General features: G+C 40.0%; 7 protein-coding genes and 2 non-coding genes across 13 annotated transcripts; 2 read left to right on the plus strand and 7 right to left on the minus strand.

The window, feature by feature from the left end:
• Nucleotides 1-15701: 15701 nt before the first annotated feature.
• On the minus strand, nucleotides 15702-53260 carry LOC124852105. Its single transcript, XM_047340669.1, has 11 exons — nucleotides 53148-53260; nucleotides 52728-52770; nucleotides 52562-52649; nucleotides 50539-50746; nucleotides 50270-50449; nucleotides 50041-50122; nucleotides 49851-49928; nucleotides 49674-49764; nucleotides 18973-19099; nucleotides 16105-16466; nucleotides 15702-15769 (listed from the first exon to the last, which is right to left on the minus strand). Exons 1-11 carry the CDS (start codon nucleotides 53150-53152, stop codon nucleotides 15702-15704), a joined length of 1332 nt encoding a protein of 443 aa, XP_047196625.1. The 5' UTR covers nucleotides 53153-53260.
• Nucleotides 22505-29659, minus strand: LOC118112812 (caspase-3). Its single transcript, XM_035162391.2, is given in 9 exon segments — nucleotides 22505-23070; nucleotides 23570-23584; nucleotides 23587-23689; nucleotides 23983-24158; nucleotides 24970-25047; nucleotides 25050-25097; nucleotides 25618-25778; nucleotides 27818-27886; nucleotides 29573-29659. Coding segments are annotated over 8 exon segments (876 nt in total). The 5' UTR covers nucleotides 27883-27886; nucleotides 29573-29659; the 3' UTR covers nucleotides 22505-22840.
• A 735-nt stretch (nucleotides 53261-53995) lies between the features above and the next one.
• Nucleotides 53996-71535, minus strand: LOC118111910 (long-chain-fatty-acid--CoA ligase 1). 2 transcript variants are annotated; one of them, XM_035160694.2, is made up of 21 exons: nucleotides 70567-71535; nucleotides 63799-64208; nucleotides 63347-63461; nucleotides 62867-62931; nucleotides 62210-62311; nucleotides 61714-61813; nucleotides 61421-61596; nucleotides 60964-60996; nucleotides 60807-60858; nucleotides 60244-60317; nucleotides 59524-59601; nucleotides 59258-59392; nucleotides 58897-59031; nucleotides 58453-58548; nucleotides 58179-58251; nucleotides 58010-58098; nucleotides 57793-57909; nucleotides 57449-57592; nucleotides 57169-57273; nucleotides 55778-55849; nucleotides 53996-55621 (listed from the first exon to the last, which is right to left on the minus strand). In XM_035160694.2, exons 2-21 carry the CDS (start codon nucleotides 63991-63993, stop codon nucleotides 55481-55483), a joined length of 2097 nt encoding a protein of 698 aa, XP_035016585.1. In that variant the 5' UTR covers nucleotides 63994-64208; nucleotides 70567-71535; the 3' UTR covers nucleotides 53996-55480. The 2 variants fall into 2 exon arrangements, with proteins under 2 accessions (XP_035016585.1, XP_035016586.1); XM_035160695.2 differs by lacking the exon at nucleotides 59524-59601 and adding an exon at nucleotides 59705-59782.
• A 128-nt stretch (nucleotides 71536-71663) lies between these two features.
• st3gal5 (ST3 beta-galactoside alpha-2,3-sialyltransferase 5) lies at nucleotides 71664-84836 on the minus strand. Of its 4 annotated transcripts, none has more exons than XM_035160698.2 (8): nucleotides 84706-84836; nucleotides 83484-83600; nucleotides 77665-77785; nucleotides 76244-76453; nucleotides 74473-74597; nucleotides 74015-74201; nucleotides 73357-73515; nucleotides 71664-73124 (listed from the first exon to the last, which is right to left on the minus strand). In XM_035160698.2, the coding sequence occupies exons 2-8, from the start codon at nucleotides 83513-83515 to the stop codon at nucleotides 72867-72869; spliced, it is 1092 nt and encodes a 363-aa protein (XP_035016589.1). In that variant the 5' UTR covers nucleotides 83516-83600; nucleotides 84706-84836; the 3' UTR covers nucleotides 71664-72866. The 4 variants fall into 4 exon arrangements, with proteins under 4 accessions (XP_035016589.1, XP_035016591.1, XP_035016587.1 ...); XM_035160700.2 differs by having other exon boundaries at nucleotides 84694-84820; XM_035160696.2 differs by lacking the exon at nucleotides 84706-84836 and adding an exon at nucleotides 84131-84661.
• A 50-nt stretch (nucleotides 84837-84886) lies between these two features.
• On the minus strand, nucleotides 84887-107746 carry polr1a (RNA polymerase I subunit A). The gene is made up of 37 exons (XM_035160693.2): nucleotides 107551-107746; nucleotides 106623-106731; nucleotides 106335-106430; nucleotides 105365-105514; nucleotides 104960-105070; nucleotides 104707-104792; nucleotides 104425-104513; nucleotides 104175-104255; nucleotides 103805-103922; nucleotides 103503-103644; nucleotides 103223-103384; nucleotides 102446-102568; nucleotides 102083-102310; nucleotides 101864-101971; nucleotides 101568-101714; nucleotides 100004-100195; nucleotides 99671-99820; nucleotides 99340-99523; nucleotides 99116-99198; nucleotides 97996-98154; nucleotides 97147-97245; nucleotides 96888-97040; nucleotides 96575-96657; nucleotides 96026-96191; nucleotides 93532-93655; nucleotides 92716-92816; nucleotides 92385-92584; nucleotides 91497-91664; nucleotides 90835-90970; nucleotides 90440-90594; nucleotides 90003-90132; nucleotides 89778-89885; nucleotides 88351-88641; nucleotides 87340-87540; nucleotides 86860-86977; nucleotides 86614-86778; nucleotides 84887-85433 (listed from the first exon to the last, which is right to left on the minus strand). The coding sequence occupies exons 1-37, from the start codon at nucleotides 107625-107627 to the stop codon at nucleotides 85303-85305; spliced, it is 5124 nt and encodes a 1707-aa protein (XP_035016584.1). The 5' UTR covers nucleotides 107628-107746; the 3' UTR covers nucleotides 84887-85302.
• On the minus strand, nucleotides 95658-95793 carry LOC118112866. The gene has a single exon (XR_004697305.2). It is a non-coding gene; the product is annotated as a small nucleolar RNA SNORA5 (small nucleolar RNA).
• On the minus strand, nucleotides 97612-97748 carry LOC118112865. The gene has a single exon (XR_004697304.1). It is a non-coding gene; the product is annotated as a small nucleolar RNA SNORA5 (small nucleolar RNA).
• A 209-nt stretch (nucleotides 107747-107955) lies between the features above and the next one.
• Nucleotides 107956-120432, plus strand: ptcd3 (pentatricopeptide repeat domain 3). The gene is made up of 23 exons (XM_035162153.1): nucleotides 107956-108064; nucleotides 108591-108643; nucleotides 109374-109413; nucleotides 109573-109618; nucleotides 109711-109779; nucleotides 110398-110502; nucleotides 110581-110704; nucleotides 110878-110981; nucleotides 111711-111872; nucleotides 112002-112062; nucleotides 112549-112631; nucleotides 113971-114115; nucleotides 114204-114254; nucleotides 114498-114587; nucleotides 115752-115780; nucleotides 116017-116123; nucleotides 116341-116419; nucleotides 116888-116978; nucleotides 117073-117158; nucleotides 117255-117400; nucleotides 117530-117571; nucleotides 118004-118162; nucleotides 120268-120432. Exons 1-23 carry the CDS (start codon nucleotides 107976-107978, stop codon nucleotides 120311-120313), a joined length of 2007 nt encoding a protein of 668 aa, XP_035018044.1. The 5' UTR covers nucleotides 107956-107975; the 3' UTR covers nucleotides 120314-120432.
• Nucleotides 120433-127038: 6606 nt separating this feature from the next.
• LOC118112597 (plastin-3) lies at nucleotides 127039-141312 on the plus strand. Its single transcript, XM_035162047.2, has 16 exons — nucleotides 127039-127158; nucleotides 131188-131256; nucleotides 132220-132371; nucleotides 133026-133155; nucleotides 133294-133426; nucleotides 133573-133654; nucleotides 133908-134073; nucleotides 134456-134595; nucleotides 135284-135379; nucleotides 136618-136804; nucleotides 136900-136978; nucleotides 137077-137197; nucleotides 137315-137448; nucleotides 137836-137959; nucleotides 138201-138325; nucleotides 139001-141312. The coding sequence occupies exons 2-16, from the start codon at nucleotides 131196-131198 to the stop codon at nucleotides 139131-139133; spliced, it is 1863 nt and encodes a 620-aa protein (XP_035017938.1). The 5' UTR covers nucleotides 127039-127158; nucleotides 131188-131195; the 3' UTR covers nucleotides 139134-141312.
• Nucleotides 141313-141701: the final 389 nt, after the last annotated feature.

Consider the following 141701-nt stretch of genomic DNA (forward strand, 5'->3'; position numbering starts at 1 on the left):
TGTCCTGATTAATTGCAAAGCATAACATTTTCTTTTCCTTTGATTGGGTTTGCCCTTGATTTCTCAGTTTACAATAGTTTCTCTCATCCTTAAGTACAACCACTTGTTCTATTCCCATTGTTTTTGCATTAAGGTAAAAGGATGCAAATAAATAAAAACTCATGCAGAAATATATACAGAAAGTATAATTTATAATAAAAATAAAACAATGTTTTTTCAAAATGTATTAATTAAAATATAAATGTGAAAAATAAGTATTCTAATATTTATTTCCCCATTCTCTTTCAGTTTGTTCTTTTCTATGACACTCCTGACTCCACACATCTCTGTTCCTGTTATAACATAGATAAATTTGAAAAATCGTCTGGGTATGTCTGTCCATGAACAGCTAAGTTTGTTTGTGCAGTTTCAATATGGCTCATACTAAAAGACACAACAGAAACAATCCAAGTATCAATGGGGATTTCATTTCCAATTGAACAAACTTAAATAGTGAAATACAATCTGACAATAACTGTCAAAAACACTGAAATGTTCATGTTGTGATGTGTCCAGTCTTTGGGTGACTTTCAGTCATCACTCTGACCCTCAGTGAAGTGTTCCCTCTTCATCCTTTAAGTTAGAAAGTGTGTGAATATGTGTGTATGAGAAGTTTAACATTATTGTGTTCATACCTGAGTTCCTGAGATATCCTATGATGCCCACAGATATCTCAGAAAAAAAAAAACTGTGCAGAAAATAATTGTGCATTGTTCCATTTTATAAAACCATATAAAATTATGATAGTCCTCTCAATCCAAAGTAAATGAAAGTAAAACAAGCACCCACAGAACCGCCCGACATTTTCAATAGAAAAAATACTCTGCATGGTACGACATTGTTACTGAGGACTGAGCAGGTGGATGACTCTCTTCCTTTACTTCCTTGTGTGCGTCAAGCAATGCTCCTCCTTGTCCTTCTCCGACCCCCTTCTTTCTTTTGCTGTCCATCTAGAAAACATGTTTGTTTCTTGTCCAGTTGTCGCCCTCTCCTTCACCATTGTAGTCTGGCGCATTGCAGCTCTTCTATCCTGGGGTCTGAAGTGTTGCACTTGATGCGTTCCTCTTGGCGCTATCAGTCCAGGGTGAGAAGGCCGTTCTCGATGAGAACAGCTCGGTGTGGGTGTAGGTGGTCCTCACCCCACGGAGGACACACACAAGTTGCCAGGTGTGTTGTAGAGGAAGGATAATGTTTCACTTCAGAAAGTATTTCATATCTAGACAAAGGTTGTAAGAGCAGCACAGACAGATACAGATATTTCGACTCAGGCTGGAGTTATGTGACCATTGCCACCTGTGGAGGGACTTAGGGCCTCCTTCCTTCCTCCCAATCCACCATGTCCTCCAAGATGGCTGCTTTCACATCCTGTTGGATGGGAAAAAGGGAGGAACTTATAATGATGATATACAAGTTCTTTCAATCGACCTGCAGTACATAGGCTGCTGGTACACGTAATCTGGCCCAAGTCACAACACTGGTTCAGTTCTAAGCTCTTTTTCATTATCTTTCAATGACGTTTGCAACATTCATTCTCCGGGTTCTTTGATAAAGAAAAGTTTTAAGATTTTTTCCTTAATGTGGACAGAGTTTACAACAATTTACTTCATATGTTGACATATTAGTTGTCACTGTCTCTGGGATCTCTAGGCACCTCTCAATTCCAGAGGGATCTGATTCAATTACAAGCGATTATCGATGCATCTCGATACAAAATTTCAGATTTCCTGCAATCATTTTTATTACTGTGAGACTAAATTGTGCATCTTCACTGACCTCTTTATGATTTGTCTTTAAAAAGTATTCTAGACTGTTACTGTTATTAAAAGTGTCCTATAATTTACAAAATAGGGTTTCAATTTAAATCAGGACTTACAACAGTCCTCTGATGTTCTCAATCACTCACACCTAGAGCTGATCTTTATAAAACCCTGATGCGTTCTTTACATGTTCCTTGACAAAGCGGGCGTCGCTTATTCTGCTGCAACAAGAAGTAAAAAAACAAACAGTGTGTGCGTTGTGTGCACGTCTCTATCGCTCACAAAATCTGATAACCATGTATTCCTTGTGCTTCAATCAATGGCATCGGATCATGAATCCGGATCGTTCCGGTCACTTAAGCTTGATCCTGGCTATGCATGTCTCGTGTTGTGTGTAGCAGATTATACCATGTTTTCATTGACCATGTGTTAAAATACGTGTAAAACTCCTAAAAGCCCCGAATCTACAAACACAAATTAGCGTCAGTTCTGTTCGAGTCTATTAACTTCTGATTGGTGTTTGTTTGTTAAAATGTAGTAGGCGCAGGTCTGTAGGAGAGTGGAGGACACTCAGAAACTGACACAGTAAAAAGAAGACCTGTGCATCTGTGTGCCAATCCTGAAGTAGCGGTGGTTATGAATTATGCAGTGGCAGGACATGGCTAAAAGACAAATCAACGTAGCAGAAACATGAATCGATGATGTTCTGTCTGCGCCGATGCAGGGTAGATCACGTCCGCATCACATACATCAAAAGAACAATGATTTCACTAAGTGTCCTCCATTAAATTACTCATTTATTTAACCAACTTTATAATGTCCTTTGTCCTTTACTTATTTGTTTATTTGTTTATTTAGAAGGATCCCCATGCTCTACCCTAAGACAGAGCTACTTTTAGTCAAGTCCACATTTAAATATACACTGAAATATCAAACATTTCAAAACATACATTACAATACCAATATCAAACATTTAGAACCTCGTTTACATACAAATATCAAAAGTTTAAAATACATAAAAATAATGATCTTACAATTTTACCTTCTGAAATATCAAGCATTAACATAGGTGGTTATGCAATTTTACCTTTGTCTTGATAAAACACTGATATATCAATTCCGTGGAAGCGAAAACTGCAAACCATGTAAGAAGATATTTGCATTTTATGCTGATACATCACCATCTAGTGTACATTATGTACCAAGTGTTTTATTATTTGCTGAACAAACATTTACGTGTCACATTATAATTTCTATTGGTAGTTGGTTCCATGACTTCATGGCTCTGTATCCCACAGTGCGTTTAAGAAAATTGGTATTGGCTCTGGGGGTGAAGCCTGCCTTCTATTACTCGTCCCTAGTGGCATGGTTATGGCAGGGGCTACATTTTGTTGGTGCCTATACTAGTCTGCTGGTGTTTTAGACTGCAAAAGAGTATGTCAGGGTGCAGCAGCCGTCCTGTCACCCAACTTTTGGCCAGTGGTGTTTACATCCTCAATGCTGGGTCTGTAAGGACACTGTAGAGCAAAGCGTGCAGCCTTGTTCTGTGTACTAGCTGTAGTTTATTCAGCTCTTTCTTGGTGGCATTTTACCCATACTATCTGACAATCAGCCTTGTGACAGAACAAGAGAGCTAACTACCCAGTATTCTTAGATCAGGTGTAAGATGATTTCTGCATCGATCATTTAGCTAGTTGCTTTGCCCATTTGTATGACAGCCAGTGTCCAGTATTGCTTTGACCAGGACCAGTTTATCATCTAGGGTGACTCCCAATAGCTTGGTTACCTTTACTTGTTTGTTGGATATTCATCTATGCAATGATCAGCTCTGTCTGCTCTAAAGAGAGATAATTAGACCCAAAGATGATGCTTTTTATTTTTGTGCGTTGAGAACCATCTTGTTTTTCCAAGGACCCACTTTCCAATGGAACTTAGCTCCCTGTTTAGGATGACTGTGATTCTTCTGCTGTTTGCTGATGCATACTCACACAGTAGTGTCATCTGCGTACATACTTAGATTGCACTTCTTAATGCTTGAGAGGTAAATGTTGTTTTGAATCAGGTAGAAATGGTAGGCCTGGAGCAACAACCCTGCTGGAATTCCACTTTCACCAGCACACTGTCAGTGACTTCCGTTAAAGAAGACTCTCTGTGATCTTTATTAGATAACTTTCCATCAGGTAGCTACAGATGGTTTAAACCACCAACACAGTGTTTTTCCAGAAAGCTTATGTTCAAGGACGCTAGTATAACAGCAAATCTAGAGGACTGCTCCATATGCATTTTATTTATCTATGATCTAGCGCCCAGTCATCAATATTTGCGTCAATGATGCTGTGCATATAGAATCTCCCTTTCTGGCATGCGGTCACTTTGTTAACAGACTATTTACTGAAGTATTCTGTGGCCCCCGATCCAATGCAGCCTTCTCAAGAATCTTACTCAGTGCTGGTAACAGGCTTATTGGACGACTATTTGATTTTTCGATAATTATTTCTTATCTTTGCGGCAGGAATCATTTTAGCGTCTTTCAGGCGAGGAAGGTTAATTTTCAGACTGGTGTTTAGTATATGACAGATTGGTTGTGCAACATAATCTACAGCCATTCCAATCAGTTTACCATCTATCCCATCCATCCCTGGTTGTTTGTCACCACATGCCACTTTCACCAGCCGAACCATAAGCTTACTGTTAGTTCGCTAGCTCAAACTAGCAAAGTTTAGCCTTCCATATAGTCTTGGATGTTGACAATGGTTGAACTGTTATCAGCCCTCTGTGATGATTCTTTCCTTAATTTATTTGCCTTGCTTCTGAAAAAATTATTCAAGTGATCTGCACGTTCTTTAGGTTTTGTGATAAAAAATTACCCCACTTTCAATGAATGTAGGTTGTGGAGGTTTTCTTCCCATTATACTGTAAGCATACTCCAGCTTTTTGGGTCATTCTTTGTCCTGATTAATTGCAAAGCATAACATTTTCTTTCGTGGGTTGAGTTTTGTAACTTGATTTCTCAGTTTACAATAGTTTCTCTGTCCTTAGTACAACCACTTGTTCCTGTTCCCCATTATTTTTTTTTGCATTAAGGTAAAGGATACAAATAAATAAAAAACTCATGCAGAAATATATACAGAAAATTATGGTATATGCAAAAATAAAAGCAATGTTTTCAAAATGTATTCAAATATAAATGCATGAAAAGTAATTATTTATAATATTTATTCCCCATTCTCTTTCAGTTTTGTTCTTTTCTACTAGCTGCTCTGTTCCACACATCTCATCTGTTCCTGTTATAACATAGATAAATTTGAAAAATCGCCCTGACTGTGTCTGTCCCTGTAGACAGCTAAGTTTGTTGTGCAGTTCAATACCAGAAGCTCAACACTAAAAGAACACAACTAGAAACAATCAAGTATCAATGTGAGGTTGTTCCAAATTGAACAAACTTAAATGGTAAATACAATCTGACAATAACTGTCAAAAACACTGAAATGTTCATGTTGTGATGTCAGGGTCTTTGGGTATTATAAGTCATCCTCTGACCCTCAGTGAAGTCATGCCCTCTTCATCCTTTAGGTTAGAAATTAGTAGCAGATATGTGTGTGTGTGAGGTGCTGTGTGTGGTTCCTTGCCACAGAATTCCCTGAGATATCACAGTGCCACAGATATCTCAGAAAAAATGAAACTATTATAGAAAATAATTGTGCATTATTTCCATTATAAAACCACTGTAAAAGGTGGTAGTCACTCTCAATCCAAAGTAAATGAAATAAAACAAGCACCCACAGAACCATCCCGACATTTTCAATAGAAAAATACTCATGATACGACATTATTACTGAGAGGACTGAGCAGGTGGATAGCTCTCTTCCTTTACTTCCTTGTGTGTGTCAGCTTATTATACTCCTTGTCCTTCTCCAGACCCCCTTCTTTCTTTGCTGTCCATCTGAAAGGCATGTTTTGGAGGGCTCTTGTGTCAGTTGCTCTCCCCTCTCCTTCTACATTGCCAGTCCCATTAGCTCTTCTATCTGGGGTCCTGAAATTGCACCGCAGTGCGTTCCTCTTGGCCTTCCTTAAAATCCCGGGTAGAAGAGTTCTCAGTTAGAGTGGCTCAGTCCAATGAGTGTAGGTGGTCCTCACCTGAGGACACATTTTGATTGCCAGAGGTTGTGTTGTGAGAAGGATAATGTTTCACTTCCAGAAAATTATTTCATATCTGAACAGGTTGGCAGGGCCCTCACAAAGACCAGGTCCTAGTGTTCGACCTCAGGCTGAGTTATGAGCCATTGTTTTACCTGCTCAGGACTTGGAGACTCCTTCCTTTCCCAGTCATACCATATCCTCCAAGATGGCTGCTTTCACATCCTGTGCAGATGGGGGAAAAAAAGGGAGGAACTTATAATGATGATATCACAAGTTCTTTCAATCGACCTGCAATTACATGGAAACATGGTACACAGTAAATCTGGCCCAAGTCCACAACACTAGTTCAGTTCTAAGCTCTTTTCATTTTATCTTTCAACTGACTTTTTGCAGTCCCAGCTCAGTTCTTTTGGTGAAAGTTTCAAGATTTTTCCTTAATGTGGACATTTTTACAGCAATTTACTTCATATATTGGCCTGTTAGATGTCACTGTCTCTAGGGATCTCTAGGCACCTCTCAATTCAGAGATCTGATTCAATTACAAAGCAGTTATGGTGTCTCGATACAAGAATTTCATTCTATACAGTACATTTTTATTACTGCGAGACTAAGTGTACATCTTCACTAACCTCATGATTTGTAAGCTAAAAAAGTATTTCTAGTTTATTATATTCAAACAAAGTGTGCAGTAATTTACAAATAAGGTTTTCAATTTAAATCAGACTACAACATTGGTCCTCTGATGTTTCTCTAATCACTCCACCTGAGCTGATCTTTTAAAACCTGATGAAGATTCGCTGTGTGTTCCTTGATAAACCTGGGCGTGGCACTGCTGCAACAAGAGTAAAAACAAAGCAGTGTGTGATTGTGTCTGCTCAAAGTACCACCATACGCTCCCAAAATCTGATAACCGCATATATTTACTTCCTTGTATTGCTTCAATCAATAGCATCGGATCATCATCCGGATGATTCGATCACGTGGAGCCCTGATGTCCTGGCTGTGCATGTCTCGTGTTGTATGTAGCAGATTATCACCACGTGCACAGTGTGCATGTGTTAAAATGCTCTAAAGTAGAATCTACAAACACAAAGTAAACATCAGTTCTGTTCAGGTCCTACTAACTTCTTGTTGTGTACCCACTCTGTTATCAGGTACTATTGCCAATAATGAGTACACAGGAGACACGGGAGAATTGCTCGTAAACCTGTATTAGTTTTCACACAGAACGGAGGATTGCAACAACGTCAGCACGTAACATAAAAGGGGCGTAACAGTATCCGTGAAGGGACAAACTTAGGCTGTCAATACACAACACTTCTGATTAGTGTTTATTGTTAAAATGTAAAGTGAGCGCAGGTCTGTGGGAGAGTGGAGGAGGACACTCAGAAACTGACACAGTAAAAGAAGACCTGTGCATCTGTCCTGATCCTGAAGTAGCGGTGGTTATAATTATGCAGTGGCAGGACATGGCAAAAACAAAAATCAACGTAGCAGAAAACATGAATCGATGATGTTCTGTCTCTGCATCGATGCAGAGTCGTCCACGTCCGCATCACCATACATCAAAGAAACTATTAATTTCCCCACCACTTAAGGACTGAGGTACGATCTGGGTAGTTGAAATTCTGAAGTTACAGAAATAGTTCCACAAAGCTTTCTCACACACACAGACACACACACACATGTCGACATTACAGTGATTTACTCTTACCTTAACCACAGTGACTCCTTGCATAACCCTAACCCAAACCTTTACCTAAGTTTAAAACATGTACCCATGAGGTCGACAAATCCCCATAATGTAACTGTGTGAATACATCTAGGGCCCCCACAACATGAGTAATACATGCAACACATAACTGTAACACCTGTAAAATACAATACAGTAAGAAAACACACTGATAGGTTTGTATGTTAGTCACAATTTATTTTTATACTTAAGACATTTCAACTTCACATGAAAGTAGAACTTTAATGTTATGTCAAGAAAGGAAAATATTGATGTACATCCTGTTTGTACAGATCATATGACACAAAGACAGGAAATATACTATTAATACTTTTAAACATGTAAATAAACAGTGAGCCACTTGTGGACAAAATGATGGAGGTTTAAGTGTAATTTGAAATGTCGAGCTGCTTCTGGCCTTAAAATCCAGTAGTTTTAGTACAGCTCATATTTTATATACAACATATATGCTTTGAGTGTGTGTGTATATCTGTGTGTATGACAATATTCTATAGTGTATTAATTACAAGTCTCACTCTTCTTCAGCCTCTGTTCCATTTGGTCATTGAGTGTTTTCAGCTGATGCTCTGCCGCCTGAACATGCTTCGTCTCCAGCAGCAGAGCTGGTAAGCTGGACGCCCATACTGCACCGGAGGAGGACGAGGAGGATCGGAAAGGAGAGAATATGTTACTTTCACTTTTTAGGGAAAGAAGGTTACTGATGAATATTTTTACACTGAAAAGATATTTTTTGTCTTAGGTCTACACATCTACCTGAAAACACTGTGGATACTTTCAATGACTCATTACTTTATGTTTAGCTTATACACATAAAAACCTAAGAAGAATAAATGGTCATTATTGGTGTCTGAGCTGCCTCTTACCTCATCAGCTCATGTTTGGCATCCAACAGTCTCTTTGTCTTTGTGCTTATCAAAGAAGCTACCTGACACACACACACATACCCCCACACACACACACACACACACACACACAATAAATAGAGGCTGCCATTAGCACCATCCATCCTCTGTGAGGCTGTAGTTAGCCACAGCAGCTTTGAGCACCGTGACTGCATGCTAACATGCTAATGTTTAACAGGTATAAAGTCTGCCATGTTCACTATTGTACATTAGCATGCTAACAATTTTAGATATATACACAACTTATATGTGAGGCTGACTTGAATGTCTTTAGTCTCGTAAATATTTGGTAATAAACCAGTCACTATCAGACAAACTACAATTATGAAGTGATGATAGCACGAGATGAAAAGTCGCTAAAGTGATGAAATCCCAACCCTCAGAGGAAAAGTACTTTTAAGGCATATCTCTGATAAATCACAAATGTCACAAGAGATAAGAGAGAAGGAATTTCACCACAATCTGTCGGCTATGTCTGAAAACCATGAATGTCAAACTCACACAGCAGGAGATGAAGGATTTAGCCTTTTTATCTTTGCAGTTTGCCATAGTTACCTTGGCATTTTCTCTCTTTAGAACCCTGAGCTCCTTGTATGCCGAGACCTGGAAAAGCAGAAACACCAGACAATACAATTAAAATAAAATTACTTACTTACTCATGGCATTAATCCATATCTTTCATTTTTGGTTTTAGTTCATACAACACAGTACATATACACATGTATGTAAATATATTATATATTATATATAATATACACTACCGTTCAAAAGTTTGGGGTCACTTAGAAATGTCCCTATTTTTCCATGATGATAATATTCAATTAATCAGAAATACACTCTATACATTGTTAATGTGGTAAATGACTATTCTAGGTGGAAATGTCTGGTTTTTAAGGAAATATCTACATAGGTGTATAGAGGCCCATTTCCAGCAACTATCACTCCAGTGTTCTAATGGTACATTGTGTTTGCTAATCGCCTTAGAAGACTAATGGATGATTAGAAAACCCTTGAAAACCCTTGTGCAATTATGTTAGTGTGACGAGCCCATGACTGACCGACTTGGACCAATGGGAAGAGACAACATGTATGGAGAGCGTGAGGGGGCGGGACTTCCGGCAGAGAAAAGTTGCAAGGAGAAGACGGCAGCGCAGAGTGCTGGTGAGAAGTTTTCGAAACGAACTGAAAAGCTGTAAGTCAGGAAGAACCGGAGGACGGCTGGCGAGTCTTAGCGAGAGAACAGGCGTCGGAGTCCACGGTGAACGGTGATTCGCACGGCAGGTTCAAGTGTTTTGCTCTCCCACGCTCTCCCTCCCCCACCCTCGGGTCTCCTCCGGTGAGTATTCTGCCACTGGACATTCTCCACGTAGCACCGGGCTTGGAGTTAGCTACAGCTACTGCTACGACGAAACATCTCCCCTACCGGTGTACATGGACACTGTTGACTGACTTTTACGACAGTGAAATGGACACTATTGACTGACTTTACAGAGCGAAGTAGCGCTGAACTTTATGGACAGTATCATTGCGGTATATGGACTTCATGCCTACCGTGGTGCAGTGCACTTAAGCGACGACATGTGTTAATGTAATATTTGGTTAGCCGCTGTTCGGTGATACTAAATTCGAATGTATACTGAAGTTCTATTTTGTTGTTTGAACTGAATTGTGAAAGGTGATTCCTGTGTTAAAGAGAAGGTTTACTGTGAGAATATACGTTCCATAATCCGTATGGTAATTATACTTGAAGACTCACTCCAAACAGATGTTATTATTATTATTATACTGTCTGGGAAAATAAGTTCTGTGTCTAGATAAAATAAATGTGTTTATTTTTCCAGTTAAGAAAACCTGGTCTGTGAGGTTACGGGAAGGGATGGGGCTGTTAGAGTAAACACATATTTCTTTAGATTTACACATCACTGATCTGAACTCATAGTCCTTTAAGATATTTGACCGGATTTCTCACCCGTTACATTTGGCGTCACGAACAGGATGAACTATTGTGTGTCCTTTTAAAGCTGAGAACATTTTATTTCATTCAAATTAGTCTCAGTCTTTTGATAGGGGCTCGGTCTGGAAGTTAGGTCAAAATGACGGAAGAAATGAGTGAGTTGCGTAAGCAATTTGAAGAGCTTCAGACAAAGTTTGCTGAACAATCTGCTCATATGAGCAGGCAAACAATACTTATGGAACAGGCCAGGAGTGACCAAAGAGAGGCACTGGCTATGGCAAAAGTGGTTATTGAGCAGAAAACCAACCCACCGTCTACATACAAAGAGACAGAAAGTGCACAGATTTTAGTGGCAGCAAGTGTCATGAAGATCCATGCATAGAAGAGTGGGTAGCGTCAATGAAGTCATACTTTAAAGTTTGCAAGATTCCACAAGAAGACCAAGTTGAACTGGTGAAACAACATCTGAAGGGGGAAGCTAAACTTACTGTAAGGCTTAGGTTAGAGGATAACACTACCGACATCAAGTCTGTTTCGAAATCCTTGAGGAAGTTTATGGTGATAAAGCCCCTGTAAGCACAAGACGAAGGGAATTCTATGACCGCAAACAGGTGGCAGGGGAAAAATTAGGGCATTTGCCTATGACCTCCAGGAAAAGCTTCGCAGGTTGGGCGACACGACCCAGACCCCTTGCTAATTCAGATACAGTGCTTACTGAACAGTTTGTGTTTGGATTGTATGACGACTCTGCGCAGAGAGATGAAGCGGCAAGCCAAGGGTTTTCCTACCCAACGTTCAGCGCTCGCAAGCTCCGATTGACTGGTCAGAAGAGGAAGAAGCCCCTCAGCTGTCCCAGCCAAGAACCCCAACCGGGGCACAGTCAGCGCAGCAACTGCAGAAAGTGTTCCTCCTGCCTTATCACTACAGTTGCTGCACGAGTCCATTCAGAAACTTGCAACAAGACAGGATGAACTCTTTACAGCGTTACAAAGGACAGAGCTGCGTGTTTTGCCACAGGGGGAAGTTAGAAGGCCACCTCTGCGAGAACAGAAGGGTAGACTAGTTTGTTATACCTGTGGACGGCCTGGGCATACGGGCCGAACATGTGAGCAGAGCCAAGGAAGACCATGGCAAGCTAAGACCACAGCGGCAGGGCCAGAGCAAGCCAGCGGGCAGACCCAGGCAAACATTAGAACGGCGTCTGTCAGACCTGCTACACTGCCTCTTGGCCAGCTGGAAATGGAGCAGGTGGTGAACCCACCGAGTGTCTTCGGCAACTGCTTTACTATAGACGTGCTCATCGATGGAGTGAATACCCGCTGCCTTTGGATACTGGCTCGGAAGTGACTACAATGTCTGAGACGCACTTCAAAAAGCTGTTTAAGGGCAAATCACTGTCGCCTGCAAAGTGGGTTAAATTAACAGCTGCAAATGGACTGGATATCCCCATAATCGGGTGTCTATATGCATGCTGACATTGAATGCTTTGGCAAGAAGCTTCAAGGTAAATGCGTGTTTGTGCTGCGAGATGATATGGCTGATGGTAAAGATGGGGCAGCTGGGATATTAGGAATGAATGTGCTCGGTGAACTACGCAACCTCTTTGTTGGCTTAGAGGGGTCCAGAGAATGGACAGGCATGGGCAGCGGGTTGAGAGCAAGCCTGCGGCGCATTCTTGTAAAAATGGGGAAAGAGGAGCAAATTGGGGGCCGTGATGGGAAGATAGGCTTGGTAAAGTAGCTGATAGACGGGCTGTTGTCATTCCCCCGTAGTGAAATAGTCATTGAAGCGTTGTCGCATCCTCCGAAAATGAAATGCCAGGTCTTAGTGGAGGCCTCCTAGTACCAACACACCCTCTGGACTGCTTGTAGCCAATGTCCTAGCGCACGCGGTGGGTGGGAAGGTCCCAGTGCGCCTGATGAACCCAAGTCAGAAGCCAGTCATCTTGCCACCAAGAGCAAGAGTTGCTGAGTTGTCTAAACCTCAGAAAGTGCTGCCGAAAGAAGTGGTGGCCTTTGAAGAGGTGGCGGGTGAACTTAGGGTCAGAGCACTGGCAGGCGAGAAGGGAGCTGTGTCTAAGCAGGAAGAACCAGGGCCGTTATCTGTTCCTGTACAGGCCAATCTCCAGGGGCTTACCTCAGACCAAGTACATCAGCTTAACCAGCTGTTGGAGAAGCATTGTGCTGCATTTTCACAAAATGACCGAGACTATGGACATACTACCACGGTCACATATTGTATTCCAACAGGTGAGGCATACCCCGTCAAGCAAAGGCATCGCAGGATTCCGCCTCATATCTTTCAAGAAGTCAAGCAGCACGTACAAGACCTGGTCGCACAGGGTGTGCTGAAGGAGAGCTGCAGTCCATGGGCTTCACCTGCAGTTGTGGTAATGAAAAAAGATGGGTCTGTGCGTTTTTGTTGCGATTACAGGAAGCTCAACAATGTAACGCACCGAGACGCCTACCCACTCCCTAGGGTTGAAGAGTCGCTGGACGCCCTAGGTCATGCACAAGTCTTCTCCTCCTTGGATTTGACCGCTGGGTACTTCCAAGTGGCTGTAGCTGAGCAAGACCAGGAGAAAACCGCTGTAACCACGCCTTTGGGTTGTACCAATGGACACGCATGCCCTTCGGGCTCTGCAATGCCCCAGCGACATTTCAGCGCCTAATGGGGTCAGTCCTGGGTGACTTGGCTTTCGAGGTGCTGTTGGTCTACCTAGACGATGTCCTGGTATTTTCAGGGTACTTTGAAAGTCACTTGGTGAAGTTAGACCTTGTATTTGGGTGCTTGCGCGAACATGGGTTGAAACTCAAGCCCCAAAAGTGCTTCCTATTCAGGAGTGAAGTCAAATTTCTTGGGCATATTGTGTCAGCTGAGGGGGTGCGCGTAGATATGGAGAAGGTGAAGGCCCTGGAGGATTGGCCTGTCCCCCGCTCTGTAAAAGAAGTCAGACAGGTGGTGGGCTTCATGTCTTATTACAGGCGATTTGTCCTTGGTTTGCACAATTGGCAAAGCCATTACATGCACTGAGGGGCAAGGAAAAAGGGTGCTGATAAGGCTCCATTAGCACAATTTGTCTGGAGCGAAGAGTGCCAGGCGGCGTTTGATAGTCTGAGAAAGTGTCTGACGGCACCTCCCATACTTGCGTATCCTGACCTTAGCTTACCCTTCATTGTAACTACAGATGGGAGTGGTTTAGGTCTTGGGGCGGTTCTGAGTCAAAACAAGAAGGGTGGAGCGGGTGATAGCCTTCGCCAGCAGGGGTTTGCGGGGTCTGAAAGAAATGACAGAAATTATAGTGCCTTTAAACTCGAGCTTCTTGCCCTAAAGTGGGCAGTCACTGAAAAATTCCGTGACTTGTTGCTGTATGCTAAGTTCTCTGTCATTACAGACCACAACCCCTGAGGTATTTAGAGACCGCAAACCTCGGTGCAGTAGAACAAAGATGGGTGGCCCAGTTGGCCGAGTTCAATTTTGAGGTGCACTATAAGCCGGGCAGGATGAACCAAAACGCTGACGTGTTGTCTCGCATTCCAGTGGCTGCAGAGCCTGAAGTTGAGGATGTAGAGAAGGATTTCCTAGTTATAAAAGAAGAGGAAGTGCGTGCCTGCTTGTGGCCCACTGGCGAGGTTAGGCAGTCGGAGTCAGTGGCACATTCAGCAACTCAGTCCAGGGTGCGAAGCCAGATCTGCGGGCACAGCTGGGAGGAGCTACGGGAATTACAGGTACAGGACCCTGACATAAGCCCGGTGCTGACTGCTCTGAAAGCGCATGAAAGACCTGCAAAACAAGTGGTGCGCACAATGAATTGGCCGCAACGGAAACTTATCAGTCAGTGGGAGCGACTGAAAGTGCAGCATGGCGCCCTGTTCCGTGTGTCTGAGACCCTTGAGATGGTGAAGAGGTACGCCAACTGGTCGTGCCAGTGTCCTTGCAACGGCATGTGTATGAGGCACAACATGACCATGGTGGACACTTCCGTGAGCGGGGCACGATGGAGGCCTTGCAGCGGAGCTATTATTGGCCCGCTATGACTAAAGATGTGAAGTGCTGGGTACAGCAATGCAAGCGCTGTGCCCTAACGAGAGATGTATTCCCAAAGTCCCAGGCCCCATGACCTGCACAAATGTTGTGGCCCTCTGGAGGTGCTCGCCATGGATTATACCCTGTTAAACATCTGCTGGAGGCTATGAAAATGTCCTTGTACTTACAGATATGTTTACAAGGTTCACTATTGCAGTGCCAACCAAGGACCAAACTGCACGTATAACGGCGAATGCTTTAATCAAGAACTGGTTCGTGAATTATGGCTGCCCTGCCAGATTACATTCTGACCAAGGTCGTAATTTTGAGGTGAGTGTCATTAAAGAGCTCTGCCGTTCTTATGGGATTGCCAAGAGTAGGACGAGCCCCTACCACCCTCAGGGCAATGCCCAGTGCGAACGTTTTAATAGGACGATGCACGACATGTTAAGGGCTCTACCTGTAGAAAAAAAAGAAACTGGAAGGAGCATCTCCCAGAGTTGGCCATGGCATATAATAGTCATATACATTCCTCAACTGGGTATGCTCCTTTTACTTGCTTTTCGGAAGGGATGCAAGACTCCGAGGACATTCTCGCAGGCAAGGACCTGGAAGTAAGTGATGTGGACAACCTTGATGACTGGGTCCTGGGCCATCACCAGCGACTACAGGCAGCAGCTGATGCGGCCCGTAGGGCAGGGCAGAAGGCCTCTCAGAAGCGCAAGAGGATATATGACCGCAAGGCACGAGGAGCCCTCATTAGGCCTGGGGACAGGGTCCTTTGCGCAACCATCGACCAAGAGGTAGAAATACAATCCAGGATCGGTGGGAGTCAGAGCCCTACCTCGTTGTAGCACAAAACAACCCTGATGTGCTCGTTTTCACCATTAGGCCTGAGGCTGGCGGCCCTACTAGAGTTGTGCACCGTGACCAGCTCAAACCCTGTGTTTTGAAGTCCCCATCGTGGGAACCAATCCCAATACCCATAAACCCCACACTCAAGATAGGGCCCAGTATCAGTCCATGTCTGACACCTGTGATGCAATCTTTTTGCCCTGCAGTATTCCCCACACCACTCAGAACCACCATAACCCCCCCAGTACATCACCTGACACGGAGAGGAAGGAAACCTAGCGCACAGTCAGAAGTGGGTGGAGACCAGGGGCCTTGGGTGGTGAGTTAGAGGGCGGGGCGCCGTCTGAGGACGCAGATGAGTCTAGCACAGACAGTGAAGATTTGCCACGGCCTACTCGGCCTCAGAGAAGCAGAAGGGTCAACTTCCGGGAGATTTAACGACTATGTTTTTAAATAGACCTGGTGATTGTGTTTTGTTTTGTTTTAATATTTGTGTGCTAATGTACCCATGTATGCTTTATGTTGATTGTGAATGTTCCACCTTAATTCCTACCAGTTAAACCATCTGGGACAAAGGTAACTGACGGACAATTGTCACTAAATTCCAGTGCTGTGGAGAAGTCTTGGTAGTGGCAGAGTTTGAAAAAGGGGAATGTGTCGAGCCCATGACTGACCGACTTGGACCAATGGGAAGAGACAACATGTATGGAGAGCGTGAGGGGGGCGGGACTTCCGGCAGAGAAAAGTTGCAAGGAGAAGACGGCAGCGCAGAGTAGTAGCCGGTGAGAAGTTTTCGAAACAAACTGAAAAGCTGCAAGTCAGGAAGAACCGGAGGACGGCTGGTGAGTCTTAGCGAGAAGACAGCGTCGGAGTCCACGGTGAACGGTGATTCGCACGGCAGGTTCAAGTGTTTTGCTCTCGCCACGCTCTCCCTCCCCCTCCCCTCGGGTCTCCTCCCGTGAGTATTCTGCCACTGGACATTCTCCACGGTAGCACCGGGCTTGGAGTTAGCTACAGCTACTGCTACCGGAGAAACATCTCTACCGGGTGTACATGGACACTGTTGACTGACTTTTACGACGAGTGAAATGGACACTATTGACTGACTTTACAGAACGAAGTGAGCCAGCTGAACTTTATGGACAGTATCATTGCGGTATATGGACTTCATGCCTACCGTGGTGCAGTGCACTTAAACGACATGTGTTAATGTAATATTTGGTTAGCCGCTGTTCGGTGATACTAAATTCGAATGTATACTGAAGTTCTATTTTGTTGTTTGAACTGAATTGTGAAAGGTGATTCCCTGTGTTAAAGAGAAGGTTTACTGTGAGAATATACGTTCCATAATCCGAATGGTAATTATACTTGAAGACTCACTCCAAACGAATGTTATTATTATACTGTCTGGGAAAATAAGTTCTGTGTCTAGATAAAATAAATGTGTTTATTTTTCCAGTTAAGAAAACCTGGTCTGTGAGGTTACGGGAAGGGATGGGGCTGTTAGAGTAAACACATATTTCTTTAGATTTACACATCACTGATCTGAACTCATAGTCCTTTAAGATATTTGGGGGATTTCTCACCCGTTACATTAGCACAGCTGAAAACTGTTTTGCTGGTGAGAGAAGCTATAAAACTGGCCTTCCTTTGAGCTAGTTGAGTATCTGGAGCATCACATTTGTGGGTTCGATTATACTCTCAAAATGGCCAGAAAAAGAGAACTTTCATGTGAAACTCGCCAGTCTATTCTTGTTCTTAGAAATGAAGGCTATTCCATGCGAGAAATTGCGAAGAAACTGAAAATTTCCTACAACGGTGTGTACTGCTTCCTTCAGAGAACAGGCTCTAACCAGAGTAGAAAGAGAAGTGGGGGCCCCGGTGCACAACTCAGCAAGAAGACAAGTATATTAGAGTCTCTAGTTTGAGAAATAGACGCCTCACAGGTCCTCAACTGGCAGCTTCTTTAAATGGTGGCATCACCGCAGTATCGTCAGTGTCTACAGTGAAGAGGCAACTCAGCACTCCGGGATGCTGGCCTTCTAGGCAGAGTGGCAAAGAAAAGCCATATCTGAGACTGGCCAATAAAAAAGAAAAGATTGATATGGGCAAAAGAACACAGACATTGGACAGTGGAAGATTGGAAAAAGTGTTATGGACAGACGAATCAAAGTTTGAGGTGTTTGGATCACACAGAAGAACATTTGTGAGACGCAGAACAGGTGAAAAGATGCTGAAGAGTGCCTGACACCATCTGTCAAGCATGGTGGAGGTAATGTGATGGTCTGGGGCTGCTTTGGTGCTGGTAAAGTGGAGATTTGTACAAGGTAAAGGGATTTTAAATAAGGAAGGCTATCACTCCATTTTGCAACGCCATGCCATACCCTGTGGACAGCGCTTGATTGGAGCCAATTTCCTCCTACAACAGGACAATGACCCAAAGCACACCTCCAAATTATGCAAGAACTATTTAGGGAAGAAGCAGGCAGCTGGTATGCTGTCTGTAATGGAGTGGCCAGCGCAGTCACCAGATCTCAACCCCATTGAGCTGTTGTGGGAGCAGCTTGACCGTATGGTACGCAAGAAGTGCCCATCAAGCCAATCCAACTTGTGGGAGGTGCTTCAGGAAGTGTGGGGTGAAATTTCTACAGATGACCTCAACAAATTAACAGCTAGAATGCCAAAGGTCTGCAATGCTGTAATTGCTGCAAATGGAGCATTCTTTGACGAAAGCAAAGTTTGAAGAACAAAATAAATAAAAATCATTATTTCTAACCTTGTCAATGTCTTGACTATATTTTCTATTCATTTTGCAACTCATTTGATAAATAAAAGTGTGAGTTTTCATGGAAAACACGAAATTGTCTGGGTGACCCCAAACTTTTAAACGGTAGTGTATATAATATATATAAATAAATAAAACTTCATGAGCATGTTTTATTTCTTTGCAACATTTTGGCATGAAGAGATAATTATAAATGTTGTTGGAAATCCAGTGTGGAAAAATCACAACTCGCACATCAGATCAAAAACACGGCACTGGCATTTATGCACTTTATCCTCGAGGTAATCAATGAGATGACTCATAAACTCTGAGTTGCCACGCTATTTCTGGTCTTACGAGTGTTTCACAATGTCTCATGTGAACTTTAAAAAAAAAGCTTAAAAGCTAAGAAATTATAATTCTGTATAAGATTCGCTAATCAGAGGTCTATGGGTTTACTATAACGCAAACTGTACTGTTTGAGTAGGTGGCAGTAAAATATACAAATTGCCTTCACGTCTGAATGTCAAGCTGAAACATCTTGAAAACGACAGAGTTCAGTCGCTGTTTTACTTCGACTCCTCACAGCATATTTTGGAAAGTCTGACCTTTTCAAGGATTTGCTCTTTCACATTGGAGGAGAAGGATTCGATGGACTGTTTGACCGATTTAGACGCCACAGACTCCATGACAACAAACAGACACACGAAGAATGTAACCTCAGTGCACCAAACCTTATAGATATATTTGAGAAGAGTAAGTGCTTGGAAGTGGAAATGTACCTGTACTCGTCACAGAAATCGAGGAAGGCATCCAGCACCACCTCTAAATCTGTTGTTGCCTGACGACCACGTCTCTTGCTCCGCTGTTTATCGGTGCTGGAACTATCAGCTACTGCAGATGCGCTGCCTTCAGGGGAGAAGTAGGTTTTGATGGTCAGTTTTTTGTTTTGTTTTACATATCTCTCCTGATTTGTATGGTATTTTACTGTCAAAATTTAAGACTTTCCAATGGGAACATTTTGAAATAAATTTTCAGAGCACACTAAAAATATTTTGTAGATAAACTGTTATTATGCAAAGAATAATTTCATATTAGCAAACCAAACTAAATTTTCTGCTGAATAAATGCTTTTCCATCTTTGTTTTTATCCACATATTATATTATCCATATACTCTAAGTGCACAGTGTGCACTTCTAAAATAACTAAATCCAGTTACAATCCTGTCTCCATCAGTCTCTTTTTCCAAGTAACCTTATTGGAAACAACCCAGTCATCATCGGAAATTACCAAATAATCCTGAGGTTTTCTGGGATTTTGTCAAACTATCACACTGTCAGGTCAATTGAGAGTGGAGGTAAACTTGAGAAGAAAAATATGATGCTCAAATTAAATGATGCTTTAAGTGATAATATGTCAGAACAGAGTCAGACACAAGATTTTGTGTCAGACACAAGATCTTGTGTCTGACTCTGTTCTGTACATGAAAAGAAGAATTTGTGTCAGTTAGTGTCACTGCAAATTTCGGTGGAATTTCAGGTTAACGGCTTTTCACAGGAATCTGCAGGTAGCACAGAAAACTGCCAGGAATTGACGCAGGGTTCCAGTTTCTGGCAGTTTTACAAGCCTGAGAATGTTGGCAGGTGACCCCCTGCTCCTAGGCCCAGTGGAGGCTTTCACATGTAAATGACAATGCTGTGAGCTTTACAAATGCAAATCAGGATAGTTTCACTCAGTGGTGCAGAGGTAACACCTTTTCTAAAAGGTACTAACTAAGGTACAAAACTAAAATATCTGGCGTAAGTACACCAGGCTTAAAATAAATTGTAGCTTAGATATATTTCCTTATGTAAGTAAGTGTGCTATAATGAATTACATTGTATACCATGAGCAAAGGTCAATGCTATGAAAAATTAGAAACAGTGCAATTTATTTCAACATTTGCCTGTCAAGCTCATCCAAGATAATATGTTGGAATGGAGAGAGTGGCACCACTGTACAGCTTTCTCAGAGAAGTCTTTCTGCTGACACCAAAACACTGTGCTTCACATTAAGCATATCAGTTGTGTCATCGCGTGTCAAAGTTCCAACCATTTGTTCTCCCAAAATTCTGGCAAACTCAGCACCATATGCACATGTCCATGGCATACTAAGCTGTTAACTCTGCTGAAATTGCCTCATAATTTGAACTTCAATTGTCCTATTGTTGTTATTAAACTTTCTCAATATTCCATTAAAACACTCAACACTTTTATCCAAAGTGACTTACAATAAGTGCATTTAACTATGAGGGTACAAACACAGAACAGCAAGAATCATGTAATTACATTAACTTAACACCAGAAAGAATAAACTGGTCCTCAGTCACATACTCATCCCGTATAAATGTAAAGTACAATTTAAAAACTGTTATAGCCGCTGCTTCAAAAGTGAAAAGGTCAATTGTGAAGTTTTACTCTGAAAACGTCACACTCAGCTCGTGAATACGTCCTTTCCTGAAGATGCCACGTCAGTGGTTACGCCATCACGTTGGGGCTGGTCCAATAACAGCCTCGTGAATGAAGCGTCTGTCTCCCGCAGACAAGAAACTACCGGCTCGTGTTTTGCGTGGTCCGATGAATGACTCGGTTTTCGGTGTAAAAAACTTGCTTAAGTCGACACCACACTGTTTCCTGGAGTCATAAACGTGACTTTTTGTCCTGTTGTATTTTATAGGAAACTGTCCGTCGTCTTCACACCTCTGAGGCAAATGGCCGGCGCCACGAACCGGCAAAGGGTAAGATTAAAGAAGAGACTGTATGAAATACATTGTATAAGTTTACTTTATCTGATCCATTTCCTCATTTTGTTTTCACAGGCTGAGCCCCCTACACAACGAGGCAGTCACTGCACATTTGGCTGAGACTCTAGCTGCAAGTCCGGATTTGCAGTGTGGAAAATGACGCCATTGTATGTAAGTAACTGTTTAGTAATGTTTTTTACTGTGGATCTTCCAATGGTGATGTAGCGAGGCTATTTCCGTTTATTAATAATATACTCATGTTGTTTTCCAGCTGCCTGTACTATGACGTACTAAGACGTACTATGAGCCAGTATGAAGGAACTTCCTGTACATCCAACGGACCTTGCAGCTCTTGCAGCAGCATTGAGAAGTTCAGGAGTCGACAGAGAAGAAAGAGGGTAAGATTAGATTCATTAAATCATTTTTCAGTTACATGTATAGGTGTATGTTGTCATTGAACTGTGCTAATTGTACTGATTGTGTTTACAGCTGATTGAAGCGGGACAGATGACATGGATCCATCCTTCCACAGCCAGGAGCTCACCGACCTGTGTGCCACACTTCAAATAAGACTAGAAGCTACACTGAATCTCACAGCTACACAACATAGACGTCTACACACTTGAGCAGATTCGGACAGAGTCCCACAAAGAACTTATGACCCAGAGGCTTCACCTGATTAGTTTTTCACTGGCTAGGCCAGTTGTGTTTTTACAATATTTGTGCTGTATGTAAATAAAGCTTTGACTCAACAAATACCTTGTTAATGTTTTTCCCTCTACAATATGTTCAACATATAACATCAAGCATCACATGAATGAATGTAGTCTTCAGTAACTGCAGGGCTTTTGGTAAACGCTTACTAATAATTAATAATATATATATATATATATAATATGTATATATATATATTAATATATAAATTATTAGTAATAATAACTATATATTAATTATTATTATTATTATTAATATTGTGTGGGAGGGTTTACCCACGTGTGTATTATAATGACCCAGGGTGACCAATAGCAACAGATCTACCAGCCAATCACAAGTGACTTTTCATTTCAAAGGTCTGTGGTTTCATCCAATGGTGAAGTGAGATAAGTTCTCACAAGCGATTTCGCTGCGATTCATATGCTAATTAGATCACACCTTCGCTCCGCGACTCCCGGGCCATCCCCTTCCCCGCCCCCACCACTGCGATACCGGGGTATGTTTCTGCCAGTTTGTGTCACGGCCGAACGCGTCATTCGCCTCCTGTAAACGGGCACTAACTGCCAGGAATTAGACGAGTTTGCAGGCGTTTGCAGTGGCGAAAATTTGGCTTTTCGTGCAGTGAGAGTAAAACAGTAATATCACTCTTACTGGTTGCTCAGCTCAGATTTAGAACAATCATCACTCTTCTACTTGAACATTACTAAAGTTTTGAAGAAAAACTGATCAAAATAAAAAGATACATTTTCATATGTCTGCCGGCTTTCAAACTCACTACAAAGGACACAGTCACATTGATTTACAGTATTGTGTTACATGTGAAACCCTTTATTTTTACCAGCATAAAAACACACTGCACATAGAAAATACAAAAGGACAAAAATTCGAAAAGAAATATGATCCAGATTTAACAATAACCAAACTAACATGTTCCCTTTTATCCTCATGCTGTTGGTGCATTCGGGTTCTGCTTGCAGTGACATTACAAAAACTAAAACTAGTGTTATCTTGTTTGAACAGGCCCACACAGTGCACCACAAATCTTTTGTGCAAATATCTTTGACAGTAAAATAGATGAAAGAGTAATGTGTAATTCCAGCAAAGTCCCATTTGACTCTATTTCCTACAGGATAAACAAGAAGAGTATTTCATTCTATTGAGGAAAGTAGAAGTCTTTGGTCAACATCGAGACAATACAGGGGATCTGCTTCTTGCTGCTAAATCCAGGTAGGTTGGAGAAAGACTCAAAGTGTAGTGCCACCTTGCGGCTGACTCGTGTCATGATCTGCATCAGCTCCAGCTCTCCCTTGTATTGCACCAACATCTCACACAACGACTGAATGAACCAGGAGCCGTTGGATGTGTTTCTCCATGAGGTGTAACCTGCAGGACAGAAGAAAGTGTAGAAAGTCTTTTAAACATGTTCTTTTAAAAGTCTTTTAAACATGTTCCACAAAGTGAGAATGAGGTTAGTACAGATATCAGATATTCTTCTGTTTCATTTACTGGATACAGTGTAAAGGCCTTTACACACTGAGGTGTGACGAATAAATGATGCCAAAATGTGAAGTAAGATATTTCACAAGGAAATATTCACAACTGCAGCAATGAAAATGTGTGACAGTTGAATCACAGTTAATTATTCAGAGAGCACTAGTGTTTCCCAAAAGTTATTCAATCTATGGCAGCAGTATGGGTGCCGTGGACAAAACGTTCCTCTCATGCACAATACATTTTTAAAGTTTTTTGCTGCATAATATTTACACATTTAACACACATTAACAACAACTTGAAAAATATATTGATATGAAAAATAAGTGCAGAAAAAAGTGTAAAAACTAGAATGTAAAAGACAAACATCTTTGCTGCTGGAGCCATTTACCTGGAGCAGTGGAATAGCGTACAGGAAATCTGCCTCCACAGGAATCCTCTCTGATGTTTGCCCATCTACACTGTCGAACTCCTTCATGGCTCCGTCATCCAGGGCTGAACCACGAGCCGCCTGACAGGGGCACGAGACCCAGGTTTATATCATCAACTGTCACAGTGTTCACCCCAACAGTAAGGTGGTAACTGAAGCAAGTTACATTTAATTGTTGTCATCACGTCAAAGTGAGACCACATTTGACTAATACACCAATTTATTAGAAGCTCAAAAGACAATATAGTAAAACAAAAATAGAAATACAAATATTACCATACAAACCTTTCACTACAACACAAACAGTTTCATACACATTTTCAAGGATGAGACATCAGCGCATCTGTATGTTCACATGGGTTTATGTTACTAACCTGTATGAAGAAGAGCTTCGGTTTGCCAAGGAGACTTCTGCAGCCATCTCCTTTAAAGTTTCTCGTCAGCTTCTCCAACTTCACACAGCCGTCTGTGCCATAAATCACCCCCTCGTCTCCATAACTCAGCAACACACACACAAACGATGCACTACTACGGTGGTCCTCCTCAGATACTAAAGACAAACACAGGGAAAGATAGAAAACAACATTGCAAAATCAGCCAGATATTATTTCCTTTCTTAATGAAGATACTTGGTGGTACGATACTTGTTCTTGAGAAGAGCGCTGATAATTTAGGATTAAGCTGATGCAAGTCTCAGAGGGAAATAATCTACAGGTCAGAGGGATGTATAAGCACTTTCTCAGGATGAAAAAGAGGTGTCATACACGTACAAGAACCCGACAAAGATGTCAACTTAGAAAGACGACAGCCTTTGGGGATAGGGGCTGACCAGGTGTGAGCGGGCCATCTCAAAACACAGATTTCTGCAGCAGAATTTAAACGTCATGTCCAACCTCCTGCATGCTCTACCCAGGTGACACCTCTCACCTGAATGTTCCTGTTGTTGTGAACGCATCTTACGTGGACATTCTCTCCTGCTGTGTTCTTTATATGAGAAAGGCAAAGTCCCGAAAGGGTTCAGACCCAATTATCCAGACATATTCTGGAGCTCTGGTGTGAAAACGTAGGAGGTGGGGTTTATGATTTATAATGCAACCAGCAACCAGGGGATGATCAAGATTATTTAGTTTCCTTTGAGGAGCAGTCATGTCATCTATCTTCATATATAGTCTATGATAACATACAGACTACACCTGATATACTGCCAGCTAGTGGTGGTTGAGAGCTTCAGCAGTAATGTCATATCTACAGGATGAACAGCAAGTATAGTTTTTGTCACCCTGATAATGAAATTGAAAAATGGATGATTCCAATATCAAAGACCTTTCTATGTAATTGTTTTAATTTTTAAAGTTTATTACCGCTCGTCAGAAGATTTTTCATCTGCCACATAGTCTGGTCATTGGCCACTCTGACTTTATAACCCAGCTCAGAGAAGTCTTCTTTGCAAAGGCAGCATCGGCATCCGTCCCTTTACGCTCACTCATCTCTAGACACAAAAACACACATGTGGGGATTCAATGGCAGTTTCTATGAAAGTGCAAAAAGCAGGTATATGTAAAGTGAAAACAGGAGGATCAGGTGGAAGCTTTAATGATCATTCATGAGCCTGTAGAACTGCCTCACACCAAATGATCACTCCTACTCCTATCGTATGCAGTGTGATTAAACACTGGAACAATACGAAACATGCACATACTATGTGTACTGTGTATCATAGCTTTTTTAACCATGTGACTTACTAAATGTAACACAAGAGTTATTTGCAAACATTCCTAAATGTCTGTTGTACTCTGTAATGTTTCCACCTCAGTGGTATCAGTGTGGGTAAGCACTCAACAAACAGAGTGGAGGGAGCAGGAAGATCAAAACCGTGTAGTACAGAATCTGTATCTGTTGTCTACATTGTGAAATTCACAGAACATTTGTTCATGTTTTTTTTCATGAACTGAAACAGACAGGTGCGTGCATCAGTGCATATGAATTGTTGAGTGGGTGTTTTTACTTACTGTCGAAGTTCTTATTGTTGATGATCACACAGGTTCCAATGCTGGGATAGTCCATCTTGTAGCGGTAGAGGTCTGAGCCTGCAGTTGTACTGCCTTTACTGCTGGGGGTAGAGTCCACTTCATCATACGTCTTATTGCTGCCTGTGGCCGCTCCATCCGACCTGAAAGTTTACACACACATTTAGTTTCACCATCCCAGTGTGGACAATTGATTGACTGAATGGATTATCTTGCCCTTGACCTAACACTAACCTTCATGACTGACACAAAAAAACTGCTTTTCCCCTATTTGGGCGGACTTTCGTTGAACAATGAACAATGAACTGATCTTTAGTCTGAAATTTGCCTATGACAGAAACACACAGTCATTGAAATCATTTCAAACTTGTTAAGCACCATCACAACTATCCACGGATTAACCTATTTTGACAACTCGTTGGTGACTAAGCTTGAATTGTTTGTTTAACCACAATCAAAGGCAAAGTCAAACTGTTAGCAGGTGTCATGTGGACAACTAAAGGACAACATAAAACAGTTTTGTTAATTCAATAAAAATATAAAATCAAAATAAACAAGGACTATAAAATGAACATAAAGGTCATGGTGGCCATAAATCCCTCAGAATTAATCTTTGTAATTCAATACAGAAGCACTCGGTTACTGAGCCATACCACTAAATTAAGAGAGGAGCAGAAATCTGAACACTAAACATAGTGACTTTCACACTCATAGTTCACCTACACAGCTGATTCCACATCTCCCCAACTCTCCAGCCTGCTTTGTTTCACCTCCCAGGGTGGGACAAACCAGGCCTTTATTATTCACAGTGCATGGCGCTGATTGACCTCACGTGATGACGAGGTTGCAAAGCTCTGCCCACCTTCAACCTGAGCAGAGGTGGAACTGGCTAAAGTTAGGCTACAACTGATAAAGCAAGGACTTACGAGTGAGCAGTGTATGAGTCATGTTTCCTCTACATCATCTCTATTTGGTGGCCGTTCAGGTCGAGGAAATCACTCTGTTTCAGTTTGGGTGAATCTCATTTCACTCTTTTTATCTTATTTTTATCAATTCCCCACCAGTGTTGTGCAAGTTCACACCTCTCATGAACTAGTTCAAAGTTCAGTTCATACAAGTAAACATGAATAGTTCACGTTCATAGTTCACCATTTAAATTCTGAACTAGTTCATAGTTCAGTTCATTTCATAGTTTTAAGGTGGAAAGTGAGAATGAAAGACTTAACTTGTTTTTAAAGAAAACTTTATCCATCACTACCCCTTGCCTTAAACTGTACGAAATGTTTTAATTTGTTTTAATTATTGCTAATTTTGCCTGTTTATTTATTCATACCCTGCACGAGTTTGTCTACCTGTTGCTGGGAAATCATACCCTTGAAGGCTGCAGACAATGTGGTTTGGGTCATTTGGGCTGTTGGCAGGGGTCTTGGTCTTTTTGACTTTCAATAACTTTTAGGCTAGCTGGATGCTTCAGCTCCACATGCCGTTTTAAATTAGATGCGGATGAGGCTGACGTCCGGACTTGCTTTTTCAGCGCAGGAGGACACAATTTGCACAGAAAGGTGAGATTTTTACTGTCGGAATCTTTATCAGACAGTGTGTAAAAATCCCGCCAATGATAATAAGGTGCATCGGATGTAGTCGCTGAGTCTGCGTCTCTGCTTTCACTTGCCATTTTATATGAGGCCGAGAGCTGTTGTCTTGGAATACGTTGCTTGTTTGGACTACATGTGTGTGCGATGAATCATGGGTAACGTAGTGCGAAGTCGAGTTAGTTGGTTTAGGTTAGGCTACATCGCGGAAATTTTACGGGCACTGAGCAACGACATGGTGCAAGTGTTCGATTTAGACAGCGTCTCTCCTCAGGAGAAGGAAAACATTCCGTGCGTTTCAGCTAGACCTAAAACTATAATATATAGATAAATAATATGATAATATGAACGTGTTCACCGTTCAAATTCATTATTTGTCATTAAGTTGCGTTCAGTTCATCATTCTCATAAAAATGCCGTGTTCAATGAGCGCGTTCTTTTGAACTCGTTCATGCACAACACTGTCCCCCACACACCTGTCTGAGTTACATGCCCTGCAGGGCTGATGGATTCTATAGGCCTCTCTGAGTGCAGGCTACCTATCACCATCGGACAGGTTTAGGTCGTCAGTACTGGTGTACAGTAATTACCTCTTTGAAAACAACTTTAAGGCATCCACAGTGTCGCCACCGCTCTGCTTTTCACCATCAGCCATGTTCCTACACACATCAAGAGAAAAGAGAGCGAAATCTGAAAATCTGTGACAAATGTAAGATAAAAACAAGAGAATTAAGTACATTGAAAATACAAAAATGGGTGAAACCTGCTCACACTCTACTGTACTTAACCCTCAGAAAATCCAAACTACCTTTATTACCATAAGAAGTATTTGGAGAAAAGAATAAACATTTTCTGACTTAGCTTCATTTATATTATTCCACTACTGCTGGCTTTTGAGGCTGGTTACATTTCTGCAGTCTGTCATGTCTTCTGGAATGAAGCTCTTAACATCCCTCTACAGCTACAGCCTGAGCGAAATAGATATTGATGCAAATACAGAGATCTCATAATGCTATATCAGACAATAGCAATTTCATGAATACATAAATACAGTACAAATGCAATAGACATCTCTTAGATTTTGTGTTTTTAAAATAAACTTCACAGTTAAAAATGTAATTATTCCAGCTCTCTTGTGAACAAACTACATTATGGAGACATTTCCTGTTAGCTCTGTAGCTTCATACATCATTGAATAAATTTGAAAATCACAAAAACATATTCTCACTCACTGCAAGTGGAATTTTGGAACTTAATATGACTTTCTCTATTTCCAGTAAAACTGTTGATGTCTCTGGTTTATCCAGAGTGACCAGAACACTTTTTCTGTTGTTCTCAGTATTGTTATGAGTGTAAAAATAAAGAGAAATATAAGCATGAACAACAATAATTGCATCAAACAACTATATACAGAAAAAGAACAAGGCATATTTAGAAATAGTGCAAAATGGTGTAAGAATGTTTTTGTTCTCTCAGTGGCAGTCCCTGAGGGCAGAGTGTGTGTGTGGGTTGTGTGTTTTTAAGATTTTAGTTAATTTCAAAAATATATAACAGAGATGTTGATTTACATATTGAAGGAGTGTTTGCAATTTGCTGCAGTTTGATTGGATTAAAGGGGAGAGTTGGAGCTTGGTGAAGGTTTTGCTCCACTGGTTAAAAAAACAAGTTGATACATAGATTGTGATTCCTTACTGAATAGTAGAAACTCTGACTCACTGCTGTAAATCTTTCAAACTGTATTCTGTTTATCTTTAATGTTTCATCATACCTCTCATAATAATGCATCCTGTCCTGTAACTCATAAAAGAACTCAATTTAAAAGCTGGTTTACAGCTCCTTGTGTGGGTCAGTGACAAATACATATTCACAACTATGTTATTACATATAATCAACCTGTCACATATGCAGCTAACGACATGTTCTTATTGTGTCACTGCTGCATGTCGTGTCAGGAGGAATATGCTTGAAGAGCTAGCTGCACATGCTAACTGAAGACATGCCTTCATTAGATAAGACGTGTTAAAACTGTATCAAAATTAAATGACACGAGCTTAGCCAACGTTATCCCTGAAAGGAAAGTGACAGGACAACTTTCAAAATAAAACAGCAGATACGTCGTGTTGTTTTCCTGCAGTGACATTTAAACGCAGAATGAAGCTAAAGCAACAAACTCTTATATTTTAAATGACACCAGAAAAACTTCATGATGTCAGGTGCTGGGTGCGGTGGCTCGTTACGAGCGAGGAAAACTAATAAGAACTACGGTTGTTCCAGTCCTGCTTCGTTCAACTCATACGTGTAAATAACAATACAAATATAAAGGATTAAATGAAAAACAAACGCACCTTTTCTCTTGACAGGACCGTGGAGGAAAGTCTCTGCAGCTGCCCTCCCTTTAGAGTCATAATGAGGAAATGTCACATTGTTCAAAGTACAAGTCTGAAACTTTCATCCAATCAGGGACGCCGCTCCCTGGTGTGCGGGAGAAACATCAGAGTGTTCAGAGCACCTTGATGCACGAGATGAAAATGCAGTGAAGAACAATTTGACAGTAAGTAAGAACTTTACAGAAAGGAAACAGTTGACGCACACACACACACTCACTAAAATGTTCTCCATTTAAATTACTCATTTATTTAACCAACTTTCTATAATGTCCTTTTATCCCTTTACTTTTCCTTGTTCTATTCCCCATTGTTTTGCATTAAGGTAAAAAGGGATACAAATAAATAAAAACTTATGTAGAAATATAGACAGAAAGTGTACAACACTAGTTCAGTTCTAAGCTCTTTTTCATTTATCTTTCAACTGACTTTTGCAGTCAGCTCTCAGGTTTCTTTTGGTAAAGAAAAAGTTTTTACAACAATTTACTTCATATAGTGACATATTGAATTGTCACTGTCTCTACGGATCTCTAGGCACCTCACAATTCAGAGGGCTACGATTCAATTACAAAACGATTATCGATGCATCTCGATACAAAGAATTTCATTTCTATACACGATACATTTTTATTACTGTGAGACTAGAGGTGTGTATCTTCACTAACCTCATGATTTGTGCTTTAAAAAGTATTCTAGACTGTTACTGTTATTAAAAGTGTGCAGTAATTTACAAAATAAGGTTTTCAATTTAAAATCAGACTACAACAGTGGTCCTCTGATGTTCTCTAATCACTCACACCTAGAGCTGATCTTTATAAAAACCTGATGAATTCATATTTATGTTCCTTGATAAAACGGGCGTTGCATTCTGCTGCAACAAGGAAGTAAAAAATAAATAAAACAGTGTGTGATTGTGTCTGCACGTCTCTGTCGCTCACAAAATCTGATAACCACCTGTATTTACTTCCTTGTGTGCTTCAATCAATGGCATCGGATCATCATCCGGATCGTTCCGGTCACTTAAACCCTGATGTCCTGGCTGTGCATGTCTCGTGTTGTGTGTAGCAGATTATCCATCACGTGCGCACAGTGTGCATGTGTTAAAATACGTGTCTCAAACTCTAAAGCGAATCTACAAACACAAAGTAAACGTCAGTTCTGTTCAGGTCCTACTAACTTCTTGTTGTGTACCCACTCTGTTATCAGGTACTATCGCCAATAATGAGTACATAGGAGACACGGGAGAATTGCTCGTAAACCTGTATTAGTTTTCACACAGAACGGAGGATTGCAACAACGTCAGCACGTAACATAAAAGGGGGCGTAACAGTATCCGTGAAGGGACAAACTTAGGCTGTCAATACACAACACTTCTGATTAGTGTTTATTGTTAAAATGTAAAGTGAGCGCAGGTCTGTGGGAGAGTGGAGGAGGACACTGAGAAACTGACACAGTAAAGAAGACCTGTGCGTCTGTCCTGATCCTGAAGTAGCGGTGGTTATAATTATGCAGTGGCAGGACATGGCTAAAAAACAAAAATCAACGTAGCAGAAAACATGAATCGATGATGTTCTGTCTCTGCATCGATGCAGAGTCGCCACGTCCGCATCACTATACATCAAAGAAACTATTAATTTTCCCCCACTTAAAGACTGAGGTACGATCTGGGAAGTTGAACCAGGTTCAACTTTTCACCACAAGATCTTGTGTCTGACTCTGTTCTGTACATGAAAAGAAGAATTTGTGTCAGTTAGTGTCTCTGCAAATTTCGGTGGAATTTCAGGTTAACGGCTGTTCACAGGAATCTGCAGGCAGCTGTCGTGTTCTTTTTCCTTAGGTAGAGATGGTAGAGTCGGTCTGGTTCAAAAAGTATTTATTTAGAAGCAATGAACAGCTACTACATAGCTATGGGCAACCCAGTCTCATCAGAAAACGTACACCACCTACGTTGGTCCACTTGGAAAAACGTAGTATTCTCACAATTTGGCCTCTCAGATTGTGAGATACCTACGTTTTTGTCTGCCCATTGTTTTGCATTGGCCTGTGCCCACGTCACGTGACTCTCAAGTTCCCGTCTGCGAAGCGAAAACATGGCGGACATTCCTTGTATTTTCAGATAAAATGTCATTTTATAATATAGTTTGGGCATTAAAATACATTCTGACACCATTTCTAGCGAGAAATATGCTCTTTGCTTCCACAATCTTCAGCCAGTTCACTTACGATCTATATTTTATTAGTTATCACGAATATTTTCAGATCTCGCCAGAAAAATCGTAGTAATGTAACGTTTTTATCGTTGCTATGGTGGTTGCTGTGAGCGGCCATGCCGTAAACCGCGTCGTGGCGTGCTGTTTGAATCATCGTCCGTGCGTTGTGTCGTTCAGTGAGCGTGAACGTTATTCACGTTATTTGATATTAATATTTGATGATAGATTACACCTCTAATTGAAGGATCTAGAAGTCCCGCAACTACATTCATACCGGGCGGGCCGAGTGCGCATGCGTGAGCGGACCTGTCATCTTGGACGGCTTAGTATAGCGAGTGCACATTTTACAGTATATATGCCTATTGTGTATTTGATAAGTTTGATATGGACTGATGATGAACATTAAGATTATTTTTCGTATATCATTAATACATTTTTATCTTTACTTTTTCTTATAACTTTGTATTTGTATTTCTGTATATATACTGTATATATACTGTATATATATTGACATGCTCTGTTGTAATACATCTATCTATCTATCTATATATATATATATATGTGTATATATATATATATAAGTAATATTAACAAAAACTTCTTGAAAAATAAACACTTAACATTGAACCTTTTATGTCACATTTGTGTGTGTGTATGCGTTTTGTGTATATTCATGTTGTGTGTATGTATGTCAACTCCCGGTGTTCTCCTTTGGCACACACTGCAAGCGCCACGTCTTCCCACTGTAATTAACCAAGAATTTTTTACATTAGCATTGAATGGAATTCAAAACTTGACAAGGAAGAAGGGCAACGAGACACAGCGAGCTATAAATGCCATATGCATTTAACATGCACACAGTAAGCTGATTAGTGTAAATGACCTGATTATTGTAATAGTCAATTGTCAAGACAATAGTTTATACTTGTCTTTTTAAAAATAGTATCTCTGTAGTACAACATTTTTTTGTATATTACAACTAAATTTTTGACCTCAAATTACAACAAATAAAACCTTCAACCTTTTGCTTTTCAGTACCTTCTTCACCGGTAATACTTCTCTCCTCCAGTGATTGAACGGTTGCTTCTGAAAGAGCAAAACAAAAGTACACTTACTCTCAATCTGACCTCATATATTTTAATATTAGCATTGTTGCACAATTTGATAATCAATTGTCAGTGAACATCCTAATACTCCTACCAGAGCTATGCATTTAGCACATGCATCATGGAGATCATGGGAACCTACTGGAAATGCTAAGAAACTGGGTGTGTCACTCCAGGGCTGCAACAACTAATCGATTAACAGTCGACTTCCACTCCAACAAAAAACATTAGTGTTTGGGTTCCACAGGGCTCCTTCCTGTGCACTTTTAACTTGACATGATTCCCCTTGGCTTTATCATCAGCAAAAATAACATGATTACGTTGATGACCAGCAACATTTCATCTCATTATCCGCTGATGACTTCAAACCCATTAACTATTCAGCTGGTTGGAAAAAAATTACCACTAGATGGCAGCAAACCTTATTTGGCTTTAGAACAGGGAAAAAACGAATCATGCTTATGGGTTTTAAATCATAGACACTAGGGCTGTACAAGATATCTAAAATTACGGTCATCGCAATATCAACATGGGCGATGTACATATCACAAAAGACTGCTTGGACTGCGATAAATGGTGTTCAATGTGCCATGTATTCACGCTCTGCATGTCAATATATTTGGCCAATTAGATGGAGCCCTGCTGCCCTAGATAATAAATTAAAGATATTCAGTTCATTGTGCGCCAGCTCTGTCAATTTCATACTGCCTCCTTAAAAAATTGTTAGTAATCACGCTTGTCCCGGGCCAAATTGATGTCTATAAATGGATGATTACATAAAAGAATTGCACAGCTTCTTTAATATAGTCCCAGAATCTGAGGAAAGGTAACGGCGCACAAACACAGACTCCACTGCTCACTTTTCCACTTTAGTCGCCCTACGACATATGTTTGTGAGTCCAAATCCACTAAAAATATGTGAAAAGATAAAAATCTAAAGAGTAAACATGAATGATGAGCTCAGTTTTAGGGATCATATCCATTCACACACTCAGATATATATATATGAATATAATACTCAATTTATTACCACAATATCACAACTCTAGCAAAACAAATTTCTATTTACATAATGTGATGTAGTGTCATGACAATTGTAGAAACAAAGTTCACAAACATCAGTCATCTTTAGGAAGATTTCAACGGTTAGTTACTACCTTAGTAAAAATACAACGTTATTGTGTTCGTTTTCTAAAATGTCACCACAACATACCCTGATTCAACATGGCACTGGGAGGCTGCATGGCAGGACTGGTGGAGGGTTGGTTGAGAGGACAAGCGGCCAGTTGGCTGATGGGTGGCTGGTTGGCAGGGATGATGGAGGGTTAGTGAGTGGAGGGATGCTGGTTACTCCAACCTCAATGGAACAAAAACACATTAATATCAGAGTAATGTTTTGTGGTGCATACTAGCATATTCATTATTTTCAATACATATAAGTAAAATACATCCATACAACTTAATTTGATCTATGCTTTAAATGTGGTGTTTATGACTTTGCAGTAGACTGAGCTATATGTTGAGATTTCACATTCAAGTTAGTATACACATACACACTACACTATACTATACATTCCTAACGTTTCACACCAAACTGAAACGTTAGGAACCAATATAAACTCTGCTCCATGGTAATTATTAACAAATGCCTAATACTTTTCAATACTGAAATATTAAAATTCATAATTGCTCGTCCCATACCTGTCCAGGAGCATCAGCTGTTGTGGGAGTGTCAGGATTCCCGCGATGATGACAATGCCCGCCCCCACTCTGGTTCTGATTGGCTAACCCTGACCCTAACTCTGACGGTCCTCATTCCTAAACACCAATACATAGCTCTGGCGCCAATCAGGATTACTAGCCAATCAGAGGGAGAGTAGGGTGATGACTTCGTCATCCCACAGGCCCCCCACCACCACCACCATCCCTAACTTGCAGCCACCCCTCCCCACACATGTGTACATACTCTCTGGACTACTTATGTATTCTCTCACAACAATATTTATACTTGTGTCCATATATTATGTCCATATACTTACACCAATACTCTTCTGCATGATATATTTTGAATACTTCTGAACATTTTTATGTGTTCATACTGTATGTATCTTAGTGTATTCATTTTCTACTTTCACTACCAATGACATTGACTCTGTATAAATCTATGGTATCCATCTGACTTGATACATATATCTGCATTCAATTTGGGCAAGTGTAGACCTAATTTTCCTTGTGAAACACTTTTCATATCACAGTCTTCCCTTTAATTTTTAACATTGCTACTCCCTTCCCTAGACCCCAATGCAGCATGGTCCCTGGTTTTCAGGATTACAGTATAGAGAGTACCTAGTGGGTGCATGTTTTAAGAGGACTCCAAAATATGAACTACTAAGACGTCACATTGTTTCTCTTGAGCTCATGGAAATGACCTTCACCTTCCACCTACTGTCACCCGAACCACACCGCACTGGGTGATTTGAGGTTTTGACTGTTCATACCTGACTCATATCTTCACTCCAAGTGGTGGGACAGCCTCACACTTCTGATGTAAACCAATTTTAGAACATATTTGCTTATACTGGAGATCTTTTAAAGTAATGTCCCAGAAATGATTTCTGATAGAAAACCTGCTCCTTTATTACCGCTACTCAGCTACTGATTTAAAGTGAAACATCTATTGCTGTACTGCTGTGTTCATTTCTTTGATGTTAAGAATGTTTCTCATATGACCTATCAGATTGCATTGGAAACATCTGGGTCACCTAATTTTAGTGTAAACAAGAGGGTGGACTTGACTTATGACTGGATGACAGTTAACTGATACAAGCTTGATGTTACACATCTTAAACAATATGATATGGGCGCCACTTAGACAACTAGACCTGTGTGCTTTGCATTCACTGCTGAGCAGAGCAGAGCATTCACTGTTGAACTCAATCAGCATCTTATCTGCCAATAACATGGTGTAGAAGTGCAAGGAAATCCCAATATGTTATGATCACTGCCATTTATTATGCACAAAATTACATTAAGGCAGTTGCTGAATGATATGATCAACAATTTCATGCAAAAAATACAAAAATAGTGGCTGAGAGGGGGTTTCAGAGGGAGGGGGCAGCTATGGAGAAAGTTCTGTCACTCCAGGTTTGCTGCTTGGTGTGATGGAGACAGGAGGTTAGCATCAGGAGCGGAGGCTGCAGGAGGGAGTGTGGGAGCTGGAGCACAGTGGTACAGCTTCACTTGAGAAGAACTGGAAGGACACAAACAAACCACAGTGTTAAATTCCTGAAGATGGTCTCTCTGATTGTTTTTTTTTTTTTTTGAAGATAAAACGTCAGACAGGCCACTAAACACTAAATATGCTAAAGCTACAGCTACCTAACACAAAGCAAGGCCTTCCTAAGTCTGCCAGGGAGTAGCAAATAGTAGCAGTGCAGCAACAGAGTTATTCACACGTTTACCTAATCACAGCACTCACAGTTCTGAGCAGCGAAGAAGTAACTCTCCGTTTTCCTCTTCAGAGGAGGAGTCATCCAAAGACATTGCTGCTAGGTTCCAGAATATGTCGGACCTCACAGCCTGCTGAGCTTGAACTTTGTGCAATCTTCTCTTGAGCACGAGAGCAGACCCTCATGTCCTGCCTCCGTAAAATGCCTCAGTACTGCCTGAGAATATATGATAAAACAAAACGCTTTAATAGTGCGCTTGTGTGTATGTATATATACACACATAAGGCTTTCTTTCTACAGAAATCTTTTTCCTGGAGTTGATGTCTCTGCTTATTGCCATCTAGAAATGTGAAACCAAACACAACATTTTAATGCCTCTGTAATAGCCAGTTGCCGGAGGCATAACTGTATGTTTTCGTGTTGTCTATCTGACTATTTGCCTTAAAGTCATAAAAGGTCAAGGCCACAATGACCTCATCTTACGGTTTCAGTTGTCGAAAGTTACAGGACATTTATATGAGAAAAGGTATGTAGAGATATGTACAGAAACTGCACTGGTTAGCGGAGTTTACAATACCGCAAAGTGTAATTCTAGTTTTGTTTTCTTTATAAATGGGCTGGCTATTTACAATCTACAAATAGTAATCAATACATTTTGTCACAGTATGTTATACAAAGAAATTGGCATTGGGAAGTTGGCATCTTGTTGTCTCACCAGCCTGACGATATACAGCCGGAAATCTTTGCTGCTTAATGCTCAAATAGAGTCCTCAATGGCGTTTCGTAAGTCATTTTGATTGGTTGGTCCCCAGAAGAGGAGAATAAAATGAATTAGTGCCAATATCAGTTTACAATCAAACCTTTTGTGTAGACCTTTGTGTAAACAGAGTCAGCTGACACAGCAACAATGACATACATTTTTTCCACAGTACCTGTCAGTCCACTGCTGAACATCTGACACCCATTACTGGACTGTGTCTTCCTGCAGGAGTGGTGATGTTCTCAAGGTCCTTTGCACAGTCTGTCAAAACAAAATCAGAGTTACAAATGTTAATGCTGCACAACCCCTTGCAGATACGGCTAGTATTTGCACACCACATCGAGCAAAACAAAACTTTCTGCAGTCTGTGAAGCAAGCAGTTTTTGTAGATATAAGGGAAGTGCAAATATTTCTGCACGGAACATATTCAGTCCCTTAAGCAAAAACAATGGCTGACAGTAACCTCAACGCCTTCGCCTACTTACACACTAGTGAGTCTCGTGCTGTCACCACTGACTGATACATCGTTTCTCTTTCTCTAAAACTAATGAAGGCAAATTCACACATGTAGACAGAACAAACAGTATAAATTAAAAAAAAAAGGTGTAAATATTGCTAACATGATGTTTGATGGGGTCATCATTATACATAACAGAGGAAAACTTGCACATCTATTTCGTGAGACAGGCGACAGGTGCGTAGGAGAAGGATAAATTCAGAAGGTGGTGGGGTTTTTGTTTTCTACTTTCCAACATCATTATTCATAAATAAAATTGTAGGGTACAAGAAAACTTTGTGTCGTAAATAAGGGACAATGTAATATAACTTTACGTGTTTTTATGCCTCATGGATGTAGTCAACCACAAGACACCTCAGAATCCTTGGCCAGAACAACAAAAAATCAACTGTCTCAAACATATAAAAATATATACATATTTACAAATGTACTGTTTATCGCACTCTAAATTTTTTTACCTGGTTGGTTTCTAAAGCCGTATAGTTTACAGATCCCATCCACTGCAAAAGCCAACATGGAGGGTGCACGCACAGGGCACTGAATGCTGCACCTGAGACAGCCTCCCTCTCAACTTCAAATTTGGCATAGGTCTATTCCAGTAATGACTTGCATGGTATCCCCACATATCTTAATCTGCTAGAAAAAGACAAAATTCAACACTATATTATAGTAAATATATGGGAAAACATATTGCAAGCAGTGGGTAATTAGTTCCATTTTATACTCACCGACCTAAGACTTTTGTGCGATGTTCAGCATGCTAACAAAAGTTTGCTGTGACATTCCCAGAGCTGCAATCTTGAGATCCTCATATTTAGTGAACCAATCCACTGCATACAAGGCTTTAAAATTGACTGTTGCTGGCCAGTACCCACTTTCAACTAGACCGGCAATGTCCACTGAAAAGTCTGGAGTGTATCGCGCCTCTGAAATTCAAAGACAAAAAGCAATTATTTCAATGCACAAGCAATCTTAAATGACATTACTGCATACATTTTTTCCCCAAAAAAACATTTAGGATTCCTTCCAATCAAATTTACTTGCCTTCCCTGTGGAAAAGTTGTTTTCCCAGTTGAACAATCACAGCAGGGAAGCATGCTTGGTCAAAAATCAACTATTCTAGGAAGCAAGGGAAAATAATTTGATGTACTAAATTCCATAACATCAACGTTAGTCAGCGGAGGTATTCTTTCAGTGTGATATTAACTTATATTTCACCCAGCGTACTTTGGGGATTTAATAAAAAATTATATTTAGTATATTATATAAAATGGTGTTTGTGGTATGTAAATTTAAAAGTACTCTCTCTTTAAGGGTAGGAGAATTTCTCTCCTCATCTTCCTCGATGTATGTGGATGGTGGCAGTGGCTTAAACCCGGCTTCTGTTTCTCTCCAGGTCTCTTCTCTTTGGGAGGCTGCCCTTCCTGTTCCTCATCAAGCAAAACAAACTGTTCGGTCCTAGTTTTTGACTTTGCTGAAACTCCTGTAGCTTCACTCTGGATCCTCCTTGATTAAAAACAGAACATACCAATTGTTACTAAAATGTATCGCAACGCTCGAACATCTTGTTTGAAAACATTATTGTCATATTGCATACTATAAATTAAACCAAATTGATCTGATATTGTGAGTAATGGTAGACAAACACATCCCTTGTTAATCTAAAGCATTCATAAATCAAAGTTCAATCATAAACCATCTCTTAATTTGAAAGACGAAATCAAACTATCACACTCCAAAAATAGGGAAGCTCTCAAAACTTAGAATGAATGTATAGTGAAGGCCCCACAATGGGCCTTTCACCCTGCACCCTACACTGTATCGCAGAATCATTTTATGGGCTACCCGTGGTTTCAGTTTTATACTATTACATTATCTGTTTATGTTTATATTTATATTGTAGCCCTCAATGATGAGCTAAGGTTTGGAACTGGTCTCACCAACTATGTATTCACATCCCAGGTAACACAGGCTACAATGGGCCGTGAGCCTGAGTACAAAACAATAGAATATTAGCAAATGAATAGCATCCATTGTCTGCATCGACAGACTCCAGATCGCTGTGTCAGCACTCGGACTGTAAACCCAGATCGCTACAATATTTAAAACAAACAAAAATAAACTATTTACCTGACAGAAGGATTATAACATCGCTGCCTTCCAAGCTACCCATGTTTATGACGTAGCTTTGTGTTAAAATGGACCGGAAAGTTAAAAAAACTTTATTTACTTACAGTCACACGACAGGTCCGCTCACGCATGCGCACTGGGCCCGCCTTCGGTATGAATGTAGTTGCGGGACTTCTTAGATCCTTCCAATTAGAGTGTGTAATCTATCATCAAATAGATAATATCAAATAACGTGAATAACATTCATCGCCACTGAACGACGTTAACGCATCGGACGAAGATTCAAAAACAGCACGCCACGACGCGGTTTACAGCATGGCAGCGTCACAGCAACCACCATAGCAACGATAAAACGTTACATTACTACGATTTTTCAAGGATTCGAAAATATTCGTGATAACTAATATAGATCAGAAGTAATGAAACTGGCTGAAGATTGTGGAAGCAAAGAGCATATTTCTCGCTAGAAATGGTGCTTGAACGTATTTTAATGCCCAAACTATATTATAAATGACATTTATCTGAAAATACAAGGAATGTCCGCCATGTTTTCGCAAGAGACGGGACCTTGAGAGGTCACGTGACGGGCACAGGCCAATGCAAAACAATGGGCAGACAAAACGAGGTGGTTCTACAACTGAGAGGCCAAATTGTGAGAATACTACATTTTTCCAAGTGACCAACGTGAGGTGGTGTACGCTTTCTGGATGAGACTGGGTTGCTAAGTGGGCACTAACGTACAACCCAAAGCCGCCTAATACCGCCAGGAAGTCAAGAGTCAGCCTGAGCTGACGGTGGGTGCACATTTATAATAATAGGTAGAACTTCAGCAGGGAGGGGAGTCACGTGGCTCGCACAGGCTGGTCCCAGCCTCAAGGCACTGGAATTCGCCAATGATGAGGAGCCGTCTCAGTTTCGCCTCTCCTTTGACAGTAGCTGGGAAAATCTTCACACATTCTGACAGTGCCTTGGTTTGGTGTTTTAAAACAAGCCTTGAATCGGCTGACAGCTTGTGAGCTTCAGTATGGCATGATTTCTCTAGACAAAAACAACGCCTTTCCTATCTGTCCTTCAGACCCTAGTGGCCACTGCTTGAATTCTTTTTAAGGGTGTCACAGTTTTTAAGAAAACAGTGCATTCATCTATGTGTGATTTTTGAAATAAAGTTAAGAGGTTTAAGGTAATATAGTAAGTTAGGTATGAGAACATAAAGTACAGTGTATTGTCTGCCACAGATGTACAGTCTCTAAACAGGCATTATCAGACAGGTGTAAGACTGAACTGGGGATGTGACGCACACACACACACACAACAATCAACTTCAAGATTAAAACCAGCCAGCAACGGCTTCTTATCAGTCACTATGTAAGGCCGCACATTTTCCTGTCACACCAGCCTTAAACTGCCCCTGCCCCCACCCTGTCCAACATACTGCACTTGTTTCTAGAGTTCAGTTTCATTGCCATCTTCACAGACACATATTCAAAGAAAAACATAGATTTTAGTCTTAACACATATGAAACTGCCAGGACCTGCCAGGAATTGACGCTGGTTCCAGTTTCTGCAGTTTTGCATAAGCCCCTGAGAATGTTGGCAGGTGACCCCCGCTCCTAGGCCTAGGGAGGCTTTCACATGTAAATGACAATGCCGTGAGCTTTACAAATGCAAATCAGGATAGCCTACCAGTGGTGCAGAGAGGTAACACCTTTTTCTAAAAGGTACTAACTAAGGTACAAAACTAAAATATCTGGCGAAGTACCAGGCTTAAAAATAAATTGTAGCTTAGATATATTTCTATGTAGCAAGTGTGCTATAATGAATTACATTGTATACCATGAGCAAAGGTCACTTCATGAAAAAATTAGAAACAGTGCAATTTATTTCCAACATTTGCCTGTCCAGCTCATCCAAGATAATATGTTGGAATGGGAGAGAGGGTACCACTGTACAGCTTTCTCAGAGAAGTCTTTCAGTTGACACCAAAACACTGTGCTTCACATTACATATCAGTTGTGTCATCGCGTGTCAAAGTTCCAACCATTTGTTCTCCTGTACCCTGCAACCCAGCACCATATGCACATGTCCATGGCATACTAAGCTGTTAACTCTGCTGAAATTGCCTCATAATTTTGAACTTCTATTGTCCTATTGTTGTTATTAAACTTTCTCAGTATTCCATTCAAACACTCAACACTTTTATCCAAAGTGACTTACAATAAGTGCATTTAACTATGAGGGTACAAACACAGAACAGCAAGAATCATGTAATTACATTAACTTAACACTCAGAAAGAATAAACTGGTCCCCTCAGTCACAAGCACACTATCCCGTATAAATGTAAAGTACAATTTAAAACTGTTATAGCCGCTGCTTCAAAGTGAAAAGGTCAATTGTAAAGTTTGTATTTGAAAATGTCACACTCAGCTCGTGGAATACCCTTTCCTGAAGATGCCACGCCGTCAGCACCCATCACGTTAGAGGGCCTGCTCCAATCGCACATGGAATGAAGGCCTGTCTCCCGCAGACAAGAAACTACCGCCGGTGGTTCTGCATGGTCCGATGAATGACCTGCTTTTTCTGTGTAAACTAAAAGCTCACACCACTGTTTCCTGGAGGAGAGGATTACTGTGCTGGAAAGCAAAGCCGCTGGCCCAGTGTGGAATAGGCCTAAGGAGAAGACGGACGCACAATCCCAAAATTACGGTAAGAGCTAAGCTACAGAGAGAAGCCATTAAGTAATCATAAGTAACTCTTAGATCTGAATAGCGTGTTAACAACTGTGGATTAGCGAGAAAGTTGCTAAAAGAAGAAGAGACACTTAGTGCTTGAGCAGAACTAGTTCATGTTTAAATATGTACTTAACTGCTTAAACTCAAGAGTTTGTTATCGTTAAGTTTTTCATAAACGTGACTTTTGTCCTGTTGTATTTTATAGGAAACTGTCCGTCGTCTCTACACCTCTGAGGCAAATGGCCGGCGCCACAAACCTAGAGCAAGGGTAAGATTAAAGTAGCAGACTGTAAGGAAATACATTGTATAAGTTTATTTTATCTGATCCATTTCATCATTGTGTTTTCACAGGCTGAGCTCCCCTACACAACAGGCAGTCACTGCACATTTGGCTGAGACTCTAGCTGCAAGTCCAGATTTGCAGTGTGGAAAATGACGCCATTGTATGTAAGTAAGTGTTTAGTAATTGTGTTTTTTTACTGTGGATCTTCCAACAGTGATGTAGCGAGGCTATTTCCATTTATTAATAATATACTCATGTTGTTTTCCAGCTGCCTGTACTATGACGTACTAAGACATACTATGAGCCAGTATATGAAGGAACTTCCTGTACATCCAACCGGACCTTGGCAGGCCTTTGCAGCAGCATTGAGAAGTTCAGGAGTCGACAGAGAAGAAAGAGGGTAAGATTACATTCATTAGATCATTTTTCAAGCTACATGTGTAGGTGTATGTTGTCATTGAACTGTGCTAATTGTACTGGATTGTGTTTACAGCTGATTGAAGCGGACAGATGACATGATCCATCCTTCCACAGCCAGGAGCTCACCACCTGTGTGCCACACTTCAAATAAGACTAGAAGTTACACTTGAATTCACAGCTACACACCACAGACGTCTACACACTGGAGCAGATTCGACAGAGCCCCACAAAGAACTTATGACCCAGAGGCGCAAAGAGACATTCCAAGTCACCTATTAGTTTTTCACTGGCTAGGCCAGTTGTGTTTCTTTTACATTATTTGTGCTGTATGTAAACAGCTTTGACTCAACAAATACCTTGTTTTTCCCTCTACAATATGTTCAATATATAACATCAAGCATCACATGAATGAATGTATAGTCTTCAGTAACTGCAGGGCTTTTGGTAAACGCTTACTAATAATTCATAATATATATATATATTAATATATAAATTACATAGTAATAATAACTATATTAATTATTATTATTATTATTAATATTGTGTGGGAGGGGTTTAATATCGTGTGTATTATAATGACCCAGATGACCAATAGCAACAGATCTACCAGCCAATCACAAGTGACTTTTTGTTTCCAAAGGTCTGGTTTCATCCAATGGTGAAGTGAGATAGTTCTCACAAGCGATTTCGCTGCGATTTATATACTAATTAGATCACACCTTTCAAGCCCGCGACCCGGCGGCAATCCCTTCCTCAGCCTCCACCATTGCGAACTGGGGTATGTTTCTGCCTGCTTACCAGAAACATACCCCCACAAACATATCAGAAACATACCTCTCGCTAAACATACTCCTCAGAAACATACCCCGCAAAACATACTCTCAGAAACATACCTCTGTGAAACATACTCTCAGAAACATACAATTTCGCAAACATACCTCAACATAACCTCGTGAACGCGATCTCGCATTCACACACCGCGAACGCGGAATTCGCTCCCAAACGGGCATCAACTGCCAGGAATTAGACGAGTTTGCAGGCGTTTTTGCAGGACGAAAATTCAGCAGGCAATGAGAGTAAAACAGTAATATCACTTTACTGGTTGCTCAGCTCAGATTTAGAACAATCATCACTCTTCTACTTGAACATTACTAAAGTTTTGAATAAACACTGATCAAAATAAAAGATTCATTTTCATATGTCTGCCGAAGCCAAACTCACTACAAAGGACACAGTCACATTGATTTACAGTATTGTGTCACATGTGAAACCCTTTTATTTTTACCAGCATAAAACACACTGCACATAGAAAATACAAAAGGACAAAAATTCCTAAAGAAATATGATCCAGATTTAACAATAACCAAACTAACATGTTCCTTTTATCCTCATGCTGTTGTTGCATTCGGGTTCTGCCAGTGACATTAAAAACCAAAAACTAGCGTTATCTTGTTGAACAGGCCCACACAGTGCACCACAAATCTTTTGCAAAATATCCTCACAGTAAAATAGATGAAAGAGTAATGTAAATTCCAGCAAAGTCCCATTTGACTCTATTTCCTACAGGATAAACAAGAAGAGTATTTCATTCTATTGAGGAAAGCAGAAGCTCCTGGGTCAACACAGACACAGGGATCTGCTTGCTACAAACCAGGCAGTGGAGAAAGACTCAAAGTGCAGTGCCACCTTGCGGCTGACTCGTGTCATGATCTGCATCAGCTCCAGCTCTCCCTTGTAATGCACCAACATCCTGGCCACACAACGACTGCATGAACCAGGAGCCGCTTGGATGTGTTTCTCCAAGGAGGTGTAACCTGCAGGACAGAAGAAAGTGTATGTCTTTTAAACATGTTCCACAAAGTGAGAATGAGGTTAGTACAGATATCAGATATTCTTCAGTTTCATCTACTGGATTCAGTGTAAAGGCTCTTACACACTGAGGGTGTGACGAATAAATGATGCTAAAATGTGAAGTAAGATATTTCCAATAAGGAAATATTCACAACTGCAGCAATGAAAATGTGTGACAGTTGAATCACAGTTAATTATTCAGAGAGAGCACTAGTGTTTCCAAAAAATGTATTCAATCTATGGTAGTATGGGTGTCGTGACGAACTGCCTTCATGCACAATAAATTACAAAAGCCAGGCAGGCATGATCAAAGAGTGAAGACAAGTTCTCGTAAGAGAGAGAACAACATTATCTGCCTTTCTACTTGGCACGTGAATCAATAACTGCAAACAGCTATACAATGCAGTAATGGAGCAACACTGGGTTAGGAGATCTGTGATGTCATTATGCAAAGTGTCTTCTTTTTGGTTCATTCTGAAACTGTGGCGGACAAATTAGAATATGACAGTCTAGATAATAAATGGGGAACACTGAAGCATGATGACTTCAGTCACACTGTTAACAGAACAGAGAAAGAGAAGGAGATGTTCCAGTCTCATTCAGTATCCTGGCCCTGGTTCAGGACATATTTTGGGATGTTGGTGGGACAGTTTAAAGTCCTGCTGGTGACCTATAAACACATCTGAGGAGGCAGAGGACCATACCTGCACCTCTATTGACCCAGAGAGTTGCAGCCAAACGCTACTATAGTGTTCAGTGAGTGGTTGATACCTTATTAGTAGTAAACGTTAAAATAATAATAAACGTTTTTGCTGCATAATATTTAACACATTTAAATACACATTAACAGTTTGAAAATATATTGATATGAAAAATAAGTGCAGAAAAAAGTGTGTAAAACTAGGGAATGTAAAAAGACAAACATCTTCTCCTGCTGAGCCTACCTGGAGCATGGAATAAGCGTACAGGAAATCTGCCTCCCACAGGAATCCTCTCTGATGTTTGCCCATCTACACTGTCGAACTCCTTCATGGCCCGTCATCCAGGGCTGAACTACCTACACGCTCTGGACAGGGGCACGAGACCCAGGTTTATATCATCAACTGTCAGTGTTCACCCCAACAGTAAGGTGGCAATCGAAGCAAACATTTAATTGTTGTCATCAATGTCAAAGTGAGACCACATTTGACTAATACACCAATTTATTAGAAGCTCAAAAAGACAATATAGTAAAACAAAATAGAAATAAAAATATTACCATACAAACTCACTACAACACAACAGTTTCATACACATTTTCAAGGATGAGACATCAGCGCATCTGTATATTCACATGGGTTTATGTTTACTAACCTGTATGAAGAAGAGAGCTGGGTTTGCCGGTGAGACTTCTGCAGCTATCTCCTTTAAAGTTTCTCAGTCAACCTCAAACAGCCGTCTGTGCCATAAATCACCCCTCGTCTCCAAGGATCAGCAACACACACACAAACGATGCACTACTACTGTGGTCCTCATCAGATACTAAAGACAAACACAGAAAGATAGAAAACAACATTGTACAATCAGCCAGATATTATTTTCTTAATGAAGATACTTGGTGGTACGATACTTGTTCTTATGAAGAGCGCTGATAATTTAGGATTAAGCTGATGCAAGTCTCAGAGGAAAATAATCTACAGGTCAGAGGGGATGTATAAGCAATTTTCTCAGATGAAAAGAGGTGTCAGCACACAAGAACCCATAAAGATGTCAACTTAGAAAGACGACAGCCTTTGGGGATAGGGGCTGACCAGGTGTGAGCCATTGCCTCAAAACACAGATTTCTGCAGCAGAATTTAAACGTCATGTCCAACCTCCTGCATGCTCTACCCAGGTGACACCTCACCTGAATGTTCCCTTGGTTAAGCTTGGGAACGCGATCTTACGTGGGACATTTCCTCTCCTGCTGGGTGTTCTTTATTTATGAGAAAGGCAAAGTCCCGAAGGTTCGACCCACTATCCAGACATATTCTGGAGCTCTGGTGTGAAAACGTAGGAGGTGGGGCTATTTATGATTTATAATGCAACCAGCAATCAGGGGATGGATCAAGATTATTTAGTTTCCCTTTGAGAAGCAGTCTATCTTCATATATACTATGATAACATACAGACTACACCTGATATACTGCCAGCTAGTGGTGGTTGAGAGCTTCAGCAGCAATGTCATATCTACAGGATGAACAGCAAGTATATAGTTTTTTTGTCACCCTGATAATTGAAATTGAAAAATGGATGATTCCAATATCAAAGACCTTTCTATGTAATTGTTTTAATTTTAAAAGTTTGACATCATTCTTCAGAAGACTTTTCATCTGCCACATAGGCCTGGTCATTGGCTACTCTGACTTTATAACCCACTAGAGAAGGTCTTCTTAGCAAAGGCAGCATCGGCATCCGTCCCTTTACGCCACTCATCTCTAGACACAAAAACACACATGTGGGGATTCAATGGCAGTTTCTATGAAAGTGCAAAAGCAGGTATATGTAAAGGAAACAGGAGGATCAGTGAAGCTTTAATGATCATTCATGAGCCTGTAGAACTGCCTCACACCAAATGATCACTCCTACTACTATCGTATGGACTGACAACACTGGAACAATACGAACATGCACATACTATGTGTACTGTGTATCATGCTTTTTTTAACCATGTGACTTACTAAATGTAACACAAGAGTTATTTTGCAAACATTCCAAAATGTCTGTAATTTCCTGTAATGTTTCCACCTCAGTGGTATCATTATGGGTAAGCACTAACAAACAGAGTGGAGGGGAGTTATGAAGTGATCAAAACCGTAGTACAGAAATCTGTATCTGTTGTCTACATTGTGAAATTCACAGAACATTTGTTCATGTTTTTGTTTCATGAACTGAAACAGACAGGAAAGTGCATCAGCATATGAATTGTTGAGTGGGTGTTTTTACTTACTGTCGGGTTCTTATTGTTGATGATCACACAGGTTCAATGCTGGGATAGTCCATCTGTATGCAGAGGTCTGTTCGCAGTTGTACTGCCTTACTGCTGGGGTAGAGTCCATCATCATACGCCTTATTGCTGCCTGTAGCTCCATCCACCTGAAAGTTTACACACACATTTAGTTTCACCATCCCAGTGTGACAATTTGATTGACTGAATGGATTATCTTGCCCTTGACTCAATACTAACCTTCATGACTGACACAAAAAAACTGCTTTTCCCCTATTTGGAGCGTACTGCTGAACAATGAACAATGAACTGATCTTTAGTCTGAAATTTGCCTCATGACAGAAAACACACAGTCATTGAAATCATTTCAAACTTGTTACACCATCACAACTATCCAATGGATTAACCTATTTTGACAATTGCTAGACTAAGCTTGAATTGTTTGTGAAGGACGATGAATCAAGCCAAGTACAAAGTTGTCCTGGAAGAAAACTTGCTTCCCTCTGCTCTGACAATGTTCCCCATCTGTGGAGTGTTTTTCCAGCAGGACAATGCTCCATGCCACACAGCCAGGTCAGTGAAGGTGTGGATGAAGGACCACCAGATCAGAACCCTGTCATGGCCAGCACAATCTCCAGACCTGAATCCCATTGAAAACCTCTGGAATGTGATCAAGAGGAAGATGGATGGTCACAAGCCATCAAACAAAGCCGAGCTGCTTGAATTTTTGCGCATGAAGTCACCCAACAGCAATGTGAAAGACTGGTGGAGAGCATGCCAAGAGGCATGAAAGCTGTGATTGTAAATCAAGGTTATTCCACCAAATTTTTATTTCTAAACTCTTCCTAAATTAAAACATTAGTATTGTGTTGTTTAAAAATGAATATGAACTGGTTTTCTTTGCATTATTTGAGATCTGAAAACACTGCATCTTTTTGTTATTTTTGATTAGTTGTCATTTTCTGCAAATAAATGCTCTAAATGTCAATATTTTTATTTGAAATTTGGGAGAATGTTGTCAGTAGTTTATAGAATAAAACAAAAATTTCATTTTACTCAAACACATACCAATAAATAGCAAAACCAGAGAAACTGATCATTTTGAAGTCGTCTCTTAATTTTTTCCAGAGCTGTATATAAGCGTCATGATGTAGAGATGTCCCCAAAAGGTTGACTCTACATAAGACGGTTTGAAACACTGGGTGGCGCTATGAACCATGTTCAACCCATAAATGTAGATTTTTTTTAATATGTGGTAATAAATGTTTATGTTTAATGTATGTCATTAAAGAACGTATATAAGTTAGTTTATAGCTCAAAAAACACATTTAAATGTGCATTATCTCTTTAAATGCAAACCTCCACCCCCATCCCAGACACATCATGTACACATATTTATATTCTTCAACCAAACCTCTTAAACTACGAAGCTGTAACAGAAAGCTATAAGCAGGAGGTTAGGAGGTTTCTGACCAAAGTGTCATTGCAGTCTCTTGTCAGTAGCCAATCATAACAATTAAGGGGCTCTCACAAAGTTGTCTTTGGTGTGGAGAGCCATTCTCGGGGCATCGAAGCATAGATGCCAGATTTTGATGTATGAAGTCATAACTGACACTATCCTCTTGTAGCCTTTATCCTCACCTGATGAAGACTTTCTGGGTTGGGACCGAACAGGTGAAGACTTTCTGCTTTTGCCCAAATTAAATACTCTGGCCTTCTTTGGACTTGGCTTCTGTATGAAAGAGATAAAGAAAAAGATGAAAACAAACTACAAACTGATTGTGTTTGTTAAAGCCCCCTGCTGAAGTCGCTCCATACCCAATATGTGCCTTCGTCCACCTCCTCATCAGAGGACAGGACTCTACTACGGCTGTGCTGGCCTGTGTTCGATTCCTGCTGAATGAAAAAAGATCAAAATTCATCCATCATCACAAGAAGTTCCCCAAGTTTTGATGTGGCGTATTTATCACGACAGTATTACTACAACTGAGATATAGTGTGGACGAACCTGTGATTCAGAGTCAATGGAGTTTCCACGGTCTGATTCATTCTTTCTCTTCATGTCCTTCATCTGCTGCTTTTTCAATGGCCTTGTTGAGAGACACAGACAGATGAGGAAATTGACAGGAAGACAGGCAGGTCAACATATCTAATAAAAAGGCCATAAGGACAAGTAGATTGTCCCGACGAGTTTTTATCACTTTAAAATTGTCAGTAGCTTCTCTATGTGACCTCACCTCGATGCAGAGGTCTTTCCAGCACTCCTCCTCTTCGCAATTACTTGTCTGCGAATGTTGGCCTTTGGGGGAGGTTTGGTGCTTGTGTGGGGGGTGACGCTGGTGTCAGACTCAGCAGTGGCGGGGACTTCCGGTTCAGGTTCTCCCTTTTTTTTCTTCCCTTTTGCTCCTTTCTCAGGTCTTTTCAGCACAGACAGCAGAGACAATATACTTAATTCACATCATAATACCAAAATATTACTGCAGCACACACATTTCTTGAACCATACCTGGCTTTGAACTTCTCTGCAGGATTTCTCCTACTTATCTTCCTTTTCTCGCCTCCCGTCTCTGTGACCTCCCTCCTCACCGCAGCTCCACGCTGTTTCTTCTTCAACATCTGATGATCGTCCCCTCTTCCTGCTTTTCCTTTGTCCATCTGTCCCTCCACTAAGACGTTTAAATCTTCCTCCATGGCGGTACTGTGCAGAGGGTTACCTAGGCAGGACAATACAAAGAAAAACATGTTAATGTGCAATAAACTATCTGCTCGTCTGCAGTAACATGTTAACTTTCTCTGAGTAGGTTAAGCAGGATTATACAAAAACTAATAGTGATTCCCACAAAACTTGTTGGAAGGATGAAGTATGGGTCTGGGAAGAAGCCATTAAATTATGGTGTAGATCCAGATTAGGGGGTGGTTGCAGGATTTATAAACATTTTCGTTGATATCTTAGTGAATATGAGTGACGCTTTAAAATAAAAGAGGTGTTTGATTCAACGAGTGTGTGACATTTCATGTGGATTCAAATAAAAATCTGCATCTAGTGGATTTAAATTTGGCTTCAATCAAGCCATCAACCCCTAGCATATGGTATATAGCATATAGCCGCTGTATGGTAACAAATAGGGCTAGAAACTTGTAACTACCACCAATATGTAGCTGTGAAACGTAATGTGGCCTCAGCTATAATACTCCTGTTAATTTAAGAGGACTTTTGGCCTAGGAGGAGGTACGCACACTGCTGAGTGCAACTCTAGTAGAGGTCTAGTAAAGGTAGAACAAAAAATATAATAAAATACTATATCAAGCCCTTGCCTGACAGTACTATGGGTATTATAGAGAAACACACAGATAAGATAAGACAAGATAACTCTTTGTCATCAGAGTGCTCTTCTGAACTGTGTCTTGCGTCTGTTTCACAAAACATGAAACCAAACCACAAAGCAAATATAAATACACACTTATTGTATCACACATAATGTGTAAGTGGCTGCCGACCAATCGATATCATCACTTCCATTCAAATAGAGGTGGGCAGTGCACTGGTGTCATAGTCATCACTGAGGTGATTGTGCACAACACGGATTGAGCAAATAAATAAATCAACAGCCTAATTATATTAAAACACAATTGCTATATCAGCTGCTTATACTTTGACATCCTGTGCTCAGCCCACACAGGGACACTGAGACCAATTTAGAGATTAAACTCTAACCTTTGACAAACTAAAGGGACAAATGAGTTCCACGGTCAATTCAGTCAAATCGAAATCTTCTGCTTGATGAAAAAGCTGCTATAATAGGCAATGAGAGGGTCGGCTGTAATAATATCAGCCAGAGTCGACATTATTTTAAAGTACGCAGCTTGAATAGTCGAGTCAAGCACTTGACCCACAATCTTTGAGCAGATAAGTAGAAGGAGTCCACCCAGTCAAGCTTCAAGCTGAACAGAGAGACAACACTGCCAGGCACTGATTCCATACTGCAGAACACTCCATTTTATAGATTGAAGAAACCATAACATATGCTAGTTTGCTCCAAGTGGCCTCGGTCTCCTGAGAAAGCAAATGTGTTACACCTCGCTACAACTCTGAAAATCTCTGCCTCCTCACATCTGTCAGCTGGACTCTATCGGACTGTTCAAATCCCACATCTGTTTGGATCAGTCTACCACAGACACCATCTTAACCATCCCTCACTAATCAGATTGGAACCTTTGGTGTTTGATGAGCCTTTGGTTACTCGTAGGTGTTTTTGCCTCTTAACCTGATTCAATTGGTTCGATTTTTTTAACTATTCTTGCGTATTGAGGTGTTTGTGTCTCTTAATCTGATTTTAATGCTTGGTTCTCCTTGATGGAAGATGTGTTTAATTACGACACATTATAAGGTGTCTAGAAAAGGCTGAGTGAAATACAATGTATTATCATTATTATTACAAATATAATCTTAATGTCTACATAAATATTTAGAGGGAACTTGTTTGGTGTGTGTGTTGTGGACAAGAGAGATGTGCAGTGTAAAGAGTCACCATCGTTTAGCTGCAGCCCCTCCATGAAGGAAGCTTTGTCTATGAAAGACAGGTTGGGAGGCTCTGCTTGATCCACAGACGCAGCTTTCTGCATTCAAACACAAAATAAACCTCAAATTACATAAAAAAATGACATGACATTAAAAATCATAGTACAGTGACTCACTTGACTCTCTGGGGGGGCCTTGGCTCTTCTGCCGTTTGTGGCACTGTGGACAGAGAGAATATAGAGGACCTTCTTCATCATCATCATCATCATCAGAATATGTAACATCAGCAGCTACAGGTGACACCTCCAACCTGTAGCTGCTGCCCAGAGGAGACACTTCAGCTCCAGCCTCGTGTTGTGTTTGTCATGTGGCTAAATAACCTACATACAAACTCACAGTGTACTTTATTTATTACGATTGCAGCTCTGCTCATTGTTGTGTTTATATCACCGAACGATCCCTGGTTTCCCCCTAGTTCGAGCGTTTTCCTCTCGTTATTACACTGTATGTCAAATGAAATGTTGTGACTCTTCCAACAAACGACAAAGCGACGGGTGTGACAGGTTAATTAAAAACTAATAATGGACCGTTCTCACCTCATGTTGAAGAACTGCAGCTTTAATATCAGGTTCCACTTTGTAAACAATCCGCTGCTCGTAGTTTCCTCACAGCTTCCCGCAAAATGTTTTGAGTTCCTGGACTGTACCACTTCACACAGGGCTGGTGGGAGGTGGAGCAGTTCTATCAAGAAAACAAAGATATACTGCTAAGAATGGCTTATACAAAAAACCGAACTGAATTTTACTGTCGAATACTGTGGTATAGGCAATATTTACTTCATATTAATACAATCAAACCCTATTGTGAGAGGGTTATCTGACACATTGGTCCCTACGGAGAGATGAAGTTTGTAAACCCCAGTCATCGTTCTTCTCTTGTTTTATGGCCAAACAACGGAATGACGCATTACCGCCACCAAGTGGTACGGAGAATAAAATTAAATAATATAAATCCTCTCAATCAATTTTGTTCTCATGAGATATTGGAACACAAACAGATACCCCCTCTCCCAAAGCCAAATGGAACTTTAAACCTGCAAGGTTCCGTATCAGTAGCCTTCTGTCTGTATATTTTGGACGAAAAAGCAGAACATGTTCTGAAATTTCACATCATACCGTACTAACTTTTCTGTTTCATAATCCTGTACAACCAAAATATAGCCTGGATATTAATTTCTTCTCTCCGGGTTCCTTGTGATTGTTGAATTTTAGGTATTTAATGGGTACATTTTTCTTAGTTTATTTAAGTAAGTAAGTAACGTGCAGTGACACTAATAAATCAAAATGTTGGAAATCACTTGGAGTATAGATGACAGGATTCAATTAAACTGGGTTACTTATCTAAATATTTCCCAAAGCCACACAAAAGTAATGAGATCACGCAGCTGTTTCAATTATTTTTTATTCAAGTTTTGCAAAACAAATCCAAGATGATCGTAAAAACTGTTTTAGTGAGACACTGTTAAAAGTACTTCCATTAAATTCATCATAAACTTTCAAGATCATTACACTGAGATTGCAAGTAAAATTAAGAAAATGTGTCTTTTCAACGTAACATAAGATACATGTAACAACTCTAGAAAATGGAGTCAGTGCCATGAAAAAAGAAATCTGTGAAATAAGAAGTTTAACGGGAAAATATATAAAATAATAAATAAATGCAGAATGTGAATTACAACTAAATATTAAAAATATTTTATTTCCTTCCAATTTTAATCATTTAATTCTAAAAATATATATATTGATTACTCATTTATTGAACCAACTTTATATAATGTCCTTTTATCCCTTTACTTTTCCTTGTTCTATTCCCCATTGTTTTTGCATTAAGGTAAAAAAGGGATACAAATAAATAAAAACTTAAAAAATATATACAGAAAGTGTAATTTATATGCAAAAATAAAGCAATGTTTTTTTCAAAATATATTAATTAAAATATAAATGTGAAAATGCTTATAATTATTTGTTCATTTAATTCTTGTATCATTTCTCTTTGTTTCAACATTTTATTTACTTCTTCTTTTAATTATTCCTAATATTTATTTCCCTATTCTCTTTCAGTTTTGTTCTTTTCTATGACACTCCTGACTCCACACATCTCCTCTGTTCCTGTTATAAACATAGATAAATTAGAAAAATCGCCCTGAGTGTGTCTGTCCCTGTGAACAGCTAAGTTTGTTTGTGCAGTTTCAATATGGCTCATACTAAAGAACACAACAGAAACAATCCAAGCATCCAATGTGGATTTCAACTCCAATTGAACAAACTTACATAGTGAAATACAATCTGACAATAACTGTCAAAAACCCTGAAATGTTCATGTTGTGATGTGTCAGGGTGTTTGTGTGACATAAGTCATCACTCTGACCCTCAGTGAAGTGTTCCCTCTTCATCCTTTAAGTTAGAAAGTGTGTGTGTGTGCGTGTGTGTGTGTGTCTGTCTGTGTGTGTGTGTGAGGTGCTGTGTGTGGTTCATTCCACAGAATTCCTGAGATATCTGATGCCACAGTGAAGAACTGTTTCCCTTTAAAATGCATCATTGGAGACGAGAACTGATCATAACTTCGGCAAAACCGTTCAATCAGTGGCCGCATTTATTTTAAAGATAAAATCTACTCTGTTCCTCAAAGGTTTTGTGCGTTTTTGTTCAGAATGCTCTGAATCAAGTTTCATTAAAAGCTACATGACATCCTCTTCCTGTTGTTTCTCTTGTTACTGAGGACTGAGCAGGTGGATGACGCTCTTCCTTTACTTCCTTGTGTGCGTCAGCTTTTCCTCCTCCTTGTCCTTCTCCGACCCCCCTTCTTTCTTTGCTGTCCATCTGAAAACATGTTTGGAGGAGCTCTTGTGTCAGTGGTCTCCCCTCTCCTTCTACATTGTGATCCCAGCGTACAGCTCTTCTATCTGGGGTCTGAAGTGTTGCTGCAGTTCGTTCCTCTTGGCCTTCATCGTCGGAGTGAGAAGGCCGTTCTCGATTGAGAACAGCTCGGTGTGGGTGTAGGTGGCCCTCACCTGAGGGACACACACAAGTTGCCAGGTTGTGTTGGAGAGAAGGATAATGTTTCACTCCCAGAAAAGTATTTCATATCTGAACAAAGGTTGTAAGAACGCTACAAAGACAGACACAGATATTTCAACTCCGAGCTGAGTTATGAGCCATTGTTTTACCTGCTCAAAGGACTTGAGGCCTCCTTCCTTTCCCAGTCGCACCATGTCCTCCAAGATGGCTGCTTTCACATCCTGTGCAGATGGGGAAAAAAAAGGGAGGAACTCATAATGATGATATCACAAGTTCTTTCAATCGACCTGCAGTACATGGGCTATGGTACATGATAATCTGGCCCAAGTCACAACACTAGTTCAGTTCTAAGCTCTTTTTCATTTATCTTTCAACTGACTTTTGCAGTTAGCTCTCAGGTTTCTTTTGGTAAAGAAAAAGTTTCAAGATTTGTCCTTAATGTGGACATTTTTACAACAATTTACTTCATATAGTGACATATTGAATTGTCACTGTCTCTAGGGATCTCTAGGCACCTCACAATTCAGAGGGATACGATTCAATTACAAAACGATTATCGATGCATCTCGATACAAAGAATTTCATTTCTATACACTTTTTATTACTGTGAGACTAGAGGTGTGCATCTTCACTAACCTCATGATTTGTGCTTTAAAAAAGTATTCTGAACTGTTACTGTTATTACAAGTGTGCTGTAATTTACAAAATAAGGTTTTCAATTTAAAATCAGACTACAACAGTGGTCCTCTGATGTTCTCTAATCACTCACACCTAGAGCTGATCTTTATAAAAACCTGATGAATTCATATTTATGTTCCTTGATAAAACGGGCGTCGCTTATTCTGCTGCAACAAGGAAGTAAAAAAAAACAAAACAGTGTGTGATTGTGTGTGTCTGCTCGTCTCTGTCGCTCACAAAATCTGATAACCACATGTATTTACTTCCTTGTGTGCTTCAATCAATGGCATCGGATCATGAATCCGGATCGTTCCGGTCACTTAAACCATGATGTCCTGGCTGTGCATGTCTCGTGTTGTGTGTAGCAGATTATCCACCACGTGCGCACAGTGTGCATGTGTTAAAATACGTGTCTCAAACTCTTAAGCGAATCTACAAACACAAAGTAAACGTCAGTTCTGTTCAGGTCCTAATAACTTCTGATTAGTGTCTGTGTTTATTGTTAAAATGTAAAGTGAGCGCAGGTCTGTGGGAGAGTGGAGGGAGGACACTCAGAAACTGACACAGTAAAAGAAGACCTGTGCGTCTGTCCTGATCCTGAAGTAGCGGTGGTTATAATTATGCAGTGGCAGGACATGGCTAAAAAAAAAAAAATACACTTAAAGACTGAGGTACGATCTGGGAAGTTGAACCAGGTTCAACTTTTTCACCACAAGACGTGTCATGTAGCCTTTTTGACCCTTGTTGGGAATCACTGTTGTTTGTGAAGAGACAGAAATGGATTTACAGTGTGGACACAGGAAAACATATGTCTGCTGCTTGAATTCATTGTACACTAGAATTAAACTCTACTCAGTATTACCGCTCTGCCACATAGATCCTGGTAGTTGCCCTCCAGGCCCAGAGTCTTCTTGGTCCAGCCAGATAGGAAGTCAGGGTCAGGGACCACCACTGCTACCAGACATGCCTGGAGATAAACACAATATATGAAAGTCAAAGTGTGGGTTAGCCTGTGTGAGCTTATGCACCCATTCCACTGAGAAATTCTGAAGTTACAGAAATAATTCCACAAAGCTTTGACACGCACGCACGCACACACACGCACGCACGCACGCACGCACACGAAAATGTCCTCCACCCACCTGCAGGCTGTCTCCATGCACAAAGACCTGTGCCACTGCATCACTCCTCAGGTAGATAGTCTCGATCTTTTCAGGAGCAATGTACTCTCCCTGTGCCAGCTTGAAGATGTGCTTCTTCCTGTCCACAATCTTCAGTGTACCATTCTGGGAACACATTCACAAAGCATTAATGTCTGTACAAAGACAAAATGTCAACAAGCTGTCAGAGAATCAAAAAACTTAAACATCTAGCTAAATGTAATGAGCTTTCATTAAAGTTTATGTACGTATGTTTGGAGTGGAGTATAAAAAAAGTGAGGGTGTTACAGAATACACGAGTATGAACCTAAACTGCATGAACTTACTGGAAGCCATTTTCCAACGTCTCCTGTGTGAACCCATCCATCTGCATCAATAGTCTCTGCTGTCTTCACTGGGTCCTTCAGATAGCCCAGGAACACGTTTGTACCCTTCACACACACCTAGAAATCAACATGGAAACACGGTTGTGAACGACAAACATTACCATATATATTTAAAAGACAGCATCTCTGGGATGACTCATTGGTCATGGTGCTTTACCTCTCCCTCTCCGTTTACAGCCAGATAGTTCATCTCGGGCACATCCACCAGTTTGATTGAGTTACAGGGCAGAGGAGCTCCAACATGGCCTAGTGACGTGAGGTTTAGTTAAGTTCTGGTTCTGCTGAATAATTTACGTGTCATGGTTTACAAAGAAAAATACTCTTACCTGCGCTCCAGTCTCCTGGGATGTTCATTGTGCACCCAGCAGTGCACTCGGTTTGTCCATAGCCTTCATAGAACTGAAAGAGAGCACAAACTAAGATGATTATTATTCTTTAACAAGCAGAAGATATTGCAGTGTAGAGCTAATGAGGAGCATAGAATGATGTGGACCTGATTACAGACTCGATGGCAGAATGTTGTGATACGTTACAGAATTCCAGGAAAGATGACAGAAAACATGTGAAACAAGGACTCGATGTTGAGTGTGTGTTTGTTACCTGACAGCCTATTGCAGCTCTGAGGAAAGTGAGAACAACAGGAGAGATGGGAGCGGCTCCTGTGAACATGAGACGGACGCGACCACCGAGGCTGTCCTGTAGAGGACAGCAAACTTCATTAATGCTTGCATTTACGATGAAGAGATGACAGCAGAGTCACAACGTCAGCTGGAGTTACCATCAGCACAAATCTTATGCTATGAAAACCTCCAACTCATGCACACAATGCAGTATGAGACAAGCGCTTCAGATTCATTTTACCAAATTTTTCTCACAAAAGGACAAATCACAGTGTAAAAGGGCTTACAAGTAAGGAACAGACCACTTCAATAATCAACTAAATCTAATAACTTTTTGGAAACTTGTATCATCCACCCGTGGACATGTAGGCGTTTAAACTGTGCAGTGTCAAACAGGAGTTGTAAATGTGCTGGTTCTGTATACCTGGACCTTCCTGAAGATTAGTCGATCCCAGATACTGTCTCTCCTCACGATGCCTTTCTTCAGCTCTGCCTCTTTTCTCCTGTAGGCAAACCCCAGCAGCCAGCGCTCCAAAGAGGTGTTAGCCTGGCCAAAGATCTACAAACACACAGACACACACAGCTTAGTTATAAGAAACAGCATTAGTTCTATTATCATCATCCTCATTTAGGTCTCTGCTGCACTCGTGCAAAAAGCAGGTCAGGTGATGCAAGTATTGCAAGTATTGCTAGTTTTAAAATGTTAATATGAGCAATGTCAGACATTCAGCAGCAGCATGAGCACGGCTTTAACCTTTTGTGCTTACATCAGTGTGTCCACCTACCTTATCATACATTCTGTTGAGGACTCGGGGCACCGCAGGGAACACAGTCGGTTTCAGTGTGTTCAGATCGTCTGTCAGCCGACGAATGTCTCCCTGGAAAAAGCCGATCCTTGCTCCATGGACTAACATCACTCCCTGTCAGCAAAAAGGGAGTGAGTGATGAGAGATGCAGAAGAGGAAAGTTAAGAGTGAGTGATTATAGAGAAGTTGTAGGAATACAGATTTATCTCGAACAAAGGGTGACAAAAGGAACTAAGAGATCATACCTGTGCTACTCTCTCAAACATATGAGCCAACGGCAGGAAGGATATGTGGACATCACTGGTACTAAAAGGATACCAACTCTAAAACAGGTTCACACACATGCAAAGGAATACATGGACACACAGGTACACATACACACAAGAACAGACGGGGAGAGAAAGACATCAGTGATGATGTTTGTACCTCCACCACCCTCTCAAACATGTGGGCCAGAGGCAGAAAAGACAGCATCACATCCTCCGAGGTGGTCTGAGAGTATGACTGGAGAGAAAAGCAAAAGAGTTTATCAAAGCCCCTCACTCTATATCCTAAGACATGTTGGTGGTTTTCCCCTCACACCGTCTGACTTTCATTCTCTCAGCTCCATCTTGTTTTGCTCCATTAAAAAAAGCACGCTCACATTGCTCTAACCTCACTTTTTCCATTTACTCACACTCCTACCCATCTTGTGGTCCTGGTGGCCATTCTGAGTTACTAATTCATTTGCAGTTGCTAGCAGAGCAGTATCACACCAGGAGAAATGTTTATACTCAAAACAATGTGGTTTCTCCCTCAGCCTCCACCTCCTTATAGAGGAGGCTGTGGAGGAGAGGACGAGGTAGGAAAGGAACCTGCCTCCTCCTTTGGATTAAATTGATCTCAAAATGCTTCTATTCCAAAGGTTAGAGCAGACAATTTTACTGCAACTTAAACACATTACATGTTTCATCAGCCTCTCTCACCTCTGTCAATTTGATGAAGGATGAGCAGTTGGACACAATATTCCTGTGTGTCAACATAGCTCCCTTTGGATCTCCTGAAAGTACAAACACACCTTTAGAGAGCAAGTATACATTTCTTAGGTATTGATGGACATTGGGATTGCTGCGGTAGTGTAGTGTTACTGGTGTTCTAGCACATACAGTTGACCAACGGCCAAACATCTGTTTGATTTCTTATGGACATAAAACTTGATAGGTACATTTTTGTGCATCAGTGGCAGCAGCCACGTCACTAATTATTAATACTAAGTCTGCAGTTATAAAATGTCAGCTCCGAGCAGCAGCAGAGTCTGACCCGAACCCAATAGGCATTCCCTTTTTTTGTGTCTGAACCCAACCCAAAAAATAAAAACTTTCCATGATTACAGCAGAAGAATGAAGCTGCTCATAGTGAAATCTTAAGTTACAGGTTTCACTCAGTAAGACCAGTGTTGTCATGAGTTTATTACCTGGTGGGAAAACTTCTACACCTTAACACAACTAATGGCATTTATTATGGGTGCTTTTCTCCATGTGTGTCTCACCTGTTGTTCCGCTGGTAAAGCAGATGACTGCCATGTCGTCAGGCTGCGGAGGCTGGAGGGATGGTGGTGTAAAAGGTCAAACAGTGCCAAATCACACACAACTTAATCATTGATAGAGATAGAGATCTTTTAACAGCCCACTGCTTACAGTACTTACCACTGGTTGGTGATGGTTGGCTTTCCCAATAGCCTGCAGAACAGGAAACTCTAGTTAATTAAGTCAATATAGATGGAATATAAAAGGACAAAGAAAGTATAAAAACTGCAAAAAAGAAAATCTAACTAAAGAGCAGGAACGAAGCCAACACAAGAGGAAAACTAGCAAGAAAAAAGCTAGAACATTACAGAAGTATTAACAACATATCAAAACTGGACAACAAAAACACAAATATAGAATAAAGAAAACAATAACTATACATGAATGCAAAGACAGAAAAAGTCTTAAGTTAAGAAAAAAAACCCCGGCAGGATGAATACAAGAACTCTAGAGTAAACAAAAATGCAGAACACTTCCGTATAAAAATCAGTAGAACAAAAGAAAAAAATGAACATAAAAAAGAAGTGAATGAGGAATAAACAAAGACAAAGGGTGGGGACAGAAGTTGCCTGCTGACCTCCATCTCTTGCAGACTGAGAATGTGGATTCCAGCCTGTCGCCCCCTGCTGACCAGGTCGGGACTTGGTGTCTCCATTAGAACGATGGTTTTCACAGTGTGTTTCCTGTTCTTGGCACAGTCAAGTACCAGGTTGACTTTCTCTACCACGTCACACACAATAGTGTAGATGGACGCTGCAGAAACGAAAAACAAACCCATGTAGAACAATCACCAGCAGCTCTTAACCTACACTAAGAGACACATAAGAAAACGGAAGCATGTGTATTCAGGTGGTTGTTACTGTGGTTTACCTTTGTCCATAATGTAGGCAATGGCCTCTCTTCCCAGGGTGTCGTACAGAGGGACTGACACCAGTGAATATGTGTAACATGCCAGCTCAGTGATGGTCCACTAAAACCACACGCACATAAAACACACACACAAATGAAGATGATATGATGTTACATTTACAATAACAAAACACTGATATGAAGATAAATAGAAGAAAAGCACTTTTTAATTCTGTGTCAAGTGTGTGTGTGTCTGTGTGTGTACGTGTACTTTTACAGATATCTTTGTGAGGAGTATTTGGAGTCTAGAACCTACAGAGAGGACATTTTAGGAAAGTGAGGACTTTGGCCACATGGTCCACACTTTCTGGCCCATCTTTAATGGGCTGTTTGAGGGTTGACTTGCTTTCAGGGTTAGGCATTTATGGTTTGATGGTTAAGGTCAGGGCAAGGGGCTAGGGAATGCATTATATCAATGAGTGTCCTCACTAAGATAGATGTACAAACGTTTGTGTACCTCAGGTCTGTTCTGAGAGAAGATGCCGATGTGGGGGTCGGTGGTCTTGGAGTGTCCTTTGAGAACAAATGCAGAACCCAGATTCTCTGCTCGCTCCTTGACCTAAGAGAGAGAGAGCACACACACACACACACACACACACACACACACACACACACACACACACACACACACACACACACACACACACACACACACACACACACACACACACACACACACACACACACACACACACACACACACACACCTTATTATGTTACTGAGCTGAATAGCCTTTTATTTTAGTTAATTTGTCTTTTGAGATGGATTTTTTTGTGTGAAACACTTTGTAACCTTGTTTAGATAAGTGCTATGCAAATAAAGTAATTATTTTTATTATTCTAAAAGGCTTTTTCAATATTTTCACGTAAGAGGAAATACAGTTCAAATACAATAACAGCCCACAGAGGTCATGTTAGGGCAGCACGGTGGTTAGCCACACAGCAAACCGGTTTGGCCAGGGTCTTTCTGTGCAGAAAACCTCCCGCTGCGTTGTGCATGTGTGAAAGGCAAACCTTTATCAGTACCACCACCATGTGTCAACTGCTCCAGTCAACTGGTCCAGCTGGAGGCCATAATGTTTTTACAAGGCGAGCTGCTGTTGTTGAGTCTTACCTCTCCATATGACATCCATTCATAGGGCTGTTTTGGTTTCCTGGAGCCCAGACAGGCACCATTATCTGGAGGATGAAAGGAGAGACACAGATGGGGGAAGAGAGAATACAAGAAAAAAAGACAATGAAAAACAGAAAGAGTCATTTAACTTAACACATATCACCCATGTTGTGCACATTGCACACTCCTCTAGTGTATATTCTGTGGCTGACTGGGAAAAGTACATACTGTGTAGAAGTATTACAATGTTTACTTTAGAGGTCAGATGACGTGATGTAACCAGTAATGGCTGCCGACTCTAAAGGTTCACTACTTTTGGCAAAAAAGAATCAGCCTCCATGACAATAAATAAAGTAAACAATGTAATTCAAAACTTATACTAAGCACATTAACTTTAAACCCCTTGTATAAGGAAACATTAGTATATTTTCTGGACAGTAGCAAGTCTAAATAAATCACATCATGTTATTTGAAACTTACTGGAGACTCGGGCTCCTCTGAGGAAGAACTCATACATTGTCCTGCCGTCATCGTACACATGAGACAAGTGAGCAGCTCCGTTCAGAAGAGGTGATATGCGTGCAAAATCTCCGCCCTGATGAAAGACACAAATGTTGGTTATAAACAATATTCATTGGCAGATTGGGTCTTTGTAGAAAACTGCTTCAATTAAGCATGGATGACATAAAACTGAAATCTTAAGGCCTTTATTATAGTAGTAATGTTGTAAGACATAAAAAGCATCAGTATCACTATCCTGCATAAAATCTGGTTACGGCACGATCAATTTCCATACACTTTATATTCAATGACATTTCATTAACAACAGCTCAGTTATGTATTAATTGTGCCTGGAGCTGAACAGTATAACTTTAACAAAGAGTCTAAACCAGCAAACTTTGTCAAACTTGACTGAAGCACTTAAAACTCACCGGAACCTCAACTGACTGCATGTGGAGGTCACAGACTGATGGGAGTGCCTTGGGGCGTGTTGCCAGGTAGTATGCGGTCGCAGCAGCAACTGCCCCCACACTAACAAGCACGGGGGTAGAGACGCTTCTGACGTACTGACGAACATCATCCAGATCTGGCAACCTCAGCCTCTGGAAGATCTCCTGGCTCAGCATGATTCTACTGGGGAGTGTATTTAAAGAGGAAGGGCCTTTTTGTATGTTTGCTTGGAGTAGTAGATTTGTGTGTGTGTGAATTTCACACTGGAATAATGGCTGCAGGGTGTGTTAGATATCAGCTAGCACTCTCTGCAGGCCTCAGGAGGAGGTGGAGCGACACTGAACGCCCTGAGGTGAAGGAGTGTGTGGAGGGATGTAAGCCAGGAGAGGGCCTAGAGTGAGGAGGAGAAGACGGGTCATTCATTGGTTCCACAACACAGACTACAGACATGCTAATGGATCTACCTGGCTGCGATGGCAAAAATAAATACTTAAACCACAGGGATCATAAACTGTAGATAAAGATATGACATGATAGCTCCCAAAAAGTGAAGCGAAAGTGCCCCGACGGCCACCTGGTGGCTGGCTGCAGTATTGGATATAAATCCCACCTCCTCCATGTTAGTGAATGAGACATGGACCAAAATACAAGTTGAAGTGCACTTGATTTATTTAGTTATTTGATGGTATAAAAATGGGGTGAAATGACAACTAAGACTGCGATTGGTCAAGCACATATATTGGCGGGACCTTGCTACCACGGCTCCATCCCCCAATTGCCCCATGTTTTCCCTTCAAATGCACAAGATTGCAGTGTTCGTATCCGTGATATTTTGGCTTCATTTCTGGATAGTGGGGGGGAAGTGGAGACCTTGTTGTCCATCTTTATATACAGTCTATGATAAGGGCCATGCTTCTCTGTAGCAAATTGCACAGCAAACCAAGAAGTCAGTTGAGTTATTTTAAGATCGATTTTGGCATAATATAGTCAAAATATTTCCCTCTGAACTGCAAACGTCAGACACATGGCATTACATTGAGTGGTTGTTGAGACATTTCCGTCTGGACAAAAGTGTTTCAACAGACCAACACACCTCCCTGCCAGCATGCTCGTATTGGCAGTAAAGAGAAATATACATTACTTTATATTAAAGCCCTACTTATACATTGGTTGGCCATTACAAACATTTCACAGGCATATTGGTATCAGCGTTTATGTTTGCAGATATCCGCCCATATCAAGTTTTTAATTTACAAAATAAACAAGTCAGACAAAATGTGCATTTCTGTTTGTATTTTATGTAAACAACTATTTGTTTTATTCAAGTTATATATATTTGGTTATGTGTGGTTTATATGTATTTCCAATAACGTTATTGGTTAAACTGGAAAAATATAAATAGGGTTTGATAACCACCTTTTGCAGTTAATATTTTTTATACATATGTTGGCCGATATATCTATTTAGGAATGTTTTTTTTCTTTCCAATATCTGTACCAGTAAAAGCCCCCAAAAATGTATGGTCAGTCAGTTCTAACTTATAGCTTTTTAGTTCCAAGCTCACTTTGTTTAAATGCAAAGTATCAATATATTAATACTTTCTTTATTTCATTACTCCACTGCACACTCAAGGTCAACCACCAGCCACCAGTGTTGAGTACATACAACTCAGACCACAGAATAATCACACACACACACACACACACACACACACACACACACACACACACACACACACACACACACACACACACACACACACACACACACACACACACACACACACACGAGAGGAGAGAGAGAGCAAGAAGAGGTGTTTAAGAATAAATAGATTAGAAACAGAGTCTGAGACGATGAACTTAGGCCAAGATTCTGAGTTGGAGATAAAACTGAGACAACTCTGATCAAGCACAAACAATCCTCTGACTGACTGACGGGGATGAGGGGCTACTCTCGCCAGATTGATGGGGGCTGATATGTTGATTACATGTTGTAACAGGTAGATCATTTAAAATGAGAAAAAAATAGACTTTAAATAGTGATTAATATGTAAAACCTATTCTTGACTGATTAGAGTTAGTGTAATTAAAAACCACTACAACGTATATATTTTCATGACACCTTTACTGTAAAAAGACATAATATATTGTATAACCTGACTACAGATTTTCTTCTTTATGAAGCATGTTCCAAGGCTGCTGATGTTCACTACACTGAAGCCTCCTTTTGGGAGACATCTCCCCTTCTGTTGATACACTCTACACATATGGGCATTAGGCAGGTATGACGGCGGGTGTTGCATTAGCTCATGATATTCGGTGTTAAGATTTAACTTTCACTTAGTTACACACAAAGCATGAGAAAACTACTCAGTGACAGGATACTTAAAAAATGTAAGTATGGATAAAATGCATGATGTGGAGACATATTTATACTTGATCTGAGACAGTTTAAAATTGGTCAAAGACAACAAATACAAAAGCAGTCCAAGACATTTTAAACTGTAAAATAACAGTGTGAGTGCACAGTAACATTTCCATCTTATGAAAGGGGCCTGTTACAAATACAACATTGCCTGTGCATGTGAAGACACTGAAAATTAAGGTTATCTATTAGTTTGTTCATTCATTAAGCATATAAATGTCTGTGCAGAAAACAAAAAGAACTATTCATACCATGACTGAAAGGTTCATGTTTTTTCAGTTTGGGGGGAAATTAGGAAGCAATATTATTACAGTCAGGTGGGTATTTATTCGATGTTATGATGCAGCCTCAAATCCCTAATTCCACAGTCACTGAGACACCTCAACAGATAACTGCACATTTACCTTGAATACACTTCACAAGTTCCAAGTAGTAACAGAAGAAGTAGAACTAAGTAACACAGCTAACCTCTCAGACCTCTCAGCTGTAAAAACCTTTATGGAACTAGACCTGGCGCCTAGAGCGTTCAACAAACTACATGGAGAGAAGTCAACTTCAGTCTACTTCCACTTTCTATGAGCACCATACAGATGAATCTTCATCCATCCTGCAATATTCCTCACCTGTAACAGAGAGCAGCCAGGTGAAACAGCAGCTTTCCTTTTGCAGCTGAACATCCAATAAGAGCGACCTTGTGAGCGTCGGGTTTACTGCAGCTACAACAGGATGCACTGATATACTACTGGCACTAAACACTCCCACTGACTCTGTTACAAGGTGATGTGTTAACCTCTGCTAAACCACCAATCAAAAGGTCAGACTGGCTCCGGGGAGGTCTCTGATTGGCTAGTTGTGGCAAGACAGGCGGCCTGACGGTTTCAAAGACTTGATGTAAACAATTGTTTACCCTATCCAAAGACAAGATCAATGAGACAGTAAAGGTTGAGGGAGCACATTATTGTGAGGTTGAGATTTATCTATATAGTACTATTAAAAGAGTAAAACTGCAGTGAGCCTGAACACACGTTTGTCCCTTTACACATCAGTATCTTGTGTCTGAGACTCTCTCAGATATACAGCTTCCCTGCAAAAGCCAGCAGGATAAAGCAGTGGCTCGCTCGGCTCACCTTTACCCCAGTGACCTATGAGTCCTGACCCGTGTGTGGTCAGCTGAGATGATCAGACAGAGTCAGATAAAAGCTGATCGGAGGAAAAACGCCAGAATAGAGATGACGCCGATCTGTTTAACTCACTGCTGTTTCTTTACTTTACACAATCAGCTGAGTGAGTGAGTGACAAAGTAAAATGATTGATTCAATTGTCTGTGGATATTTTATGCTAGTCTGGATTATCAACCAGGCAAAAGTGAAAACAGTCTCAGGGACACCACCAGGTTAACTGTATCTCAACAATGTTCCTGTTTTAAAAGAAAATTTGTTTGATAGTTTGCACAACTGAAGTAGAATAAGAATCTAAAACCAACAAACCAGAATGGCATTCAGAGTGCAAACCTCCACCAAGGCCCAACAGTCCCTCTAAATTCAATCAAGCCGCACCAAATTTCACACATATCAGTCCTTTAAATGTGCCAAATTTTTTCATGCAGATCCATAAATTATTCCCTGAGAAAGTGAAAAATAATTCCTGGAGCTGCATGTGTAATCTTCCAAACAAACATACAAAACAACCAACAAACATAAAGACAGGGGGCGAAAACATAACTACTTGGAAGAGGTAATTATACAAGTTTTACTGAATCTTTTAGGACCTGTAGAGCTCTATGTAAACATCTAGTGTTTATAACTTAAATATGTCGGATCATTAATATCATATAACTGCTTTTGGGCCCCAAGACCTAAAATGATCCAATATCTCACAAGACTTAATAATAAATGATGCAAACTCAAAATGTGAACCAGTCTTGCATTCACTAAAACAATTTTGTCATTATGGACACTGCAATACAAAAAGAACATCTTGTGTCATTAGGTCATTTCAGTTCAGCTTCTTCGTTTCAGTGAGCCTGGCATAGCTCCATTATCAAGCACCATATTTAGGCTACTGTAACAAACTGCATTATAAGTAATGTAGGTCCATTTCAGATAAATATCAACACTGTTGTCTCATAAATTTGTCTCATGTTCCCAAACAAATAGCTACTGGAGGAGATTTGGGTTTAAGTCATCCAGACCTGCTTCCCTCCTGCTGAACAGGTTCTCTCCTTTACTCTTTGCTCTGTCCCTCATTTTCCTTCCTGGCTTGCTTTCACACTTTTCTGTGTTCCTTGCCTCTGCTTCAAGTGTGCCCTCTTCCTTCTCCCTGGTGCGAGGTCCTGTCGACACAAGCTTGACCAATCATGTCTCATTGGCTTCACTTTTGGGAAGCAGTCATGTTGTCCATCTTCATATACAGTGTCTGGGCAGACCTAGGTGGTGACATTTCCTCAGTAATAGAGGTCCATTGATTTGCATTCAGAGGGACTGATGGGAAATTACACATAATGCATTTAAAGTTATTTTAAAAACCAAAAAGATTCTGAGGTTTTGAGGAAAACATTCAAGGCTGGAACTCCATAAATCGCCCCCATATACCACCTTTGGAACGTTTTGAGCCCTTAATACTAATCAATAATCATGTGAATGCCACAGTCTGAGTTTTGTTACTGACTCTGTCTGGCCACAGTTTGCCGTCTAAGTTCCAGGAGGATTTTGGTCCATGTCACAAAGTAAAAGTCTCAAACAGGTTTCATGAACATCACAGGAAGTTCAGTGAACTTCAATGACTACCACAGCACGAACATGCAGCAGACGTTATGTGATGCAGTCATGTCAACATGGGGCAGAATCTCTGAGGAAAGTTTCCAACAACCCAGTGGTCTATGGCACAAAGTTCTGAGAGCAAGGGAGGGACTACACAGTAGTAGGGCCTGGTCGCACATACCAGAATGTATCAGTGGCGAACCTTCACTTCCTGTCCACTTCCCTTCTGTGTGCTTCCTGTGGTGCAGCAAATCCACAGTGTGGCTTAGCATGTAGTTCAACATTGGTGAACTATGACCTTTGATATTCCCTTAGCATACGCGTATGTGTAGCCATGTCTTTAGTATGGTGTTCCTAATAAAGTGCTTGCTTAGTGTACATCAGTTACTGGGGAGTATTTTTCGCAGACGGAAAATGTGACATACTGAGTTCAGTGCTTGTACATTCTTAATCCCCTGAGGGAAGTATTTTCACATACTGTAAATACTCTATTACAAAACATAGTACTTTCTGAATACTACAACCCTCAGGGGATTGAGCATATACAAGTACCAAATTCAGTACCCCACTTTAAATACTAATAAATGATGAGTCCAGTTTATGTAGAATATGTCACCGCTCAGGCTGGCAAACTCTGCAACTCCATGTTACGCTCATGCACGTGCACTACCTCCCTCTGAGCAAACTGAGAGTCAAGCAAGTCGAGCTTAAGCCTCAGACATAAATGTTATATAGGAACAGCAAACAACCACTAAATAATCCCAATTGAACATCTTCACCTATGTTGCATGCACGTTGTTCTGCGTGCATGTGAAGCACGTGACTCGTTCTTAACCCTTTGAGCATGTGGAGCGCCACCACAGAGAAAGACAGAGGGGTGGGTGTAAATTCAAGGGGAGGTCCACCCAATGAAAGTAGGGTGGGTTCATGGATGTGAGCCAATCAGAGGCAAGTCACCTTTGACCTCAAAACCTGCAGTGTGCTCCCATATACATGAGCCTGAAGACACACATGTACACTGTGTCCACCTGCCACACACACACACACACACGTAGTGGCTGAAGCTGTTTCCATTGACTCCGTGACCAAAACAAACCGCAGAGGAAGTAACGTAAATGACTAACTCCATTCAAAACGTTATCTCAGAGGAAACTCATTCATAAAAACTACAACTTGTCAGGAGCCATTTAAATGGAAGCTAATCACCTACTGACACACATTACATGTGGAACATGAGCAGAAGCAGCTAGTTAACGGTCAAAGTGAACGGAATTGAATTCAAACAAATATCACTGGCGTTGTATTTAAGAACAGGCCACTTTCTGTAATAAAGTCAGCACCGAATTAAAAAGTACGTAATTAGGAATATATCCGAATGTTCCAGTCACTCGTACGCGTGTTTTTGCGTTAACACGACACATTAAACTAAGACCGGTCTCTCAATACAATACCGTTATTTGTTTTTACAGTACACTTGCACATTTTGGTTTAACATGTACCATGGCACCTATTCTTTAGCTCATTGTGTTTAAAAACCGAACAATAAGTGATTCGTAAACTTCCCACCTGTTCACTGCAGCTCTCCCCGGCTTCTCCTTCAATATCGACCACGCGCAGATGGTTACACTTAAGAGAAAAATACACCACTTCCGGTTCAAAAGTTTCAAAATAAAATGTACCCATTACACAGATGCTCAACTGACGAAGGAATAAACGACGCTTAAGCTACATAATAAGAAATACACTTTAATTTTTTGAAGAATCTGAAGTAAATTATAAAACAACTTAAATGTTCCCAGGTAGTCTTTAAGGCATTTTAGAAATTTTCTTTTGCACTCAATTTTGAAGTTTAAATGTTTGTTTTCCAGTCATGGTATAAACAGGAGCATGCATTTACATAGAAGTGATGGATTGATCATTTTGCATTCGATTATGGCTCCACCTAAAAACTTGACACGAATTTTAGCAATAACTTTATGAATAAGGGCAACACTGAATGCAGCTTCTAAAGGACTGAGACAATATATGTCTATAATCTTTCTCCTGACTCATCAGATACGATGTGAACATTGACAAGTTAGCCTGTTAGTTAAAGACTAAAGAAACACCAAGATAAAACTAAATGCACTTTTTGTTTGTGGCAAACTGTGAAACTAACACCAAATTACAGTAAATAAATACATAAACCCTGGACTTTACCTCCTTAGTGGCATTTTGTATTCTACTTCAGTTAGACAGATTTCATTATGTATTATTCTATGATCATCTTGCAATCACAGAATTGCTGTAACATAATATTAATCTTATGGTGGACCATGTATTGCTCATCATATAATATCGTGAGTCATCCTGAGATTCCCACCCCCACTGTACAATCCGCAGATCCAGGTTTCTACAGTGGTTTTCTGGTCGGCCGTCTTTCAGGCAGCTTTCTGTCTATGAAGAACAGTCTGTCTGTGACCTGAACCACGTGGACTCTCTTTTACACTTACAGTACATGAATTTCTTGTGGCACATTCAACACATAAAAGTTTACAGAATAAACCAACTCCTGCAAAATGAGAGCTATATTATATGGTGGAAAGAAGGAATGAGATGAATAAAAGACATAACATTAAAAAAACATTGAAAATGAACCATGCAGATACAAGTAAACCATTTACTCACAGTGTTAGAATACATTTATTTCCAGTGTATGTGCAGTGATAATAATAACAACATCCAACATAAGTGCAATTAATAGAAAGAGGTGAAAATCACAAAAACAAAAAAAACATTGTAGAAAAAAAAAAGAACACCGCATCGCAGACCTTCTGTCTTTCTTGGAGCTTTTGTGTCGTCATGCAGATCGGTGCATTCATTTCATTCTGCTGGTCACACACAGACTCATAATTGTCCATTTAATTTAAGACTAAGTTTCTTTTAAACTTTAAACAGATCTTTATATCTGATTTGTTTGATAATTTTCCCGTCCTGGTGTCAGTTGTATTTGCTCTTTGACACTTGTAACAAGAACTGACCATCTCGCTCGAAAAAGGAGCCAAATGAAGAGCTGCATGTTGTCAACTGACAATGAGGAAATTGAGAGCTTCAGGAATAAATCATGGATCCATAAGCATTTTAAAAGTCATCACATAAGTATGTGTTCAGCTGAAATATCATCAACTAAACGACAAACAATGAAAATTATACAAACTATACATCAATTAAAAAAATGAAAGATAAATTTCATCTTTTCTCTCACAGACCAGCTTTTTTGGAAGACGGCAAAATAAAGTTGCAAGTGTCAAAAAACGTTGTAAAAAACACACAAAAAAAAGTACCAAATTCAGTAGTGGGTGACCCCGTTCAGACCTGGTGTTAAAATCCATCTTGAGTGCCTCCTGGGTCACATATGGAGGACCATCCACTCAGCTGATGTCTTTAACCCACTACAACAAACCATAAGTATTTTTGGACGCCGCTGCATCTTTAACACTGACTGCCACATATTGATTTTGTATTTGGGTAAAAATCTTATTTCATTGTAGAGCTGCACATAATGAACATATTAACTCAGCCCCTCCCAACACAAGCACATTGATAATAGGCTGGATAAAAACAACATTTGGTCTTTACAAACAGAAATAACAAATTTGTAAATCCTTCTGTGGTAGTTCCTGATACAGTAGGTGTCTCAAGGACCCACACAGTAGGTATTAATAATATTGCCACGGATTTCAGACTTTATGCTAAGTTTTTCCTCTCATCTATTTCCTTCCTTCTCCTGTTTGCATATATGTTTGTCTTGTCGATGCTTTGTATTTATCCAGACAGGATGCACTCTGTTCTTGAAAAGCAATCGTTCTTACTCAGAGGTCAGGAGGTCAGCTCGAGCAGAAGGAGCAGTGAATCCCGCCTGTCAGGTCAGTGATGGTTCCCTCTCTCACAAGTCTCTGCAGGAACTCTGTCTCTCTGTCCACGTTGTGCATCTTCTGGTGCAGCATGGCACTCATGGGCAGGTGGTCGTAGTAGTGCAGTGGCGCCGCCTGCTGGGAGAGGTTGTAGCCAAAGCCTGCCAGGCTGACCTCATCGCACAACAGACTGGCTAAGTTCAGCGCAGAGACACCCAGGGTCGGCACATTCTGCAGACAAAAACCCCCCCCCTGTTAGTAAACATTATTGCCATAGTTTTTATTGGCTGTTTTTCTATTGTTTAATCTTACATCTGTGTGTTTACATGTGTTTAAACAGAAAACCATCAGTAACACTCTTAAAGGTATATAGCTTCTTGTCTGCTTCATGATTTCAATATATCAAAAAGAGAGACTTAGAGACAGAGACACAGACAGACAGACGTCCTTCCTGGTATGTTACCTGGTCCCAGCCCCACAGGCGTGGTCTGGGTGGAGGGTACTTCAGCAGGTCTATTGCCGTCTCTCTGATGACATGTGGGTTTAAAAGTCTGAACCTCCGCAGCTCAAGAGGGATTTGATTTGGAACCTTCTGCCAGAAGAATAATCTGTTCCACAGAGACTGCAACACAAAGCACAGGCATGTCTCGGAGACTGAGCCACCTTTGTCTGTATAAATAATTACTAGATCACATAAAAGTACAGAGGTTGGTCTGAATAGAGGTGGTGAGTCTAGTCTTTGAAGGTTATTAAGAAATGAGTTCTGTCTTTATTTGGCAACACTTTTGTGTGTATATAATACATGGAAACAATTTAAATCTAAAGCTATATATACAAGATTGAGGTGATTTTGTTTCCCTACTATTTGCTCACGTTTAACTTTCTAAGTGTTCTTTACAGCTCATCTTTAGTGGGCACAAGTTGTCACCTCCACTTTTTATTACAGCAAACAGTCTTTTATAAAACAACCTCTGAACCTCACTTTATGCAAAGGTCCAAAAATGTACTTTGTGTTTCTGATCATTTGAATAACATCTCAACACTGACGCTGCACAACAGGCTCAGCAATTTAATAGACAAGATTGATCTAATGAGTCCAAACAGACACACACTCCACTCACCACAGCGTGCTTGTTGATCATAGCAGACAACCAGCTGATGTCCACACTTTTATACACCACAGCAACAAACAGAGTGTGAGGGTCTGTATCCACCCAGCGGAGCGGCGTGCTTTCTGGGTAACTCATTCTGATGCTGGTTCGATTTCCAACATCGACACTGAACTCTCCCAGAGGACCACTGTTTAACCTGAAGGACGGGGACACACAGAGTTATTGATAGGCTGCTTTTGAATGTAATTTATTATCGTGTGGCTCTATTGATTCTGCACGACAGGAAGTGTCAGTGATAAATACAGATAACCAGAACTCAAGGCACTACAGTCAAATTGAAACTTGGATTCACAGCATGTTTTTTTTTTAGTCAAGCAGGTTTTTGTTAACTCAGCAGGTTATAGTATTAACACTCCTCTGGTCCTTGCTCCTTAATACAGTCATATCATTGTATTTATGTTTCTAACCTGATGATGGTGTCAAATCTGTCTATCAGGCGGCCGAGCTCCAGGCCTCTGAGAATGCCTCCATTCCCCACGACCAAACAGTGCCGACATTTATCTGATGGCTGAGCAGAGTGAGAGTTTTCCAGCTGTTCAGGAAAAAACACAGAGAGAAACATTAGATTTGTGCCTCCAAAGGTGCTTTACTGACATGTACAACGTACTGATGTTTTGTTTTATTTTTACCCAGAAGAGACTATGTACAACTAACTCCTGATCCTCTTTTGGACCTCTCTTGAAGACATATTTTTATAGTTGTGCTTTCTCAGGGATTCACCTTTCGTTAAAAACTTTAAACATAGTTCTGATCTTACCAACTATTATCTTACCTTCTCTTCTAATTATTCTATTTGATATTGTTTTTGCTCTTATCGCATCAATAACATTTCTTATAGATTTTTTCTCTAATGCTGTGCGATCTTCAAATTGCCTTGAATAGTTTTATGTTGTTTGCTTTCTTAACTTTTCCGATTGCTTGCATGCAATTTTTCATTTTAAACTTGTAAAGCATATTGTAACTGTGTTTTAAAATGTACTATATGAATATGATTTATTCATGTTATTTTTGATCTTTTAGTTGGCTGTACAATGTAGAAATCACCTTTCAGATAGAATAGAATAGAACAGAATGCCTTTATTGTCCTACCTCAGGTAAATTAGCCTCAACAACTCCATGTTTACTTAAATTACAGTTAGATGCTCCAATCCTTTATCAGTCTCTCAGTGCCAAAATATTTAAGATCATTTTCCATAACCTGGTAAGTCCAGCTATATAATATATGAACAATGTCACTCATCTTTAGGAATCCATTACACCAAAAACTGAGGTTGTTTTGACAACATAGGCCTGACCCAGCACAGTATGAGTGTGTTCCATATAAAATACTCAGCGAGTGTGTTCACTCTTGAGATTACCTTTAACTGTGAGGATTAAAGGTATCTATAAATTGAATTATGACTCAAATTTGAAGTGTTTCAATATATCGCGAAATCCCTGATGTTAATTATACACATATGATAATATTGTGTAAATAATCCAATGCCTCTTAAATCATTTCTATTTCTTTCTTTGTTGATGTTGTAACTTTCAGGGTCAAACTCCAAAGTAGTAGGTGTTAGTATTTTGTGTAATTTACTTTTAAAAAAATATACAAAACACACAATAAACAATTTAAAGACAAATTTGTCCGATATATGTCAATGTTTTCTATACGTATCACAATGGCATTGTTATTTTGGATCCTTTGGTTAATCATGTAGTCAAAATCGGATATTGTTACAACCCAAACTAAAATAAAACATAAAGACGTGTTTCATTTTTAAATTAAGATTAGTCATTCTGTAGATTAATGGAAAATGTAAATTCTTCTCTCTGTAAGAATGTAATCTAATATATCAAACATTACTGTTTTTATAGCCATATTTAAAATGTATCAATAATGTGAATCCACTCAAGCAATTTCTCAGTATCAATAATTCCGCTATGAATATTTGGATTAGTAAATTAGTATTTGCAGATTGTATTAATCGGGCTGGATCACACATCATCAATAACTATATATATGACAGGAAAAGCTTTTGGTGAATTTCAGGATCTCCATTTGAATTTACTCCAACTCCATTCACATGGTCAGGAACATAAAATGTACTTTTAAGTAATTATGGATACCCTGACTATAATCATCAAATAAAAACTAGATAAGACAAAAGACAGAGACAAAGAAGTTGTATTCACCAGCTTCAGAAGATCCTCTACTTTGCTGCGTACACCTTTTAACCCAAACGGAGGTGGATACAGGAAAAGCTGATCAGGTAGGGGTATGTCCTTCCACAAGAAGGGCTGAGTCACATGGCCTGAAGCAGGGAGTCGAGTTAACAAGTTCTTCCGAGTGTTGCCGGGACGACACTGCGCCTCCAGAACTTTGTGCACGTACTCATGCACCAGCTGCAAATAAGACAGAGGTTAAGATGATGACATGTAATTACACTGAGACTAACTCCAGAAACTGTTGTACTGCAACAGATCTTGCACTTATAAGCCAAATAATTTACCTCAGGTTTCTAAAGGTCATTTTAGTTCACAGACAGTAATGTTGATATTAATCAACCATGTTAGTAATTAAGTACTTGCTATGTGAACTTGAATTTTAGTTGACATGGATGTAATATATTGGTCAGAAGCAACAATAAATAAATAAAATCCCACTGGTCAAATATGTGAAGGATTAAAATGAACCCTGCCAAGACAGTGTATTCTCTTTGCTGAAAACCTGCAGCCCAACAACAGTGTCAAATTAGCACTGCACAACCAGTCAAGAAACAATATTTCAAAACATAATAAGTTGAACAAAGCATATCGGTTACCTTGAACAAAAGCCAAACAAAAGACTTAACCACCTCTTAGCCCTGTGTAGAAAGTGTGGTGCATCACTTACTACGGTCATCAATGTCGAACTGTCACACACTGCTCTTTGAATACGCGATCCTTTAACAGTGTGACATGGTAAGTATGCTGCTCAAGCTGTGTTTTCCCAAATCAACACCAGACAAACCCACCCATCATTCTGTTCCAGCTCCTCACATTTCCATCTGACAGAATGGTTAGTTTGAGTCCATTAAGTAATTCAATGGAACAAAATAAGTAATTGAAGGATGAGGATTAATTTGTGGAGAAACATTTAATTATTCATTTATTATTTATAACATCTTCTCTAATGATACCAAACAGGCTTTGTGCCCGCCATTCTTACAGGGGCTTAAACCGCACTAAGATTTGGTTGTAAAATGAAACACCTGTTGTCCACACTCCAGTTTTCAAGCCCCTAAAACAGAAACCGGTGAAAACTCTACTGGTCTCTTTTTAGTCTAGACGGCCAGAAAGTGATAAGTTTGGAAACAATGCCATGGTCAACCTACCATCCCAACTGGTTCTTATCAGTCACAACTCGACTACCAGCAGTGAATGAAACATGTTTCTAAAACTTGTCAGTCACAGTTCCACCTCGTCGTCGGTCCCAGAGGAGATATAATCAATCTGCCTCCTACTTACAGCGGCACACAAATGCCCACCATATGTGAATGGTAATGTGATATGCATTTTCAGGTGTGTTAGTAAAGAGTTTGTAGTAAATGTGAAAGCTCCATCCTAATTCTTACCCTTCTATGTACACTGCTCACGTGCCACTTCAGAGGTTTGGTTGTCCGTGTTCCATTTAGTGGGAGAGAGACCATCACCAAGCCCAGCAAACCTAAAACCACACTCACGACAAACACACATCTAGACACACACACACACACACACACACACACACACACACAGAGAGAGAGAGAGAGAGAGAGAACATAACATTGTTTGAATAACAGCTACAAACAAACATATCAGCACAGGGTGAGCTGACTAATTGAAGTAAATGATAACATGACTGTGGTTGACATCGTCACAGCAGATGGTACGCTGTACTGTCTGAGTGAGAATGGCTGTGAAAATGTCCATACACAAACCCAGACTACTGTGGCAGTTTTCAAACTACAGCCAGGATTCAGAAAGCCACATGTAACTAATTTACGTATGCCTGACCACCTATTTCTAGGCAGAGGGTTGCGAGCTGCTATGTGACCCTGCATAGGAGTAATCACAAACTGTAGTTTCTTTTAGAGTTGCAGGTTTACAGATAAAACTGAAGTGATGTGGAAACTTCCTGTATGTGCTCCAGCTCATGTCGGAACATGATCTGCATGCTGTCTGACAAACAGCTGAACAATGCCAAGTAACACCCTGTTCAAACCCCCAGAAATTCCTCATAGCTCACTGCTCTTTTACAATAGGGAAGTTCATCATAAATGTTTAACCTTATAACAGACAATCAGATTTTTAACCACACTTAGTTAATTTTTCCAATACATTTCCCTCCTTTTTGTCATTTATGACAACATAAGAGAATGCACAACTACCGTAAAAATTCAAATACATCAATTCACAAGGAGCCTAATGCATCATCAACAATACTGTTGAAGAAAGCAAACTGCTGCTGCTGTGGACACAGGCATCCTGACCTGTAGATTTACAATCCTATGTCACCCTCCGTTGAATGGGGTCATAAAGACCTGACTGAGGAGCTGGCCCAATATTCAGATGATTGGGAAAACAACTATTACAGTTATTGATAGAAGGAAAAGTACAGTTCCCCTAAGGCCAAACAGGCCGGGCTTTATTCAGTGTGTGTACAGTAGATGGATGGTCTGTTCATGGAACTCTCTTGCAGTGACTGGAATCCACGTTGTCATTTCAGCGACCTCTACTGCTGTGTGTGTTGTTATCAGGTTCTGGTACGGTCCTGTAAGTTGGGAGTTCCTGTAAGTGAGCCGTGGGGGTTGTTGAGTCGACCTGATAAAGAATGTGTGAAGCAGGTAGTGGCTGGCGAGCAGTTGCCCTTGCTGTTGCATCCGCTCCGGCATTACCTTGTGATACTGGGTCATTATTAAAAGTGTTTTCCTGTAAGTCTGGTCTGGGGAAACAAACTTCGGTTATTGTTACTACACAGTTGTTTTGTTCATCACCTCCTTCTGTTGGAAGAAGAGTAGCTGGGTTTAGAACATTACATTACATCTAAAGTCGAGGGGTCGTTTGTAAGGTCAGTTTCAAGTCAGTGAAAGCTTTCTCTGCGTCATCAGTCCATGTCACCTTACTATATGCTTGTAGGCCTTGCCCGTGTGCGATTGCACTGAGGGGCTCCTCGAGGACAGCATAATTAGGAATAAATGATCTGCAATACGAGCACATTCCCAGGAATGACATCACTTGTTTCTTTGTAACAGTTTAGGAATATTTTAAAATTGCCGTTACTCTCTTAGGGGAGAGGGATTTGCCCTCTGCTGTGATCACATGCCCTAAAAATTAAACTTTTCAGGCTTGCCTTATGTCCTTCTGCAGCTAGATGTTTTAATTTGAGCCACAGAATCCTTTTCACATTGTTCTTTAGTTGGAGCACAAATCATTACATTGTCAACATATTGTACGCAAACCAGTATTGGCTGTCTTTATCAATTTGAATGCTGAAAAATGCATTTGCCATCAACAACAGAGAACAATTTACTATCCCTCAGAACTTGCTAAAGAATTCTTTAAGGATTTGGAACAGACGGAGCGCGTTGTTGTACTGCAGCGTTGACAACTTACAAATCTTGGATGAATCGCAAATCATCAGGTTGTGATTTATCAAAAATATTCTTCACCGGAAAAATCGGAGTGTGCACTAGTGAATCCTTGCAAGGAACAACTGCCTTCAATAGAGAGTTGAAAACTGGTGTAATACCATCGATGGCTTTCTGTTTCAGTGGACTTTGTCAGATCATGGTCTGACAACCACAGGTTTCATTGTTAATTATTAATTAAACCCACATCATGATTACCTCTGAGCCCTTAAAATGTTGTTCGTAATAATTGGGCATCTGTATGCAGTGTTGTGCATGAACGAGTTCAAAAGAACGCGTTCATTGAACACGTTCATTTTTATGAGAACGATGAACTGAACGCAACTTAATGACAAATAATGAATTTGAACGGTGAACACGTTCATATTATCATATTATTTATCTATATATTATAGTTTTAGGTCTAGCTAAAATGTTACGGAATGTTTTCCTTCTCCTGAGGAGAGACGCTGTCTAAATCGAACACTTGCACCATGTCGTTGCTCAGTGCCCGTAAAATGTCCGCGATGTAGCCTAACCTAAACCAACTAACTCGACTTCGCACTACGTTACCCATGATTCATCGCACACACATGTAGTCCAAACAAGCAACGTATTCCAAGACAACAGCTCTCGGCCTCATATAAAAATGGCAAGTGAAAGCAGAGACGCAGACTCAGCGACTACATCCGATGCACCTTATTATTATTATTTGCGGGATTTTTACACACTGTCTGATAAAGATTCCGACAGTAAAAATCTCACCTTTCTGTGCAAATTGTGTCGTCCTGCGCTGAAAAAGCAAGTCCGGACGTCAGCCTCATCCGCATCTAAGTTAAACGGCATGTGGAGCTGAAGCATCCAGCTAGCCTAAAAAGTTATCTCCAAGTAATTGAAAGTCAAAAAAAGACCAAGACCCCCTGCCAACAGCCCAAATGACCCAAACCACATTGTCTGCAGCCTTCAAGGGTATGATTTCCCAGCAACAGGTAGACAAACTCGTGCAGGGTATGAATAAATAAACAGGCAAAATTAGCAATAATTAAAACAAATTAAAAACATTTCTTTTAGGAATTGATACATATGAAGTACAGTTTAAGGCAAGGGGTAGTGATGGATAAAGTTTTCTTTAAAAAACAAGTTAAGTCTTTCATTCTCACTTTCCACCTTAAAACTATGAAAGACAACTTTCTCTAAACCATCTTTTTTCAAAACATGCATCTTTCCCTTTGTGTATGTGTGCAGTGCAGTGTAAATCTTCTGGATGCATACACGTGGTGTCTGTTCTTAGTGTGACTGAATGTGCCTTATCCACTAGATCAGTGTTGATTGATGTGACAACAGATGAACAGAGCTTCCACTCATACACATATAACAATGAATCAGCATTACACTTGATGCACGTGTAAATCTGTGGTGGATCCAGATCAGCCGTTCGGATCACTTTGACTCCTGATGGGGTGGAAACTATAAAAATATCCAAAAGACACATTACATCTCTTCCCATCAAATTAATTGGACAACATGAGGATAGCAAAAATGAACACTTGAATTTTTCAGTGATGCCTCATATTATATTATATTATATTATAATATCATGTTTCCTTTGGCGATAAGCAGACATACATTCAGTTCTTTGGAGAGTAAATAAGTGGCTAAAGGGTCTGGCAGTTGTCAGGTCAACACAGTTCAGACCATAAAACAGCTCAGGTCATAAACATTTCAGGTCACGGAGTCTTAGACAGGTATGCAAAAGTTACTCTTCAACTATAAAATAGGTTTCAACCACACTTAGTTAATTTTTCCAATACAGTACCATCTGAGCAGGTATTCTCCACCAAGAGTCTCACAGTTAACAGACTGATGTTATTTCTCTATTAAAACCAGTAGAAAAGCTGTCTGCTGAGGACTGGGTGGGCATGGCCTGCTGTGTTTAGAGGATTGACCATTGGGATTGCCAACTGAACATAAACGTAGTTTGGTCTCATGCACACCACAGTGACAGCATGCCCCTCGCGACTATGGGAACGCGTACACAGCTAAAGCAGAAAGTCTGTCTGACTAAGATGGATTGGATGTATGGTTTTTTTAACGGTCCACTGAGCCAGCAAAACTGACTCTACACTACCTACTTCTATTGCTGCTAGTCTTGTATCAATACTGTTCATATTCCATATCTATTTCTTACTGTACATATCTTATTTATTTACATATGCACATACTCTGCAGTTTTACTGCTTTGTTTGCATTTCGTTGTCTCTGTACTTGTACTCTGTGCAATGACAATAAAGTTGAATCCAATCTAATCTAATCTAAATAAAATACAGGACAGTGTATTTTTGAAGGTGTGCCTTTTCACCACTGTTAATGCGACCACATATTGCTAAAAAACGCTGCACTCGTACAGTATACAACATCTTGTCGGTTAATAATAGTTTCCAAAACACAACCGTGAAGGGGTTTGCTGACTTTGAATGCCTTAACATCCTTTTAAAAGGTAAACAGCTTGATCATTTTCTGAAATGCAGCCTGACTGCTTTTTTCTTCCACGCAACCCGAGTGTGAGCAGCCCTGTGAGTACAATTAAACTAGTGAATTAACAGCATAACCTTTAATACAGGAAGTCTCATACATAGGATTTATTGAGTAAAATCAGCAGTTAACTGCTCAAGACTTGGTTGGCAAACTAAGTGCACAAAAGGCAAAAAAACACTCTTTTTTTGGGGGTTTAAAGTCACAGGGAAGGTTTTCTATACGTGCATATTGAAACAGCTGTATGCTACTAACCCTGTAAAATACTATGATTGCTAAAATTGTTCTTTGACCTGGCTCAGGTTAAACCCTTTGGGACACAAATACATACAGAGAATGAATTTTTTTTTTTTAAACAATAATCCATTGTTACATTAAGTAAACTTTTTGGGAGAAATCATGCACATCTCTAAGTCACTATCTCAACCTTAAATAAATTACATTTCGACAAAGTAGTAAGACAGCTCAACTCTTTCAGCATGATAAAAAGAACAAAGGAAGGTTTCGCTGCTTACTTACCGTAAATTGGCTTGTGACAAGATCCAACAGTTAATACAGCGATATAAAAGCTGAAGTAAATGTGTGTCTTTGCATCTGTACATGCTTGAAGTCCCTCATTGAGTTGACTTGTGTCCTCTACTAAAACAAAAATCCGGCAAGAAGGTAATCAGCTAATCGAGTTTCGCAGCAACTCAGTCAGAACTTCAACAACACAAACTTTTATCTGCTCTATGCTACAACCTGCTTAACCAGAAAACTTGCTGATGGTAATAATGGTGCACACTGCAATCCACATGTGATTCTGCAGCAGATAATAAGCATTTACATCAGGTGGGGTGTCAAGGTGCAAGAGGAGCCGTTATGCGTGTGTCAGCGTTGTAGAAAATGTTGAGCTGAGAAGGGTGCAGCATTTTTACAGGATGTAAGAAAGGTGTGGATTGCACATTAAATATTCATGTTTTCACACTGAACACACCCCAGAAGGAGGTCATTATATCCAACCTCTGTTGGAAACCAGTGAGATCAGAGGGAAAGCATGCATCCTTAGAATGGCTGTTCTAAGAATGACTGTGACTGTGTGTAAGATTTTTAAAAGTGACCGAAAGGCACCTACACTAAAAACAAACTAGACATAAATGACGCTGGTGTTCTTCTGTAAGACCTTAAAGACAATGCAGAGCAAGTGAGCTGTGTCTATCTTAATGCTCTGGTTCACAGATAACAGCGGAGTCTTTGTGTTCTGTGAAAATAACCTGTGTGCTGCCCAGCGTAAAGGAAGCCTCATGTTGTTTGCATTCACACTGGATTCTGGGAAGTCTTCATGTATCTTTGCTGAAGCCGGAGGACCTCTGGCTCTCAGGGGTCTTGTCCTGGACACAGTGACAGTCAGACACAGTTCATTGGATGTGAGCTAATCATTAGCCACATTAGTGAACACTGGAAGATAGAATACTAAAACAACAGCAGTACGTTTATGAATAACTTTGTTCTTGTAGTTTTATGATAATATTGGAAGTTGTGTCACAGCAGTGGGATTTCTAATGTTGGGACCTATAAGCAAAAGTAATTGGGTAAGGTATTGTATCGTAAAGGTAGTATAAGCTTTAACTTTAAAAGCCGGATTTAGGCTGGGCAAATAATGTGCATGACACAATAATAAAAATCAATCAAGGGCGTGATGAGGTCATAGCAGGCACTGCATTATAACGAGGTGTAATAGAATGGTTAATAAAGTAGAATTTATAGGTCTCACTGCCATAGTGTATTTTCTATTGTGCAACTTGTAACGTGAACAATGTAATACACGTTTAAGAAGACGTACACATAACTTAGTACATTAACTTAATGTAACTCGATGTAGTCAGCTACACAGTTACACAGGGGTTGATGTTAATCTTACCAAGACAACAGATCCTCCGTCATTGAAATCATATCGATTTGATTAACGTCAGAAGCGTATTCGCAGCCGTGAACGTAGCTGCTACAGGACCATGGTGGTCCAAGTGTTAAAACAGAAGAGCACGTAGCTCAGGTTCGATCGATGCTGGAGCCGTGGTCTGTCCAACCGTCTGTGTGAACCCAGCCTCCTCCTGCTGCCTGTCTGGAGCCGGATTGTATTACTCCCAATTCTTCATGAAAGATGACCTGCCTGTCGTGTGACTTCCTGTCGTGTCTCTACTCTGTAAGCAAGATGTTGCTCTACAGCAGTGTTCTGAACAGCACGGCTTCAGGATGGGAAAATTAACATTTTTGAAACGCTGTCGCAGTGAATCGTTTCAAATGGCTCCAAACGACGTCACGTCAAAGTTTCAAACACTAAAATAATAAAATATAAAGACGCAGCGCGAGGAGCTAAGACCGTTACACGAACCGTTTAACACTGACGTTATGCGCAGCAGCCGTTAAATGAAGCTACGTCCGCGCTGTTTTGGTCCATTCCGTGCTTTAAACCGCTATGTTTACCTGTTTACTCACCCTGCCACAGACACCCCACGCGTCGCGCCATTAGACGATGGGCACGGGACTAGAGCGGTTTGAGACTCGTCTCAGCTTTACTTTATCAGTCAATCAGCAGCCAGTACGCTCGTCATCACTTCCGTCCTGACGTCAAAAGACGCCACCAATCATAAGCCGATCACAACACAAACGTCACGAGTTCACGAAACTATCTTTTATTAAGACGTAAGCAAACTGTTCAAACGATTAAGATACAATTTAAACAAATGAAAACATTTATTATTAAATACAAGTGAGAAAAAAAACCTCTAAATTGTCCATGTACCACATTTTGTTGTGTATGCAGTGTTGAGTTTCTGTACTATAAACTCCCACAATGCATAATTTCACAGTAAGATACAGTGATCCCATTCATTTGTCAAAAAACTGGAATCGTGACTATGAATGAATTAAATTCATTTTTAAAACAATGAATTCAGGAATTTTCTTCACCACATGAAAATGTGATGAGCCACATTCATCACATGAAGTAGATCTGCCATAAAAAATATATTTATTTGTCAGAGAAAGTGTGTTATAGGGGTTTTCAGACAGCACAACTCAAAGACGTTCCACTCAGGCCTCATGAGGTTTCTCTCTCGTCTCCGACTGCAGAGGTTGTTTCAGTTCAAAAAGTCCCGTTCCTCCTCGGACGATCTTCCCCACTACCAGACAGGCCGAGGGAGACACTAGCTGGTCGTGGGACCCTGAAAAAGGATGGAAAGCCTTCAACAACAGCACAAAAAGAGACGATCTTACTGAGGCAGGGTAATTGAATTCTTTTAACATCTAAACAAGCCCCCCCCCTTCAGAACAAATGAAATAATGTTGAGAGCTGGACAATTTAGACGTTTCTTTTAGTATTGGGTGAAAAATCCCATTAGATGACTTATTTTACTTCGCCTAATTGGCTGAAACTACCACCTTCCCCAGACTGAGGCAACCCAGTATGAATGTTGACAATGTGTACTGTATGTCACAAATTGATGTATTTACCAGTCATTTACCCTGTTAAATGAGGGCAGCAGTGGCTGTAGGCGGGGACATGTGACATGAAGCTAAGGCCCTGTTTAGACCTGATATCAATATCCATCCTGAGAGATCCAATCACAAGTGGACATCTCTAAGTTCGTCTGTTCACACGCAACATTCAAATACCTTCTGAATGTGTCTCCTGTGACCATTCATCAGATCTCACTTCCCTCTTCTATATGCAAATGATCACAATTTTCATTTGCGAAGGGGTTGCCATTTACTTCACTTGTTTTGGATTTGGCTGCAATGCTGTTTGACCCCTGAAACTCGTATGAGATTACTCACTTGTGTTCAGTTTTTGCCCATACAGGTGACCTGTGGGTGAATCTCAACTTCTTAACCTTCTTGACCCTGTAAACCTGGCTAGCATTTGTGTGTAGGTGCAGTTGAGTGCCAAGCATGATTGACTAGTGACTGATTGTTGCCACCTAGTTCAAAGTGGTGATCGTTCCAGAGAGCTGCACTAATTGGCTGCAGACAGGAAGTGACACTGTATAGAAGGCCTTGTTTTTTTTCATCTTCAGGTCCTTCCTTGTTTTTGGTTGGGCACCCCCATTGGGAGAATGGAGGAGTTGAGTTCTTTTGTATGTTTTTTTTTTTTTGTTCGAAATAAATTGTATTTATTTTTGCTAAAGAATCATGCCCTGCATCCTGGTCAGTTTTCCCACTCACATTCAGCCATGTTCATCCGTAACAATTAGTGTCTTCACCCTCCCTTGTATATACACTGTGATTTTACATCTGCTGAGTAAAGTCAGAGGTCTCCTCTCCTCCATCATGACACAAAGAACAACAAAATCAAACTCTTTGGAAAAACCTGCTTAATATTATTACTGTCACCACTTTTCTCACCCAGCATGGTCGCCTGTTTGAGGAACTTGTAACTGGTCTCGAAAGTCATCTGCTGCAAAGGGGAGGAGTTGGATCTGATGGCGTGTCGGTTTAAGGGCTTATATACACCTTCAAAGCACATGTAGTCCGCTACCAGGGAAAGATGTCTGGGGTCAACCTCGATACCTGAAATACAGATACACACCAAATGAGGAGCGGCTCTGAAAAAACTTGTCTGTATATGAATTTGTGTGTGTGTATGTGTACCGTAAACAGCAAAGACATCTTTGATCTCCTTCTCTATGACCTTCAAAGCAACTTCAATCCCATAGGTGTTAGCCATGGCATGAACCTCATTAGAGTACAGCCTGTTGATGTTCAAGATCTGGAATAAACAAAGATAGTTTTAATGTTGGGATTGTCCTTAAACAATATGTCAAAATGTACAATCTTACAATAAACAATAATATTGAATAACCATACACATCTTGATTATGAAATCACTGCATTTTTTAGTATCTAAACGTTAATGTAATACACATTTATTGTAATCTCTGCTTTGCAAAACATGAATTCTCAGACCATGATGAACAAATCTCAACAGACAAAAGTCGAGTCAGAGAGGGTGAAATCAGAAGACTTGAAATGACTGCCAACGCAAAATCCAACTATAAAAGGGTTTTACTGTGTGGCGAAACCTTTTCGTGTTCAAAGTGTCCACAGGTTTTACTAACACTGCTTACGTACGTCACTGTACTTGAACATTTCGTGCATGTTGATTCCTTCTGTGTTAAGAATCGTCTCTTTCTCTCCGGTCTTTGTTTTGGCTTCGTTCAGCAGGCAGCGAGTCAGGCCCCTGGTTTCCATGATGACGGCGTTCTGGGCCAGCGTTGACAGGACTGAGGTCAGGTCAAAGTGCACCTTGCTGACTGGTAAGACCACGTCCAACTAATAACAGAGAGGTGGATGAAGGAATGAGTGACTAAAGCATCATAACATTGTGTAAAATTTCTTTTTAAAAAAACAAAAAAAACAGATGACTGCTCCTCTGGGAAGCTGCTGTGCATAAACATGTAAAGAAAAACAAAAATTCTGTCTTTATTCAAGATGTATATATTTTTTATCCAAGAATAATAATGGCTATTAACTTAGTTTTTATATCCTGACACAAGTCTTATTCAATCACTTTTACATCAATTAACCAATCTTAAACTCAGGGACAGCGAGAACACTTCTTTGTCCAAAATCTATTTTGAGCCGGTCATTGAGCCACGGTTCCCTTAATACATTGGGGTATGTAGATGAGACGTTGCCATGCAGTCACTAGTTCCCAATTTTGCAAACAGGCACTGGTCTAGCACGCTGCATTAACTTTTAGCAGTTACTTTTTGCAAAGTGCCCATGTATCGACTTTCTATAAAAACAATGAACGTCAAAGGTAATGACATTGTTAGATCATCATGTCATATTTGTGTGTTCAGATTGTTTTGAGCTATGACAGTGAGAAGAAGAATGGATTTTGGTGCACATAGTAGAAATGAAACATTAAATGTTTCAAAGTATGTACCATGTGAAGCGCATTGAGATCATGTATGTTGTTATTTGGTGCTATGCAACTAAAACATAAAAATATGGTAACAATCTGCAGACTGTATGTGGTTGAGCTCAATGTCAATGCTAAAATGTATGCTTTTCAACTTGAACAAGTATTTTTAATAGACGTAGGATGAGAGTAGGGTTCTATGACAAACAACGCACCTCACACCAGAGCTCATGCTGGTGGTCGTAGCAGTATCTCTCTATTGCTGCGTTGGACTGCAGAACAGAGTTGACTCTCATCTGACTCATGTCCTCTTCTTCTCTTTCTTCGCCTTCCCCTTTCTTTGCTCGCTTCTTCTTCTTCTTCTTCTTGTCCAGTCTTACTCCTTCACACTCAGGCTGGGACTCCTCCTGAGTGTTCTTCTCCTCACTCTCACCCACCTCCTCTTCCTGATCTTCTTTATCTTCAGCATCTTCAACTCCATCCTCCTCGTCACTCTCATAGTCCACCTGCAAAGGAAAACAAAGATGGGTATTAAATGTAATGTGATGATGGAAAGTAAACAGGTGATGGATGTGTCATTTCTCTCATTGCAATGGTATAATCAACATCACAGGAACTCCAGAGCAAGATTTATGACATCAATGCACTCCTTTGTCTTAATGTTGGGTGGGGCCAAACAGTGAGGACACTACCAGTTACAAGTTAAACCAGTTGTTGTAGCACATGAAACCATTACTTCCTGTCTGAAAGGACTTTAGAGACATGACAAAGGTAAAACTCTGTTAAGGGGGACAAGTCTGAATCATGGCTTGCATGATTGCCACACTATTTCAGTTAAGATTATTTAAATAAAATTAATTGGCGTCTATTTTGATCGATTCATTGTCATTTTCAAGCAAACACAACATCTGGTGGTTCCAGGTTCTCAAATGTGGATATTTCTATATACTTATACAACCCATCAAAGAATTGAAAAAATAACTGATGTCATTACTAAATGTAGCCCTAATTTCAAATATTATTACTGTCTTTTAATATGCAGTGCAAGTGAAAAAAATGTGCCTCTCTGTTTTCTCTCTGATGTGCGTCATGTTTAACGTTACAAACATCGATAACTGAGGCGCTCTCTAAGCTCGCCGCCAAATCTCATGTTTCCATCTCTGCAAATTAGAGCTGGAGACAATAAAACACTGTCTACTGCAGAGTCATTTGACCAGGAGTGAATGCTGATTATATTAATTCCCATTGACAAAAGTCAAATGTTAGTCTTTTTTTGACGTGTGGGAAAGAGGCTTTGAAAACCTTGTTTTCATCTTTAATTTCATGGTTACATTCAGTCTGTACTTTTTTAGAAAAATCTGAGAAATTGGAATAATGTCATATTTGAATATAAAATGTAGTAATGTTAGATAGTTCGATTTGAGGCAGACGTTAAGGCACATGGTGTTTCACAGTGGTCAGATTTTTATGTTTTCCAGGAACGGCGTTTCAGCCTAAAACTTCCAGTGTGTAAGAATTACATGAAAGGATCTATTGCTGCAAAATGCAAAATACAACTAGATGTCACTAAATCCTACACACTGAACCTTTAATCACATGACAACACACAAGTCAATATGAAATATTTTATATCTCTTCATACCTCTTCTTCCTGTTTGCCTATTCTCTTGGCATCTGAAGCATCAGCATCTCCTTCGTTCTCCTGGTCATCAACAATGTCTTTCTCCTCTTCTCCTTCCCCGTCGTCTAACTGATGGACGTCAACATGAAAAAGATCGATGGTCGATTTTCAAGGAGGAAAAGAAAAGCTCAGACAAAACATTCAACAACAATGCTCAAGATGGACAAAGCAAAAAAAAAAACAGACCCCTGCTGTGCCAGCCGGTCCATCACCGTTGTGGTCATTGTCTCTAGGGGTGGCTTTCCTCGTCTCCACGGCTATGGAAGCCAGCTTGGCGCTGCGCTTCTTAATGGCTTCAAGGAGGAGACGGAAAAACCTGGAGAGTGGGATGGAGAAAAGATGAGAGGTGGTTATCAGAAATATTTCTTACTGATTTCACACATTAATTTTATTATTGTTTATCTTGTATTTTATTTCATTTAAATTTAAATTATTCTACTTTTATTTTCTTATAAAATATATTTTTTTATTTAATTTGTAATACTTGTACTCTGATGTATTACGTGTTACCGTCTTCTTGTTTTACCTAATACTTTTGAAGCACTTTGGTCAACCAAGTTATTTTAAATGTGCTATATAAATTAAATTGACATTGACGAACACGTACACACACACGCACGCACCTCGTCTCCATGTAGTGGAGGATCTGTTGAGGCGAGAGCAGCTTATCGTTACAGTAACGCTCGGCAGGCAGGAAGTGGAAGGAGACTTTAAACGTCCGCAGCTTTTGGTGGCCTTCAACCCGCAGTGACTCAACCACGTCCACTTTCTGCAGAACCTGCTCAAACATACACACAGTTGTGATGAGTTCTGGATTTTATCTCCTACACCAACACAGGTAAGGACATCTAAAAACACACAATGAGAGATGAGGAAATTAAGAACAACAAATAGGGGAAGACACTGGTGAGTGCTGACATAAGGAAACAAGGAAGAGAAATCAAACAAGCCATACAATGAAAAAGAGGACAAGGGAAAATGAGCCAAACACAAAAGGAGATGAAAAGCATAGACGTACCTCAGCCAGACAAACCCTGGTGAGTTTCTTACGGAGCGTCTTTGCCTTCTTCAAGGCTTTCTTGTTGTTCAGTACTGGAACGCTCATCATGGGAGTTTTAATGTTGGAGCTGGCCACCATGAGGATCTCTCTTAGTCTGTGACACAAACACACAGATACAGACCGGGTGAGGATAATATGGTAGGAGGGATGGAAGGATGAAGCAGGAGGCAGGTGAGGTAAGAGGAAATTAATTGAAGGAACAGAGGTTTCTGATATACTTCACTGAAAACTAAATGAACCCTCAGAACTGAGTCAGAAGTGTTTTTGATGTGTTAACAATGGAATATTAAATCATCCATAATTGCTTACTAATTCTTTGCCATTTTACCCTCAGTTGTGCATAAACTACAGGCTTTGAACTTCTTTTTAAGAAACGTGAAATTATTATGGGAATCAGCCATAATTATCGTTTATCAGAATGGGCCAGAAAATATATCGTGCACCCCCATTCAACTCCTGCAGCTGTCAGACATATATTTTCTGTAGCAAGATTTTCACAAATATCTAAAATAACAATTAAATTATAATGAAGCTGTGTGCTGTGTGTGTCCTGGATGATGTATTCATATAAACACACAAAGGTAAATCAAGTGTGAGTAAAAGTGAGGAGGTGGCATTACCGAGGAATTCCCAAAGTGACGTTCATCTCTCCTCTGCCAGCAAAGTGGAAAGTGTTGAGGGTCATCTGGGTGGAGGGCTCCCCTATGGACTGAGCAGCCAGCAGACCCACCGCTTCACCCGGATCACAGAGTGAACGCTGCCATTTATAGTGCAACAGCTGGCGAAGGCTGTAGACACAGAGAGAGAGAGAGAGAAGGAGGATGCTCATGAAAACATCACTTTAAGTCAGAACAGATATCAAGGATGCTAGTTTGTTAGCGGGATTAAAACAAAATTAAACACAGACCAGGTAGGTGTGTGTGTGTGTGTGTGTGTGTGTGTGTGTTTCCATAAAATTGATAAAATTTATTGTGGCAGCAGGAGTGCACATGCACAAAGTTAACTCTCACGGGCAACAGAGACAGGTGTACAGACAAGTTCTCAAGTTAGAGGAAGGGTGTCTTTGCATGGCACTTGCTGGTATGTGCACAACTACAGCTGAAACTACGGAGTTAGACTGTCTGTGTGGACAACAGCAGGTGCAGGTAGCTCTGCACACAGATATACAATGCCGCACTGGAGCAAATGACCAAGTTACAGATTCTTTTGGAAACTTTGGCAGAACAAATTGGAATATGGTGGGCTGCCACTTAATAGATCATTAATGGGAAACTTTGAAATGGCAAGATGGGCCATGAGCCTTGGCAGAGTTAAAGAAAACACTCTCAGAGTGCCCTTCTAGTTCGTCATGAGACACATGTATATTTATGACATCTGTGGGTGCTGATGTTATTCTGCTGAGTGAACCTGAAGAAGCCAATAGTCAAATTAAGTAATTTCAGTGGTGATTAATTCTGAACTTCTCTCAAGATACTGACATGTTATATTTGAACTCTGACATTTGGTACCTGTGAGTGTCGACCATGCCTTGACTCGTCATGCCTCTGTTCTGCAGAAATTTCTCTGTGATGTCTTGGAAGTTTTCAGACACCGATCCAAAGCAGACGTCTGGCCGAAACAAGCCTAGCGAGGGCTCGGGGCAGCGGGAGGACCTCCTGCTGTATTTCGATCTGCTAACTTCATCCAGAGAATACCACTGCTGTACAAGCTGTGGAGTGAGCAGAGTTCACATTAGAGTTTCGTGACACCAGGTTGGAGGTCATTCTATGCGTAAGAACAGATTGTGTCACTAAATCTGACAGATCTCTTAAGCATTTTTAGTTTGCTCTGTATACATACTTGTTGTACAGCGGCATTTCTGCCATTGACATCTGGACCTGTTGTTTGTTCAGTCTGTTTTAGTTTTGCCATCTTCTTCTGGGCAAACAACAAGAACGCTCCTGACACAGACAAAAACACACATAAGAACTGACTGCCATCATTCACAAAAACAACGTTGACATGTGTCATTTCACAGTACATCTGCTGCAATTCTCCTGATCCAAAGTGTAGTACTAAAGTACTGATGCAGACATCAGTAATATCCTACCTATCTGCTTTATGCTGGTGAGCACCAATAAATACCTTCCACACTGTAATAATCTTATTTTTCTTGCCCCCAAATTTATGCTAATCGCAGGAGTGATTTTCACTGTCCAGTCGACATGAAAAAGGGAAGAGGCCTCAAAGTTCAGAAAATTGTTCTGCTCATCTAGCTTGCCTCAGCTGAGCTTTGAAGCAGAATAACCAATTTCACTTTGTTATACCATCTGCGCCTCCTTTCCTCATCATAACATAGAGCAGTTTTCTAACCATCAAGACAAAATACTACATAGGTACTACATTTTCTGCTGAGGAGAATGTTTTGGGTGTTTATTAAAACCACTTAAAATGCAGAAAAAACCCTAACCCAAAACAACAATCACTCCTGTTTGGCACTCAACTCTTTCAAGAGGTGCAACAAGGAAGATGAGCACTAAGTTCAGAAGCAAACTCTGGTTAAGAGTTTTTAAATAACAGTAACTACTTATTGTTGTCACCAAATGATGAAAATGTCAGTGGGTTGAACACTGTAGATGGGAAAAATTTACTACATAGACACAAGTTGTTTAGTACCTCTCCTTGGACATGCCACTTCTCTCTTTGTCTTCCAGCGCTGGATGGCTGCAAAGTGTTGATTGGCAGCCTGAGGGTCCAAATGTGCCAAAATCTTGTCCAGGCCCTGGGATCTCTGGATGACCTAACAGGAAGAGGAAATATCTACTGCTATAATAATGTTCAGCGTAATGCTCCCTCCAACAGCTGTGTGGCAATATGTTTTCAAACAATGAAAAGGGAAATTTAGTTTTCAGTAGAAAGAGGTTGCTTAAAGAAAAGACTCATCTGTGAGTGAACCTGATGTGAGTAGTTTCATCAGCATGAAAAACAAACGGTGTTGGTCAAGAAGTTCGGAAGTGTAAGAACATTTCAGCAGAATTAAAAAATAAAGCGCAAAGGTGCTGTATGTTGAAGGTCAACATTTTGGGTAATACAGTTATTTAGCAAAGAGATTTACATAAGAAGCTTGATAACGCTTTCACATTTGCAAGTTAACTACAATCTACACCTGTTTACACCTCTAATGCAGATTATTCATCTTTCTTACATCAAGTCAATATATGAGCTTTAGACATCCTAGTATTCCAGTTTTTTTTACTTTAGAGCAGTGGTCACCAGCCTTTTCGAGCCCAAGATCACTTTTTAATTCCAAACTTAAGTCGAGATCTACCATTACATTACATTTAGGTGACACTTTTATCCAAAGCGACTTACAATAAGTGCATTCAACCATGAGGGTACAAACCCAGAACAACAAGAATCAAGAAAGTACAATTTCTTCAAGAAAGCCAAACTACAAAGTGCTATAAGTAAGTGCCATTTAAGTGCTACTAAATTGTTAGTTTAAACTTTTATTCAAGGTATAGTCGGAAGAGGTGTGTTTTTAGTTTGCGGCGGAAGATGTGTAGACTTTCTGCTGTCCTGATGTCATTTAGGAGCCAGGACAGCATACAGTCGTGATTTTGTTGATATCTTCCAAAAACCCACTAAGGTCATACTTGTTATTTTTTGCAATTTCTGTTAAAGGCTGAATGTACAAGAAATAAATATACACAAAGAAGGGCAGTTGTGCAACTGTTTCTATTCAATGCACAATATTCAAATTATTATCAATTCATATTTACAATGCAAAATATGTAGCTTCTCAGTTCCACAACATGTTCTGCAGAGGAGCTGCTACTGCAGCACAATGTTTTTACATATATGGTTTTTGATTTGAATATGGCCACTTGCCCCTTACGCAAATAAATGTTTTTCACACACACTCGAGTGCTTTCATTTTGAAAAGGCATACAGAAAGTGTTGCAACCATTTGTTTGTGACATAAATTCATCAGATAAACATTAAAACTCAGGTGAAAGATCATTTTCTCTGTTTATTCTGCTGTGTTTCAAAGTAAAAGCACTCCAGCGTTTCACCCTGAATCCACTCATTTGTTCCAACGGGTCTTTGATTGTTATCGACAGACCGAAAGATGCAAATCTTCATACCGTAGAGTCCTGAAATTTACTTTAGTACATAAACCAACTTGTTCTTGAAGGAAATGCAGGAGATAAACCTGCAACTCCCCCGCCAGTAGCGGACACACAGCGCGTGTGAAAAACAGAAAACCGACACACAGCTGATCTGCGGCGCGACGACAGCCAGCGAGTCCAGAGAGTTGAGGGATCGACAATAAAGACTGCGAGATCGACCGGTAGATCGCGATCGACGGGTTGGCGACCACTGCTTTAGAGAATGAAAGAATTTGCTTGCCCTGCTTCTCGTATTTATACGATGCTGAGCTACAACGTAGCTCCATACATTAGAGAAAAACAATTAGAAGACGCTCTTCATTTAGAGAGAGAGAGATAACAAATAACAGTTACAAACCAAGCAATTAATTTCAATGAACCTAAAGCTTTAAATGATGATGGCACTTACTTATAGCACTTTGTAGGTTTGCTTTTTTGAAGAAATTGTACTTTCTTGATTCTTGCTGTTCTGGGTTTGTACCCTCATGGTTGAATGCACTTATTGTAAGTCGCTTTGGATAAAAGCATCAGCTAAATGAAATGTAATGTAATGTAAAAGCGGCTGGATAAAGGTTTAGACAATGAAGGGTATTTGCCGGGGTATCTTCAGTGTAATACTAAGTCAATAACGTTTGTGTGTAGTACATTTTATCCCCAGTGGTCACAATGAAGCACCATGGGGCCCATGAACTACACTTTCACTGTGGCAGCCATTTTGGCCAGTAGCATCCACTGATGAGGAAGCACTGAATTTGACAAGGCTGCGATATTTAGAGTCAGATGGATTTACTATCAGCTCTGGACTCATCCTCGTGGGGCCGTAACAATCATTAGCTTAACTTTGGGTTAGTCAGCTTTAGCTCTGTATTGTGTGCAACAAGAATCTTGTGTCATCTTAAAGTACACGGCTTAACTGCACCAGTGTTCCCTCCAAAACCCAGTTTGTGTTATGTGGAAAATCCCGTAAATGCACTGTATTTGTGTTTTACACATTTTACCTCATAGTTGTCCTCTATGAAGGGAAACTGTCGTGGCTGCAGGAACGGAGTCTTGGGGATGTCCAGCCCGTCTTCACCGTACAGAAACTGGACCACGGATCCATCGCTGTCCCTCACCGTTTGATCATACTGCACTACCAGACCCTCCAGATGCTTTATGACGCATCTGCAGAGAAGACATGAGGGAGGACAGAGGAAAAGAGGGACAAGATAAGTAGGGTGTTGGGAACAATTCATTTCATCCTACTGAACGATAAAATTAAAAGTTTAAGGCATGTTTGAAGCACATTCGAAGGAGCCATGTGGGGGCAGCGTTTTGTTTCTGAATCACCTGACATTTAGTACTAAATATGGTTTGTTCGAAACTCATCCTTAAATTGTGTGTTTGAGTCTAAACTAAAACCACATCAGGACCCTAGTGGGGGTGGCTGTTTAATAAGTTTAATTTCGCCCATAATCACAATAACCTTTTATTCTGCGCCTTACGTCTTAATGGGTTAAGATGACTGCAGCATTATCTGGTCTATTGAGCAGTGAAGTTTTCATTACCTCTGCAGGTATCCTGATCGAGAGGTTTTCACGGCTGTGTCGACCAGTCCTTCTCTGCCAGCCATACAGTGGAAGAAAAACTCCTGAACACAACCAGGTCACACACAAGACAATGACGGCAATGTATCATGATGTCACAAGAGTCTTCTTTAACACCTGAAATAGCTTAAGTTACAGGGTGTAGTGAGAACTGCAGAGGGCAACATCGTGTGCAATTGGCATCACAGTGCTCAGCAGGAGATACAGTGTAAAATAAACTTTTACAACAACTCCTCAACACAACGCAATTGCACTCACAACTCTCTGCGTGTACCTGTGGTTTGATGCCTGTGAGGAATCTTCCAGACACGAAGCCCCCAGCACCCGGTGCAGGGTCATATGGTTGAAAACACGGCAAGAATTTCCCAGAGGGCATCAGTGGAGGCCTACGACCTTCTAACTCAATCTGACCTAGTAGACATGAAATCTGAAACACACACAGACTTTGGATTAAGCTTCTAAAGTGAGTAGCATGTGACAAAAAGTGTTCAGGTGAATGTGGTAGTGGGAGCATGTGTGTGGTGAGGGGGTACCTGCATGGTGTTCACAGTAGATCCTTTGGCTCCTGATTGGACCATCAGTTGAAGGTTGTTGTCTGGGAAAGAGGTGTGGAGTCCAATTGGCATACACACCTATACACACAAAAGGAAGGGATTTTAGATACCTGCCTGACCACAGGCACTACTTCTTCTTTTACAGGATGTTAAAATGCATGCAAACATGTAAGTAGTCATTACATGTGTATCAGTAAACTTCACAGAAAAAGTAAGTGGTTTAGAGCAAGGACACATTTTTCAGACCTTTTGTGGCAGAAAGATTAACTGTTGAAATCCAGTTGACTGGACAGTTTGTAACTCATAAAGTTAAGAAAGAAAGTCAGTACAGACATTCATTTAAACAAACCTAAAGTTTAAAATGAGCAACAAGTGACCAGATAAAAGTTTAGACACTGAAGGGTGTTTGCTATGGTATCTGCAGTGTAATACTAAGTCAATAACATTTGTCTGTAGTACATATTTATCCCCAGTGGTCACGTTGAAGCACCGTGGGGCCCATGAACTACAGTTTCACTGTGGCAGCCATTTTGGCCAGTGGCATCCACGGAGGAGGAAGCACTGAATTTGACAAGGCTGCGATCTTTTAAACACTCACTCACAGTGGAGTAGTCCTCGTGTCGCTTCTGTCCTTGTTTGATTGACTCTAGAATTGTGAATTGATGAAGATGCTCTACGTACAGTATGTGTATTTATTAAATTTAACATCAACAATGATGTTTCCTGAGAGAGTTCCTGTAATGAAAACAGTCTGTTTCCATTCCATCATGCTGACGGTGTGTTTGCCAAAAGGAGTAATAAATCAGAACTAGAAGTTAGTGACAACACCTTGTTGATATCATTGTTGACTTGGTTAGCCACTTCTTTGAACTTGTGGTCGGCTATGCTGAAGTCTCTCTGGTCTGGGTTGAGGTGAGCATCCTGCCAGCGGCTCTGGGCCTCAGCTTGATCCACGTCGGAGGGCAGTTTGAAGGCTGCCTGCAGGGCCTGAAAATAAAAGCACAAAAAGAATCCATGTTTTATACTAACGCTTACATTAGTTAGTTTACTCCATTCCTTCCACTAGCAGCAGCAGACCCTCACAGCTGGATTCAGCTCCTGTCCCACCTCGATAGAAAACCCAGTCTGCTCTAAATGGCCACCTGGCCCAGTCTCTTGTGATTGTCCAGCTGCTTCCAGCGCGTACCAGAAGTGTCACGCCCATTAAGCGTGGGTGGAAGTCAGGTACAGGCTGCTAGCAGGCTGAGCTGTCGAGCCACTAAAGCTAACACACATTGATAAACAACAATGGCAAATTTCAAACCTTACCAGTTTGACAGAGTTTAACAGCGACAGAGAGAGGAGCCGGTAGTACCGAAAGACAAACAAGACTGGAGACTGGCCCAGCTTTGGTTTCGCTTTGACTTCTTAGTTTGGGGCGTGCATTATGCCAATGACCCCCATGCTGACGTCGACACATGGCAGACTATTAGCAAAATCGAACATGAGGCTCCGGAAAAGTGTTAACTATGGGATTTTGTGCCATGCACACCATATACATTCACAAAAAGCAAATACAACAGGTTAAGAATGAAAAAGCACAATAGGTCTCCTTTGAAAAGGGTACTTCATTTTAGGTTGTACATTAGGCTATTATATATGAACTTTGAAACATTTAGTAGTAGTTTTAAAATAGACAATAGACCTAATGCAAGAACAGGTTATACTATAATAATGCTTTCATCCTAATGTATGTGAAAATGGAGTTCAAATACAGTATCAGAATCAACTAAAATGTATTATTATTATTACTCATCTACTATGGACTAGTCCTTATGTCTTTTCTGTTTTTGTCTGATTGACTCAAGATTTGTGCATTGAAAACAGTTCTGTATGTATGTGTATATATTAGATCTAACATCCGCAACGAAAACAGCAACAGATTGAACAAGCTGGTTCTAAAACTCACTTTGGTGCCAATGCTGAGTGATTCTTTGATGATTTTTTCCCTCCGTTTATTGGCGCCGGGTTTCACCAGGATGTCCTCCACACCTAGACACAAAGACGAGGAACACTTAAAAAAAAAAAAACTCGTCCTTTATCTTACACATAACAACTGACATATGGAAGCTGTTCGTGCTGTTCATTGTCAGGAAAGCAACATTAGCTTGACTTGTGTTCTATGTTTCTTACCCAAAGTGAAGCCTCTGTAAAGCTGCAGGTAGGCGGTAAAAAGTCGAGCTAGACAGCTGAGCAGTTTCCCGCTGGTCCCTCCTCCGTAAAGCTCATAGCAGCAGTGGACCAGACCATAGGCTGAGGAACCGTAGTGAGCTTTGTCCAGAACCCCCACAAGCAGCTCACCCTGACGGATCACCACCTGGGACACAAAGACAACAGGAAGATAAAACATCTTGATTTACATGATGCCCAAACTTCAGGAGTCCTTTTTTTCAAATTCATCTGGACACATGTTTCAATATTGTTGTCACATTGGTTTGGACTGGAAGTTGAAATATTTGTGTACCTGTGAGTCACACATGCTGTCAGGTCTGTATCCCGGAGCAGCACGTGGCGGGACTTGGATCCACGCCTTACTGGGGATTTTTGATTTGCCGATCAGGTTGAGAGGCACTGCTTTCTCTGGGATCACGTTCAGTAGGAGGGTGGACACCACCTACAAATGCACAACACAACAGTACAACTGAGTGGATACAATGACAGTATATTCAATAAGTGCCTTAAAAACACAGTCATGTTTTTGTCTCTAAACATAGTTCAGCATTTGATATAAACTGACATAGCTTTCATGGTTTCTTTCAGCTTTCTCTGTCATAAACTAGTGAAAACAAACACTTACCTGCTTTCCTGTCCACAGCTGCTGAGGTCTGATGATGGCCGGCGGCAGCAGTTTCACTCTGCCTGGTTTATCAGTTAATCCTCGGTACACCAACTCGGTGTACTGGTCTCTGGTAAAGAAACAGCCTCGTATCGTCATCCTCGTTCCTGACACCATGTGGTCCTGGATCAGACCTGCTAGAGGTTTACCATCCTACAGAGAGAGAGAGAGAGAGAGAGAGAGAGAGAGAGGGAGAGAGAGAGAGAGCTTCCCACTGAGTCTGTGTGGAAGAATTATAAAGCTACAAAAGTAATAGATGGCTTCCCAGTGTGAAGTGGCCAGAATAGCAAAATACAGTAGAGTAAATGTTTGCAAACATTTTGATCACCTGCGTACTGTTCCACACAAAAACGTAATACTGGAATATATAACTGGCTTTAAATTAATAGTCTAAATATTAGAGAATATGCAACAGCGCAATGTGCCTAAATTAATGAATTACACATCCTATTTAATGGATTTATGTGGGTACATTTTTGCAGAGGTTAACGTGACAGACAGCGTATTTAATCAGAATGATCAAATAAAAAAAGTACACTGTATAACATTTAAAATTTGCTCCTTTGTGTCCATGAACACAAATTCTCCTTTAAAAACATACTGCATATGTTTATTTATACTGCATGTCTGCACATAAAGAGATAACCTTTTATTGACTTTTTTTATCATATCAGCTGGTTTAGTGTCATGACACCTTTTTTATTCCAATTCAAGCATTGAGGGCGACAGACAGATGGGATGACTAAGTAGAAAATAACCAGATGAAGTGAATTTCTATTCACTGAGGTTGGCAGGTGTCAATCTGTGCTGTGGCTGTCGAGTCTGTGTTTCTCCACAATTAACCATATAAACACTCTCCAATGTTAAAAACAATAAATCCTTTAAAGTAAATGTATCTATGTCTCTATCAACCATTTTAACTTAAGCTTTTGTATGAAGTAGATAAGATACAATGGCTAAACTATGTTACAATACTGTGATAAGATTTGTCAATTTCCTTTCTTCCTTTCTTTATTGTTTATTTTAAGATGTGCTGTGTTATGTTTACATTTATTATTACTTTATTATCTTTTGACTTCCTAAATGGAAAACTTAGTTCTCAACCGACACATTTCAGAATTTGTTTTATTAAAAACAACAAAATTATATAATAACTAACTTATTACATCTTCTAGCCAACTCTTATAACTGTTATGTAAAGTTACTTATGTTTTCCGAAATCCGGAGGATGATGCAGGAAGTAAAACATGAAATAAGTCTTTTATGAGGGGGTTCCAGGTTTGCCTGACCATATTAATCCAGATGATAGACACAATCAAGACCAATGAGAGAAAATAGGTAATGAAAGAGCTGAGACTCTCTCAAGAATTAACACTCGAAAGAAATCTCCCAATTAAACAATATGTCCATGTCCAGTTCCATTATTAACATAATCATACAGTGGCAGCTATTTTTGAGTTGAGCATGGTTCCATCACCATCATGTGAAAGTCTGGCGTCTGTAAAGTGTGTGTGTGTACACCCACCTTAGGAACTAGGTACTGCTGGTCAGTGCTGACTAATGTGTAGGCCTCTGCTCTGCCTAGCTCACTCTGAGGGAAGTGAGCATTCATCTCGTCTCCATCAAAGTCAGCGTTGTAAGCCTTGCAGTTTGCATAATGGAGCCTTAAAACCTGTAACATCAAGTTGACAGAAAACTCGATTTGTTAGATATATATCTGTATATAACGTCCAGCAAAGAGATTTATCATAACAGTGTTGTAATTCCACCCTGCTTCTATAATAAATCACAATCAAATAGTCAGGACAGATAAGATGTTACCTTCTCTCCTGGGAGGATGCGGGCACTGTGGGCTTGTATGGAGGGTCTGTGCAGAGTCGGTTGTCTGTTGAGTAACAAAACATCTCCGTTCTTGATATGACGATTCACCTGGAAACACAAACAAGAAGAGAAGAGTATAATTACAGCAGTGCAAGTATTGGGCTAACTTGTACTGCAGAGTTAATATTTGCAAGTGCACAACCAGAGTATTAAACTTACTATCTTCACTGGCATCTTATGTGGACCAGGACAAGGCGTCAGCAGTTGCTTAGCCACCGCTTCCCTCTGTGCAAGATTGGAGGATGATAGGATGGTTTTCCTGCCATCCTCGTTTATCACCATGGAAGCGCCGGGGTGAATGTTAGGCCCGTTAATGACGGCCTGGCGAAGCTCCTTCACGTTCCATGGAGTGACGGGCTGAGGGTATGTCAGCTTGGTGGCAAACACCTGCTCCATAAAACAAAAGATGATGAGTTTGTTTGATTCTGGATCAAACATAAAGCATTTCTGATGTTTCCTCCCTTTAACAAGAAAGTTAGATACTCTTTCTTTTGGGGTAAAGCTAATCAGAGTGAGATGTACCATGGGTATTCCAATCTCGTTGGTTTCTATGTACATGTCTGGACAGATGACAGATCGTGCAGCGTAGTCCACTCGTTTGCCCATCATATGTTTCCGGAACAATCCATCTTTCTTCTCCAAGATCTAGCAGAGAAAAGGAAACAATCAGGCAACTGGAACAGATTCATAAGCCAATAAAAAGACAAATTAAAAGTTTGTTAGCAACATTACAAAAAATCTGTACGAAAGACCATGAAACTGAAAAGGATGTGGTTTGCGTCAGGTAAGAACCAATACAATTTTGGTGTTGATCTGCATGAAAATCCAGATCTAGTTTCATCTGCTTTTCAATGTTTGTTTGTTAGTAGAATTAAACAAAAACTACTGAAGCAGTATTGATATTTCTAGAGGGATGGCAAATGACCGAAGAAAGAACCCATTCGATTTTGGAGCAGATTCAGAGAAACAGGCCAATCCAGGAGCAAACCATTATTGTTTCAGTTTCTGAAATGGCTAGATAGGCTGATTAGCCTTGGCGGAGGTGCAAGTTCTAAGGACATCCCTCTAGTCATCATTGTATTGATTTGTAGAAGCAACAGATTTGAGATAATTGGAAAAACATAGTAGTCTGTAATATTATCCTGAATAAAACACCTTTATTAACTTTGGCTGGGTACCAAAATTGTAAGCACTGACATAGTAACGACAAAAACAATGGTACAAAATATAAGGTACTGGTGCTGTATTGGTTAAATGTGAACCTTGTGTTATACACAATTTCAGTGAATAATCAGATACCTGTCTGATTCCAGGGTATTTCTCTGTCATCATTTTGTCCATGTCACTGTCAAACACGATGTTGACGTGGGTCTGTAGTCGGATCCAGATGTTGTAGAGTTTATCTGTCAAAGTCTGTCCGGTGATCCCAGCCAGGAACGACTGGTCTGTCTGTTCAGGAGCCTGAAAACCACGGGAGGGCAGGTCATCTGGTCGTTCACAATCATCATGTGGCTGACTCTACCACAGAAATAACATGCTTTAACTGGTCACCCACGTGCACATACATGTAGTACCTTACCTCTTCTTCCTGAGGATCATTTTCCCCGGCTATGAGAGCCAGAAGTTTCCTTATGATTCCACAGTCTTTCATGACAGCCTGCATGTTGACTGTCTGACCGTTAGTGAACATCTGGTCACCAAGTCGATTGATTGGACGATACCTGACAGACAGAAGATGGCGTGTGAGGATAAGACAAATGCACACAATCTGACCCAGCTCTATTGTCACATAAAATAAAATCTGCTTAGATAACATTAACTATAGGGGAATCCCTCCTAACACTCATTGTGTTATCTTTAAATTGTACAATAAATTTGTACCTGCAAGGTGGAACCACCAGCAGCTCCAGGAAGAAGAGGTCAGGATAGAAACCTTTATCTCCCTCTGCTGATGCTTCACACTCCTCCAGCCCAGAGAACAGACACCTCAGAAAGAAACCTGGAAATAAAAGAGGAGAGAAGGAATAGATATGAAAAACCTTCCTGAACCCTCAAACATGACAGGAAAACAAAAAAGTGACAAAATAAGCAAAAAAGTCAATACCATTTCTTTAAATGCTTATTATCATTTTCATATTTATTGAAATGTTCATCTTTAAATGTTTAAACATTGTGAAATTGGCAGTCACACAGATGCCCATGAATTAAATCAGGTTTATACACAGGGTAGAGGGTGGTAAAGAGGACATACCTTCTTTCTCCCACAGACTGTTGATGTGTTCTCTGGCAGTGCTGGCAGTCATGTACACTTTCTTTCCAGCCAGTTGATCTTCTACAAGGAGAAATGAACCAGAATGAGATCTTTCTACAGTTTGTGAAGTTAGGCCGAAACATGGGCAGAGTTATGTGTTTAACAACACCTACACAAAACTGCAGCAAAAATAAACATATGTAATGTTATGAGCAAAAAATGGACAGAATATGTACAAATCACTACTCACCATCCGCATTGTCAGGGGTCTGCAGTCCTGACGGCATCGTTACAATCAGCTTGCTGTTGTGCTCACGACGTACTGGAAACCTTCCGCTCCTACACACGCACACACAATTATGACTTTGACAACTGACAACATCTTAGCAAAAAGATACTACGCACCATTACTGTACAGCTAGCACCATGACAGAAATAAAAAGGCGGTATGTATGAATTGATATAAAAAGTAGTTCAGACCACAATTAAATTATATTTGTTTTGTCATTTTTATAAATGTGAATAAACTTACTTGCACAACGGACATTTCCTTGTTTTCATGTTGATCTTCCAGAAGTCATTTATCAGACTGCTCTTCTTTTCAACAAGATGTTTAATCTGATAAACACACAGTAACACAAACTTAAATATGGTCTGGGTAACTTCCGTGTATAATACGATATGGTTAAATCATGTTTAATAGTCCTCACGTGAAATAGGTGTACATGTGTCCGTGGTTGTGTGTCAATGTGTGTGCATGTGTTTGTGTGTAATTGTGTACTCACTGGTTTGGTGATCTCCGGACCTTCGGGGTTCACTCCGAGGGCTTTGTCTGTAAACGCTTTCAGCACCTGCGCAATCTCATCTCCAGAGGCTTTGGGATTCTCTTCCAGATACTAACACATGATGCATACAAATTCTTTAATCAAACTTAATCATCTAAACACTTACACAACACCAAAGAACAAAATTACTCCACCCTATCAGGAGTAAGACAATAACAAATTCACTATGAATAAACAAGTAGCCTGTTATACAAATCCTCCTAATGCCCACAATAAAACATCCCTATTCTCTCTTCCTCCTGATTGAAAGTATTTTAAAAACAAATAGCAGTTGTTTTGTATAGTGTGCTTTAGTCTGTAAGATGCTGCTGAAACGATGAGTTTCCACAGCGAGGATAAACTCACCTGGTTAAGAACTTGCTCTATCGTGTAGACATCTAGCATGGCTCCATGGTCCACTAACTTCAGCTGGCTCAGCAGCAGGTGGAGGGCTGCTCTGGGACACGTCAACATGTGACACGCCAGACAGGACCCGCGGATCAACAGGTAGAGTTTCTGATGGAGGAGAATGAGAAATATTGTTAAAAAATGCCCCAAAAATTTGTCAAGTCAAGCAACTTTTAACAAGTGATTTGAAAGTCAATGTTAGTTCATCAGACCTTAAGTGTTGAGGATTTTTTAACAACCCCCACACATTTCTGTATATGCCACTATATATTATGTATATAGTGTATAATACATTATATCTGTACACAATTAAGAGAAGAGTGATTCCACAGATACTCCCTCCTCTCTAAGCAGTACCCAAGGTCAGGTTATAGATAAAGGCCCAACCAACAGTACATTGTAGTGTCTACGTTGAGGGACTTTCATATCTAACTCAGATGCCCCAGACAGAGAGGCACCAATTTCAACTCTCACCAACTCCCACTTTTTGGCGTATTTCACCAGTGGCAAGACGTAAGGACACAATGTGATTTAGTTATGCATACTTTAGGTTGAACTATCCAATAGGATGCGAACACCTACATGTAACAGAGAGAGTGAAAGAAATTCTAGCCATTCATGGATGTGCTGTTAGAATGGGGGACGCAAGTAGAGGAAGATATATGGGGAAGCTGTGGGAGACATCTTCAGACTTGGGGGCGACAGTTTCTCACGTTACTCTGTTAGCGTTTGTATATTGTTTCACCTTCTGGTCTCCTTGATGCATCAAGTCTACATTCAAATCTTCAGCATAAGACATCAGCTGCTGCCTGAGTTCTCCTTTCACCAGCTTCCACAAAACTTCCATAACACTTAAGCACATATGTTGGTCGTGTTATCGTAATTTGCGTTTAATGTGTGGGTCTAGTGTATTTGTGAAAATGCTTACATCAAAGAACAGTGGGTTGTAAACAGGTAGAGGAAGATCCACATGTCCAAAGTGACCCGGACACATGTTGAAGTCCTGACAGCAGGTTGAACACACCTGGGAAAAAAAGATAACATACAGTTACATGTTAAGAAAAATAGATGTACGTAATTCAATGAAACACAAAGAGAAAGGTACAACCACTGAAGTAAGGAATAGACTGACCTATGGCATGTTACAGATATGTCATGACTGTATTTTACAACACACAGAACCTATGTAATGGGATTTCAGCAAAGACAGACCGACCTCTTTGCTGTCTGCTGGTCCCAGGGCCAAGTCGTACAGACCGTTTGGAGCCACATTCCCAACTCCATCCAGGAACCTGAAGTTCGTGATCGCCTTCACACTCAACTTCCTGGACAGCAGATGAGAAAATACAATTATTTTATCAGCTACCTTCAACCTTTTACTTCTTACTGAGTGTTTATTTCACTATTCTCTTTTGCTGGTGAGTTTTTTAGTGGTGGTGCTTTGCAGGTGGATGTTAGAGCTCAGTGATAATACTATATAAATAATTATTGCAATATGACAAAAATCCAATACATACTGATAAAATGTTTATGCACTGTGTAAGCACAGTGAGGAGATACAACCCAATTGATACAATTACTCACACGTTGGAGGTACTTGTTCTTCACAATAGTATTGGTGTCTATGCTTTTTACTTGTACTCTACTGCATCTCAGACAAAAACATTGTACTTTTTACTCCACTACATTTGAGTAGTGGAGCTTTTTTGTGATAAAATGAAGAATGAAGCATTAGGGTTAAAAACAGCAATAGATCTATTTATTTATTGATAATTAGTTATATCGTTTAAATTTAATACAAATGTATTAATATAATACAAACTTTTGAGAGTTTATGGTTGGTTTATATTATAATTGGACATTGACAAGTTACAGTGCATTAAAAAAAAGAGTAAAAATACACTAAGATAAGATTTGAGGCACTTTATGTACATGATGTCATCTCAGTGAAACTGCACTTTGCCGCTTTAGGGTTGTTTAGTGCGTAAATACGATAGATCGAATAGACAATATGAACATTTACATCGCAACACACAGCTAAACTGAGAGAAGACTGTTGGGATATAACGTTACTCCATGTTAGCATGAGCAGACAGGTTGTTTTGAACTCGTGTTTAGCATTGAGCTAACACGCGAACTCTCACCTTATCTCTTCGGCAGAGTACATGCCGAACGTCAGGCCCTCCAAACGCCGCCACGGCACATCTTTTCCAAACAACATGTTGTAGAACTACTAAACTTCTGTAGTTATAGTAAAGTCATGGCGTTTAGTTATAAACTGCACGCGACGGGAAGCTGCTCCTGTGTCGCACGTGGGACAGTCTGAGGTCAAACCAAAACATGGAGTCAGGGGGGGGAGACACAAAACACAACTGAGGCTTTTACAAGAGCTACATTTATATAAACATTTCAAATATCATATATAAATAAAATATGTCAATTTAGTTGTGATAAACTGTGAGAAAATGGTACTGTATCTCTAAAGGACAAGTTGTTATCAATTTATCCCCCACCCCTTTTATCCACCCCCATGGTTTCTCCCTCCCAGAAGCCTTTGGTTTGTATCAACATGGCGGCGCCCGGGAGGCATGTAGGACATTACATCCAGAGAAACGGACGGTTTTTGACTAATAACTTGGAGCAGCTGTTTAGTCACAGGTAGTAAATATCCACTGCTGTGTTTTGAACCAGACTGTCATGCATTCAGTGTTTGTATCAGTTTATTTATCTGCTGTGCGGGTCTAAAAGCTGCAGCTAGCATCGTTTGACAGGAGGTCATGAAGCTAATTCATCTGTGCAGCTCAGCACAGGGTATATGTGGTGGCATGTAAACGTTAGGTTACCCTTAATGTTTCCTACAGTTTGTCTGTAGTTACGGGTTGAACACGGGAGTATTAATTTTCTACTAAAGGACAAATGACTGATAATTCAACTTTTTAACATTAATTATTCGTCTACAGCCTTCATGTCTGTCTTTGTATTTTCTTGTCTTGATTCCCCCAACACTTGGACTTAACCCTTTAACAACTTAATCTACCTGGACAATGGATACTGTTTGTGCAATAAGAGTTTATTTTAAATAATATAGCCTATCAGAGGACTGTAAATCTGTAAAAGTTGTCTTTTGTGAAATGTAACTCAACACATCTTCCTTTGAGCTCAATAATGTTCCTTTTTTTCCTAGGAGTTTTGGTTGGACTCCATCTCTGCGACAACAGGCTGCAGAGGCTCATAAAGGTACGTTGGAAGAACGCTGTGGTCATGATTACAACATTTGGCAAAATCCAAAAGTCAGAAAAAAGACTTCAAGATAAACATGCAAAGCCCTGTCATTCTCCTGTCAAAGCTTCATTTAAGATGTGTATTCAGAATATAACAGGATGTTTAGGCTGGTGAACAAATCCCACAAAAAGATCAAAACCTAGAATAAACAAGTCCTACTAAGTCTTTGTCTGTAGCTAAAACTGTTAAAGCGATCGATCTCTATCGTTCCAGAATCTGTTAAAAACACCAGTGAAACCCGTTCTTACACTGGGTGACATGTTCCGTCATCACCATGATGACTGTAGTTTATTTTGAATCAATGCCACTTAACTCTGTGCTGCTGTTTCCATGCTCCTAGATGTGTATTTATCCGCTGCTAAAAATAGTACTCGATTAACACACCATCTTCTGTTTCAGTAATATATAAGATTTGAATTACATAAACTACAAAAATACAATTATATATTTTTGCCCGATTTTAAAGAACTGTAAGAGAGGAACTAAACCTGGTTTTGGTGTGTTGTGGTATTTGTTGATGATAACTAAATGCAGAATAATTCAGTGGCACATGAGACAATTTCGATTTTAGATAAATGATCTCCTTTTACTAAGACTTGACCCAATCACCTTCTAGGGCTGCTGTTTACAATCTTTATAATGTCATGTACATAAAAGGTGTACCTCTTCCTCTATGATGTTGCAGAATCTACAGAGACTATTGTCATCCCCAGGAAGAAAACATGGTATGTACCATATCACTATTACATGAAGGTTTTAGGTGTCATACACTGCAGGCAGCATGGAACACAGCATACTCATGTTCAAATTAAGTTTGCAAGTATTTATCTTGACATAAATTGTCCCAAAAACCAAATTCTCAATCAGTGATTTTTATCAAACAGGAGCAAAGAGGCTGTGCTGGAGGCTCTGGCTTCGACTGCCAGCAGGGTGAGAGCTCTCCCACTTATTATACATCACTGTGTCTATAAAGATGTTTATTGCTTCATATGCTAACTTATTGTGTCTGTTGTCATCACTAGGATCCCACAGCGTACAACTACCAGTTCCAGGATGACCCTTACCTCTCTCCCAGGACCTCTAATGAGTTTGTACGTCAAAACATACAACATTCCACATCTTTACCTTGCTGCCTTTTTTGAATTTTCATTCTTAAATCAGCCATTTGTCATATATTCACTTATTTAGTGTAGTGGATTATTTTACTTAAACCACCAGTTCAAAATTATTTATTTGATTTAATTCATTTTAGTCATTTTGGAATAGCTGTTCATTTTGGCGGTCTTCTAATGGAAAGTCAATCTCAGATCTCAGAATCACACTTTTCTTCACTTTCCCTTAATTTTTCAGCACTATCAATTTACTTGATGTTGTAACTTCTTCAAATTCATCTGCAATCAAATGTAATGATTATTTTTAGCCTGAATTCACCTGAAACAAAATAATAAAAAGAGGCTTCATCACAGCACAAAATGCACAGGTGTTATAATATCATTTAAATTATATCTTCTGGGTTTTGTTGTGTTATAGTTCATAACATGAATGAAAATAACCCTGTCGAGACATTTAAAGAATCCATTCATCATGTCACTGTTTGAAATTAAAGTAAAGACCGTCCTCTGTTGTGTGTCGGCCATAATAAACAGCAGTTGTACAATCTGTGACACATTTTCTAACTGATGTATCGTTCTCTTTCTCTCTCTCTGCAGAAGTTGTACTCTCTCTCTCAGGAGTCTGGCAGGTCTGCAGCCAAATACTTTGTCAACAGTAACCCCAAGTTCTTCACTAAAGACTTTGCTGAACCACATATACCAGTAAGAAAGTTTCTATACTACGACTAGTTACTGCATAGGTCCAGATGCCAAATAACATAACTGTGTGTGTGTGCGCAGTGTCTGATGCCAGAGACAGTGTCGCTGCGTCTCGAGGAGGTGAGCGAGGAGGCACTGAAGGAACGAATCAGCCTGAGGAAAGTTTCAGCAGCTGTTGACATGTACGACCAGCTACTTCAAGCTGGTGAGCACACACACACACACACACACACACACACACACACACACACACACACACACACACACACACACACACACACACACACACACACACACACACACACACACACACACACACACACACACACCTTCTCTCTTACCTCTAACCTAACTGTGTGTCTTCATTGTATCTTACAGGTACGGCAGTCTCCATGGAAACAACCCATGAGCTGTTAGATCTTGTCTGCATTTACTGTGACAGAGACCCTGTCCAGGAGGGGGCACCACAGACAGAGGAAGCGGTGAGTCATCTCTGATCAGAATCTCTGCATTAAGGTTGGCATGATAAACTTCAACAACACAGTATGTATTGTATCATATTAATAACAAAATACATCCGTCAGCTATGATCGTAAGATGCTAGATCAGATTGAGGTCTGATCAAGTCAGCACCCTGAACTAGTTTTCATGCTCCTCAAACCATTCTTGAACAAATTGTTTAGTGTTGCAGGGCACATTATTCAGCTGAAAGAGGCCACTACCATCAGGGTCACCATGAAGGGGCGGACTTGGCTTGTAACAATTATTATGTAGGCTAGGTCTTGTCAAAGTAATATCCGCATGAATACGAGATCCCAAGGTTTCCCAGCAGAACATTTCTCAGACCATCACACTGCCCCAGCCATCTTCCCATAGAGAATCTTGCTGCCATCTTTTCTCCAGGTGAACAATGCACATGTTATGCACAAAAAGAAAACGTGATTCATCAGAGCTGCTTCCATTGCCCTGTAGTTGGTGATGACCACTGGATCTCAGGAACAACCAACAACAGATGTGCTGACCCAATCCTCCCACAATTTGCTCAATCTGGCCTTTGTCAAAATCATTCAGATCTGTACATTTTTCATTTAATATATCCCACCCATTATGACAGATGCCATTGTAACATGGTAACAGGTGCTATTCACTTACCCTATCAGTAGTTTTTAACATCCTCAATGTTTAATTGTTTATCCTTGTTTGTTCATCAGGAGGGAGGAGAAGAGTTGAAGAGGAGGAGATCTAAGATCCGTCAGACTTTAGACTCCCTCAAGTCGACCTGGAAAGAAAACAACAACGCAGAGAGAATCTTTAGCGTGCTGCCAGAGAGAGACACACGGTGTTACTCTGCTCTGATCAGAGGAATGGTGAAGGTGTGTGCAGGCTCATTACTGCTGTTAGTAGTGGTTGTGTGGCCTGTTCATTCTGATGTGAAGGATAGGCTCACACCAGCTACAGTTATATAGTAGATTGATTGTTTATCTGTGTCTGTCTCTCCACAGCATGGAGCCTATGCAAAGGCCTTCAGCATGTACACCGACTTGCTCAATGAGAAACTGACAGGTGAGTTATTAAATGCAAATTATGTGGAGAAAAGAGCCCATTAGCCACAGGATACAAACTCCATTTTAGGACAATATTTGGACTTTGAAATATATAGTTTGAATATTGAATTCTGAAATCAGTTTCCACCGTTATTTAAACGTCTGGTCAGCGCAACACTCTGTGTAGGTCATTTAATTCTAAAAATATGTTAATCAAAGAGGGGCCACACACAGATGCAGCAGCTGAGTGCTCCCTGAAACATCTTCATTATTGCTGTACTTTATATTTTTAGAAATTAGATTTTATTTAATTGAAAAAACATTATGTTGGTTTTGAGCTCTGACCTCTTCTGTTGTGATCCCACGTGACCTGACTCATGACTGAATCTGACTAAAGAAAAACACAATTTTATTTAATCAGGCCTACAATTGATTTTGAGCATTATTGTTGATCCCTGTTTTGTATTGGAAGCAGGCGACTAATGAACCCACCCTTTGTCTCCAGCTGACGTCCACATCTTCAACGCACTGATCTCAGTGGCTCCAAGTGTCAGAGAAAAATACACTGAGAGATGGGACCTGATCGAAGTGAGACCCTTTACACTGTTGTCCTCCATATTACACAGCTTTGTACTGATGTTAAGGACACAAAGAAAATATGATTTTTTTTAACGTCAGAAATAATGTCATAGCATATACTTTACACTGTTGATTTAAAAGTGTAATCATTTGTTATTGGTAAGTTAAAACATATCGTTATGGATTCAAAAACTGTACAATAATTCACAAATAACGTAAAATGCAGCAAACAGTTCAGTTGCAGGAAATATGAATTTTATCTTTAAAATACACATAAAATCTCTAATTTTATCATTTAATACAATTTGTATAGATTTTGAAACTTCATTTGAAACATTAAAAATTCTGTCTGAGTAACATTTAGAGTATAGGACAAGATGTTGAATATCCCTTGTAGTTTAAAGGTTTTCTGCACAATTCAAGTAACCAACTACCAGTAGATGTAAGGAGCTGTTAGCGGCCACCAGCAGATGTTAGGGACATAACTTCAGTTCTGCACCTTAGCTTCATCAAGTGTTTTGGTCAAACTTGAGGCTACGCTGAGGCTAAAGGTAATTCTGACTGGCTACTGGCTTGTATGGCAGTTCTATGAAAGCCATCTGGCCGCTCAGATCAGACATTATAACCTATATTCCTTTTTTTTAACTAAAACACTGTCCCATTATAGAACATAAGACAAGATGGAGAAAATCCCTTGTACCTTCTGCCGCACTAATTAATGCCTACCACCAGTTAATGTTATCGTATGTTAGTGACCACCAGCGGATGTTGGGGACAAATCTTGAGTTGTGTACTGAAGATAACGACAAATTAATTCATGAGTCATGCCTAATAAATGTGTTTTATGAGGTCACGTTGAACTTTAACCATCAAAATCGAAAAAGTTCATCCTTGAATGCAAGTCATCATTTATACCAAATTTTAGAGGGTTAGGGGTTAGTGTTCACAAGATTTTGATGTACAAACAAACTGAAAACATGATTTGTCGAGCTGTCGCGACCACAGATACATGAGACAATTATTATTTCACACTTAAGAAATTATTAAAACTCTTCCTCATTGTTTGACACATCATAAGAATTCATTTCTCAGCTGTATTTGGATTTGTATTGTAGACAGAATGTGAAGTATTGTGTTTGGTTGCTAATTCATTTTTATTTAAGTATCAATGTCGTAATTTATTTAACATTTTGGCTCCATATATATATATATATATATATATTGAAAATTCAGATGCTGTGACTCTGACAAGAACTTCATATCAGTGCCATCTTTGTGTGCATTAAGGGAAATACTTTTATACTTTTTACTTTTATACACAGTTAAGACTTTGTGTGTTTGTGTGCAGGAGTTGTTGACCCAGATGAGTCAACATAAAGTTCAGCCCAACCTGCTGACGTTCAACAGTGTCCTCAAAGCACTGAGACGCTGCGGCTCTTTGGCCAAAATGAAATCTTTACAATCTCTGAATGAGATGAAGGCTTTGGGAATAGGTAACTATTATAGCGCACAATTGTTACCGAGTTTTATTGGCAGCTTTTTCCTGTTTATCTTCACATGTTTGCATGTGTGTGTTTTCAGCTCCAAGCCTGGCCTCCTTCGACCACATCCTGGCTATCTTTTACAAAGCAGGTGAGTTTAGATGGATAGATAAACTTTATTGTCTGTCCCAAGTGACAGAAATTCTCCTTTTTACAGGCTCAACAAATAATTCACAATTGACAACACACAGATTCAAATTTACATTTAAAATACACAGCACACATCTAAACCAACTTCTAAAATAGGCACATAACTACACTTCAACAGTCTCTGCCGCTGTTAACTGTATGTTATGTACGTTGTCTTGTTTTCTGTGGATTTGTTTCTTTCCAGCCTCCTCTGGTCAGAACACTACTAGCATTTTGCAGGAAATCGTGTCAGAGCTGAACGGAAGCAGTTTCACTTGCCAGGACCCTGGCGATGGTATGTTGCAGTTTTTCCTCAGTTTTTCCATTTTTTATTGAAGTTTATATACTTTAATGTCTGTGTTCTCTGAAATGAAAGCATAGAATATATCAACCATTATTAAAAAGAGAAATGATGGAAAATGGTTTTAAATTAATGTAGTTAAAGTTTTTGACTCATCCAGTAGCTGAACACACTTGTGACGTTCTTTCTACAATACAAATCAATCCCTGCTCTGAAAGATCATCCCAGCACCTTTGCTGAAGTTCAAAATTTTTTTCTGCATGTCTAGTTTTGCTTTGTTTTCACATCAGTCCAGAGGGCAAATTCGGGTATTGTAGAATTAAATGAATTGTACTCACAAAAACCTTTGGAATCGTTGAGACGCTTGCCTCCGCTGGCAGTACGACAGCAGTGACCACAAAGTAATCTTATGAGGCAACTTTTTTGTGTTATTCTGGTACTTTTCTAAGAGTCTGGAGACTGTGCTGCTCTTTATCATGGGAGGCCTAGACTAGTCTAGTTTTCTGTTTTGTCTCACGATTGTGACAGCCATAGAGTAGTTATATTGTCCCAATAATTCATCATCAGGGGGCAGCAGTGCAGGTCGTCCACTAACCAGAAGGTCGTGGCCCCTAACGATGGCAGCAGTGTAGGAGTGATGTGTGATGGAAACCACTCTAAGAACTGTATGCATGTTTGTGTGTGAATGGGTGAATGTGAGTTTTAGTGTAAAGGAATTTTTAAATGGCCGTTAAGACTAGAAAAGAGCTCTGTAAGCACTGTCTGTTCACCATCAGAGGGCGTAGTAACACAGTTTGTTCCATCCTTGCCTTTTGTAGAAAGTTTTTTGAAAGTGATGAATACAAGTTGGTTCAGTTCCTGTTGGTAATGTTTACGTCAGCGTCTAATGCTTCATTTACTGTCATTGCTCCAAGAAAGCTGCAACTAATGTAAATCATTTTCATCAACTATCTTTTTTGTGACCTAAACTAATTTTTTTTTATAAACTTTTTGTAGTTTACCACTTTCCTTTGTACCATTTAAGGTCATTCTGGACTAGTGCTGATGACATTTTAATAAAAACATGGAAAATTTAACTGGTGCTTTTGTTAAGAAGAGACATATAAAACACTATGTGGTTCTTAACACAGATTTATTATCTCTTCTTTCTCTTTCCAGTTCTGTTCTTCACCAGTGCAATGAAAATAGTAAGTCTTGTTTTATTACTTCTTTGTATAAATATTTATCTGTAATGTGTTCCTGCAAACTCCTCAAATTAAGTTTTCAAGTACTTGAGTTTCTTTTCTAGGTTTATACAGGGTTTACTGTCAAAACCTTTTTAGCTATATACAATTAGATATAGCCTGGATTTTAATGGTTATCCTAAATTTCATTTCATTTACCTGACCTGTTTTTCTCTCTGTATACATCTTTGTCCTAACAGTGTCTGGACACTAAAGATCTGGAGCTGGCTTATAAAGTACAGAGTCTAGTAGAAGTAGGGGAGAACTGGAGGCTGCTGGGAGAGCCTTTCCAACAGAGTATTTACTAGTGAGTAAAAACCTTCCACCAACGTAAAACACAAATCCTGCACCCCCTACATCCTGACATCTAGTGATTATGTTCAGTAAATTATTATTGCACATTATTAAGCCACATTATTAAAAACCTAACTCAACTGTGTTACAAATCCATTGGATGAATGAACATAGTAATTAAAAAACAACACTCTGATGTAACTGGACCTCTCCTCCTCTCTCCTCTCCAGCGGTCGCTTCTTCAGCCTGCTGTGCGGGATGGAGCACATCGATGTCGTGCTGAAGTGGTACAAACAGCTCATTCCCTCGGTCAGTACATAACGCACATTTCTCTCCCTGATACATTAAGTGACTCTCGACCAGATAATATTTTACAGGATGAATCAATAATACATTTTAAAGATATTATAGGCTGTTGTTGGGACTTGACTGTGTACCGAACCCCCTATTATTACATCAGGATGTTAATCTTTTATTTAGTGGGGTCACTATCATCTGTTATGCAAAGTTATGCATAATTCAGTTCCTGTCTTCAATTCAAGATCACCCCAGTGGGCTTTCATTTTTTGCAATTCATGGCTAATGTACTAATCTGTTTCCTGTGTATATATATTCTCACACTGTATACATAAATTCTATCCCATTTTACGTGTTGTCGCTAATTATCTTTTGGACTTAAACATTCACTTAATTCAACTTGTGTTTTTTATTCCCCTGGAGAAAATAAAGTAGATACTTAAGTCAAACTTAACATTGTTTTTTTTTCTCTGATTGTAGTTGTACTACCCGAACATTCAGGGACTTAAAGACCTGCTGCAGGCTCTGGACACAGAGAGTCGCCTCGATTTGCTGCCTCAGATATGGAAAGGTGAGTTTAAAGCTTAAGTTTCACTTAAAGAAATCTAAGAAGTTTATTCTATCTCTATTTTCTAAAACTGCTGCTCTCTCCATTCCCTTTCCAGACATCCGGTCTCTGGGTCATGATAATAAGTCAGATCTGGTGGAGGAGGTGCTCATGCTGATGGCCAGAGAGAAGCACAGTCCTGAGGTCAGTGAGAGGAACAGAGTGGATATGTTTGTCTAATTTTGTTGTTTTGTTCAAAGCAGACAACTGTCACAGTGTGGTGTATCCTCTGGTCTGCAGGTTCAGGAGTCGTTTGCAGCGTGCGCTCTGGTTATAAAGGGTGTGTTTGCTGGCGACAGGGGGAGGCTCACTCTGGAGTGGAGCACCTCCTCGCTCACACACATCACCTCCTTGCTGCTGCGAGCCAACATGACCCAACAGGCCTGGTGAGAGAGACGGCTTGTGTGTGTGTCCATTTACAGAAGAGCTTGTACTTAAATGACTTGACAGATGCCCTCTGTCTAAATTTCTGTTAAAAATGTCTTAACTTATTCCCTCTATCATTCTCTCTGCAGGGAGATGCTGCAGCTCTTCAAATCCAAGAACAGAGTTCCTGCGTGAGTCTCCAAACTACAACCAAACACAAATCAATTTTAATATGCATAGACATAGGAAGTATTTGTGACGTCTTCATCATTTCACCTAAACAGAAAACATCCCTGGTGTCTCACTTGAAAAAATACCACCTGGTGAAAGTTAGAATGATATTCTCTAGCTGGTAATTACACATTGTAAACCTGGAATCCTTCTGTTTATTTGGCTCCAATATCTCTAACATGTCATCACAGCATGTTGGAGCTGTCAAAACAACAGTAATTATGTTAGCAGTAAAAATAATACAGATGCAATTAGACAGACTCATACAGTCAGTCCCATGTTTCTAAAAAACTGACGATGTAATCCATTTTTTATTGTCATGAATTTGGCTTAAAACTTCATGATGATTGAGCAGCTTGTGATCGTGTGTTTCCTGCTGTGTCATTTTCCAGTGAGAACCTGTTGAATCACTTCCTGTTGGTGTGTCAAAGCAGTGACTCTCCCCAGAGAGCAGTGGACCTGGTTCAGCTGTCGGCCGCCTTCTGTCTGCCAGCCACAGCAGAGATGGCAAAGCGAACCCTGGCTGAGTTTAATCTGACAGAGGAGCAAAGGTGAGGAAAGGAGAGTTGTACGACTGCAGCAGGAAAAGTGTAGTCTGAGATTAGAGAGGAAATGGTATGAACATTTTCTATCATGATTATAGTGATCAAAATTATCACGGTTATCAGTATTATTGCTGTAGTGTTAAAATGTGCTGTAAATGTTCAAACATTTCTGAAACACAAGCTATTTCGGCAGGTTTGTATTGACATAATATAAATTATCAATAAAAATGAAGATAGTATTTTCATTATTTAACGAAGGTCCATAACCCGAATGTCAGAGGTGGGACAAAATATCAGCGTTTGTTAAACGCACCCGATGTTGGTATTTGTTAGCAATGACCAGAGATTACTTACAGTTCTCCTGCTGTTAAAGCCCCCACCTGCCTGCTGCTCCATCTGCCAAGTTTTTATAACACACAACAAATGTAGCGCTTGCTGAACCTGCATTTTTTTGACAGTGCTGCAAAAAATATATGAATTAATAATAAAATCAATAGTGATAACCCCACATGAATGCACTAAGGCTTGTGTGGTGAAAAACTGAATATAGGCCTAGTCTGTACTGTATCAGGGTGGCCCTGCTGGCCCCCCTTTAGCAGCGCCCCTGCATCCAGGCACATTACTCGACGCTGGTCAACAAGAGACTCTGCTCCTCTGCTCTTTTCTAATCACACACACACGTAGAACTGATCTTTACTAAAACCTGCTGAATTCATATTTATGTGCCTGGATAAACGGGGTTGGGCCTCTTCTAGAACAAAGAAGTTAGAACATAGGGTTGTGTCATAATCTGCAGGAGTGTGTGTGTGTGTGTGAGTGATTGTGTGTGTGCTCATCTCTGTCGCAAAATGACGATTACATATAGTTAGAGATCATGAATCCAGATTGTTCTGGTCACTGTAACCCTGATGTCCTGGCTGTGCACGTCTCGTGGGTGGCAGATGAAGTATGTGCGCACAAAATGTTGGACTTGTAAACAATGTGTTTAAATACGTGTCTCATACACTCTAGATTACAAATCAAACAAACACAAACTAAACTTCATAAACCCACATAACAAATCCACGCTGCATGCTGCGCCAGCGTGCCTGTGTGTGGGTCATAGTTGCTGTGTGGTTATCATGGTTATGTTGATCATTTCAATTTCCCACGGTAATACTAACCAGTAATTTGACTGTGGTTAATCATAAAACCGTTTCATCCCTATCTCAGATGATCACTAAGAAATATGAGTGTAACTAAAATGTGGAGAAGAGTAATAGTGGTATGAAATCTATCTACACTTAAATAGCAGGTGTCATTAAAGAAGTAGTTGTTAAGTTTTCATATATTTATTTTCATCTGTAGCACCCTTGGAGCAATCAATGTAATTTTGCAACCCCTTGGATGAGTTTGAACAAAAAATTCATTCCTTACACAAAGCTGTTGCGTTGTTCATTATCTGAAGTAGAGCTTATATTCCAGCATGTCAATCTGTCTGTCAGTCCTATTCTAGTGAATGAGTTATTTCAAGAGAATTTCTTCAAATTTGGTGTAAAAATTCATTTGTATTCATAGATGAATTGATCAGAATTTAGAGGTTAAAGTTCACTTTACTGTGACCTCACGTCTGTTACTTCCTGTAAACATGACATCGCAGGAATGCCTTGAATGAATTTGTTCACATCAGGTAGAAACATGATCGGATTAGAATTTGGGGGTCTAAGGTCAAAGTTCACTATGACCCCACAAAATAAGTGTCTGGCCATAACCGATTTGTGCTTTTTATGACATGTTTTCAGTCGAGTATCTTAGAGAGAGAGAGTCTGATGTACCTCCACAGGTTTCATCAAAATTACCATCTGTGGTGTCCTGAGGTGAACGATGTGATGAAAGAGAGAAATTAACATGGACCAAAGAGACAAAAAAAAAAGAAGAGCAGTTCTTCCTTTAGAAATTAAGCTGATTTTAGCATCAAGACTCATCTGTTTAGACTCAGAGAATCATGTAAGATAAGTGAATTAGATTCTTAGTTTCATTGGTGGTGAATGCGATGAGATGTGTTTTATCATTTATGTAATGTACTGAATCCCCCTTTTCCCTGACTTATCTTGTTTCTCTGTCTCATCCAGAGCTGTTTTATCTGAACTGGAGTCTGCAGCAGAGACCTCTGACTGAAGGAGAGAACATTGGCGGAATTGCTTTGAAACCAGTAACTAAATCCGACAATATGACACATCTATAGACTGTACTTATTTGTGTTTGTGTAATAAAATATATGTACAATTCAATCTAAACCTCTCGTAACGTTTTCCTTTGTGTGTGAGCTCGAGGCTGCTATTCCTCTCCCTCAGGACATTGTCAGGTTGCTCAATTTAAAAGTTTGTGCCAGGATGTCTTATATTTTACAGTATGTTTCCCACTTTTTATACATTAGATGACTTTGCTTCAACTCAGCATCTATAACAACCAGTCTGTTTATCACTATTATAAAGCGCAACAAAGTAAATCAGAAGAGAAAAGCTTCTTCAGCCCATGAAAGCTGGATTCGAAAAACACTATGGGAATGTTGCTCTCGGAGCCACAGACAGTGATGAGCATTTTCTGTAGAATCCATGACTATGAACTGTGCGGCCTGGAGGGGGAAATGCAGCAGTTTCTCATCATCATAAATGACGAACTTCCTCTGAATTCCTCTCATACTGATAAGCTACTTTTTCAAAATGCTGCATGTGTGTCACATTCAGGGCATCTGGAAAAGCTGCCTTGGACTTTTCAGTGTCTTAGTCTGTCAGAACAGCTGAAGAAACGCACAGGTATAAGGTTAATGGTGTGTTGCGTATGCAGGTGTGTGTGTGTGTGTGTGTTTTACAGAGTGGCAGTTTTATGGACCACATGTCTAGACATGGCATTGCCTGGTGTGTCAGTTTGTACCTGTGTCTTTAAAAATAATTTTGTCAAGTTATTGTGTTAATTCCATTTGTTTATTGGCTTTACTTTTAGCAGTAATCATGTTTAATATATATCCAAGAATCTTTGGTGTGTGTGTGTGTGTGTGTGTGTGTGTGTGTGTGTGTGTGTGTGTGTGTTCACTGGGGATGCTTAGAACAAGTGTGTGTGTTTGCAAGCCTGCACAGGTGTGTGTCTCCCATCAAAATGTTTTTTTTTCTCTTCCCCTCATCAGCCAATCATCAGCTGAGCTGGCAGCACGACCAAATAAGGACAAGTGTGCTAAAGTGAGTGGGGGGGGCACTTTCATATGGGTGTGGTCTGTGGGACTGGGAGTGTATTGTTCTCCAGTGTAGGACCTGCCTAAAGCAACACACACACCAGTGTCGCCTTTCAAACAACACACCCACACCTTCCCTCATACATTTATACTCTCTAACGATATCCTGCATTTGTTCTACGACTGAAATTGATTCATTTTATTTTCTGGACCAAACTTGCAGGTTACTCATAAACTTTGTGGTCACATGCAGTTTTCACTTCATGAGAAGTACTTAAGGTGTAGTTGAGGATAGAAATGACCTGAATAGACCTGAGTTAGTGGCACAAGTGTAAAGTTACCAACATCAATGGGGAGTTTTTGTTGCCTACATGAGAGTGAACACACAAAAATCACAAAATAGTTGGTGTTCAGCAACTTTGCAAAGACAACAACAGTGGATGTGGCCAGTCACAGACATTCCTCTCTCCCACTCCTCAGTGCAACACGAGGCAGGAAGAGGGCATTCATCAAACCAAAACAAAGAAAACCAGAGGAGACAATTCAAGTCAAACTGCATGAAGTGGCAACAACAAATTATTGGCGACACATTTTTTAAGAGCAAACCATGGGAATCCTCAGATCTTCAGTCATATTGGATTGAAATCTGCCTTGCAACATTATTTTTTCTTAACTTAAAATAAGCACTTTAATGCCAATGTCATTCACCTTTAATACAACAATCATTTTACACCGACCAACATTGTGCTACATACACTAACAACCATTTACAATGATCACTTAAAACTCACATTTTCAGCCTGGCACAGGTACAATGTAGGTTTCTTGATATGCACGAGGCACAAAAGCCCAAAGGGTAAAAAGGAGACGCCATTCTTAACAACCAGGTCATCATGTTGTCTCTATGGGTTTGGTGAAGTTGCCATGGAATAGACCCACATTTCTGTTCATTCTGCAAACATGTGGTGGTTGAATTCACCCAAATAAGCAGCTCACAGGCAGTTCACCCACATGAGGCGGTAAGAATGTCTCATCTTACAGAACTGAGATAATAAAAGCTGAAGTCACCACAACTGCCTCAGCATAACCTCCAGATCCACTGGGGCAATGGGACTGGTTCGAATCTCAGCTTGTCCGGGGTCTTTCTGTGGGGAGTTTGCATGTTCTCCTTGTGTCTGTGTACTCTGACTTCATCCCACTGTCCAAAGACATACTCTCCTTGGTGTATTAAATATTCAACATAACCATAATGTATTTTCTTTATCAGAGGGGTTGTTATAATGTGTCAAAAAATCTTCTATTTTTAAATGTTATGACCAAACAAAGCATCATGTTATTAAATTAGCCGAACTGCACCAGGCCGCAGACTCAGAGGAAACCAATTTGTATCATTGGCAGACATTTTCTAATGTTTACCCAAACAAACAGCACACATGTATAGTTCTATAAAAATATTCAAATCGTTGTTGTGTGTTCCTGTGTGTGTTTGGGTTATGAGTCACAGTAACATGTGTTTAAAGCATTCAATGCATCCTGCCACAACAGCACAACGCTCAGTCTTTCAGTTCGTCTAACTCCGTCCGTCTGTCTCCCTCATTGAGCCGGTGTGTCTCCATCTCTTCCCATCAATATCGTCCTCACCCACATTACTGAGAGCCAGAGGAGCAACAATAGTGAATAGACCAATTCAAATTGTTCAACTTGTTGACATATTATCAGCGTTATCACATAAACCAGCTCTCAGCCTCCAGCCCTGTTCGGACACCAGCAAATGAAATCCAAGGTCCTTGTGTCACTGTACACACATGGGAACACAGACCAGCTGTGGTCTGAGCGTCAACGTAACATGGGCTCACATTCCATTAGTCATTTAAGTGCATTTATGGGTTTGTTTTCTTTTTTTAAAATGGTGTGCTACTTAAAGTATTTTAATAGAAATTATCACCATATCCTATAAACTAAAATGAACTCCTGACTGGGGAAATTCACTTGAACTCCAAGTGGGTGAAAATTTTGGTGCACGAGTTGCAGAGTTGCTGAGAACTTTACAGCTTATAAACCAATAAACACAATTTTACAAGCAAATAAACTCTAATAAGTACATAATTCACTTCATAACTTTTACCCAAGTAAGTATTTGGTGAGTGAACACTTATTGGCCCTTTGAGGCCACTGTAGGGAGAACGTTTGGCCCGATGTGTGCAGCCCAATGTCCCAGTTGGAAATGCAGGGCACGTGTGGACCCCACACTATGAGTCCACACACAGTGGACCCACTTAGGGCCCCCAATGAGTTTACTGTTTTTTATTTATAAAATATGTCGACATATGCAGAACTGAAAGGACTGATCACCAGATCACCTACATTTAGAATTAAATAGATTAGGATTCAATTAGAATTAATCTGAAACATTTTAATACTCAATCAACTAATCAAGAAAATTCCTAAATATTTGCTGGTTCCATGTTCTTGAAAGTAATTTTCTGCTTTCAAAACCAGACCAGCTGTCTCTTTGGGATATTTTCACCCAACACTTTATCCACAAAAAGATTAGTAAAAAATGATCAACAGATTATTTAATGATTAAGATAAGGTGTAGCTCCAAACCCCCTAAACTTATAGCCGTTATAATGGGGGATGTCTTTATCCTCTTTCATTTCATCTGTGCTTCTTGAAACAACATATGTGGAAAAGATTTAGCTTGTCCGTCTGCACTTACTGCCATTCAATGACATCATTGTCTAGTCCTCTTTTTAACTGTTGGAGACAAATTCACAACTTGGCTGCAGGAGAAAACTTGATATGCCCCAGGTATTTAATAGAACATAAAATCCAGCCTTACTTTTTAATAAAGCACTGAAAATTTAATATGCAGGAATGAATAAGGTTAGAAAAATCTTGCATTTAGATCAACATTAAAACTGAGGAAACCAACACCCCACGTGTCTTTATCACAGCATGAAGACTCACCCTTATTTGAATTATGAAAAGTAGCTTAAAGGCACAGGTGAAGTGATCGTACATTAGTACATTTTATATACTGTTGACAGTTTCTAAGTATTTTCACAACATTTCACCCAGCCTTTGATGTAAAGCTACAGTCAATATATGTCTGATGTAACAATATTAACAATATCAAACACAAATTAAAAAGTTAATGGAGGAGGACATTAACTCTACATAGTTGACTGTAAACCCACCACTGTGTTTCCCATGACTAACGGGTGGCAAACACAAAAGTCAAGGCCTTCTGGTAAGTTCCTCCTGGCTTTCTATCCACAGTGGAGGAGGAATTCACTCTGACAAGATTCAGCACATCAGTGCAAAGAGAGACAGAGAGAGTGAGACACAAGTAAAGAAGGAAGAGAGGACAAAGGAGGGGTTGGGTGGTGTAGGAAGGAAAGGTATGAGATGAGAAGGAATGAGAGGAGGAGTGGGGAGAAAGGAGGAATTCCTGCATGTAGAGACTGGCAGCAGCAGCAGAACTCTGACACACACACACACACACTTATACTCGCAGAATGAATAATCAGTAATCTGCTGCAGATTACAGCCACAATCCACTATGGTGGTTTTAGGTTGTTCAGCATCTCACTGTAATGGTCTATTATGTAAAATGCCCAGGTCACACATTATTATCTTACATCTAAACTGGTCTCGTACACAGAAACTCGCCTATTGACATTTGTGACCATGCAGTATATCAGCTATATTTTAAGGTTTAAATTGAACATTTTCTCAGGATTATCAAATGCTATGAGTCAAAGAGTATTGGCCAATGATGTTCATCAGGTGGTGGATGGGTGAGGTTAACCCTGAGGGACTGTGAAATAAACTGAGTGAAACACTGTTCAGAGAGTTGATAATGTAGATGTGACTCTAAAAGGTTATTTGTGAGGAGATTTTCATTCATACAAGTGATAAAGTGCTACTGCTCTCAACTTTAATGCAAAACAGACAAACAATAGTGACTCATTCACAACTAGAATGTGACTTAGTAGAACACATATCATAACAGTCCCCTTGTAAAATCGCATTTAAATTCACTAGATCCAGATTTTTATGTGGATCTACACCAAATTGCACACACTGGCAATATCTGGCCCCCAAACTGCCTGATGAATTATTCCCTGAGAAAAAGACGAGCCTCTTAATGTTAAAGAAAGTGGGGGGGAAACTCCTGGATCAGCCCCCAGATCTGCATCCACGCCTACAGTACATTTAATTGGATCTTGTTTGGGTGATGCCCCAACCAAAATCTATGGGACTGACCTGTTTATATACAGTCTATTGGTGTTTATATACAGTCTTTAGATCAGACCTGTTTATATACAGTCTATGGTTCAGACCTGTTTATATACAGTCTATGGGTTAGACATGTTTATATGCAGTCTATAGGTGTTTATATACAGTCTATGGGTGTTTATATACAGTCTATAGGTGTTTATATACAGTCTATAGGTGTTTATATACAGTCTATGGGACAGACCTGTTTATATGCAGTCTATAGGTGTTTATATACAGTCTATGGGTCAGACCTGTTTATATACAGTCTATAGGTGTTTATATACAGTCTATAGGTGTTTATATACAGTCTATGGGTCAGACCTGTTTATATACAGTCTATAGGTGTTTATATACAGTCTATGGGACAGACCTGTTTATATACAGTCTATAGGTGTTTATATACAGTCTATAGGTGTTTATATACAGTCTATAGGTGTTTATATACAGTCTATGGGACAGACCTGTTTATATACAGTCTATAGGTGTTTATATACAGTCTATGGGACATACCTGTTTATATACAGTCTATAGGTGTTTATATACAGTCTATAGGTGTTTATATACAGTCTATGGGACATACCTGTTTATATACAGTCTAAAGGTGTTTATATACAGTCTATAGGTGTTTATATACAGTCTATAGGTGTTTATATACAGTCTATAGGTGTTTATATACAGTCTATGGGACAGACCTGTTTATATACAGTCTATAGGTGTTTATATACAGTCTATGGGACAGACCTGTTTATATACAGTCTATAGGTGTTTATATACAGTCTATAGGTGTTTATATACAGTCTAAAGGTGTTTATATACAGTCTATGGGACATACCTGTTTATATACAGTCTAAAGGTGTTTATATACAGTCTATAGGTGTTTATATACAGTCTATGGGACAGACCTGTTTATATACAGTCTATAGGTGTTTATATACAGTCTATAGGTGTTTATATACAGTCTATGGGACAGACCTGTTTATATACAGTCTATAGGTGTTTATATACAGTCTATGGGACAGACCTGTTTATATACAGTCTAAAGGTGTTTATATACAGTCTATAGGTGTTTATATACAGTCTATGGGACATACCTGTTTATATACAGTCTAAAGGTGTTTATATACAGTCTATGGGACATACCTGTTTATATACAGTCTATAGGTGTTTATATACAGTCTATAGGTGTTTATATACAGTCTATAGGTGTTTATATACAGTCTATGGGACATACCTGTTTATATACAGTCTAAAGGTGTTTATATACAGTCTAAAGGTGTTTATATACAGTCTATAGGTGTTTATATACAGTCTATGGGTCAGACATGACTGCTGCTGGCGGGGGAGGCTCGGTCGGGGAAGGAGTGGCGCGGAGGGGCGCGGAGGGGCGGAGCGGCGCTCTGCAGCGGGCGGTGTCAGCAGAAGAAAACGGGCCGGAGCAGCGGAGACAGGCGGACTCAGGGATCGTTTCACTCGGGTGATTGTACTGACTTGCACCAGCGGTCCTCAGGTAAGAGGAGGGAGGGAGCAGCTTGTTTCAGGGCGTTTTCTCTTGTCGCAGCTCTGTGTTAGTGAGCTGCAGAAAATAAGATTCAGACCCACTGCGGCACAAACAGCCTGCATCTGGTGTGATGAAGAATTTATGAGAACTGTGGAGACAAATGTGCAGTATTTATATATTTACTGGTTGTGTAGATTAGAATATGTATACATGTGTACAATACATGTGGAAATGCAATGTCCTTCCAATACAACATTTCCAGGGAGTACTATTAATGTTAGTCTTATGTACAAATGCCATTGTAATGCAACTGTATGAATATATATCAACATATTTTGAATAACACTATTGACATTGTTCTGTATACTAGCTGATGTATCAGATAGACTTTATATGCTATATATATATGTTACTATCTAGCCTAAAAGTTAAACATTTGATTTATCTATTAAGCTGCATTAACAAGACAATGTTTACACACCGTAATAATTGAATATGAGAAATTTAATCAGTACATTTAATGTTTTTATAAAATGGATCATTTATGTTAGTATTTAGTATTAGAAATGAATAAGGCAGTGACTTGGAGACAGTGCAGCAGCAGCAGCAGCAGCAGCAGCAGGAGGCATGTGTCAGGATGAATGGTGATGTGAAATGCATCGTCATTCTAAACTCAGACCGTGTGTGTGTGTGTGTGTGTGTGTGTGTGTGTGTGTGTGTGTGTGTGTGTGTGTCCATCATGAGTCCTGTACGTCCTGCAGTCATGTGCACGGTGGCTGGTGTGACTGGATGAATGAATCCTCACAGTCTAAATCTGGAGGACACACACCATTCGATCCCATGTGGAGTTAAATTTAACAAAATATTCCTCGACTGGTAATTCTGTGTGGAACTGTGTCATGTAATTTGATAACACATTTATCCGATTATATGACTGATATAAAAACAAACCACCAACCTCCTCCACTTTAAGAAAACTACCCAGAAATCTTAGGAAGGACGTGCCTCAGATTCCTCTGAATATGGTCTGTTCTTCCTGGAGTACTGACATCTGGTGGCAGCATTTTTATTTCTCTCTGATCCAAAAAGTCTTCATTTCAGTTATTTCACACTGAAAACATTCAAGATGTAATGATGAAAAATGTGTAAAAATACCAAAGAGAAATCATGTCTTCATGACCGATCACAAACATATCTTGAGTATAATTAACTTCCTATTTGCAGGAAACACATGCTTATAAAATACCTGCAAACTATTGTTTTTAGGTTGTCAGAAGCTGTGTGTGTGTGTGTGTGTGTGTGTGTGTGTGTGTGTGTGTGTGTGTGTGTGTGTGTGTGTGTGTGTGTGTGTGTGTGTGTGTGTGTGTGTGTGTGTGTGTGTGTGTGTGTGTCTGCCTGACTATGTAACCCCTACGTTTGCATATTCAATTCAGGCTCAACCAAAGCCTATTTGCTTATTTGGCTGTGGTGTAACATGATCATGGTTGTGATTGGAAATCTGTGGAAGATGATTCTTGAGCCAAAATCGTTTGTCTTGTTTCTAGTAAAAGTCAGAAGTGGAGGAATGGAAAATGACTGGAAGTTTTTTTGTGTCACATCAGATATCACTTATTGATGTCTAAACAGTGAAATTGATCACTTTCTCAGTCCCATCACTGACGAGAGGATGAGATCTCTTTCTCTACATGATTAGTTGTAAGTCAGATGCCACTTATACCTGAGGCTAATCATGTTTGATTTGTCTGAACAGCTTTGTCTTCCATTGAGCTAGCAGGGCTTTGTTCCCTGCAGCAGCAAGCTTCACTCTCTGGCTAAATCATATCCAGTGCAGGCTAATCTCACTATCATTTATTATTACTGTATATGTGGGCTAATGTTTTCTACAACATTGTCTGACGTAGCGCTGCCCTGCGTCTTGCTGCTCAAAGTGTCATCCCAGTTTCAGATTTAATCAGATTTAGTGTTACTGAAGGGTCCTGTATGCCCTGATACATTCAGCTTCCTTATAAAGAATGTTTCCAGTAAGCTTTAGTGTTTGTGGATGTATTAAGTGTCCATATACCATTCGCCAGCATTGTATTTGATTGGCAGAGCAAAAAGCACCCGTCTAAAAATATATAAACAAACAAAGAAACAAAGAAACACTGTCCTTATAGCTAAATGCCACTATGGGTGTATCCCATCCACTGTATATAGAGACGAATGAGGTGTATCCAGCTCCTCACACTTTCCAGAAATTAAGCCAAAATATCTCTGATAAATGCCCTCGACCAATCCTGTTTTAGCTGTGATCGTGATGTTTCACTGACTCTGTTTTTATAGTACAACCAAACTTAAAATAAGTACTACTTAAAAGAACTACCATGTCAAATTTAGAAAAGTATTGTTCTTCTAAGTGGTACAGACTGATATTTTTTGTCATTCGGGTGAAATCACTCTTTAAGTTTCAGCTACTGTAAATGTAAATATGCAGATGTACATTTATATAAACAACAGGCGCATGTCACTCGTATCATAATGTGTCATATCTGTAATAGCTGGAACATAAATAGCTGTCTACACAAGCCATAATACAAATCTTCTATGCGCTCCATTACAGAATCATTTTACAGGAAAAGGCAATCTCCATGAATCTATTAGATGTCATAAGGGTCTCTAGGCGTATGCAACAGTAACGCTAAGTGACTCTTTGTATAATAGATCAAGCTGCTGTCTGACTCGTGGCTGAGTTAACGGGGCTGTGCTCTTTGACAGCTGCAGTATGGCTCCAGGCTGACCCAAGCAAATAGAGGAGCACTGAACCCTTCGGACTGTTGTAACTCAAACACCAAGGTTAACAGAGCCCTGCGGCCATTCTGCTCCACAAGTCCGTGTTTGTTACGTCCTAAGACGTTTGATCCTCCTCCTCTGCTTGAATATCTTTAGCTTCAAAGACAAAAAGTTATCATCTGTGTCCTTTTGACATGTCTCATAAAAAGATGCATGAAAGAGAGATTAAACCATATCGTCCTGTTGACTGGGATGAATACTACAGCTGTGTGAATGAGATGTGAATGCAGCAATAAGCACTAGCCCTACTGTGACCATCACTGAGACACAAAGAACAGAAGATGGCAGTAGTGATAGATGTGGCAAACCCAGCGGACAGTCACATCAGGAAAAAGGAGCGTAAAAAGATTGTCAAGAGCTGAAAGCACAGCTAGAACAGATCTGGAAGGTGAAATGCAATGTGATCCCTGTGGTAATAAGAGCATGGCTCAGATCCCAGGTACAATATCTGAAGCCTCTGTTCAGAAGTGTGCAGTCCTAGGAACAGCTAAGATACTGCACACCCCCAAACTCCCAGGCCTCTGGTAGAGGATCCGGGCTTGAGGAAGACATACCACCCCACAGGATTACGAGGGCGATTTATATACAGTATATCTATCTTATATATAATATATATATCTATATATATATATCTATAAATATAGTTATCATTTCTAAGATGTCGTTATCAAACCCTTATGACAAATAAATGTAATTAGAGATTTTGCCTTTACAGTTTAACCATAAAACTTTATTAAAATAAAAGAAAGAATAAAAAAAACTCCAAATACAAACAAATACATATAATTTTATGGTAAGAAAATAAACATATTTTTTTTGCGTAAAATATAAACATAAATGTACATCTATCAGCAAATAAAATACAATACCAATATCTGTGAAAGGCTGATATCGTCCGATATTAACTAGCACATATCATTCAGGTTCTAATGAATACACACAGACAAAGAGATTTTTGGACTAATGAGAAATGACAGATTTATATGTGTGACAGTGACTAGCAGTCATCTCAACCCTAGTTTACCTTAAATCAACATACTACTTGTAAGAAGATAATAAAGATGATATCCCTTATGTTTAAAATGGTATGATATTATATATGTGTTAACCATAGTATGTGAAATCTTTCCACAGCTAAAGAGATATCGACTCTTGTTGTATATTAAATTGTATTTCAGTGCTTTCATGTTATGCTGTTTTATTTTATAGGTGTCAGTATGTCGAAAACCGTCAGTGCTGAGGAGATTGAGGAGATCAGGGAGGGCTTCCAGAAAGTGGGTGAGTAAAAAAAATCTATCACATCTGAAGTGGAGTTAAACCAGCTGACACACACATGTTCTTGTCGCGTGTGTGCACATCTGACAAACAGATTTTGTGCGAGAGATGAAACCTTTGAAACACTCACACCTCTTGTTGAGGAATGAAGTAGGATTTTCAAAATACACTTCTTGTTTTCTTGCCCAGAGTTAGATGAGAAGATTGATACAATTCTCAAGTATGTGTGAGTAGACAGTTAGCTTAGCTTAGCATAAAGGCTGGACGCAAACAGCCTAGTTTTGTACAAAGGAAAGATATATATCTAATGCCTAAGTGCAAATTAACACCTTTGTAGCTTACCATTCTTGTCAGTGTGGTTGTTTTACAATAGAGATACAGGCTCAATCTTGCTCTGAAAGTGCTGTATGTGTTGTAACCTTCTTCATCAGTCCATTATCAAATGAGCTACTCTACTGATTCAGTGTTGTACTTCTGTGCAGGACTTGTAAGAAACACAGAAACCAAAAACTGACAAATCCAAGCAGCAGAGTTAGCAATATTATGACTTTTAATACGTCTAATATGGGTTAATGCTAGATCCTACAATTCCCATAATGCAACTTATGAGTTAGACCATCCTGGTGACATCATTAGGGTTTTAGGGAAACTCCTTCACTCTTTTCTCATGCTAAGCAGATCTCATCATGAGGAGCAGGCAGACTTTGTGGAGTGATTACTCCTCTCTTGCAAACAAGTAGGAACATGTGTAAATATGTGAAGCAGACAAGCAAAGGCAGAATCCAGACCCAAACGAGACACGTGGCATTTAGAACAGCAGACCCGCTACCTGTCATGAAGATACTGCTGAATGGAGTTTTATCAGTTGGAAAAAAGGGAAGAGCATCATGGGCTCTAATTAAAACAACTGTTCTGATTTCCTTCCTTGTCCCCGTTCCTCCTGCATCTACCCCCCTCTCTCTCCAGATGTGGATGGTAATGGCTACATCTGCGCCTCTGAACTCGGGAATCTCTTCCAAGAGGTGGGCTGTTCTTTGCCTGGATACCAGATCAGAGAACTGCTTCAGAGGCTGGACCGAAACAAAGACAGTCACATCAGTTTTGAAGAGTTCACGGCTGTAGGTAACACTAACTGACTAACTGACTAACTGACTAACTGACTGACCGACTAACTAACTAACTAACCACTTACTATCTTACTTACTGGATGAATGATCAACTAGCAAAAGGACCAACCATAGACGGTATATAATAATAATTGATGACATGATTACTCCCCATAAGTGAAGCCAAATCATCTTGATTGCCCCTGGTGGCTGGTTGCAGTATAGGTCATAATCCCTGCCACTTCCATGTTAGTGGATGGGACATGGACCAAAGTAAAAAGTACATGTCAAATACATTTTTCTCAAAGATGGTTTCTGTCATTTTAGTCAGTTCTTATCACAGAGATGTAGTCTGGCTTTATTTAGTTATTTGATGCTATAAAGAACAGGGTGAAATGTCATGATTGACAGCTGAGACTGACTTGCAATTGGTTGAGCGTGTGTATCGAAGAGACCTCAATACGCAGCTCCATCCCCCGACCACTACTGTGCAGATGAACTCCAAATGACGCCATTGGCACAAGATGGCAGCGTTCATAGGAAGTGGAGACATTTCATCCATCTTTATTTACAGTCTTTGTGACTAAAGTGTTTTAATTACCTATATTGATTTGTGTCTTGATAAATAAACACTTTAAAATTGTGTGTTTTTGTGTATATGTTCAGATTTTCCAGGAACTGAAGGATGACCGCATGGCCCAGGGTTTCAGGAAAGCGCTCAACAAGAAAGAAGGCATCGTCGCCATCGGGGGCACCAGCGAGAGCTCTAGTGAAGGAACTCAACACTCAATCTCTGGTTAGTCAAACTAAATAACTTGTCTAACACTAACAGAGCGCTATGAAAGGGTTTGCTGCCCACTGTATTCAATGCCACCAAACCATGTCTATGAGAGTTTTTGCCTTGCAAAGTGACACTCAGTGCTCTGTATTTCAGAGCAGGAGCGCTTTGCCTTCGCCAACTATATCAACTCCTCTATGGAGAAGGATCCAGACTGTGCACATGTTCTGCCCATCAACCCCAGCACTGAAGCTCTGTTTAAAGCAGTGTCAGACGGCATCCTGATCTGGTAATCCCTATCATTTTATCATACAGTAAAAAAATCGTTCTCATTTAATCACTCAACTCAGTCTTTATCAGTATTTTATCCATAACTTCAATCTTTAACTTTTTTTTTGGCAACATCTCATTTTTGTCTCTTTTTTGTTGTTGCAGTAAACTCATCAACCTCTCTGTTCCTGACACCATCGATGAGAGAACCATCAACAAAAAGAAGCTCACTCCTTTCACCACACAGGTCGGTTAGCTGTTAAGCTAGTTAATCAGTTTTTTACTTCATTAAATAAATTATAAATATCACTGGCATCCTTGAGGTCTATTAAAAAATATAAATTACCTTCATATTCAAAACTGCATTATTAAATAAACAAAGATACATTATATTCCAATAAACCAACCTTAACTTTTGTCTGTATCATTAGAAGTTGAATATTTTGAAACTTATTTGATTCCTCACTTCCTGAAGTCAACTACTTTTTTCCTCCCAACAGGAGAATCTGAACTTGGCCTTGAATTCAGCGTCTGCCATCGGCTGCCAGGTCGTCAATATCGGAGCTCAGGATCTGAAGGAGGGTAAACCTCACCTGGTGCTCGGGCTCCTCTGGCAGATTATCAAGATCGGACTGTTTGCTGATATAGAGCTGAGCCGCAATGAAGGTGTGTACAAATACACACACATCTACACACTGTGTGTGGATATTTTAAAAGTAATGATAATAATAAAAGTCATATACTGACAAAGATTGACTTCTCCTGGTAATATGACCTTAACATCAGATTATGAAGTAGCAACTTTAGCATAGAAATGGTAGAGGGGCAATCTGATGGATAAATGGGTAGGGTGGTTTGATTCCTGGCTAGTCAGATCATTCATTGCTTTTCATTTACTGTCTTTCTCTCTTCCTGTCTATCTCCACTTTCTAATCTATCTAATAAAAAAAAAGTACATGCATACTTATTAGATAGAACAGAAGAATTATACACTTGCATCCAAAATTGCAGCCACAAACCAGAGTCATGCTCGACTTTGTGTTCACAGCTATCGCAGCCTTGCTGGAGGAAGGGGAGACTCTGGAGGAGCTGATGAAACTCAGTCCTGAAGAGCTGCTGCTGCGCTGGGCCAATTTCCACCTAAAGAAAGTTGGCATGTCCATATCCAACTTTTCTGGAGACATTAAGGTAAAAAATTTCCCTGTGAGGCCCAAACTTAATGTTGAGTGCACCGTTGTGAGTTGTAGTTTCCTTTTTAGAATTAGTTAATTCATTCATTAATTAGAAAAAAGTCATAATATTTAGAATTGTTGTTGTTGTTGTTGTAAATAACCAGATAGGAGAACCCCTGCTGGCTGGAGTTCCACTCCTTTCCTCCATGTCTGTGTGGTTCTTTCTTCAGACTAGACACAATTTCTTGCTCAGTCTTTTCAAAGTCCTGATAATGTGGCACTGATGAGCCGAAAGATAAAGTAATTTGTTATTTGTGAAACTTATACTAAAGTATAGGCTGATAGGCTGTTCTACTGATATTGCCCTTGTTGCCCAGACTTTATTCTCGAAATATCAGAATTGTTTCCCTATTAAAGGACCATAATACTCTGTCGTAAAATCCAGTAAACATTTCTTTTGCAAAATGTTTTTTTATTGTATATAGCAATTTATTGCATTATTGTAATATTTAATGTTGCATGTGATTTTGTTCATTGTCTGTAAAAATACAAAACGTAATGCTTGTAAAGTCAACCCGCAGAAGAACATGTTTGACATTTGTGGTTTGGAGTAATAATCGGTGTTGTTAATTGTGTGACTATGTCACATTATGTTTCTCTGTTTATTCTCTTGTGTGTGTTTTTGTGTGTCTGTCTCTGTGCAGGACTCCAAAGCGTATTTCCACCTGCTTGAGCAGATCGCTCCAGACGGCAGCAAAGAGGACGCTCCGCGAATCGAGGTCGATATGACTGGTGTCTATGTAAGTTGATAAGGAATTATGAAAACAGATAGAATATGCTATGTTGTATCTTAAGTCCTCAAAGTGTAATACACTTATTTACCTGATATAGTTTATTTATTCTCTCTTATTTTAGTTCGGGCATTACATTTGAAATCAGTGATGACTTTGGACCTCACTTGATCAACATGTTTAGGAATCTTCAGAACACATACACAAATATACTGTAGTACATTGAAACTTAGCTCTGTTGGTGCTTTTTATTTGACTATCAGGCTGAGTGGAAACTGACTTCCTGTCGAACTTCCTGCTTCCGTTAGGACTATATTAGGATCATGATATCATCCTGTTGTAGACAAGGTTCTAATCTCATTTCCCATTCTCTTTCATAACAAAATAAATACACTGTAAAACTCTGCAGCGTTAAACAAACACACAAGCATTGTGTTGACTGCAGTATGACAGCTACATTTGCCAAATGTAATTGCTGTCTTTAAGAATTTGTTTTCATTCCATTAACCCACTTTTGAAACTCAGCTAATCAATTCATATATTGCACACATACAGAATTCAATTTAGATTTTCGGGTGATGTCGTTTTCTTTTTTCCGTCTCTTCAGCCATTAGAATCTTTCATGTCCACGTTAGTGGAAACACCGACATGTGTATAGAACTGAGAATTACCTCTTAAATTGCTTTCAGACATGCAAGGAAGTTTCCCCTGAAATTTTCCGGAGGGGATAAATGTGAGAATGCAAATGCCTGAGTGTTTTGCTCCTGACATTTCCAGAACTTTTTCTACCAGCTTCCTGCTTAAATGTCTGATTGAGCCTATGTGAGAATACAGCAGGAAGATATTGGCAAGCGAGTGGGTGTGTTGTTAGAGTTTCTAACATGCAACAGATGCAAAACTGAAAAACCCCCAAAAGAATACAAATATCTCAGAAAGAAAAACAAGTGACATACACATAGAATACACAGAGGAAGAAGATGTTAACTTGTAAAGACAAGGAGTTTTGAGAACGCACGTGATCTCCGCAATGGAATGTATATGTTATGTTGTGCAACCGACATGATCTACGCCTGAATGTTTGTCTGTTGTTATGAACACATGTGACCTGGACAGTCTCCTGGTACGTTCTTTATATGTGAAAGGCAAACTCCTAAATGTCCCGACTTTTGAGTTCTATGTTTTGTAATAAAATGAGAATAATGTTCTGTATCCGAAATGACAGCTTATGTCTCCATGTGTGTTACCAGGAGAAGGATCTCATGAAGAGAGCAGAGTGTATGCTCCTACAGGCCGACCGCCTCGGCTGCCGACAGTTTGTGACGGCTACAGATGTCGTGTGTGGCAACGCCAAGCTCAACATGGCCTTCGTAGCCACGCTCTTCAACAAACACCCAGCTCTCACCAAACCAGAGAACCAGGACTGGCATCTGGAGAGTAAGCATGGATAAATAATCCCTTTATCACACTTGACACATGTCCACTGTAGGAAGTATGTTTCTACACAGGTCAAAACCTTTCTGTCTCTCCAGGTGAGAGCAGAGAGGAGAAAACCTTCAGGAACTGGATGAACTCTCTCGGAGTCAGTCCTCATGTTCACCATATCTACGGGTCAGTATGTCGTCATCATTTTACTGGCTCCCTGCTGCACAGTTCACTGTTTACAGACACGTGTATATTCATGGCATTTAATGTGTGTGTTCCTGCAGTGATCTGCAGGATGCCATGGTGATCCTCCAGCTTTATGAAAGGATTAAAGTGCCTGTGGACTGGGACCACAGAGTCAACCACCCTCCATTCAAAGTAATAGGAGGAGGACATTTAAAAAAGGTAAATATACAAACTATTGTCCACTCGCCTCCAGTAAGTATCCTTTAAATAACAAATTTTCAACCTGAAATACGTGAGGAAGAAACAAAGGAAAAAGTATGTGTTTGTGTTCCACAGATAGAAAACTGTAACTATGCTGTGGAGCTGGGGAAGAACAAAGCAGGATTCTCTCTGGTGGGAATCGGGGGACAGGACCTCTATGATGGAAATGAGACTCTAACTCTGGCACTGGTCTGGCAGCTGATGAGGAGGTAATTGACTCTGTGTAATCAAACTTAAATTTATTACATGGGAAATTAACACAATCAATCAATCGACCTGGGTCATCAGGAATGGAAAGAAAGTCAGCATCTAGCGGCATTAAGATTCTGAATATTAGAGATGTTGTAGATGATTAAACAGGCAGTAGACAGTGGGTGGGGTTTCCTCAGCAGAGGATTAAAACTGGTAGAGTTCATGGCAACATCACATCACTTCAAACAAGCCATAGAAAAAACCAACCAGTGTAAATCTGGCTGAGAGGCACCAGTGACTGAGTATCCAATCATGTTTGTTCACCATAGTTACACAAAGGTGTTACAATCTGGAGGCATATGTACAATTTGATATTTAATCGTTTATAATCTTACTCTGTGCAGGTACACTTTGAATGTTCTTGAAGACCTTGGACATGGAGAAGTTGCAGGAGATGATTTGATAGTTTCATGGGTCAATAAGACGTTGGCTGAGGCTGGAAAGAGTTCATCCATCAAAAGCTTTAAGGTACAATTCACCTCAGTTTGATTTATACTTTACAATAAGAGAACATACATTTCATTGGATAAGACAAAATCAGCTAGAATAACTCACTTACAATGATATATTTCCTAAATGTATTTTAGTAATTTTGTGTCATTACTGCAGGTAAATGCCAGTTGTTGCATGCTGTTGTGTATACAAGGTGATATTCAATAAATTCAGTATGTGTGTGTGTGTGTGTGTGTGTGTCTGTCTGCCCTTTTAGGACAAATCAATTGGCACCAGTCTTCCAGTTCTGGACATCATTGATGCCATCCAGCCAAACAGTGTGAACTATGAGCTGGTGAAAACGGGAACACTGTCGGACGAAGACAAACTGGACAACGCCAAGTAATCACCTACCTGCTTCTCTCTGACTGTGTTTGCATTTGGCTGCTTCACAGTGTGTCCTTATACTTGTGTCTAAAACTTGGGCAAACTTGTAGTTGCTTCAGGCATCGAGGCTCAGGTCGGCTGCTCCTCTCACATAATACATTTTATTGATAAAGCATTTTTAAAAGCGCCCAAAGACACTTTTCCTAGGTTACATATCTGCTTGATGCCACCACCGCTGAAAGCATTTCAAAACATAATCTCTTCCAAAGGAGTTGGCAGACTCAACTGAGTTAAAGCAAACCAAAATCTGTTTTGTTTTAAATAAATACATGTATTTGCCGGTTGGCTATTATCATGCACGCATTCGCCCTCTTTTAAATGTCCTGCTCTGTTCATTGACAAATTATATAAATAAAATATTAAAATGTAATAATGTGTAATAATAGAGACAAGACAAGATTAGGCAACTGTAAAGGGGAGTCTTCTGGAGGGACTATACAGTTTTCTCAGAACCCCAAAGAAAATGCACAATAGATGTTAACTGTGAGTCAATAGTTGCAACTTTAAAAGACCACAGTGATGTACAGTTGATCAAAGAAAAATGTAAAGGTGGCAAATTGAGTTTCTCATTATGTTTCTCTGATGTACTACTTTGCCATCGTCATCCTAACTGAGCGTTTCCTGCACCAGGTATGCAGTTTCCATGGCGAGGAAGATTGGAGCGAAGGTCTACGCCCTGCCTGTAGAGTTGGTGGAGATCAACCCCAAGATGGTGATGACCATCTTCGCCTGCCTGATGGGAAGAGGCATGAAGAGGGCATAAAAGACACACACACACACACACACACACACACACACACACACACACACCGCACACACGCACACACGACACACACACACGCTGACCGTTTGCCCGTTTGAATGAATGAGACCTGAAGAGAGGGAACACAGATATATAGTCTTGTTCTTTTAAGTGATTACGCTGCATTAGCCAAAAAGGAAGAGACACTCTATTCATCCGTCATAACACAGAAATAGACATTTGTGTACATTGTGTACATTGGTTCAAAGGGAATGGGAATTTTTCTTGAAGGAGACATATTATGCTCATTCAGTCATCAATCTGACTGCAGCATCTGTTCAGCCTCTGTGTGACACTTGGTTTTAGCTCCTCTAATTGGTCAGCTGGTCCTCTCTGTTGTGATTGGTCAACCAATTCCAGCCTCTGTTAATTGGCTTCTGTCCTTGCTTTACCTGGCTTTGTTAGGATGGCGTGCCAGACTAGCCGCCGCCTTATACTTCCCGGGCATCATGATGTCACATGACCCCTCAGACTCCTGACGAGTGTTTTCTGTGGGGGAGAGGAGCTCCCTTTACCACTGACCTTGGGCTTTTAACTTTTACACACACAAAAAAAATCTAGAGGAAAAATGGAAAAAGCACAACATGTCTACTTTGATGGTCAGACACTTTGCAGTAATGTGGTACTTCTGTAAAGTCCAAAGGAAAAATATTTGGGGATTTGGGGTCATTATTTCTAGATCTCAGTTTTCTTTTTGGGCAGCAGAGTCACAAAATGCTTGTTGATATGAATATAAGAGTGAATGTGTTTCTTCAAATGTAAAAGCTGATACATGGGAAACATTTAGAAACAATGATCAGTCAACATCTCTCTGCCCTGTTGAAAGTAACAATTCAAGGTAGTCATGTGTCTGGTTTCTTCCCGATTGGATTCCTTCATTTTCCATCACACTTGAGAGTTAGGTGCCAGCTAGTTCACAGTATGAGCAGTTATTGTACTTAAGCCATAATATTCTTCACTCAATACCTTTTGGCCTTTTTTATATATGACCGAAGCTGTGCTACAATACAGACTTTCTACTAAAGACAACAGCATCATGGTTTTTTATTTACATTTTAATGTTCATTACCTTTTCCATTAATACTGAAGTAATCAAAGTATTGAGTGAATGATTAGATAGAGTAATGGATGTAATATATTTGTACTTTCAAGCCATTTAAATTATCTTCTTTAAGGGAATTTAATGGGGTTAAGAAATATATATAATTTATCAAATAACATGAAAATCTTCCCTTAACTTGAATCTCATTAAGGATCTTAGTTTCATGCTGTGTTTTTTTAACCCTTAAAGGTTATGACAGTGTATCATGTAATAATCCAATTAAAACTTATGAATATAATAGTATAATAGTTAATACAATAGTATCCATTAATTGACCCCAAATATGGAATGCATATCTAAATTTTAAGGTTAAATTTAAGTAAGAGAAAATCCTGTAATTTATTACAATATAATAAAGTATCCAGAATTTAACCAGAAATGTGGGTTTAAAATAGCAGAATAGAATCCCTCACAATGTCATGCAGTTGAAAATACTTTAGAACACAAACCAAACCCAACCTTCAACTAAAGGGGATAAGTGCTCATTGCTCCTATTTAAAAAAACAAATAACTGAATTTGTTTTGTTGGTCTATGCAATTTTTGTTCTTCTTAGAATTAACACGTCAAAGCTGCTACTACTTATAACTGAGGAAAAAAAAGATGTCACCTCTCGTCAGTGTCCTTCCCTCTCATTTGTGAAAATGTTGCCTGGAGATAATTCCCAGGCTATTCATACAGGGACATGTGAATTAAATGATTCCACTGTCACTGATTTAAATATGAGTTCACTTATAAAAGCAAAATCCAAAGACAGATTTCTTGTCCTGTTTAAATCATTTTACATTTTGTTTAAATGCTGCAGCTGTATGTATGGATGTGTTGTGATCAGGTTTGTTGCTGCTGATGATTACATTCCACAGTCATCATGTTTTATTCAAAATGTTTCTCACTTAAGCAGTTTCCACTCAGCGGTTTATTCTTACGGGTCATTTGGATTTTCACTGTAGGCAAAAGCAATTGCTTTACATCCTTGCAATACTTACATTCAGTGTGTCCAATCAGATCAATTATGTTTAATAAATGCATTTTTCCGTAAATTGTTTCTTTTTTCATTTCTGCTTGTCTCTCATTTAATTTTTTTTAAAGAATTGTATGATTTGTATGATTGAGTATTAGGGATACTTAAAGGGGAAAAATAGATTTTGAGAATAAGGTGGTAATATTATGAGCATTAAGTTGTAATATAATGTAATATGTAAGTTGTTATATTATATTGTGAATATGTAATATTCTGAAAATAAAGTTCGAGAACGGATCCATTATCGCTGACCATGGTGCTCTGCTCTGAAGTGAGGCAGTAAGCACCTGATCTGATCAGCTGATACCCTGTTCTCCAGGGTAAACACCCAGCTGGATGCTCTCACACTGGTAAGAATCAGCACCCACAAGGAGACACTGAAGCAGGATCAGGCTCAAAATGCACAGG

Source organism: Hippoglossus stenolepis, chromosome 7, assembly GCF_022539355.2.
Source record: "Hippoglossus stenolepis isolate QCI-W04-F060 chromosome 7, HSTE1.2, whole genome shotgun sequence".
Taxonomy (NCBI): domain Eukaryota; kingdom Metazoa; phylum Chordata; class Actinopteri; order Pleuronectiformes; family Pleuronectidae; genus Hippoglossus; species Hippoglossus stenolepis.

Bases quoted from the DNA above. Each gene is read 5' to 3' on its own strand.
- ptcd3 (XM_035162153.1), top strand. From the start codon at position 107,976: ATGGCGGCGCCCGGGAGGCATGTAGGACATTACATCCAGAGAAACGGA. The intron at 112,063-112,548 runs GTGAGTTATTAA...CTTTGTCTCCAG, and splicing joins GCTCAATGAGAAACTGACAG to CTGACGTCCACATCTTCAAC. The intron at 117,401-117,529 runs GTGAGAGAGACG...TTCTCTCTGCAG, and splicing joins AACATGACCCAACAGGCCTG to GGAGATGCTGCAGCTCTTCA.
- LOC118112597 (XM_035162047.2), top strand. From the start codon at position 131,196: ATGTCGAAAACCGTCAGTGCTGAGGAGATTGAGGAGATCAGGGAGGGC. The intron at 133,655-133,907 runs GTCGGTTAGCTG...TCCTCCCAACAG, and splicing joins TCACTCCTTTCACCACACAG to GAGAATCTGAACTTGGCCTT. The intron at 137,960-138,200 runs GTACAATTCACC...CTGCCCTTTTAG, and splicing joins CATCCATCAAAAGCTTTAAG to GACAAATCAATTGGCACCAG.
- LOC118111910 (XM_035160694.2), bottom strand. From the start codon at position 63,993: ATGCTGAGCCAGGAGATCTTCCAGAGGCTGAGGTTGCCAGATCTGGAT. The intron at 60,859-60,963 runs GTAAGTACTGTA...CCATCCCTCCAG, and splicing joins CCAACCATCACCAACCAGTG to CCTCCGCAGCCTGACGACAT. The intron at 59,032-59,257 runs GTAGGTGGACAC...GTGTGTTTGTAG, and splicing joins TCAACAGAATGTATGATAAG to ATCTTTGGCCAGGCTAACAC.
- polr1a (XM_035160693.2), bottom strand. From the start codon at position 107,627: ATGTTGTTTGGAAAAGATGTGCCGTGGCGGCGTTTGGAGGGCCTGACG. The intron at 88,642-89,777 runs GTATGAAGAGAT...TTTCCTTTGCAG, and splicing joins TAGGCAAACAGGAAGAAGAG to GTGGACTATGAGAGTGACGA. The intron at 86,978-87,339 runs GTACGTAAGCAG...TGTTTATTCCAG, and splicing joins AAATGTTCAAGTACAGTGAC to ATCTTGAACATCAACAGGCT.
- st3gal5 (XM_035160696.2), bottom strand. From the start codon at position 84,162: ATGATTTCAATGACGGAGGATCTGTTGTCTTG. The intron at 76,454-77,664 runs GTAAGAATTAGG...TCTTATTTGCAG, and splicing joins TGAGCAGTGTACATAGAAGG to CTGGTGCATGAGTACGTGCA. The intron at 73,516-74,014 runs GTGAGTGGAGTG...TTTGTGTTGCAG, and splicing joins TGATCAACAAGCACGCTGTG to TCTCTGTGGAACAGATTATT.
- LOC124852105 (XM_047340669.1), bottom strand. The intron at 19,100-49,673 runs GTGAGGATAAAG...TCTCCCCTGAAG, and splicing joins ACCCAGAAAGTCTTCATCAG to GCAGCGCATCTGCAGTAGCT. The intron at 15,770-16,104 runs GTCGGTCAGTCA...CTGCGTCCTCAG, and splicing joins GTCTCTTCCCATTGGTCCAA to ACGGCGCCCCGCCCTCTAAC.